This window comes from Macrosteles quadrilineatus, unplaced genomic scaffold, assembly GCF_028750875.1.
Source record: "Macrosteles quadrilineatus isolate MER2022 unplaced genomic scaffold, UCM_ALF_1.0 Scaffold_8__2_contigs__length_117827958, whole genome shotgun sequence".
Taxonomy (NCBI): Eukaryota; Metazoa; Arthropoda; class Insecta; order Hemiptera; family Cicadellidae; genus Macrosteles; species Macrosteles quadrilineatus.
The window spans coordinates 61,050,944-61,157,552 of NW_026542601.1; the positions used below are offsets into that span (position 1 = coordinate 61,050,944).

At 33.6% G+C, this 106,609-nt stretch overlaps 4 protein-coding genes and 1 long non-coding RNA gene across 5 annotated transcripts in view; 3 read left to right on the forward strand and 2 right to left on the reverse strand.

Moving 5' to 3' along the window:
* The window catches only part of LOC129000421 (trichohyalin-like), a 14,360-nt gene extending 4,563 nt beyond the window's left edge, over window positions 1-9,797 (reverse strand). Inside the window, exons 1-6 of the mRNA XM_054427385.1 lie at window positions 9,635-9,797; window positions 7,285-7,365; window positions 6,918-7,028; window positions 3,994-4,260; window positions 2,080-2,310; window positions 1-238 (exon numbers count right to left, since the gene is read on the reverse strand). The exon at window positions 1-238 is cut by the window's left edge and continues 1,451 nt beyond it. Of these exons, the coding sequence (XP_054283360.1) occupies window positions 1-238; window positions 2,080-2,310; window positions 3,994-4,260; window positions 6,918-7,028; window positions 7,285-7,365; window positions 9,635-9,706 (1,000 nt within the window). The 5' untranslated portion in view covers window positions 9,707-9,797. The remainder of the gene's footprint in view (window positions 239-2,079; window positions 2,311-3,993; window positions 4,261-6,917; window positions 7,029-7,284; window positions 7,366-9,634) is intronic.
* A 4,413-nt stretch (window positions 9,798-14,210) lies between these two features.
* On the reverse strand, window positions 14,211-17,179 carry LOC129000422 (glutamic acid-rich protein-like). The gene is made up of 3 exons (XM_054427386.1): window positions 17,056-17,179; window positions 14,773-16,500; window positions 14,211-14,741 (listed from the first exon to the last, which is right to left on the reverse strand). Exons 1-3 carry the CDS (start codon window positions 17,131-17,133, stop codon window positions 14,211-14,213), a joined length of 2,337 nt encoding a protein of 778 aa, XP_054283361.1. The 5' UTR covers window positions 17,134-17,179.
* Window positions 17,180-18,523: 1,344 nt separating this feature from the next.
* LOC129000423 (uncharacterized) lies at window positions 18,524-33,862 on the forward strand. Its single transcript, XM_054427387.1, has 7 exons — window positions 18,524-18,604; window positions 19,916-20,011; window positions 20,999-21,043; window positions 22,726-22,806; window positions 31,896-32,066; window positions 32,743-32,808; window positions 33,697-33,862. Exons 1-7 carry the CDS (start codon window positions 18,524-18,526, stop codon window positions 33,802-33,804), a joined length of 648 nt encoding a protein of 215 aa, XP_054283362.1. The 3' UTR covers window positions 33,805-33,862.
* A 29-nt stretch (window positions 33,863-33,891) lies between these two features.
* LOC129000424 (uncharacterized) lies at window positions 33,892-97,220 on the forward strand. The gene is made up of 43 exons (XM_054427388.1): window positions 33,892-33,903; window positions 34,546-34,608; window positions 37,819-37,929; window positions 38,411-38,572; window positions 40,131-40,217; window positions 45,308-45,719; window positions 46,225-46,433; window positions 47,490-47,627; window positions 48,578-48,622; window positions 49,777-49,821; window positions 50,299-50,439; window positions 51,169-51,207; window positions 52,066-52,107; window positions 52,485-52,532; window positions 55,734-55,778; window positions 57,326-57,463; window positions 58,491-58,532; window positions 59,101-59,142; window positions 59,950-60,000; window positions 72,696-72,740; window positions 74,091-74,120; window positions 74,820-74,849; window positions 76,043-76,105; window positions 76,651-76,707; window positions 77,132-77,203; window positions 78,717-78,764; window positions 79,255-79,326; window positions 79,550-79,588; window positions 80,073-80,129; window positions 81,058-81,102; window positions 83,271-83,387; window positions 86,946-86,984; window positions 87,538-87,582; window positions 88,088-88,195; window positions 88,836-88,946; window positions 89,411-89,479; window positions 93,326-93,382; window positions 93,950-93,997; window positions 94,629-94,685; window positions 95,151-95,201; window positions 96,087-96,116; window positions 96,528-96,563; window positions 97,146-97,220. The coding sequence occupies exons 1-43, from the start codon at window positions 33,892-33,894 to the stop codon at window positions 97,218-97,220; spliced, it is 3,273 nt and encodes a 1,090-aa protein (XP_054283363.1).
* A 235-nt stretch (window positions 97,221-97,455) lies between these two features.
* On the forward strand, window positions 97,456-104,936 carry LOC129001423 (uncharacterized). The gene is made up of 5 exons (XR_008491454.1): window positions 97,456-97,512; window positions 100,572-100,637; window positions 102,229-102,264; window positions 104,226-104,264; window positions 104,891-104,936. It is a non-coding gene; the product is annotated as an uncharacterized LOC129001423 (long non-coding RNA).
* The last annotated feature ends 1,673 nt before the right edge of the window (window positions 104,937-106,609 follow it).

The window sequence follows — 106,609 nt, forward strand, 5'->3', positions numbered from 1 at the left end:
TGTCATACCATTTCCGTACTTTCACTGGAAGCCTTTTCACTTTAGTTTTCTTTGCCCTCCCAATCTTCTTTTTTCTTGTCATTTGTTTTCGATCTCGTCTGAACTGGGACATTTTTCGTTTTACCCGTATGTGATTGTCCTCTACTACTGTGTTTTGATCAGGTTTTTTATTTAGTAACCTTTGCTCGATTTGGATTTTGGCATTTTGTAAAAAGCGAAACAGAGCTTGGGGAATGTTCTGTAAAAAATCAGCAAAAGAATCGTTTGTTAAATGGTCTTCCTGTGCAGGGCTTTTGTATCTTAGATTTTTAAGTTATTGATATTCTGGTTAGTGAAATAGTTTTAAAAAGCAAATTGTTTATCTTTATTTTTGTCAATCTTTATCAGTAATTTATTTTTTGTTGGTTTTCTTTTTATATTTTTATATTTATAACTACAGTATTAATTTGTGTGGAGTTAAAACGTTTAAAATATTGGCAATTATGTCACATTCATGGATAAGTAAAATTTAAATATTTCAAAGTACAAGTTTATTATTTTGTGTACTGGGAGAAAGTTTTGACAACAAATTTATGAGTTATTATTCTTTTTTGTACTAATTTCCGTATAGCTTTCCCATATATACGTCATAATTTTACTGTACCCAATCAGCCGTTATGTTTAATCATATTTAGCATAAATTATTAGTTTTAATGAAGTAATCAATCAATTTTTATTACTAGTATTAGTCAGTATCATTCATCACTGTAATTTATTTCTAAAAAGTTTGTTTAAAAATTTCAAGTTTGATTTTTATTAAATTAAACTATGTTTTGGTTTCTTTAAGAAATGGTAATGTTTTTAAAAGAATACATTACATTCACTTTCCAAACTTGCAATACTGTTGATATAAAACCAGATTGGTTACCTGTTTTGATTTATGATCATTTGTTGGACTATAGTCTGTGCTGAAATTGAAAAGTTCCACTTTATGAAATGGACCAACAATAACTAGTAGTGTCCTGTGACCAGTTGTTATTGGAAGCATGTTAAACTACTTGCATTTGTTTCTTTTTTTTTGTTAATACTTATATATGTACATTAGTGCTTCAAGTCATAAAAAGGCTTCAAATGTTTGTAAAATTTGAACGCAAATTCCAGACAAGTTTTGAATTTGAATTCCTTTGATATTTAATTTTCATCTCTACAATAAGATATGTACATATTGAGATGAAAAAACTGCAAAGTAAAACAAATTTTAAATTGAATGATCCATCAGTATCAGTGGTATGTTCTGTATAGAAAGTAGATTGCAGTCAAAATATCCAGGCTGACTGTAAAATAGTTTAGATGGAGCACTGATACCCGGTCTCTACAGATTTTCAGATGGATTGATTAACAAAACTTTAAAAATTATTTATAATGAATCATACAACCATGATTCACTGATTGTAACTACGCTTAATAATTTATTAGAGAATTAGAGAATATATATTGTTATTTTCCATTTTTTTTGTGAGCTATAGTTGTTCAATTATCAACTAGAGAAAAATCATAGTGAAATCATCAATCAAAGATATTTACACAGTTCAGTCGGTAACTGTTGTTCCAAATTTCCATGTACTATAATCAAGAATTTATGTTAATTATGGTGACAGCTACAACAAAAGTGACACCATTTGCATACTTTTGTAAATTCGATAACAAAAATAATAAGTACAAAATAGAAAATAATACCAAAAAGTAGTAGGCCTACTGCTTGAGTGGCCAAAAAGAGCTAACTCTTAAAACCTTAACAATATTTGTAAAATGTTAAAATATATTTTAACATTACTCTTTTTAATTTATTTTTTTGCTTATTGACGACCAAACCAGTAAATTAGCTCTAAGAATTGCATGTACCCTACTCCAACTTACACCCGACATCAATTAGAATACTGATTTAAATCATGTAGGTACATGTATAAAAACTATACTTCCATAAGTACGTGAGTTAAATTGGAGGATTAAAGGTACATAAAGTATGCAAAGATGTCAGTTTTTTAAGGCGCTTAGTCAGTATCTACACACAACTTGTTTGTAGCTCATTAGGATGCTTACCACAAGGGGATAGCTGCCCGGGTCGGAACTGCCCGTCTCTATCGTCGGGATCATCCCTTCTCTCTCCCCCACCTCGGGTCGTATAATGTCATACTCCTCTATGTGCGTGTCTCGTATGAAGGGATTAGGTGTGGTCCGCGGGCTACGTGCCATCAGTTGGAATGGTCGGTTTATAAAATACAGAATCTGCCTTTTATCTCGCTTCTCTGACTCTTTTACCCTTCCTCCGAACTGAAATGAACAAATTTGTGTTGTACTTTTAACATTTTGATGCAGTTAAAATATTACAAGGTTTAAGTAGTTCAATATTAAGAGAAACTTAGAAAAAAATATTTATTTATATATTTTTTTATGAAATATTTAATTAATTAAGTTTTTGGCGAACTAGCGAACATTTTTTAACTTTTGGTTGAACTCACTCTCTGCACATTAAGTTGAAATCTACTGATACATTGAAACAAGAAATTAGATTTTGTTAGGTTATACATTGCATTTTTCGGATGTAAGAACAAATTGCGGTTTGACATTGGTATTTTTTTTAGCTACATTACTTTTTACAGTGGGAATATTGTCATTGTACATAAGGAAATTTAAACCTTAAGTAATAGGTAATAAAGTTCAATATCGGTTCAGTTTCCATCTAAGACATGCAAAAAACAAGTAATGTAATTTGTTTAACAATAAATGTTTGCATATTTCCTTATCATAATGTAAATACAAAATTAATGCTAAAAATAACTGATAATGAAAGAGAAGTTTGGATTTTGCTTGCAAGAGAGTGAAACCTATGAAACAAACTATGACCCTTTATATATAAAGTTATAGTGCTCAATATTTTTTTTTTTTCAGTTGATTTTGATTAACTGAAAGCTTGAATTGAAAAAAATACATACTGGATTGCTTAAGTTTGATAACGCTTCAATCGCTTCTGGGTAATAAATGGAGGGGTTGTAAAAATGGAAGTTGAGTTTTTTCAGCGGGTTCTGAAACATTGAACTCTAGTCTGTAACTTTCCTATGGATTCAATGTGTTAGTTAACATTTACTTCTTAACTGACAATTCAAATCAATTTACTCATCACAGAAATTCATAATATAATGGCTAATGTTCAACAATGAATATGTGAGTAGTACAATTCATGAAATACAAATATTGTTCACACAAGATGAATACAAGATCAAAATCATGTCTCGCTGAAAATTTTAAATGAGAAATATTAGTTGAAATATGTGGGCTAATGATTGTGACTAGAACTAGGTTCTAGCAAGCCTTCTATTCAGTACACTCTGACTCTTTCAATCAATTGAGAACTTGACCATAATCCAAACCATTAGGAGTTAATAAAAAAAAAAAACATTATTATTGCCAGCCAAATGAACTACTTTCATTTTCCGTTGTATTGTTTATAATATACACTGTGTTATACTGTGTGTTATATACTGGTCCAAAAAAGTAAAAAAAGGATCTTGTTAGTTTTGTAGTATAGTTTAGTGATTATCAAAACCATCCAATATATGTTCCAAAAACACTCCAACAAAAAGGAGTCTACTGCAGTTTCATGTTAAATAAAGCTTATCATGAGGTTGTTTTCTCAGAATTTTTGTAATGTTAAACCTTAACTAGCAAAAGGATGGCGAGTTTTTCTAAATACTGGTGCAAAATGACAAAAATACAATTCATCATATAGGCAAAACGTATCTTTTCAACCCTCGCACATTTAGTAAACTTGAGCTCATGTCAAAAAGAGTCACATTACACCCTAGTGATGAAATATTCTATTAAATAGCCTCCTGCAAAATAGGATTATTAGAGCCTCAGCATTAGATAGAAAGAGTAGGCCTAGACTTGATACTCATTTAGACATGTTAGAGTAGACTTGTCTGTTCATTTAATGACCTCACCTACAGTTAATACCTGTTCTGTATGCTGTGATGTTTTGGTATCCATTAGTGGTGGCCGGTTTATTTCAGGATATGATTGATGCATTACTACGTCCCTTTTGTCTCTGGCTTTTACTTTATGTTCCATTTCATCATATTCTGCTTCTCGTTTTGTTCTTGTGTTTTCTATTGGTCTTAGTTTAGGTTTCAACTGAGGGTTTATGTGTGGTTTGAATACAAGCTGGTTTGGTTTTAGTTTCTCCTCTAAAAGCCGGGCTCGAACCTTGTGTAGTTCTGAGTTCTGAAAATATTTAATTCTAAAAATTATGTTTTGAAAGATTATTTGTTAAATTGAAGCCTTGAACTGTTAACAGGATCAGACAAGACCTAAAAGTAACTCAACTAAATTAGAAAAAAAGGTGATTGTAGTTTTTTTGTGAGAAATTGATGTTTTTTGTGGGTCATTTGATAGTTTAACCCTTCCAAGGCTAAGGACGGATATATCCGTCAATCTTTGTTTACTTTCCGCGCCAAAAACGGATATATCCGTCCCGAGAAATTTATTTTCTGGGATAAAGACGGATATCCGTCCAAAAAAACTAAATGATATACAATGTTTATAATACGGTAATAAACATTACACTGCATTACAAATGGGTTATTTTATTTTTGTGGTTGGCAATAATAATTGCTGCAGTTGTTTCAGCTATTTTACACCATAGAGATGTGCGTAAGTAAATATTGCTGTCACTTGACACATGGTTGTTAGTGAGTGATGTTTACATTTTGTGTTTTGTACTTTATTTCTATGTTATTGAGCTAAAGTTACTAATGCAAACGATCTGAAATTTGAAGAGGTTATTGAGATGCTTAATAAAAGTATGTCTGAGGGGGGTTTTATACTTGGCAGTGAAAATAATAGTATGGAATGTGATGGATATGATGAACCTGAAGAACAGTCTTTACGTAGTGGAAGTCTTGGCGGAGGGTGGGATTGTGGTCATGGGAGCGGAACTGAGTGGTTTAGATTTACTTCATAATGATAGATACATTTTTATGGATAAAAAATAAAACAAGGGAAGGAATAGCCTAAGGTTGATGGATATATCCGTCTGCCGCCCAAAAGAATACTCAAGATTATTGTCAGTGTTCATATTTTGTGATTATCACTGAGGGCGGCAGACGGATATATCCGTCCACCTTATGTTTTTTGTGGGCCAAAGACGGATATATCCGTCAAATCAAATTTTATTTTCTTCATAACTTTTGTACAAAAATTAGTTCAGCCCTAAGGAAAATCTTTTTATGATCCATGAATTATTTCAAGTGAAATAAATACAAAACACAACCACTTAAGTTTTTAATTTTTGGCAAAAGATAATTAAGCTCCAGCCCTTCATTTAATTTAGCCCTGGAAGGGTTAACATGCTTAGCAGTTCTACAAGTCTCTTTTTCAAGTAGGTAGATAATAAATGATACGGTAATTACATTTATTATACAGGGTGATCAACTCAAGGAGGCCAACATTGGGATATCGGAAACGGTAAGAATTAGAGAAAACTTTAAATGGGGGACATTCCTTTATTTTTTGTAGCAGTTAAAACTACGAATTTGGTTTTTTGAAATTCAGCCGCCATTTTCCAATATGGCGGCCAACTTGGAAACTTCTTATAAAACACCCTTATAATATTTTATCATGTTTTCGGATAGAACATGTAAATCTAAAACTTTTTTATTCTTGACATTTTTTCTATAAAGCTACTCGTTTAGGAGTTAAAGCCTATGAAAAAATTACTTCCGGTGTACATTTCGCATCATGTGTATCTCCTAAACGAGTATGTTTAGAGCAAAAATGCGAGAAGTAAGTCTTAAAATTGTATCTACATTTCAAAAAGTCTATAAAAAACACAGTTTTTCACTTTTCAAGTTTGCTGCCCTTTTGGAAAATAGCCGCGATTTTTAATTTCTCCTCCTATACATAGTATATGGAGAAAGTATTGTTTTTGTCAACATTTTCGAGTTTGAGTTTTGAGTGGATATATCCGTTTTGGGCCCCCCTGAACCTAAAAAAGTGGTTTTCAAAGTGATGTCTGTGTGTGTGGATGTGTACAGAGCTACAGACTACATCTGTGGTCCAATTTTGATGACGTTTGATATGTAGGGAAATTTTGATTTTTAATTGTGATATTCCCACAAAAACCCATGAAATAACGGAAAATTCTGATTTTCCAAAAAATGGCCCGAACCACTTTGATCAAAATTTAGTATGTTATAGTCTTTTAAATTCTAAACGAAATGGTGCAAACCCCATTTCCGTAAAACTTAGGGTTCAATACTTATTGTAACTTATGTTATTTTCCCATTAAAAAACCCATAAAATAAAGAAGAATCAATGTTTAGGAAAAAAGCCAGTTTTGATCAAAATTAATGTGTTACGGAGAATATAATTATAAGAAATAGTGCAAACCCTAATTGCTGTAACAATTAATTATGGTTCAAAAGTTATTGCAACTTTTGTGATTTTTTTTTACAAAATATCATAGTTACTGCCACCGCTTACCCATGATAAAGGTTGTTGACAAGCTTATGGGAGAAAGTATGTGTCAGATTGCTGATACTGTTTATTTGATAATAGAATTAATATGTTTTACATATTTTATGGTTTTTTTGAATGTAGATGCTATTTTAAGACTTATTTACTTCAGCCCATTTAAAGTTTTTTCTAATTCTTACCGTTTCCGACATCCCAATTGCGGCCTGCTTGAGTTGATCACCCTGTATAGAGCTGAAATTTGGCATGTATTTTTATATTTGACCCTTGTTACTTTCAAAGAAAGTTGAGCTTTGCAAGATTCATCAGGGCCTCACTTTAAAATGCTTTAAATATCAATGTACCTAATATATTAATTTAAAATATCATTTGCTCAATGGATAACTGGCTGTAAATATTGTATCTACCCGGTCCGCTTGAGCAGCCCAGCGCCCCTTGTGAACCCACTGTAGCCATGGAACCTCTGGTTGGGGCCTCAGACGTGGTTGGCGGGGCTCTACTTTATGCCCCCGCGAGACCTGAAAACATATGTCTACTTATTACACTATAAATTATGGTTTCTAAAGAATCCAAGTTTGTTACCATCTTTTTTACACACAACTTTTAATCTTTGAATGTTCCGTTTACAATTCAGAGTACTCGGCAGTTATTCCACTCACATGATTGAAGAGTGGTTGTGTTGGTGGAAAAATAACTAATGTAGTCCATAAAAACAATTTTTTAAATATATTGAAATTTACTATATTTTTTACTTGGTAAAACCTATGTTATTACCTTGTCCATACTCCTGTGAGGGTTTTCTTTGTCATGGCTGTAGTGATGAGGAACTACCTTTTTTAAGCTTTCTGAGTAACGCTGAAACCAATTAGAAATTAGGGCTTTCTTAAAATAAAAACCTCTTGAACAATCTTAAAAGTTATAAGCTTTGTTAATTCTAAGCTTGAACTTAGCGTTGTTACAGAAGTCCTTGAAGGATTTAATGAAGTCTTGGGACAAAATAAAAGTTCCAAAGTGACTGGCAAAACAGAAAGTAGTCAAGGTAGACTAATTTCAATACCTTTTATATTGTTATATTGAAATATCAATTGACTGAAACCATTGCTCCAAATAGATGGGGTTTTAAGCATCATGTTGTTAGCTTCTGCATCACTTTTTGTAAATATAACAAAAGTGGTTAAATATCTCTTTCTTTTTTTAAGCTCTACAAAATGGTTTGGAAAGAAATTGTAAACTTTTATGTTTTAGGGTCAAAATGAGAATAACTGATTTTTACCCAATAAAATCCGCCATAAAAACCCGTTCCTATACTGTAGTTCGATCAGGTCCGATCATGCTGGTTTACGAACTGGTTTGAATAAATGTAGGTTTACACAAAATTTCATCAAAATCACACACATTTCACATACACACACACACACACACACACACACACACACACACACACACATATATATATATATATAAATATATGTAGGCTACATACATTTAAATACCCCTGCCACAGCAAACATGCAGACTAAGCAAATTTCCATTTACCTGGCTAGATTTTCACAAAAATATTCCCTTAAAACAACTGTCAGATATATTTCCTATTTAAATAACAATAATTTTAATGACTACTTAGGTTTGCTGCTACAGGGAAGGTAATGAATAAAGTGTGTTTTTCAATTAAAGTATAGCCAGCTTTATGAAATAAACAAAATTTCCATATTTGATTAACAAATATCCATAATCAAGCAAACTATAACAGTTTATTAATTTCCCATAGGAATAATATGGGAATTTTTAATTTATAGTATTTTGAATTTTCTCCGTAACCTTTAGACAAACAACAAAGCTTCAATATACTAAATTATTTATTTTTTTAAGCTCTACAAAGTGGTTTGGTATGAAATTGTAAAATTTATTTTTTTAGTATCAAATATGAGAAAACCCAATTTTTACCCCATCAAAACCCCCATACACCAATGTTGCCATAGTTCGATCATGCTGGTTTGCAAATTCCTTTGAATAAATGTAAATTTACACGTTTGTACCAAATTTAATCAAAATTGGATCATTTTTGTTCGAGTTTTCACGCTAATGGACACAAATATATATATATATATATGTGTTGTTATTTGAACAAAGAAAGTTTTTGGCCTCTTGGGAGCTCAAAACCAAAAAGTAAATCATCCAGAAGTTACCATGAGACCTACGGTAATAACTTATTCCCTAAAATGGGAAAATCTCTGAAACATAGTGAATCCTCCCTGTGTTGCTGCTATTATTAGTAAATTGTATTAATTAATTACTGTAATCTAAATTCTAAACAATAGAATGACCACTACGTTTTATATAATTGGTATTAATAATGTAAAAATGGACTGTGAAGATAATTGATTTCTATCATTCTTTTAATATTTAAATCACACTGTTAAAGTTATTTGTACCAAATTCAAAGTCTGGTGTAAAATGTGAGTTGTGTATTATTAAACTAAATAGATAACTAAACTAGTAAACTAGGAACTAGTATATAGACAACTAAACAGAAGATTGGACACAGTTTAAGATTAATAACACAAACATTAATTCACTTTAGCTGGTGATGTAGCCAATAAAACTAAACGTTATCATGTTGCTTGTTTTTGGATCAGCTAATTTTATGAATGGTCTAGTTCATGAACATGGTGAAATTTAGTGCCCTTTTCTGTACTTTTCTCTTCAGTAACCTGGTCTTAGGTACTTGAAACAACTTATCAAATCATAGGACATGAAAGTTAATAACGTAAAGATTTTTGTATTGGTTTCTTTTTGTGTTAATGCCCAATTTTTGTGTGTATTGAATGTATCAAACATAGTAAAGACTGAGCTATTGTAGTAGAAGAAATGTAAAGCCTCTCATATTTAGTTAAAGTAGTCAAGAATGTTTAGTCAATATAAATGCAGACTTTAAATTCATAAATGAGGGTCGTGAAGTTTACTTTTTTAATTCTGTAAAATTTAATCATGCCACTATCAAGTAAATCATCTACACTGAAACTAATCAATTACTAAGCTTATAGTATTTTTGAGTTGTTTAGTATCGAAAGAGAAAAACTAGTAAAGATAAGGTTTAAGTTTTTTTTACAACAAAACCACTAACCACAAACGGTTGCTGGCTGAAAACTGATGAAACACTGATGACTAGAGTTGTACAAATGAAGACACTATGCATAGCATATCCCCCAGGAGAGAAAGCGAGTTTAGCAACTTAGGAACCACAAAACCAACGGTCGATGATCCGAAAATGTTGAAAGGAGTCTTGATTGATTATATAACCTCGGTTTGATTGTAATGATAGCATATCTCAATAATGTGAAAATGTCTTCCTAATGGGCTTATTGTAATGTTATGTCACACATTTTAGATTTTTAGGTTTTTTTTTAAATCTACTGGAAGTTAAATGTCAGTTCTGAAATGTATAATATTTTAAGTAGATTTAGATGGGAATAAATCTTACTATTCATTCCCTCTTGTTACTTTTTATATGAACAAATGTATGAAATGTTAAAACACGCTATTCAAAATAATAATGAAATTTCTTGCCTAAACATTATTTATTTTATCAAGCGGAGCGAGCGATGCTCTTATACGTTGACTCTTGTCCATTTTGTAATACGCAAACTCCCCTTAGACGGCTGAAGCAATCATTTTCAAATTTTGCTTGGTGATAAAGACCATCAGTGAGTGCCAACAAATATGGCGTTGAAAAAAACTCTCAGGAATCCGCCCCACGGGGTCTCAAAGTTTCAATGTAATCCTTATGGAAGCAATATTTGACACATAAACGAAGGAATAAGATCAGCTGTTGACTTTTGAATGCAGTAGATCGATAAATATAGCTGATAGCATTATTCCACAGATATTAGAACAGAAACAGTCTCAATATAATGGATCATAAATATGATCAATTGACGAAACTAGCTTAAATCTTATACTCTGTAAGAAAGGGGATTAACCCCGTACCCACGGTGCTCATCTATGCAGACACTCTGTTCACATTACACTTAGTCGACCAGTTTGTGTGAACAGAGTTGAACAGTAGCATGAGCATCGATTTACAAATTCCTTTCCCAGCTGATGTGAGCTAGGCGATGACCGGTAGGGCTGACTTCCAAGAAACACCGTTAACCTATTAGCCACACACCCTATCGGTAATCAGCCAATGAGAAGGGCTAATGATGAAGATGGAGGGGTGAAGACTCTTGGAGCTGGAGGATCTGAAGGAAAACATCGAGGAGATCACCACGGGCCACCGGAGAAAGAAGATCGGGAGTTTGGGAGTGCGTGTATCGGTGTGTGTGCTTCTGGGACAATTGACAGTATGTAGAAAGAATAAAATATCTAACTAACACTTTGTCAAACATAAAAGTCTTATAATTTGTCAGTAACTAATTCTTTTATATTTTCAATTGATTTTCTTTTCTTGTAAATTTAACGTTGCAAATTAATTTATCTTATTATTGTTGTTTTTTGCATTTTCAAAGTTTTCTTTTGCTGTTGTAACACTTTTAACTTTTGTTGTTTTCGTAATTTAAATTTTTGTTCATTACACGTTGAGTAACACCCTTAAGCAGTCTTATGTCTCATTAACCTAACACCTCTTGACTAAGCTAAGCGAGTGTAACATTTAGGAAACTTAAACTTAAAGTGAGGCATGGGACTCGCATGGTGGAGGCGCCGGGTATGAACTCATAAGGCGCCGGGTATGGGACTCGCAACTCATAGCCTTAACATCTTGTCCGGATGTTTATTGACATTTCCATTTTGATTAATAAAACAAACATGTTTTCTTTCAGTCCATCCAACTAAATTAAAACATTAGCTACCAACTATACTCATCCCTCAGTTACAGTTCCCCCATAAGGTTCCCAAACTCCGCACTGCTCGCCTTTGCTACTTCCATCACCACTTCCTATGTCGTGGACCTGATTCCCACCCTTCCCACCCTTCCTATAGCATATAAGTATTGCAGATACGTTAATCAAACTACCACAAACGGTTCTCACGCTCCGCACTGCTTGCCTTTACTACTTCCTTTACCACTTCCAACGTCGAGGACCTGTTTCCCTCCCTTCCCATAACATTTAAGTATTGCAGATACATTAATCGAACTGCCACAGACGGTTCCCACACTCCGCACTGCTTGCCTTTACTACTTATTTTACCACTTCCAACGTTGTAGACCTGTTTCCCTCCCTTCCCATAGCATTTTTTTAAGTATTGCAGATACATTAATCCAACTGCCACAAATGGTTCCCACACTCTGCGATGCTTGCTATTACTACTTCCTTCACCACTTCCAAAGTCGTTGACCCGTTTTCCTCCCTTCCCATAGCATTAAGGTATTGCAGATACATTAACCTAACTGCCACAAAGGGTTCCCACATTCTGCACAGCTCGCATTTACTACTTCCTTCACCACTTCCTACATCATGGACCTTTTTCTCTCCCTTCCCATATCATTTTAGTACTTCACTCTCCCTTCCCATATCAGTTTAGTATTGCACATACTAGATACACATTAATCTAACTGCCACAGACAATTCCTTCATCGAACGAACCCGTAAAATACTTAATATAGTAAAATAGAAATCTTCCAGTTGTTGAAAACTCGACCAAAAATATGTAATGTACAGACTTCTCTATTTTCACCCTACACTGTAAATAAAACATGTGATTGGAATTTGTTTGGATTTTCTGTTTATATTTTGTCACCAACATAGCAACCAATAATGCCCATATTAATTTTTTTAACATTTCAAATTCATTTTCAAGCTTTTTTTGAGCCTATTTCAATTTATAAAGGGATTCTACACATCTACAGGAAAATATCTTTCATTTGGTACCAACCGCGTGTAATTTGATCCAGCAGTATGGACAGGCTAGCTGTCGTAAGTTTTGCAAAAGTTTTTTAGTATGTAAGATTTTGATGTAAATCGTATATTTTAACATTTCAGATTAGATAATCTCCTACTCTTTGTCCTGAACTAGATAAAAATATATTAAGTAAATAGCTTTGCAATCAACCCTACTACCTTAAGAGGTACAATTTTAATTCTGATGGAAAATTAAAACAAAAGCATTTGAAAAAAAGTGTTATTGTTGGTGTACAGCATTTTATATTAACGCCATAACACAATAGTAAGCCTGTAGTCAGATCATAACCTCTTATTTGTAAAAAAATATAACATATTTTTTGTCTCTAATTTTGATTCAATAACACTGTGTTGAATGATAAAGTCCCTATTCGGGGATTTTATTTTTATTTGAACATGATCATTATGGAAACTTACAAAATTTGTTTCATATGAGTTGTGTTATTGATTTTATAAATTCAATGTCATTAAAACATGATCATTTGATCTTAAAAATCTTTCTATTAAAATGAAAATAATTTTAGTAAAAAAAAAACTAGAATTTTTTTCCAGATAGGTAGTTTTTAACTGTAGGCTACCAGTACAACGATAATCAATTCTCAGATAAAAATATATCCATTTTATATTAATAATTGGAAACATTATAACAACATTAATTACCCTTTTAAATTCATTTTAATTAACAAACTACATGTTTCGACACTTAGGTCATAGTCATGTTTTTATACAAATACAATAACAAATAAAAGGGTACCGGTACCTAATGTTGTTATAATGTTTCCAATTATTAATATAGTAGTAGCCCTAATCACAACCATACTTATTATCCATTTTATAATATATACAGTATATATAATTTTTTCAAACCTTTGATTTATGAGAGAAAATCTATATTCCCACGGATTGAATATGTAATTTAACTAAGTATAAAACTATTGTTTCTATGCTATGCTAAGTTTAAATGAAACCACTTGTCTTGTTTGATTAAATTAAATAAAGAAAATAATACTTAGGAACTTGATGGTCTCTTCATTTCACCTTTCATCCACCTTTTCACCATTTCACCTAAAGACTGTTTTTCTTTTATATTTATTTTTTGTTTTGGAATTTGTAACAGGAAGAATATTTTGGTATTGAAACGTACCAGGACTAATTTTTTAGTCTAGCCTGGAATACTTTAGTCAGCCATTGCCTTGCTTGTTCTTTCTACAGATTGAAGCTAAAATCTATATTCATTTCCAATGACAATATGGTAGACTTTTGTTAAATGAGGTGCAATGTAACCTGATTTTACAATACTTTTGCGCTTCCTTTCTTCATATCAGCGGTATTAAGTTTGGAGGAATAAAAGAGTAGTGTGTAAAAAATCTAAAAATTTACCATCGTTTACTGTGTTTTTTCTGTTAAAACGAAAAGAAAGTATCTGATAATTTTAAGACAACCAAACAAGGGCTTTTTAAATATGATTAACACCTTGGCTGAAAAGACATGAAAACTAACCATATCCATTTCCTCCATAAATCTATTCAAAATTATTGAAATAGTAAACTTAAGATTAAAATTAATTCTCAAGTAAGTGTTTTAAGATTTGACGTTGAACTGCATTCATTAAAATACACTTTCCTTGATTTGATTAGCAACTCTTTAACTCTAAATGTGTTTCTCTGAAAGTGGCTATTTTTGTGTAAAAGTACCTGTAACAGACTTTGATACTTGACAAAAACAGCTTCCTCAATACTAGTAATTTATTTTTTTTTACAGGAATAACAATATAAAATGTACAAATGTTGAGTGGTGATGTCAGTATACATATTGTGTGTTGTTGGCCGGCTGTTGGCTATCAACTCCTTCCTCCTCCTTCTCTCCCTCCACTCCCTCTTCTTTCTCCTCCTCCCCATCCTCCTCTTCCACCTCCACTTCCTCTTCCTCCACCTCCTCTTCCTCCACTTCCTCTTCCCCCACTTCCTCTTCCACCTCCCCATCCTCTTCCCCCTCCTCTTCCTCTTCCCCCTCCTCTTGATTCTCTTCTATCATCTCTCCCCCTTCCTCGCCTATCTCTTCCTTTTTCTCTATCATCTCTCCCCCATCCTCCTCCCCCTCTACCCCTTCGCTCCCTATCTCGACCTCTGTCATCCCAATTATTCTGCCCTCTCTCCTCTCCCCTATCCCAATATCCTTTTCTATCTTCCCCTTTCTCAAATCTTCCTCTTCCCCTTCCTTCTGTTCTATACCTCCCCCTATCATTGTCTCGTTGACTCCACCCTCTTCCTCTGCCTGATCCCCTTCCAGAGCCCCTCCCTCTCCTTTCTCCAACTGGTCTTCCACCGTACTCTTTATCCATATCTTCCAAATACGATTTCACTTCTTTGTAAGCATGGCGTTTCTCACCTTCTGTCGACATTCTATATCTCTGTTTTGGATTTTTGGGATCATAATCCTTTTTGTAATGTTTTTTCTGAGATTTTTTCTTTGGAGAATCTGAGTACTCATTGAAGTCATATTCTGTTTTTGTTCCTCCTCCTTTTCCCCTTAATCTTGAGTCATAATCTAAGCTTTCTCCATTGTAATCATCTTCACCAGTTTTCTTTCCTCTTTGTTTCTTTCCTACATCAGAGGAATCCTCATAAACGTTGTTGTAATTATCATCATAATTAATATTGTCAGTCTCTTTTTTACCTGTTGGAGTTTTTGCCATCATTTCTCGTGTTTTTTTTCTTTTATCTTTTCTTGAAAGTTTTCCCTCCTTTTTTCTCACTTCATCAGCCTTTTCCCTAATATTTTTTCCTGGCCAGGCTCTCATATCTTCAGATGATCTCTCGTAGGAGCTCGACAGTTTTGCAGTTTTTGGTTTTCTTTGTTTGGATTTGCGCTGTGTTCTGTTTTTTAAAAGCACATCAGACCATGCATCATAGTAGGCAGAAGAGGGAAAATCTACTTCTCTCTGTTTTTTGTAAACTTTATCAAGTTCACTCTGTGTTAGATTCCAATGAATTATTTCATCCTTTGGTTCCTCTACAAGTTTCTTAGCTAACTTCTTTACTCTTTCTTCTTTACCCTTGCCTTTATTCTTTTCTATATCTGGTCTAGAAACTTTTGGCAGAATTTGGTCGTGTTTTGTTTCAAAATTTATTTCCTCCTCAGACTTTATTTTTTCACAACTGATTTTATCCATGTTCACTTTATAGATATCAGGTGCTGAGCTCTTGCTGTCTATTTTAAGACTGTCAGGAACAATCGGTTTAAATGTTTGATCAATTATCTGTGATATTTCCCTGTAACCTAGTTTTCTCTTTGTATTTTCTACTGCGGCTTCAACCATTTTTTTGTAGTATTCTCTTGAGAGAACTGTCTCGTTTGACCCTACCTCTGGTCCTTTGATAGATTCTTCCGAGATTTTTATTGGGTTAGTTGTAAATTTGGAAGCCTCTTCAGAGGTGTACATCATATTATCATAGGCTTTCATTTTGGCTGTTCTGTGCTCATCCATTGTTTTCATAACTGGTGTAACTTTCCTTGATAATTTTTTAGGAATAGGAGTTGTATTTTTTCTAATTTTATTTTTGTTCCTACTTTCAGGAGAACGTTCTTCTGAGCTTGGTGATGATGATGAGTGATCTCTACTTTCAATAGAAGATTCCACAGAGCTTTCGGATTTGTTACTCCAAGTAAAAGGAGAATAGTTTTTTTTGAAATCTGTTGAATCCTCATCTCGAAATATTTCAGAGTCCACCGATACAAAAGATGAATCCAGAGATGCTAGATCTTTCACAGTTATGTTATTTGACATGTTCTCCCCACTCCAGAAATATGGCAATTTTGAAAGGTCCTTCTCTGTTTTAGATGTCTTGTGTTTAGCTTTTGTGCCATTTCTATTCACTCCAGATATTGACTCGTCAATCGAACTGTCAAACCTTTCAATTTCCGAATTTGTTATTTCTATTTTCTTCCTGTTCAGCGGATTAGTTCCAGGATAGGTAGGAACCCAAAATTTGTCTTGAGCCCCAGTTTTCCTCTTTCCAGTTTTCTGCTTTCCTCGAATACCAGATTCCTTTGTGTCGCTTGTTTCTTTATCACTGATTTCATCAGAGTCCTAAAAACAAAAAACCCAAGTAAAATTATACTGTTTTTATATTATTTTATTTTTTTAAAAGGATCATTGATTGATAAAAATGTTTATTTTTCTCATGAATTGGATTGGAGGCAAATGTGTAAATACTGCAGTTTAACTGCTCACCCGCTGCAATTTGTAAAAATGAATTATTTAAGTTATAAATTACGGGCATTGCATAAACTGATTTTGGTTTCCTTTAGTAGGTTTTTTTGTAAAAAATATACAAATATTTAACAGACACCACATTATAAAATTACAATGGGTAAATGGTACGCAAGTCTATTTGAAAAGAAACAAATGAAAACTGGACCAATTGATTGGCTCAATAGTTTACAAGTTTAGTATAATGAGTAGTTGAGAGTTAAAATATTTTATTACACGGTACTTACAAATGGTGTTATTTTGAAGCAGTTCTCTTAGTTTAAAACATCACTATTCTACCTTATAACTAAAGTAACACAGATTTAAAATATTTTTAGCTTAGAAATTTTAAATTTTATTAAATCTATAAAAAGTTTAATACAATGAACTTACAGAACCTTTTCCGCTGTTCGAGTAAGCGTAGACAACAGCACAGACAGCGAGCAGCTGTGTTAAGAAGCAAGGTGTCATCTCAACACGGAGCTCATCTTATAAGGCATTGTTATCAGTTAGTGACTCGTTCCAAACAGATATAATTATAAATGAAATGTTCAGTGTTAATGTAGCTGTATTTGTTGAATGATATTTTTATAAGAACATTATTTATTTAACTATGTAGGAGTGTTCAAATGTAATTTTGTATACCTACCAAAAATACAGTAGATATTTGATTTGATTCGATTGGCTCAAGCCTCTTTAGGTAGTGTATCTGTAATTTATGTTGCTGGCTGTAGGGTAAATTCTCAAATTGGCTGCAGTTTACTTTTGCCAAACTCAATTGGGGTTTCCACTTTTTATAAAGCTGTAATACAATGTTTTTAAAACTTGGAACACGTTAATGAAGTTGAGCACTTTAGTGACTTGAAACTCTTGAACTATATTTCTCATCTTATGTACTAAAAAACTTTTGCAAAACTTATGACAGCTAGCCTGGCCATACTACCGGACCAAATTACACACTGTTGGTACCTACCAAATGAAAGATGTTTTCCTGTAGATGTGCATAATCCCTTTATAAATTAGAATAGGCTAAAAATAAACATTTCTCTCATGTGCAGCAAAGTGCCACTTCGCACACTTGTTACACAAATAACTATTGAACGTTTATTCTTTTTGCGTTGTAAACAATGTAATGATGCATTTTTGCAGGTGACAAACAAAGCTGTGTAAATGATTAGTTGAATCGACAACTAAGTGAAAGGAGTATTGCTGCCCAACATGTGGTTCCCCAAATTAGCCTTTTTCATAAAATGTGTGAGTTTGCGAACCATCATGATCGAACTAAGGGAATGGGGCTTTATTGGGTAAAAATAGGTTTTTCTCAACAAAACTTTTCACAACAAAACTTAGTACATTGAAGTGTTTTTGTGCGATTATTAATTGCGGAGAAAATCCAAAGATATGTAAATTTAAAATTCCTATGGAATTCTGTTATTCTTATGGAGAATAAGTAAACTGCTGTAGTTTGGTCATTTATGGATATGTTGATGAAACATGATCAATTTATTTGTTTTATACTAAGCTAGTAATATTTTACTAAAAAACACACTTTATTACCCCCTTTGTAGCAGCAAACCTCGGTACTTGTTTAACCTAATGTCATTTAAATAGATTTAACTGAGAATCAAATCAGGCAAATGGAAATTCGGTTAGTCTGCAGGTTTGCTATGGCGGGGGTATTGGATATAATTTTAACTCAATTTACTTTCACTGAGGTAAGTGGCATTAAATTAGTGTGTTACAATAAGGTATGATATTCATAAAATATTCACAAAATTATACTTATGTTATGTAAAACATAGTGTAATCTAGAGTTATCAGTGGTAGAATCTCCTTATCACCATACAGTAGTCATTATCAGATGGGGCCGTGTCGAGGAAGGTTGTGGTGGCCCGTGGTGGCTCTACTGGCAGCCGCAGCCGTCAGTGTTACCAACGCGCAGGTAACATACTGGTTATAAAGGGAAAAGGGCTACAAAGTCACTAACTACACCAAGTTATTTTAGATGGCCTACAATTTGAAATTGATACAAGTGGTTGCATTTATAAAATATGATTTTAAAAAATTTATAGATTAGTAAATAATATTGAGGCCGATTTGTCAAGATTATTTAAATAAGTAAACAGGTTTTGGGTGATATTTATTATAACTTATAAAACTATATTTAATTTTCTTTTCTCATTAAAATATAATTTCAGTAAATATAGCTTCAAGACCTCTCTAAATTTTGGGAAAAATTGGGATTGAAAACAAACTAAATGGTACTTGCCTACTGGATTGGACCGAGTCATCAAGCTGTGTTTGATTGCCATTGTTTTGGAGACTTTTTAGTTCTCCATTTGCTAGGAAATACTTTACAGTATTAATGAAACAGACTTCATAAACAGAGATGTTAAAATACAAATATAAATAATTCCGACTTTGCTCTGGATATAAGTCCTGCAGTCTGTGATTAACCAAAGTATTTCTAACCATGTCCATATATTTAGTTGTAAACAAAGTAAATTAAGTTTGATCCAATGACGACGGATAGCACCAATGTTCCAAAACTTTAGCCCTTAACTATACTTAAGTGATGCCCTTTCTTAATATTCTGAGACGTATTTGCACATCTACGTAAGAACACCTTAAATTTGACAGATCAAACGTTAAAATCCGTCCAGCCGTTATCGAGTTATGACTGTGAAAAGAAAACTGTTTGCGTATTAATATATAGATTAGATGAAGTAAAATGCCAAATATCCAAATGCCAATCGCATACATGTGCCATTTGATAAAAATCTAGTTTAGTCTGTATTAAAATATTATAACAAAGAAATCTGTAGTGAGTACAAGTGATGGAGACTCGTGTGTTTTATCTCGTGACCTGTGTTGCGAAAGTCATGACAAAAAAGGAATGTAAAGTAATTTATATGGCAATATAAGTTCATTGAGCTCCAAATAATGTCCCACACACTATTTATCACAACATTTTTACTGTAATATTATCACAATTCTTTCATAACTCTTTAACAACTTTTTCAATTACAGCTTTCTCTACAATTTTGTTAAAAGTAGTCAGTATTTATAGTTAGCTCCATTGCATTTCAATCGAAAGTGCTATTATATTGTTTTTTTTCTTGAAGCAGCGGATTGTCAATCTTATTTTGCACAGCATTTTGCTGGAATACATCTTTTTTACTACGTAGGAAAGATAATCTATATACTGATTTGTTTCCCAATTGCTGATTTTAAAGCAAGTTATTTTTTTCAGGTTAATGCAGTCAACAGTCTGAATAAAGCACAAAATGGGAGAGAAAGCTCAAAGCTGTCTCCTCTTGGACATCACCAGTTGCATGATGACCCTAATGTGAGTGTTCATTTACTTTTTATATTCAGCTGTTGATGTTTACAGTATTGATGCTACTTAAACTGTTTTATTTTCAAAGATAAACAGTAAATTTACTGGATTGTTAGTTTTTTTTTTAATAAAATAATAGATAAAAAACATACTACCTTAGTAGATTTCTCAACCTCGTGGAACAGCTGAAGGAAATTTTATTGTTAGTTCTGTCCGATGCACTCTAGGGGTCGTGTTTTGTTTGCAATTTTTTCTTGTTTTTTTAGTCATTTAAAACCTTGTTTAACCAAATAAAACAATATAATCATGAACATAACTCATGCTCTATTTATATAACCAAACTGTAAAGCACGAATCATGAAATTAGCCTTAAAATAATTGAAACAAAATTTTGTTGACACTAGCGATCAGTGTCACTGGACAAAAACAGAGCCAAAATTTACAATGGGATGAGAAGTCTACTCGTGTTGGTTAGTCTATGGTAAAATACACTAAAATCTTTCAAAATGTCGACTTTGTAACGTTTGGTTTTAAATAAAAACATCTCAAAAAAGTGTCTATAAACTTGATAAGTTTAGTGATTAGCAGTTCAAGAATAAAATTCATAGTAGTTAAAAGGAGAAGCAAAGTTTAATGGTAGATGAAAAAATTCTTCAACAATGGACAACTCCATAGCTACTTTGGAATCAATTACAAAACTTCAGCAAAGTAAATTACTATAATAAAACATTCTTTTTAGTCGCTCCATTTGAAATGTTTCTACTTATAATTCTTCCAAAGCTCATACTAAACTAGTATTTCTCTGATCTTCATTTAGTGTGTGTATCAGATTTTGCTCCTAAAATACTTTATAGGCCTAATAAATGGTTTGTAAAGTTTAGTTTAAAATCTTCTGTTTTTATAAAATTTGTATTTTATGAAAGTTTATATTTTTGTATGTTTGTATGGAAATCAAATTGCTTTAAAAAACTACAAACATTAAATCTGTGTTTACAGCATCTCGTTGAAAATGACAAAACCAGGCTGAACCAAAAGGAAGAAGTAAGTAAAGTAAATTTCTTACAATGAGCTCATGTGTCTTGTATGGTACTTATCAATTGATTTTGGATAATCTTAATTTGATTAAATGAGCATAAATGGCTTTTTGATCAGCATTGTTTAGGCCTATGTTATTAAATCTACAGAATGTAAATATCTAACACAACTACTTTAAAATTATCAGACAATTGAAATAACATAAACTTACATTTTTTATAGTAAACAAAGCTTGTAAATGTTAATTAGAGGTATCAAGCCACTCCTCTAAGATTCATAAATAGCTAGTCTTGCAACAGTGAATAACAAAGCAAACAAAATTGCCTTTATTTTCTTTCTTGCTCTTGTGTTTCTTTTTGTTTTTTTTTTTGTGATCGCTGTTGCAGTAAAATTTATTGTAGGATTTATTTTTTATACTTATAAACAGTTGTTTATTGCTCAACAACAATTATTTGAATTAAAATCTGTTGTTAGTGAATTTCCCATAAATAGAGAATAAGCTATCACCGTAGGTCTCATGGTAAGACCTGAACCCGGAACCAATCTACTTTTTTGTGTCTTTGTCTTCGGAGGCCAAAAACACCATCCGTTCAAATTCATATAAATAATTATATGTGTGTGTGTGTGTATGTTCGTTAGCACTATAACTCAGGTAATAATGATCCGATTTCAATGAAATTCATTACAAGCTTTTAAACCTACAAGCTCGCAAACCAGAATGATTGTACAATGAAAACGGGGTTTTATGGGGTAAAAATTGGTTTTACTCATTTATGGTCCTCAAAACATAGAATTTATCAATTTATCTCCAATCCATTTTTTAGAGAAGAAAACCCAAATTATTTGGTATGTTCAGGTATGTTGATCCAATTGAAAGTTATGGGGTAATTAAAAAAAATTTGTAAATCTAAAATTCCCATGTAATTCTTATGGACAGTAAGTAAACGTTTATTTTCTAGAGTTGTTAGCCTCTGGATTACAATTCAATATTTATAATGATTTAAGTACCTGCATTTAGTAATCCATAATGCTGCTTGTGGCAACATAGTTTCGGTTCAGCTAGGAACCATCATCAGGCCGTACAATTAAAATGTCATTATTTGCCCCCGTATATGAAGGTTGTCATTAATAATAAAAGTACATAAAACACACACGAACACGCACATTCATAGATGAACATTTAACATTTAAAAACAACCGAGTACTCATGGACACGAGACAGGTGACGCGACCGGGCGGAAGTTGTGATCAATGTGCGTGTTCGTGTGTGTTTTAGTTACTTTTATTATCAATGACGACCTTCATATACGGAGGTAAATAACGACACCTTGTACAGCCTGAAGATGGTTCCTAGCTGAACCGATCCTATAGTTGCCACAAGCAGCAGTTTGGATTACTGAATGCAGGTACTTAAACCATTATAAGTAGGTAAACTGTTGTAGTTGGCACGTATAAGGATTTAGATCAAATTCGGCAAGTTGTTTTATTTCATTCTGAGCTATTAACACTTCACTAAAACACCCCTTTTTACCTTCCCTCTAGCAGCAAACCTAAACCTAATGTTACTTAAAACGGGGAATAAATCTGATATGTTTAAGGAAATATTTAAGTGAAAATCCAATGAGGATGGAAATTGCCTAAGTCTCAGGTTTGTTGTGGCGGGAGTATAATTTTGATATTCGTTTCAGAATCCTCATGTCATCAATGCTGGCCACCAGCCTTTGACCTTTGTAAAACATGCTCATAAGAGAAGGGTAATCTCTAAAAGGGTAAGTAAATTTATTCTTTGAATTTTATCTTAGGTACTTTGTTATGAAGGGCTTCTTCTAATGGGTGAGGTTCATTTGTCCGAGTTTTCAACTGTCCGAGTTTCTTAAAAATTACAAAATATTTGAAAAATCATTTGTCCGAGTTTTCAACTGTCCGAGTATGGTTTAAATAATAATAATATTTCGTTAAATCAACTGTCCGAGTTTTCATTTGTCCGAGTTTTTAAATTATTTAAAGAAATATCAAAATATCATTTGTCCGAGTTTTCAACTGTCCGAGTAGGGGCAACATCAAAATGTGACACTGCGCGCCGAGACTAGCGTGTCTAAAGCGCCTGTTCAGAAGTCGATGTGAACCCCTTCTGTGAAGGAGTCGGGCATTGTGCGAGCCGCAAGAGCCCCGAGCCGCAAGAGCCCCTCACGTCGAATTAAGAAAAATTATTTTATTTTTATATAAGACTAATTTTACAATTTTTAATTATAAAATCAAACTGTCATCACCAAACACAACCAACCAAACTTGCTGATAATATAATAATTGCGGGGGTATTTTATATTATCAGCAAGTTTGGTTGGTTGTGTTAGGTGATGAGAGTTTAATTTTATAATTAAAAATTGTAAAATTAGTCTTATATAAAAATAAAATAATTTTTCTTAATTCGACGTGAGGGGCTCTCGCGGCTCGCACAATGCCCGACTCCTTCACAGAAGGGGTTCACATCGACTTCTGAACAGGCGCTTTAGACACGCTAGTCTCGGCGCGCAGTGTCACATTTTGATGTTGCCCCTACTCGGACAGTTGAAAACTCGGACAAATGATATTTTGATATTTCTTTAAATAATTTAAAAACTCGGACAAATGAAAACTCAGACAGTTGATTTATCTAATTATTATTAGTTATTTATCAAAACTCGGACAGTTGAAAACTCGGACAAATGATTTTTCAAATATTTTGTAATTTTTAACAAACTCGGACAGTTGAAAACTCGGACAAATGATGTGATCCCCTTCTAATCTTATTAAAATATCAGGTAATTTTCTTTTAGAGAAATTTAAACCATTTTCAGCTTCAAAATTATGTTTTTTAATGAACAAACTGATTAAAACTGTCTAAAAATTAATGGTACATCTCAAAACTTAAGTATTCACACCAAAAAATATAAACATACAATTACATTTTTAAGGTTTTCAAAGAATTTCTCTGTTCTGTTAAGTGTTTTCTACATAAAAACAAGAGTAAATTTTTTACTAATATCTTGATAAAAAAAACTATGGTAAAAATCAAGTGAAATTTGGTATTTACTTTGAAGTTTTCAACATTAGTAAAAATTGCAGAAATACAATAACACCACAATAACAAGACCCTTGATAACAAGCCATCCTTAAAAAATGTAATTTTCAAAAATACCTGTTCAAAATTAATAGTTAAAATTATTTTGCTAATAAAACTCATGTTCTTTTCATTACATTTATTTTTAAACCAATAAACCAGCTGATCAATATTAATATTAAATTATACCAAATCATTGTTCCAATGCATATTAAATCTTCATTCAGCCCACTATAACACACTATAATAAAAAAACTATTTAACATTTCTCCCAGGGGGGTTTCTCAGGTTACTTTTGTACCAGTTTGGTTACAGGTCTCCTCCAGACTCCGGTGGCTGTTCGAACGTCCGCTACTCTAACTTGGCCATCTTGCCACCTCCACTATCCCCTTAGTGAAATGTCCTGGGGCTTGGTTTTCATCAGTTATCATCTTGCCAGATATTGCCAGTACAAATGTAGCCTCAACTTGATCTCCTTTTTCCACTCTGACGTAGGCCACTGAACAAAATCCTTTTTCACTCGCATCACAAAATATATGCAGCTGCAAGGAGCAGTTTGAAGTTAGGTTGTAGCAACGTTGTATTTTCAAGTTTTCTGACTCTTTCATATCTTTCATCCAGTTTTCCCACAACTTCTCTAATTCGGCTGGTATTACTTCATCCCATTGAATGTTTAACTTCCACAGGTTTTTTTACAAGGATTTTTCCTTTCATCGTAATTGGAGTAATGAATCCCAATGGATCGTAAATAGACATCACAGCCTGCAGAACCTGTCGCTTCGTTGGTGACTCCTTTAATTGTACAATTTCATTCTTTACTTTAAATGAAGTTCACTTTAAAGACAAGGACATCTTCATGAAAGTTCCAGTGCAGTCCGAGAACTCGTTCTGTATCTTCGGCTGTTAGTCCCACTTCTTCATTTGAGCAATTGCTTGACCATTTTGACTTGGGCAGTGAACTAATTAGTACCTCTGAATTACTGATGACGTTCCTCAAGTTGAATCCTCCTTTCTGGCAGATATTTACTACATCTTTTACCAAAGTTTCTGCTTCGTCAATAGTTTCTCTGCTGTCCAGATAGTCATCCATGTAAAACTGTTCTTGTATAGCATGCAAAGCTTCTTGGTTTTCTTTTCCATATTTTTCTGCATTTTTCCTCATGACATAGATGGCACTAGTAGGTGAGCACATCGCTCCAAAAATCATAGATGTCATACACCATTCTTCAAGGTTTCTATTTTCTCCTCTCCAGAGAAAGCGTAGTGTATCTTGATCTTCTGCGATTATTTTTATTCTCAGAAACATTTCTTCTATGTCTGCTGCAAACGCAATCTTGTGTTTTCTAAATTGAAACAGAATACCAATCAAACTGTTAAACAAGTTTGGCCCAGGAAGTAGATAACTGTTCAAGCTTTGGCCGTGAGATTTCGAAGCCGCGTCGAACACAAACCGGAACTTGTCTGGTTTCCTTGGGTTGATCACCGAAAAGTGAGGGAGATACCATGTCTTCTCACTTCTGTTGTTAGCTTTTTCTGGGCTCAGCTTCTCTGCGTAGTCCTTTTCAGCGTAGCTTAATATCTGTTTATGATATTTTTCGCTAAGTTTTGGATTTTCTTTCATTTTTTCATCGACATAGTTTAATCTTTGCCAAGCAACAGACCGACTTTCAGGTAAGTGAGGATTGTCTTTTTTCCAAAGCAAACCAACTTGCCAACATCCATCTTCTTTCTGAGAACATGTATTTTCCAAAATTGTTTCTGCTCTCACTTCCTCTTCAGTCTTCTTACAGTTGTAATCTGAGCAATCAAAAAAGTCTGTATCGAAACTTCTTTTGACTATCGAATTAAGCTCTTCCATCTCTGAGCTTATCTCGCTTTTAAACATCACAAATTCCTTATTGACTCGAGTTTGGTAAATGTTTTTTCCAGTGGGGCCGTTAATTGTCCATCCCAACTTTGACTTCAGTGCAATAGGTGCATTGGCAGGCCCGATCACAAGTCTTGGCCGACCACGTCTGAATACTTCCTCTGGGATGTCTTGTAGATGCGACCGTTTTCTTTTCATTTTCACCATGCTAATTGATTGTGTTGGTAGCTGCAACTCTCTCAATGTCCTCACATTGTCCAGTAATAACTCTTCTCCTGTTTCTCCAAGAACTGTCACTGATATGGTTTGAGACTGCTCTTCAGTGTAAACAGACCCATCTGTCCATGAAAACGATATAGGTTTTTCAGGACCTTCAATTCCAAGTTCTTCCGCCAAATCTTTTTCAATTATGGAAACTGTAGAACCATCATCAATAAGTGCATACGTGTCAACTTTCACTCCATTTCTCCCCACCAAAGTCACAGAGAGAACTCTTAAGAGAACCCTTGCTATCGTTTCCTCTTGGTACCCTACGTGCTCTGTTTGTACTTCAGTTGGTTCAGGATTTTTTGTGTTCTCATCTTCTTTCTTTGTGAGACAGTGCAACAGTTTGTGGTGAGAGTAGGTACAACCGTTCACTCCACAGGCAACCCTTTTACGGCACTTTGCTGCTTGGTGCTTTGTTTTCAGGCAATTGAAACACACACCGCAACTCTTGACTGTGTCCCATCTCTTGTTCACATCATATTCTAAGAACTGCTTGCAGTCTTCCAAACAATGTTCTTTTTTCTTACACCAAAGACACATCCGCTTTCCAGATCTTTTGTCACTTTCTTCTTGGATAAGCACGTAGTTTCTTTGGTTTGAATTCCCACTTGTTGCACTTTTGTAGTTCCCAGGTAAAGATGATGTACTAGGAGCACATATAGTTGCTGCATCTGCCATAGAAGAAAGCCACGTTGAAAAGGTGTCCAGGCCGACAGGATGATATTTATTGATATGATGATTTATTTGAGACTGTGGTGATGTGACGTGCATTCCCCAATTAAGTTTCATGTTGGTGGATAGCTTATCAGTCAATTCTTCCATCAGTTGGGGGTTGAACAGATAGTGATCTTGCTTCAAGGACTTCACTGTCACCACTAAGTTTCGCACCATGTCGCTGAAAGTCACCAAAGTGTCAGGCTTGTAATCTTTTGTGGGTGGGCGACTTCTCACACTTGCAATTAAGTTCTTAATTATGATTTCTGGTCTTCCGAAACGTTTTTCCAACAAATTTATAATTTCTTCAACGTTTTCGGGATATATCAATAGGGCTGAAATCATTTCCTTTGCTTTTCCGGACAGGGACTTCTGTAGTCTCTGAAGATTCTCTAGGTCCGTGTAATCATTCAATTCAGTCGAACGATTGTACTCAGCTATCCAAGCGGGCCATTGGTCAAGATCTCCGCTGAAGCTTGGAAGAGCAGATAAAATCCTAGCAGACATCTTATCTCTAAACAATTTTTCTTTGTTAGTTAAACATCCATTATTTACCACTGCATTTCTATTTGATTCAAACTGATTGTCATTTAGATAACTTTGAGATTTAGGTTGCACATCTTGAGGGGAACACAAAACATCTCGAAGAATATGCTTCCTATCTTTTCCATTTAGCTCCAGTGTTTCAGTCTTTGCATCTCGAGGACCAGCACAATGTTCTTCTCGAGGCGAAAAACTAGACTGAAAATCCTGTCGCTGTATGAAATCTTCCTTCTTCAAAGTCTTCATCTCGTTCATGCCACAAGGCTCCAAACCAAATTTCTGATCAGATTTGTCAGTTTCCTTCACCTGCTTCCACTGTTCGACAGCATCCTTAGTCGATATTGGCTCTTGTAGAAGTGAATCAAGCGTCCGTGATGACTTACTGCTATCTCTAGACGATCCCTTACTAAGAAGTGAAAGACGACCTTCGAGTAACCTCTTCTTGACTTCTATTTCTTTCAGCTTGGCCTCTTCTTGCACTTGAGCCAGTCTTCTGTCAGCCTCAGCCTTAGCCTTTTCAGCTAAAGCATTTGCTTGTGCAGAAGAAATTATTACAGCTGTCTCCTCTTCCTGTATCTTTATAAGCTCATCTACAACTTCTGTAACACTTCTATGTCTACTTTGACTCAAACTAGTTTTGTGAGATTTTGTTGTGTTAGGAACTGACTTACCACTTAATTTATCTTCACCATCTTGTTGTCTTACAAGTGACATTTTGGCTTTGGACCTTGTAACAATTCCTTTATTTGACATTTAGTTGATTCCCGGGTTTTCGGCACCAATGTTCAAAATTAATAGGTAGTTAAAATTATTTTGCTAATAAAACTCATGTTCTTTTCATTACATTTATTTTTAAACCAATAAACCAGCTGATCAATATTAATATTAAACGAGGTGTTAGCCCGTCCTACGTACGGGAATTCTGTAGTCAATTAAAACCGTGTACAATTCAGATCAGCTAGTTTACACATATAAAGACAAAGTTTCTTGCAGTTTTGATGTGAAAAATCATCTTGTAAACAAATGTTGTATGACCAAATATGTTTTAATTCCATCATAGGCCTATACGAAATGCATTTTAAATCCGATAATTTTACAATAAAACCAGCAATTCTGCAATTTTCACGATGTGAAAAGCGTTGAAGTGCTATTTGCAGCCGAATCGCACAGACGCACACTGATTATAAGTAGCCTACAGTAGAGAGAGTAATAGTCAATTGAGAAGTGTATAGACCTAGTCAACGATACCACCTTCCATAGCATACCTGCCTCTTCCATAATTATTATCACCACAATACAACTACTATACACAATTTCCAGTAGGTCTGAATAGAAACGACCTAAAACAAAATGATAATATCCAATAAAATTCACAGTACACAAACTTTGGTGTCCTAACATCAAAACTAATCGTCACACCTATCCTTTATACGAATTTCACTGCATTAATTGCTAAATAAATATGCGTAAACAAAGAAAAGTAAAAACAATAACAGTTTGTTTTGAAACAGCTGTTTGGTTCAAATAATCTTCATTTGAAAAAAAGAACTGGTCACATGTAGCAGGAATAAAAAAAGTAAACACGCTAGTAAAGCTAATGACGTAATTGTCAATGTTTATTATCCATACCGTTATCAGTTCCATCCTTGATATAATTACCCACCCTCATTGAATAAATGCACATCGTAATTTCCCATATTAGTTAATTTAAACTACAATATATTCATAGTTGAAATAAAAGTGATATTTTCACGTTTGGGGGCGCTGATATAGGCGCCCCCAAACGTAACCTCAACTGAGCACGATTTCATAAAAGGATGGTTTGTCTAATTGCAGTATCTTAGGTCAATGTTGATGCTGTGTTCAATCTATGCCATCCATCTGTTTATCTTTGTATAAAACCCGGCTGAGGTTGTGGTGGTAATTTAAAATCGTGATTCCTGATTATTCTTGATCTTCTTTTTATGACATCAATATTTCCGGGCCTAATCCAAACAAAAGCAGACAAACATTAATTGTAAACAAAAAGCTACTATGAAGAATTAAAACATATAAACATTGTTATTTTTCTAATCTTTCCTTGAAAAGTGGAGCAGTAAAATAATTTGCATTTATCCTTTTTTATTAAGACTCGTGTACAGAGCCTCGATTTGTACTGTGGTTTAATTAATTTTGGTTAAAACTGTGGTCTAATTATCTCTACTAGTCTTACTTATTTCCTATAATCAATGACAAAATAAGAGTAAATAAAATAGCCTCATAGTTCCATAGTTTATATTTAACCAGCTGTTAGTTAAAACAAATTATATTGCTCTAAAACAAATCGAAGATTACAAAGATTGCTTTAAAAAATAATTTGAACATCCTAGTATGTTACTATGTATATTTAATTAATCTGTCATCCTCTTATAGAAGAATTGAATGTATCAATGATTATCATTACACATAGTATAAATAAGTCAACCCTAAGTATGTCTTTACATTTTTATCCAAATGCTGAATTTGTCACACAAAAGCTGAATGTTTAAAGCTGTTATGTTAAGCAAATTATTTTATGCCAAAAGCTAGTTTAGAACCTTAGTATCGGCTGCTATAGACTTTTTAAAAATTAAAACTTAATTTCTAAAAAACTGGGACCCTAAACTAAAATTATGGCTTCGACATTCTTTAGTTCTCAAAATTATCTTTCTTTCAACACAAAAATCATGAAAATCCGTCGAGTGGTTGATTCAGCATCGTGAAATAAAAAAACACTGTTTCGTTTTAATATTATAGATTATACCAAATCATTGTTCCAATGCATATTAAATCTTCATTCAGCCCACTATAACACACTATAATAAAAAAACTATTTAACAATACCTTTAATAAATCTATAATCACATGTTATTGCGAGCCTTGATAAGAAGTCAACCTTTATCATAAGAATAAGTCCTGATCTCCTAACATAAACAGTTCCACCATGCTGTAGCTTTTGTAGGGGTAACTTACTGGCTAAATCTTAGGTTTTTTATATATTTAGAATTCCTTATTTATTAGAAACCTTGACAATGTACCTGTCTGTGTATTACATTTGTAATAACTTTAACAGATGTTATGTGCAACAAAGAATTGTCATTTGTCATTTGTCAAGTCTCATTTGATGATTCCTATGAGAGACGTGGTATTGAGGTCTTGCTCTAACAATGAATAATAAATGAATAATATAGGCTAATTCGTTATATATTTTTTATCCTGATGAGAGACAATGTTTTGCATGACATGGCAGAGTTTTGGACCCAGCTATGTTCCTGATCATTGGGCTTTAAATAAACTAATGTTCTGCCCGTTGTGTCACTTAATGTGCACAACATTTGTCTGCAACATAAATTGCTGTGTTTTTAAGTTATATAATACTGAACTAATAAGTAAACAATTGAAACAGAATTCAAAGGTTTGAACACCATCTCATATTATAAGAAAAACTAATACTCTGCACGAGTGAGTACTACGACTATCTGCAGTACTATCCTCATAATTACTAATTAGACCAATTAGTATACACCAAGGCAAAAATGTGGTTCGGATTCCACTATAAACTGTAGGTCCCTTAGTTGTCATTAGCTGTATGGGCTATTAATTAACAGCTGTGTCTAAGGAATGTCGGCCTTAGTCACTAACAAGACTACAAGATTGCGCCACTCATCCTACACTTATCTCCATTCATACTTGGCTTAAAATACCTACTTTGTATGGACGCCATTTAATAAGAAAGTACTTACTGTCACTTATTCTTTTGATGCAATATAGAAATCTATGGAAGAATCAAAAGGTTAAGTCAAGGAAAAGTAAACAGCCAAACTAAAACAAATCGAATACAACAGCTGATGTATCTTCAATATTTAAAATGTGATAAAATGCATCCCTTTAATTGAGGTTTCTGTCCTTATGGGAGGGTTTATCGAAAAACTGATATTTTCGGGGAAGTTTCACATCAAGACCTTTCATTTAAGTATGCGATTGATAGGTGTTCAGCTTATAGTTTTATCCTAGTTTTAAATATAGATGATCTTGACTAATAACACACAGCTGATCGTAATCAGTAACAAAGCTACACAGATCATCTCACTGCATTATCCTTCCCATATTTAGGTTAAAATACACACCTTGGTGGCGTCCCCATCTCAATTGATAATGATAATTGCAAAACGTTCTTTGAGGATGTATATGTTTCTTACCCATTGCAGTACAACAGTGGTTTATTTCTAATTATCTTTACAACACATTACATTTTGTAACTATAAATCATTTCGTTGGTAAGATAGATACAGGTGTAGTAAAAAAACTTGGTTCAAAATGTATTATGTTTGATGTACTAATCTGTGTAGGAAGCGAAAAAACCAAAGAACACAAAGAGAAGAGTGAAGTTCAACAAGAAGGAGTTTGAAAAGAAGCTTCAACAGCAGGAAAAGGAAGAAAAAGAATCTGGTGTGGCTAAAGATGAATCAACAGTGGATACGTCAGAAGTTCTGTCTTCCTCAAATTCTTTGATTCCAGAGGTAAGTTTATACATCGATGCCTTTTATGATAATATCTTGATTTTGATACCAAGATTACAATTCATTTAGGAGGAATAACCTTTATTTTTAATTGTGTTTCGATGCTATTTGCATTTTTAAAGTTTTTTTTGGGAACGGTCCAAACCCTGGTCTTATGTCAACCTTTTGTTAGATAGTAACTCTGTTATGTAGATTCTATCACGGAAGGCCACATTTTATTTTTTAATAATTTTAAATAAGAAGGTTGTGTTGTATATTCAATTTACTACAATATACAGCAATCCAATTAAAGAGTTAATTATAAGCACATTGTAGTAAATACACTTTCCTTAATCTTAAGAATCGTTTGGAGTTCTCTATGCTGAATAAGACAGTAGATATGAAGGAAACTGAACATATGAATACAAATTAACTGCTTATAGTAGTCCACAGATTACACTACATAGTTTTTCCTGATAATTAGTTTTCAGTATTAAAGTAGAGCCATCCTCTGGCTAAAAATGTTTTTTTTACCCCTGTATGGATATATTTTGAAAATAATATCCATGTTTTGATCTCGTGTGATGTCGCTGTCCCTTGTTCACGGGTTTATCGGCTAACTTTGCCTAGCAGTTGAGTTTCAATGTTAAGTGAGTTGAACAGCTGGTAGCAGTTACAGGGTAACTCGTGTTTACAGTTCTCAGATCTCTACATGCCCTGGAATCTCCCTCCGCGACCGACCAAGTCCAGGATGCCGAAAAAGGTGAGTTTATCAATACAAAACTAATAATTTTATTTTATAAGGCTTAACGGTTTTAGTGATGACATACTTGATTGGTTTTTATAACAAAGGAGACATTCTGCTTCATCAATTAACTTCCTCTATGTCCTTTGACTCTTGTGTGTCTTCTACTTCGGCTTTGTCTCATGCCTTCAGCTGCTTCATCTTCCATAGTGGCAGCATCTTGTGTAACTTACCATAAAAATCTGATTATGCTATCTGGAAGTCTAGCTGAAGTAGCGTAACTTTTCCAGGCTACTTTATACCTTCTTAATAGAGCACTACCGATAATTAATTGGATAATTAGATGTTTAAAACTATTATTGTACATCAATCATGTATCATTGGCAGAAAAAGACTATGTTTGAATTGGGGAATGTGCTGGAATTTGTATTTGGAATTTTGGAAGGTGTACATAATTTGTAGATTATTAGATCATTTTATTTCTTCGTTAACTGTAAACATCTTTGACCTACTGGTTAGTCAAAGGAGATTTCAAGGTAAAATTTTGAATTTTTAGGATAACGGAAGTTATTTTAATTTTAGTTCCTCACCTGATTTCAGAAAAATAATACAAAACTCATGTTTAGACTGTCAGAGCAAAACTTTTGACCGGTGATTTTATTAACCTCAAAACTATGTAACTAAACCAAGTGTTTGTATCTTACTTAATTAGGTCATTATGACACTGAGGCACACATCGCTAGAGTCGTATTAAATCATTAAATCATATAGACTAAAATAAAATAATAACTTTAAAGCTGTGATTTTACTAACAACTTACCAATCAAGTTTATGTTTAAATTTCTGTTATCAAAGTAAATTAAGGTGAATATGTATCGTCAGTTTAATTCATTTTTACTTTTTCAGTCGGAAGCCAAGTCTCACCCCTCTGAAATTTCAACTTGTGAAGACCCGACGGAAGAAATGTATGACCCGCCAAAACGATACGAAAAAGAAGTCATCTTTGAAGACTGATTTCTACTTAACAAAATATTTTGATACGTTTAATAACATAAGTTTTTAATTACAGTTTTTGTACTATTGCATCTGTGAAATAAAACTATGAAATACATGGTCTGTCCTTATTTTTGCAACTTATTTACTTACGATTTTTATTGACATTTTAATCCTCTACAATAGGATTGTAGTACTTTATGTTGATTGTATTTCAACATGACTTGTTTTACTTACCTGTTTGCTTATCAATTGTGTGTTAAATAATAAAGGTATTTCTTTGTTTGAAGTTCATTGTTGGTGATGGTGAGTTAATGTTGTTCAAAGGTTTATTGCGGATATTTTCCATCACGAATGTAAAACGTGTTTGTGTATTGTTTTTTACATTCGTGATGGAAAATGTCCGCAATAAACCTTTGAACAAAATAAAGGTATTGATGCAAAATTTTTAAAATTCCTGAAAAACCAATCAAATATATTGTATTTCAGGAATAAAAAATATTCACAAATAAAAAAAAATAATTATTTGCATAAAAATTGTGGGTCCATTACAACTGACTATTGGTAATTTATCGTTATTGTTAAGCCAGGTCCACATTAATGTTTTCTACAAATTTTATTATTTATTTACTTGATGTAATTCTTAACATTTGAACTTTTACATTACTGAGAACTAACTACATTTACATGGATTAGCTTTTGATAATATGAGACAAGATTTGAATATTTCTAAGATATTTCACCAAGTTTGATCTTTTACAGTCTGGAAAGGAACAAGGAGGGTCTTCATCTACTTATGAGTCATACTCTGAATCTTCAGATTCAGTAAGTACTCAAATCATAAAAGTAATCAATTAATTAGTACTATACCCAGTAGTATGTGTTTAAAACTGTATTTTCCAGCCGCTCAATATATTGATATGAAGTATTATTTTAACTAAAGTAACTGAAGCTATACAATTATACTATATAATTATAGCCCCACCGCAGCAAACCTGCAGACTTAGCGAATTTCCATTTGCCTGATTGGATTTATACTAAAATGTCTCCTTAAAAATATCACATTTATTCCCTACTAGCTGTGTGCCCGTTCTACGCACGGGGATCTTATAGTAGTCAGTTGAAACCTTTTTATATTAAGATTAAGAACAGCAGTTAGTTTGCATATTTGCAGATATGCTGGCAAAACTATTATATATAAACCTTCGCAAATACAGTATCTGACAGTTCAAGCCAAAATAAATGCTTCGCAATTAAATGTCACCCGGATCGTTATGGTCCATATGTCCAATGATTAAACTAAAAAATGTTTTATAGATCCATGAAGCGTAGCCCTAAAGTAGGCCTATAATTGAAAGTTACTTTCCACATCGGTTAACTTAAACGTATTTAAAGTACTACCTCAACCTCACCATTTAACACTTTATTCCGGTTGACATTTTCAGTATCAAAGGTGCTCTTGTCCATTCCGTGAAACACTGAGAAATAAGGACATTAATGCGTTACCAACAGACATACACACAACAATCCAAAAAAGGCCACGAACTATTAATACATAAACAATATAAAGGCGTAAACAATTCATGATGGTTTGCCCAACAAATGTTTTACTCAAATAGGTTATCATTTTCTTAGCATACCGGGTAAGCTAAGATTTGGAATCCAGACAGAAAAAGCAAAACTTATACAGAGTTAAGACATCACTTAAATTGAATACGGACGGCTCTAATAAATAAGGTGCAACACCAACGATAACTAATTTGTAACGGTTCTAAGGAAAAGAACCGTACTGGCTTACGTAGGTACTACGTAAGAACCTACCTAAGAACTATAGTACATCCGACCAATTAAATACATTAATATCTAGTCCCGAGGTTATTGATCTCTTGCTTTTGGATTTTCTCGTAAAAAGTTATAGCGTAAACTTATCGGTGTCAGTTTGAAAAAAAAAACAACCTTACCCAAACAACTTTTTGTTATTTAATAGATAACGCATTCTCTAAACAATGATTAGTATATCTATTAACATTAGAAGGAAATGTGACGAAAATCACACAATGTTGGGGTTTTGGTCATTTGTAATTATATTTCTTAAGTAGGTAGGCCATGTATTCTATGGAAAAGTACCGGTATCAAGGATCGTCGTCAAAAAGGTTGTTATGAATAAATATGTAGGCTTACGTACCCAAGATATGAGCTATGGGCCTATTGGCTGTATGGTCCAGCGATTGCATCACACGGTGAGTAGTAACAGAAAGTGACACATTGGAAAAGCGAGTTTAGCACTTCCTCTGTTAAACCTCTGTTACAATCACCCACTGCAGTTGTGATATTTTACTTTACACTTTACACAACCGCCATTGAAGCGCCGTCAATGAGTGGAAACCTTTTTTGTAAGCTATTGGCGACGATCATTTCAGTGTCCCAGCCCTATACAACACTGATTCAAGGTCTTCTTTCTGGTTGTCAAAACTCAAGAAACATTTTATACTCAAAGAATTTCAGGTTCCGATTTGGACGATGTCTAGTTATTTAATTTCATTTACGGTTACACTATTAGACTATATTATTGCACTTGCGATTAATTAAATCCGTTATGTAAGAAAAACGTTTTTAATCTCACTTGGTTGGGATTTGCTTTCAAAACGTGATTCGAAATGGTTGCGGTATTTGTAAACAACATTTGTAAACATATCATTGACAGCTAGAAAAAATAATCTTGATCCGAACAGCTGTTCGTTATTTCATAGACGATTATGTGATAAAAATTGAACGAAAATTTGACAAAAATCGCACAAAACTGCATTTTTGAACGTCTGTAATTTTATTTACAAAGTAGTGAGGCTATATTTAAATCACTAAAGACACTCTCGCCAATCCAGTGAATACATTAAAATGACTTGGATCTTGATAGGTACTCTGGTTTTCACGGAGAAGATTGCGTAAAATGCCATCTTGAGTGTTACAGACAAAGGGAAAGACAGACAGACAGACAGACAGAGACAGAGATAAGACTCGTTTCTTCTTCTTTAATGTATAAAACGTAAAAATAACCTAAAAGTATATAATTCTGAGCAAAGTACAGACAAAACTCTAATTTTATTTATATAGATTTAAACAGAATTAGTTTAATGAGTACTTAGGTTTGCTGCAACAGGGAGGGTAAAAAAGTTTTTTTTCATGTAGAATATTAAAAGGTAGGTACTGTGGTTTAGTAAGAAATTAATGTATTTTCCAACTTTTATCAAAATATGTTCATAAACAAGCAAACTACAACAGTTGACTTATTCTCCATAAGAATAACATGGGAATTTTAAAATTACAATTTTTTTTAATTTTCTCCGTAACAATTAGGCGCATAATAATGCTTCAATATACTAAATTATTTGTTTTTTTAAGCTCTACAAAATGGTTTAAAAAGAAATTGTGAAATTTTGTGTTTTTAGGGCCAAAAATGGGAAAAACCTATTTTTACCCCATAAAACCCCCCATAAACCCCCGTTCCCATAGTCCGATCATGCTGGTTCGCGAACTCATTCAAGTTTATCCCGCCTTACACCTTCAAACCAAATTTTATCAAAATCGGATAAAAATTACTCAAGTTATCTTGCGGATGGACACACATATATATATATCTCTATATATAGATACATAAAAATTTGAACGAATGGTGTTTTTGACCTCTGGGGACATCAAAATGAAAAAGTAAATCGGTCCCGGGCTTAGGTCTTACCATGAGACCTACGGTAATAGCTACTTCCCTATAGGGAAATTCGCTAAAAAGTATTTTTATTCTAATTTCAGTCTTATCTTACTTAATTTACAAACTGATGTAATTTCCACTTTCAATTTAAATGTATACAGAGCTGTATTGTTGACTCCCTTGTCTATTCAAATGATATTAGACTTTATAATATAACTACTTGCCTATGTTAAGTATAAACTATTGGTAAATAGGAAAATAACTAATGATAAAAACAAGACTTGTTCTGTTATTCACAAAACATTTCACTACAATTTATTTTTATTTTTCAGGAAGACAAAAACGACATTGATGATGATGACGAAGATGATGATGACAGCTCTGACGATGATGATGAAGAAGAAGATGATGATAGCTCTGATACCTCTGAGGATAAAACTGAGGTTCTTTCTATAATAAGATAAGATTAAGTACAATTTTGACAGAAATATTGAAACTTAAAATATAACAACATTCTACACTGACTTAAAAAAGAAGTTCAATCTCTGTAACTGGATTAAATTTATTGCCGTAGAAATGACTCTCTTCTCTTTTATATAGTTTATTCTGTGAAGAGATTATCTTATTCACAATCTAGTCTTAGTAATTAAGTTATTGACTTGTCACATATTTCACCAGGTGCTGGAACCAACAGAAATATTTTGTGACCAATGAATGGTTTGAGTTAGAGTTTGAGTGTGACCTTTGACTTCACTACACACTAGAAGCTCACTATTTGAGGATTCCAAGTTGTTTTCAAAATATTAAGTCAATACTTTGAACATATAACATCAATACCAGTAATATATTTTCATTTTGAACACCTTGAATATCAACTTTTTACATTTCATTGTGATAATATGATTATGTGTTACTCTTTCACAGTCCACTGAAGAGATTTCACTGACGTCAGAAGAAGAGAAAAAGTCGAAGGACGTCTCAATGTCAGCCATCCCTCACTCCGGGCCTGACTCCTCGCCTCCCGCTTCCTCAGATTCTACAGACGAGAGCAGCGGATCCAAGGCAATATCTGGCAGTTCCTCTGATGTAAGGAGTACCATCAAGTCTATAGATGATAAATTCAGTCACTTATTCTTTTCTGAGCTTTGCTTGAATGTCAAGTGATCCGCTTCACATTCTTCTATTCACTTAACATCCTTTTTCATTGATTGATGTATATTTATACTCTCAACAGTTTCTTATCACTGTTTTTATATGGCTCTCCTTTGTAGCATTTCTGTTATGAATACTTTAAAACCCTTTTGTTTTTACAAAACTAATCTTGTTAACCACAATACTCTTGTTCTAATTCTACTTAATACTTTCTGTGGTTTCCACTTGTAACCCGGTCTGTTCCAGTCCTCATCAAAATCATACGCAGAAGTTTCAGTCATTTGTAATCCCTCTTCATTGAGGTCTGTCATCTTCTTGTCTCTTTCTCGACCTGATAGGTAATTTGTCTGGGTAGTTGAATGGTTATAATTCAATCAAAAGGTTTCCAGTTTTCTCATGAGAAACAGAAAATATAGCTTTTTGATTGCTCAAAACTGGAACCAGCTGTCCCTGATCACTGGGCTTCAAATAAACTATCGTGCCTAAAGAAACGGTTCATCTAAGCCAGTAAAAACACAGATAACCTCCCTCCATTCTACACTCATCTTGCATTCCTATTCAGTTTAAAATAAGCACCTTGGTGTGGCTCACTGTCTTAAAGTAATTATAGTTTTATAATAATCACGATACTACAATTTTGTTTTAGATCTTCCAGAGAGTTCATCTTTCAGTTGTGTTTTTTTATTTCTTGTTTGCTATTTGTTTAACCTATTCCCTAAATTTGTTTGGCCCGACTACAGCTATACTTCTAATCTACTTGTCCTCTTATATTCAAATATTGTTCACTTCTGGTGAAATAATTCTCAAATTAAAAAATTTAAATCTCTTTTAACAGTTTTGGGGTCTCTCGTTTGAGCCATCAAACAAAATTGGTCTTATGATAGTTTAATTAAGCCTAATTTAAGCTGAGTGTGAGAGGTTACGTTCTCTTTTTAAACTAACTTTCAGTCATTCTTTTCTTAGATAATGTTCCTAATCGTAACAATCCTCTGTAACCCTATAAATCAGGTATCGTTTAGATTGCATCCCTCCTCTCTACAAATTTGTGTAGATATGGTGGAGATCAAGTTTGTTCCTGGATTGTTACAAAGTTAGTGTTTATTGTTTATGATAAATGTACCATACATTAATCTTAACTTAAAAAGAATCTAGATTTAATATGGATTAAATGTTGACCAATCCAAGTGTATTCCAGTATTCAGAGATTTCCTACACCATGAGCTCTAGTGCAGAAGATGCTTTTCCTGTGCAAGATTCTTCAGCGGATGAAACCAAAGAAAAGGAAGTAGATGTAAGTTGGGAAAGGTTTTGTCGGAATCCCAACAATCTTCTTTCATACTTCTATTTGTTGTTCTTCCAAGGAGGAATATGTCGTTTTGGCACTTGACCAATGCTATCATTCATGGAGTAAGTCTATAGATACCTCTATTTATATGCATGAAATATTTGTCTTAACCCCTCAAAATACAATCAAAGCATTGTATTTCTACAGGTGTCCTACACCATGAGTTCTGACGCATCGGTGTATTCTTCCTCGGAAGAAAATTACGAAGGGAGCGGAAGTAAGAGTTTGGAGGAAGTAAGTTGGGATTCCTCAAAGTCTTAGATTTAAAGTTATTCTATGTGAAAGTTATTGTAGTATGCTAAAATAGACGAGCCTGCATAAAAAAGGTTGTATGGTTATGGTTATCACCTCTTACCTGTTGAACAACATTTTTAACTTGAATCATCTATGCTATACTCATTTATCTTTGTACAATGTTTGGTCAAACATGATAGCAAAACGTTAATTTTCAGACTAATTGAGGTATTTTGCAACACCTACCAATAGACTTTTTTAATGCAGACTTTTGTGGCAGTATGGATTTTCATGATTGGTACTGAAATGGGTGATTTATTTTAGAAATAGAAGTATTTATGAAAATAATACCTTTTTTCTTTGAAACACCGTATACAATAGGTGATTTCTTTGGCTTTAATTTTTTTTTTTACATGTCATCTGATAATGATATTTTAGAAAAAAAGTGTTCTGCCAACCTGTTTTAAACCTTTTTTGTTGCATACACGCTGACATTTTGTATAAAAATATTATGCTGTATAATTATGTAAAATATTTGAAAATATGGCAAAAGTCATTGGCATTCAGGAGAAAACTAGAAGAAGAAGAAGAAGAAGTGTCAATGATTTTACTTTATCAATGAAGCCAGTGTTGCCACAATCTATGAGTGCAACAGTGAAATCAACCCTGCAACCGACAGAGCTCACCACCGAAGAGGTTAGTACAGAAATAGCTTGTCATGTAAATAGTCATGGTGGAGAAATATGAGAGTTTGTAAATCGACATACAAGTCATTATGGTCAATTTGAAGTGTATAATTATTCACAATGAAATATGTTACATGTCTTGTTGTTAATCCATTGTTTATTTCACATGACTACTTATGAGGTCAATTGCTCCATTTAATATGATTGTTATAACTATTCAACAGAGAAAAACATTTAAATTCCTTGAAATTTGATTAGGGACGAATATAAAATATTAGAATTACCATAAAAATTATTACTAACATAATTTTACATAATAGGTCAAAAGAAACAAGGCCAATCCAGATACTGGAAAAATTATTTCATGGGCGAAAATGTAATATAAATAATTTACTCCTTTTTTTCTTGTTGAGATTTTGATCACTGTGCCAGTTATATTACCATTGACTTTTGGATACTGAAATAAACATCTCTTTTATATGGATCGACTATAGCCGAACGTACAGTAGTTTGAATTATCCTCTTTCAGAGTGTGTTGTAGTCTAAAATTCTGTATTTGCCTTTAGTTCATTTTGCTGTGATAGTTAATTTGACATAAAGGATGCTATTGTTTAAAATGATTTCTCCTTTCAGTTTGACTTGGTTTCTAAATTGACGGATTCCACAGAAATCAGTTTCTTACATTAGGGCACCCTGTCGGTGGCACAATCCAACCAAGCTCAGTTTCATTTAACAACTAGCTACAACATTAACGTTAGAACGGAATGTCTAGTTCTATTAATTGTATGAACAAGTAAGGATTTTTTCAATGTCCATTTGTACAATGTTGAATTATTTAATTTGACAGTAGCTGTTGTCAATTTCTCCAAACCTCAGAGTTTTGACTGAGTTTGTTGTGTGCTTACGGCCAGTACGAGTGCAGTATTTACCGCATGCCTGACTCACCCGAGGACAGCCACGAGCCTCTGATGTGGGCGACGACTCCATGGCCGGACTTTGACGACGATGACTCGGAAGTACATTACATCCCTAGCGAGAGTAAGGTGTGTTCACTTTTGGTAGTGTTGTACAAAGAGGCTGATTGAAATTGAGAAAAGATTATAGATAAATCATTAATTAAATTTTTTATAAAGCTTAAAAAAATACTTATAAGTTTCTAGATTGAATATACAGTATTTCAAATTGGTACACGTTTCTTTTTCATTGTAAAAAATGTGCCATACTGATTATACATTTGATTTGAATAGCTTACAATCAGTTCTAGCATGCTATTCATAGTGAAATTAAAATTGTATTTTAAATTTCTTATTACCTTCTGAATGGTCTGCTTTAGCTGTGGACAACACGAGAAACTGAGGATTCAAAGCCGCATATTGAAGATGTGAGTAAATCTTATTATTGAAACCTTTTTAATATTTTATGTTCTCCTAATTATTTTATTCGTAGCTAACCCTTTTTAATTTTAAAGACAAATTACCGTATAAGTTAGGTTTTAAAAATTAGGGTGGCCAGCTGTACTTTCACACTGAAGTTTGGGTAAACATCATATTGATTCTCAATAGTCAGTGGCACTGTACTAACTCAATTTTAATTCAAAATTTTCAATTTTTCATTTTCTAAATTTTATCAGTTCCTGGGAGTTTATGTCGATAGGGTAAAACACACAGGCGTAAAAACAATTCAATGCTTAGAGAGCTAGCAACACTGGTAAAAAACACTTTTTGAAATGTGGTTTCTTATGATTTTTGCTAAGTGGTGATTGTTTTTTAGAAACTAAAATAAATCTAAGCTGAAAGGAAGAAGATGCCATGATGGCTACAAAGCTGATACAAGGAGAAAGGTTCTGGCAAAGTGAGCATCAGAGACAGCTAATGTAGAAACAATTCTTTACTGTTTAATTGCCAGTACGGTTGGCCAACCAAGCACAAGAGGCAGTTAGTCCCATTGTAAATACTCTTAACTTAGCTAAATTGAAGAGAGCACATTTCTTCACGTTTCTTATACCGATATATCAAAATATATAATATGATAGTAGAAAATATACAGTTTTGAATGCTATTACTCTTAAAAAGTAGTATTTTTTCCACACAAAATAAGTTGTAACTATCGCAAATGGTCCCTAATTATTTTTTTATCCTCATATTGATAATCATATCACCACTATCTAACAACAAATAAACATTTATCTTGTCAATGTTTCTGTTGTTTTAAATAACATGTAGGAAGTACAAGTTGTGTATAATGATAGATACAGTTCTTTTGTATCCACCACAACCACATACAGGTAGGTTGATATATTTTAAATCTAATTAATTACATTTTTATGTGTCCCCAATTTTTTCAGGAACTTTATGACATGTTTAACAAGTTCACTGTTGGGAGATTGGATAGTTTAAAGCAGGTCAGTGAGGTGAGGTAAAGTGGCAAATTTAAAACAGTTACATAATCTTAGTTTTTACGTCCTTAATTCTGAAAATAAAGTTGTTGCAATTTGACTGAGAACTGGTGTCAGACAAGAGACTAAACATGGCCTAACTTGCGTGAACTTATAAGCTTCTTTAGAAATTGGCATATTGTGGTAAACAGACCGAACATTAAATACCCCCGTCGCAGCAAACCTGCAGGCTAAGCAGATTTCCATTTGCCTGATTGGATTTATTCTAAAATATCTTCTTAAAAATATCACTTTTATTCCCTATTTAAATAGAATTTTTAACGAGTACTTAGGTTTGCTGCAGCAGGGAGGGTAAAAATTGTTTTTGTGTGTGAAATGTTAATAGTTTAGTATGAAATGAATACATTTTCCAAAATTTATCATAATATGTTCATAAACAAGCAAATTACAACCGTTTACTTATTCCCCTTAAAAATAATATGGGAATTTGAAATTTACAATTTTTTGGAATTTTCTTTGTAACCATTAGGCGCATAATAACGCTTTATATGCTAAAATTATTTGTTTTTTGAGTTCTACAAAATGGTTTGGAAATAAATTGCAAAGTTTTATGTTTTAGGGTCAAATGGGAAAATCTATTTTTACCCCATAAACCCCCCTCCCATAGTCCGAAAATTCTGGTTCGCAAATTTGTTAGAATAAATGTAGGTTTACACCTTTATACCAAATTTCATCTAAATCAGATCATTTGTGCTCGAGTTATCATGCTAACAGACACACACACATATATACATATACCCCCGCCTCAGCAAAACTGCCGAATAAGCGAATTTCGATTTGTCTGAATCTATTAACTAACGAGTACGGTACCTAGGTTTGCTGCTGAAGGGAAACTAATAAAGGGTGTATGTTTTAGTAAAATAATAATAGCTTAGTATTGAAATTTTCAATATGCCTTATTCAATTAATTTGATATCACGGACGATTACATAATATTAAACATTAGAAATGACGAAATAAATGTTAACAAAAACCATCTTCTTTATTTCATTCATCAAACAACAACACATTAAACTATTATCTGTTTTAACAAAACAATTGAAAAGCATATGGCTGTTTATTTATATTAATCAGGAAACGGTCTTTTGGCAAACTTATAAGGAAATATCTATTGAGGGGTTTTGTTTATAAATGATTAATCATTGTACGTCAGTAGGTACTAAATAAATTAATTTACCAAGTTTGATCAAAATATATCAATAAACAAGCTAACTAAAACATTTTACAATACTCTCCATAAGAATACCATGGGAATTTTATATTTACATTTTTTTTTGAATTTTCTCCGTTAATAATAACTGTAAAAAAACACTTTGATATAGGTAGCTTTTTTTAAGCTCTTTAAAAAGGTCTAGAGAGAAATTGGGAAATTTGGTGTTTTGAGGGTCAAAAATGAGAAAGTGAGAAGTGCCCCCCCCCCTCTAGGAGTCACCAAGTTTCAGATGTTTAATAATTTTGTATCAAAGTATTACAGTTTTAGGTTCTAAAAACCTTTAGAAGATCAAACATATATTTAATATGCAATTACACTTAAACTGTGACCATGGATGTTTTGTAATTGCAATATCATAATTTGTTTGTTTATCTATATTTTTATTCATAAATATGCATAATAATTTTTTTCAGAGGAAGTTGTCTGTACTCCAAACTCAGCTGTCTGGATTGGTGAGATATTGCTGCACTAGTCAGTTGTTTAAACTAGTCAATCAATCATATTAAATAATAATATTTCAATACAGCCTTTTATCATTAAATAGTTTTTAATTGAACAGGTTTAGTCTTAAGTTTTAGTTTTTACTATTTTACAAAATATTATATTCGTTTTAAGTTAGTAAGTAGGCCATGAATCTTATAAATATCCCTACTGCCACAAAAAGGACTAAGTTCAGAAAAAAATAGTCATCATTAAATTTTTGTTATTTTGACACTGTCAATGTATTTTTTCACAGGGTTCTGCATCTAACGAAAAGGCTAAGACAAAGTCAGAGAAGAAGGCGAAAATTAAAGCAGCTCATAAGACGAAAAAGGGCAAGAGGGTAAAACTTGGTAAAAAGAGTAGTAAAAACAGAATCAATGTCAATGATAATAATTTGAAACTGCATCCTTTGAGTGATGAAAAAGAACACTCTTTGAACAAAAAAACTGCAGGAGACCATTCATTACGGTTGGAAATGACTACTGGTAATGTATTGTACATGGAGAAAGATGAACATCTCAAAGAGAAAAGTAAACAGCTGTCAGATAGAGAAGTTCACTTCCAAGTCACCACTGAAAGAGTGTTAAACTTACACAATGCAGCTAAGAAAGAAGAACCCTCTAGAAGTGCTGCAGGATCGAACCCTTCATCAAGTAGAAGGAAAGGTATGCTGTCAACTAGCAGTTCAGCTAAAAATAATACTTACGTTTAGGTTTGAAGCAGCAGTTGCAATTTTATTACTTTATATTAATCTATTTAATGGCCAGTAAAAGTCTATACTGAAGAACTCTTTTTATTGCCAAGGAGTGAAAGACTTTCACAGCTTTGTACAGAGACTTTAAACAAATGGACTTGCTTGATTAAGCAAGGTGATTAGGCTTCAGTTTTTATAAAAACCACGAAACAAACATGGTTTTGGAGTACAAGCCTTTCCCCTTTCCCATGGTTAAATAGGACTAGATCCTGAACTAAATCACTAAATGTTAGTTTACCTGTTTGGACTTTAAACAAATAGAAGCATGTCTACGGACACTATGTATATATGAGTTGTGGCTCAGTCTTTAACTTGAAAGACTAAAAATCCTTAGCAGCGAAGTCAAGAGTTTGGATCCTAGTACCAACAAAAATTGACTAATCATGAAGTATCATTAAACTTTTAATGTTTTTCAGTTTCAACCAACGGTGGATCATTAGCCTCTAAAGAGAGACCTGCCATGGAACTATTGAAAGTGAAGCCAGCCGATCCCAACAGGAAGTCTGATCTTGAACAAGAGTTGATTAAGGATTACCCAGAGAACGGAACAGTGGAGATCACAAACTGGGCAGGAACGTTTGCTCCAATACACGGAGAGCCGTATGTTGCTCCTCTTCATCATCAGGTAAGTTAAGCGTGGCCATTGATAATCAAGACAGATTCAAACTTGGGAACTCGGTGGGTTAGTCAAAACAGTTATACTTTCTTTATACAGCAAATCATCTATCAGTCGCATGAACATAATTTACTTTGAACAATGTGTTAGACGTTATTTTGAAATACTTAGTTTTCAAGAATTTTTTGCAATGAAAAACTATACTTTTTTTGGTTAAAGGAAACATCACAATGCAACAAAAAACAAACACGAGAAAGTATTCTTCCTTCCATCCAACGTTTGTCAGCTGAAAAAAAAAATGCATTGGAAAAATTATTCTGCTGAATGTATACTTAACTAGCTGTAACCCGCGGGCTTTGCCCCGTTTAACTTCTTAATTTTCAAGATTATCTCGTTCGCATGGCTCAATCACGTCCTGGTTGAAGTTTAATCGCTACGCTCACTCACCTTTAGGGTGGAGCTCGTTCGCTACGCTCACTCACCTTTAGGTTGGAGCTCGTTCGCTACGCTCACTCACCTTTAGGTTGGAGCTCGTTCGCTGCGCTCACTTGCCTTCAGGTTAGCTCGTTCGCTACGCTAACTCGCCTCCAGGTTGAAGTTCGTTCGCTACGCTCACTCACCTTTTGGTTGCAAATTAGCTGTTGTCATAAATGTAAAAGAAATAATAGTGCTGCACCCTGTTGGTAATCCTTGTAACTTTAATGCTATTGAACATCATAGAACAGAACCAACTTGTTTAATTGAAACAGCTGTTAAGATTCAATAATTCCATTTCTCATAAGGTTAACATGGGAAACTCCAGAGCCACTGGGGCGGAGCCCGAAAGGATTTTTGAAATAAGAATATGCCTATATGTTAATCGGGAATGTGAGCTATCATCATGCCAAATTTCAGCCCAATCCGACCAGTATTTTTCGAGTTTACTTTTCCCATACACACATACACACATACAGCAACCACCTCTTTTTTATAATAGTATAGATTATTATTGTAACCATACTGAGTGAATCAGTGGATGGCACTGTTTTTACTGAATTAAATCATCACATTGCAATGTCTTTTCAGCCTGATGAGTTTTGGGACGCCATTTACACTTCAAAGGACCCCGACCTACCTACACCGCCCGGTGCTGATGTCAGTGAAGAGGCAACAGTAAAACCTCTCAAAGGTCCAGAGATCAGCATGCGCCGGCTTGCCACCATGGTAACCTGTAGTTGTAGTTTATGTGTGTGAGTTTGTGTATATGAGTTGTTAACTTTAAAGTTTTCCATTCGTTCATCTTAGTCTTTTATTGACGGTTTCTTTGGCTGATTTTCCAGACTTAATGATTTTTTCAGTTTTCACTATACCTACTTCAACAAAATCTCCCCAATAGTAGTACAGTTTTTGAGGATTTTTTCGTTTTCTGGGTTTTCACTTTGTAAACAAAATCATCTTCTAGTTCCTAAAACTCTGGCGTTTTTTGAATAGTAATGTTATCTCTCTGTTTTTTTGTGTTGTAGTTGGGTTCTGTTGTGAGTATATTCAGTAGCTTCCTCCTTCCAGCATTTCTAAAATTTCCGCAACGTGTTGTTCAGAATAGGATCGGAAGAAACAGTCGGGTAGGTTTACTAAAATCAAAATGGTCATCAATTTCTATAAGCGCAGATCCACTGTCGTTTAGTGCATATACATGTTTTTAAGTTTTCAAAAGCATTTCACAAATTTTTTCTGGTTGGTATCGTTACACTTTATAACTTTTTTCTTCATAATCACAAGCTTTATCACCTCAATTAATCTACAACTTCAAATGAGATTTTCTTGAATGCTGTATCTGTATCGAGACACATTGATCAGGTTTTGACATTGATTGTTTGTTTCTAAACTCTTATGTGTTCCAGTATAAATTAGTGGTTCTAACCAAAGTTGTATTAAAACAATTTCCAGAGAAATTCTGTACTCCACCTTGTTAAGTCAAAAAGATGCTAAAATGTTTAAACATATCATGCACCCCAATGTTATCTCCACTCGGAGCCTTTAAAATTAAGATTTTTTTACTTACGTCTGTATTTTATTTATTTTAAAACTTATCTAAATTTTATAAAAACATCTTGTAATATGCAACTTAGTTTTATTTTATTTTTACATTTTTTAATAGCATTTGTATTTTTCAGGTAAATCACCCGACTGACCATCTCCCTGACCCGAGTCATTTTGGGGTATGTTTGCAATTACTTTTTCCTTGAACAGTTTGTATTATTTTACCAAACCGTTCCAATTCCAACATTGAATATATCAGTTGCAAGACTGACATAACCAAACTTCTACTTAGAACTATCTATGCAAGTACTGGGTGGGTTTTTATAAAAAATCCAAATTTTACAATTATACAAAAGATTTAGTTTAGGGACAAAACAAGTCTGTTTGTTGGCTGCCATGCTTTATTTTCTAATGATATTTTTTACTTGATTACCGCTAGCTGATAATTATTGTTGCATTGTTATCTGGTTAAGTGTTGTTGGGAATTGATTGTGAATATGCCTAAACACAGTTTTCTCTCAAAGATGCATTAATAAATCTTGAACCCATGTTCAAGATTTGTAAATGCATATTTATAGAAAATAAATATGGCATATTATTTATCTTCACATTTTTATAACCTGTATATGATTAATTCGTAACTGAAATCTCCCCTGGAAACTTAATTGCAAACCTTTCTTTATATAAAACGAATTTTTACTTTAAATGTAATTCTTTTACAATAACTTACATAATCTTTGAAGTTTCCAAAACACAATGTTGAGTCTTATTAAAAATAATTCCTATAGCACTGAGCTTTTGAGACAACAATGCATCAAAATCAACGGCATATCAGCTGATCGGTAATGAAGAAAGGGAAGCAGGACTACCAACTTATTAGCTTGTTTTGTCCCTAAACAGTGACACTCTATACTTGTTAGTTTGGTTGTGTTTTATAAAAAAAACACCCTGTATAACTGAACAAAAACTATTGAAAGCTATTCCTGCACAATCTGCAGCCTGGAAATCAATTTTGGGGTCAACCAGCAGTGTTAATGCAGCAGACTTAAGTCTGACCATTGGCTGAGCGGTCTAAGGTTTTGTCTCAATAGTGAGTAGAGAGCAGGGTCGATGGTTCAAACCTTGCCTTGGTCAGGTATACTGTGCAGTGTGCACCTCTTGATGAGGCTGTGGTAAAACAGACCCACCTAAAAAAATAGAACTGATGGAAGTTGACGGGATGGGTGAATTCTTTGCTAGTGCACCTCAAAACTTTTAACCACTAAAGATTTAGATTTAAATCTAGATTCATTTCTTTCACTGCATATTATATCACCTACTTTGTTTGTTGTAGCCAAACACCCATTCTGATAATCAACCAGACCACAGTAATGTTGAGGTAGGTGTTTATTTTACTGCATAACTTGTTATTGGTATAAGATCAATAAAAATCCTACTTGAAAAATTTCCCAGACTTGCATATTTATTTTAAGATTTCTGTAGAAGATTTACACCCTAGTAAGTTAAATATGTTTATACAATTTTAATTTTTAAAATATAATTCTTATTCAAGTCAGATGAAAAAAATATCACCATTTACTATTCACATCAGCTAGCTGTAAAAACTCATTAAATGCCATACCTACAGTAGAATAGCAGTCTTGAGTCTAAAGCTTGATAGACGTTTAAAGACTGAAACGTAGCTCATGAAAATGTAAACAAAGTGCACAGTAGGTGGATAGAAATTGTTAAAAAATAAGAAAACTATGTAAAGTTTTTGAAATTTGTGTCAGGAAAAATTAATGGCCAATGGAAAGTGTAACATATTTCCAGTCACTTTTAAAGTTCATTCGCTTATGTTCTTTCATTGTTATAGGACACTAACAAAATAGAAGCTAAAGACAAAAACAAGGGTACTGATAAGACCGATAAAAAGAAACCTAAACTGACGCTGAAAGAGAAACGGAAGAAAAAGAAGGAAAAGAAAGAAAATCTACGAGGGGCATCGGAATCAGCAGTAAGTTTTTAACTGTTAATTTTTTAGGTAAAGATAAAGAAGTTACTTTGACTAGCGTTAGCGTTTAGGTATTAAATATAAGCACTTTTTTGTTTATGATTAACCAATAGCAATGCATTATATTTCATTGTGTAGCTTTCATATAGTGAAAACATCTTACAATCGGTATAACAATTAATCAGGATAAATTACCAAAAGGTTTATGATCCAATTTCACACAAGTATGTCATTAGCTGTCCAGAAGTCAGTATGGGCTGATGTAAGCTAGCCTATGTAACTATACAACAAGACACGTCTTCTTATCTAACACTATTCAATTTATTTATACTTATACTGAAATCTATTACTAGATGGTAAATGCACGTAAGATGTGTTAAAATTACAATCAATTTCTATCAGTCAATGGGTTATCATCAGTTTAAAATTAAATTGATGATTCCAGTTTTGTAATAGTAAAGTTGACAGTGTAAGTTTAAATATATTGAATAAGGGTTTAAGATGTATTTTATTATATACCTATCTCCAAGCATATGCTTTGCTAATATAAAAGAATGGAGTCTCAATAATATTATATATAATCTATCTCAATAATATGCTATGTCTGCATATTATGCATACATCAACACTGCATAGCGTGGTGTTACCATTTAAAATATTCACCATATTAATAACTGTCTAAACACCTCATCAAGTTTTATTTGGTTTTAATTCATGTTTGTAATTTTACAGGCTATTGTAATGGCTGGTACGAACAATCAAAACCTACAGGTAATTATTTTATTTAATAAGGTGCAGTTTTTATTATACTTACTATACTCGTGATGATCCCACTAGTAGCTTCCCAGCAGTGGCCGTCAAATGTATTTCTGGTAGTGCCTATCTTCTCTTACTCCTCCAAAAAGTCTTCCAATTTGTAGTAGGCCTTTTCTATCAAGTAATTTTTTAGCCTTTTTTAAAAATATATTTTTGTCTTGGCAGCTTGTTATGTCTTCTGGCAGTTTATTAAATATTAATATTATTAATAATATTAGTTTATTAAGGTAATAAGTTTGTTTCCAAAAATGAAAATGAAAACAAATTAAACTGTGTCTTTTTACTTTTTAACCAAGTCTTTGTTTAGTTTTGTATTTACTTCTGAAATGATGAAAAATAATGTCTCAACCAGAGTGAAGTAACTGTAAAATAATATGGTTGAAAGTATCTTGTCAATATATTTTATATGCTATCGATTAACATGGAACCTTTTGATAATTTTTTATTCTTGTTGGTTATTGATATGGTATTACCATGTTCAGTTTTAAAATTTTAATTCCAGAAAACAATATTTGAAAAAAAACATTTATTGGGAAATAATTGACAATGATGGCTTTGATCCAAAAGTCAGCTAACATTTCGGCCCATATTCTTGAGGCTTTGTTTTTTCCTGTAACTTATCAAATCATAACTACTGTATAATATACATACTTGTCAAAAAATTTACATAAATTTGCATGAACATAACATTTGCATAAACTTTACATGTTATGTAAAGTTTATGCAAATGTTTTACTAAGTTTTTATCATTAATTATACTATCAAATTTTTTTACTTGTATGCATTTAAGAATTTGTTAAAACAATTTTTCAGAACCAGCCTTCAGTCGTGGTTCGCAGGACTTTGGATGCACATGTGAGTACTACAATTAATTGATTATGATTTCACTATCCACAAAGATGCTCTATTTTGATGTACATTTATTCCACTGTGCTTTGAACAATGTACAATAAACATGTGCAGTAATAAATGCAAGTGAAGAAACTAAAGTTTTTCATATTATAAGTGGTAATAAACCCTGTAAATTTTCAAATGAATTTATTTGGTTTAGAAATTTTTCAGTTTGGACAACAAGCAAAACCGTAGTAGGTGTCAGAATTAGAGATTAAATAGTTTTTTAAAGTATTATAATGCAGACCCTATTTCATTGCAAGATGAAAATTGATGATTAAAAATGTTAAGATTTTTTTCCTCAAGTGTGGTTTTTTTATCTATGTTTCTTGTATTTTTAGAAGAACCTAGTTCATCCGCAGCTTTCTGTAGTCTCGCCACACCTCCCTGTAAGTATAAAATATTATAGTCAATGATTTCATAAAAATCTATTTCTTCTTACATAAAAATTAATTTCTTCTTACATAAAAATTAATTTCTTTTGCTGTAATTCCTTTTAAACACACCAAGAACAAACTAAAATTTTTTCATAACATGACGTTTTTCAACATAATCTGATGGAATCATCATGAGATTCAAAACTATTAGAGTTAACCTTAAATCAACGTCAAAACGTACAAAAATACTAAAATTAAAACAAATAATTTATACTGGGATAACATTTTTACAGTAATACAAGCACAATATAATAACGATTTGTTAAACATTATAATATACATAATTATTGTAGGATTATAAGCATAGACAAAAATAATAAATATAGACCGTCAGCTGTGCTGCGGTTATCATAAGTTCTGACGTCCACCCATAGGTTTGCCTTGTAGTTACGGCACACACCGCTGCAGCGTCTGCTGGTCGCATACGGCTCCTGCACTCCTCGCCTGCAGTGGTGTGCGCCGTAACCACACGGCACTCCTAGCGGTGGGCGCCGGAACCTTCCTTTGACAGTCTATATTTATTCTATTTGTCTATGGTATAAGACACAAGAGAGATACATTACCAGACAAAAATTGTTTAGATAATACTACCAAGATATGAGTTAATGAGTTTTGCACTGCTTCAAACCAGATCACTGCATTTAAAAATCTAAGTCTTCAATTATACAAGCTGATGTATTTAAAAGAATACCGGTCTTAGTCAGTACCTAAAAAAGCTACACAGGTCATCTCGCTCCATTCTACACTCATCCTTAATTCATATTTGGGTTAAAATACGCACCTAGGGTCTCAATAAATGATAATTGATACCTTTTTAAATGACTTATCCTCTGCTCATCAAAATTTGTGTCCTAAAGTGTAATTTGTTTCATTATCCATATCATGTTTCATATAACCCATATCCATATCATCCATATCCATATCTATATCATGAATCATGTTTACGATCCGTAGTTAATTCATTTTCCAAAAAATCTAATCAAAGTGAATGTTTTAGGATTTTCCCCAGCCATTTCTCTTGGAAATGCCTATGCAAACTCTGGTGCAAAACGTAATACCTAAACTTAGATGTTTGTAAAAATTCATTTAAATCTATTTTACATTTTTATAAACAATGTGAAGTGTGTTCAGGTTTATTTCCTATGTTCCTGGAACTAATTTAGTTGTAAGTCTTAAAGAAATGTATTTAAACCATTACCATTTTAACCAATAATATTTTTTTCATTTTTTGTTGAGTTACACATTTAGATTGGATTTAATATATATTTCTTGTTGACTGTCAACATTTTAACCTTGGCTCTTGGAATCGGTACTTTTCCAAAGAACCGGTGATACCGAGAATTGACTTTAGGTGCCTTTTTACCTCGTATTTCATCTTAAAAATTAAGTGAACTATTTATCAGTATTATAAGCTGTATTTTGAAATCTTTTTAAAAAATAGGTTGATTTATATCACTTGCTCATTGGCCATGGTTTGGACCACAAACAACCCTTACTTATGGTTGAAATATTTTTTTTCAATAAATCCACTTGAAAATTGCAAGTAGTGCAAACTGAGAAATTTGTGAAGGCTTACATAGAATAACATTATGTAGCTTTATTGTTTCTTTTTTTAACCTACAAAACTATAATTTACTTATTAAAAGTTTTAATAAGTTTTCCCAGTAGCATATTTCATAACTGGTACTACTATCAAAAGGGAAATTTTTGGACACTAGCTAGAAAGGTTTTAGCTCAGAGTCACTTTTTATGTGTTTGATGAAGTATATTCTTCCTATTGATTACCATTTCACATTTGATAATTAAATTGCTAATATTTATTTGATGTCCCCAGAATAAAGAACTTGAATTATGTTAGGTTACATTTATTGTTCTTGTCCATGTTCTTCAGTAGGTATATGTAAGATTTGTGCCACCCTATGCATTTGCCAGCTTGTGTAATATCTTATGGACTAAGCTATATAGTGTTAGTGATAAGAAGATAACTTAAGAAGACCCTTTGAAGATACCACTCAAGCTGGTGAAATGCAAAGGACGACATAAAATGTTACCTACTCAAACACACAGGCAACATATTAATTATTGTTAAACTTGTTTATCATCACAATTCTGTTTCCAATTTTTAAGTTGGCTTCCATTATTTTGTTGATATTTTGAACAATCAATCGTGAGTCACAGAGATACTCAGTCATAAGATCCTGAGAAAAGTCAGTTCAAAACTGGACCCAGCTTTCCTTGATCATTAGACTTGTTGTAAATGATCCTGGCTAAGAAATAGCTGGTTTTAGTCACTAACAAAACCTTACAGACCTTTTCACGCAATTTTACACTTGTCATTTACTCATATTCACCTTAAAATACACACCAAAGTGTGGATCATAAATGGAAATATTTATGATCAAAATCATCAATTGATTACTACTACTCTCAACTCATCAGTTGCTCTGTATACCGTACTTCAATGGGCGTGTTCTGGGAACATGTACCGGTGCACCGGTGCAGATTAACCGGTGACTTATTCACCGGTACCGCCCCCGGGCAAGAGTCTTGGTATCTCGGAACGGTTATTCACCGGTTTAAGGTACACATCGGATTATAATTTACACATTCACCTATTATTTACTTTATAATATTTAAACCAAACAAACTTAACAGAATAAATTATTTGAAAATTATTCACTTAATACGTAATACGTAACACCCTCGTAGAATAAATTGTTCACTCATTACGCAACATAACCTATAAAACTGATGAATATTATTCGATGGACCCGCCATCTTGCCGTAGCTGCATGCTGTTGTCGTTGTCCAAGAAACTGACCAATCAGAGGCCGCCGGTGTATTATGCACCGTACAATTTCTCCAGTGCATAAATCTTGCACCGGTGGAGGAAAAAGAGGAAATAGCTGTCTGCTAGGTTGACTCACCGGTCTCCCAGAACGACACATTTTTGGCACCGGTGCACCGGTATATGTTCCCAGAACGCGCTCAATACAATAATTACCTTAACTACAAATAATGAAACTGCTGATGTCCCCAACACCAGCTGGTATTTTTTCAAGACGAAACAGAACAACTCCTACAGATAGCATTAAAATGTTGTGAGTAGTTCTTCCAGCAATCTGACGCAAGGTCAATTTGTGTGTGTTTCAGCCAAATCTCCTCTCTGAGAATCAACCAAGCCAGGATCATCCTGAGGTCGGTTTATTTTTATTAAGTTACTAGCATTTGTACGTGAATTTCCTTAATTCATAAGTTTTTTTTTTAATAGTCCTGAAATTTCCAGTTTTATTTAGTCAGTGACAGTGATACCACAGTGCTGGCTAGCCTTTACAGTTTTATCCAGTTTGATCACTTTTTATTCCATTTGATTTATTTTATTAACATGACAAGTTTCCATTATTATGATTTCGACAATATATTTAAGAATCTTTTGACATACCGTAACACAATGTATTTAATACATTGATGATGTGGTTGCATACAATGACCTGAAAAAGTTCTGAAAAGGAATGAAACTAGTTGTCATACCAACAACTGTGGTTGGATAAGGTACCTAATCATTTTGTTTAATTAAGAAATGTCCAGGTTTTTGTTTAAGACCGTTACACATTTTGTTTAAGGAACTATTGTTGACAATAGATGTTAAACTATCTTTATATTTGTCCAAAGTAACATTGGTTTTTATTCACCATTATTCCTCCATATAACAAAAGAAATAATTAAAACAATAGTTTGACACTTTTTACGATCCAAGAATGGATCTTTCTTCCTCTTAGAGTACTAACTGAACGATAGGTTAATAATCGCAAACCAGTCTTGGTAAAAACATTCATAAAAAAATAAATAAAAATGTTTATAATTCAAGATTATTGCAAATCTGAAAGCTTCCTCCGCTATGGTTCGGTGGAGACCTTAATGTACAGATAACCCTCATAGAAGCAAACATAGTATGTTTCATTGCACCACATATCTTTTATTTGATTTCAGACAAACATCATTCAACAGTGGAGAAACAACAGCACAGCTGGAACAGCTTATTGTGCACTCTCATTCACAGGTCCTCATTCTCCGACAAATCCCAGGTCCTTTGTGAACCATGAGATCCTTTTGACTATGGTTACCCGTTCTTCCCTTTCATCTCCAGTCGATAGGCCAAGGGATCTCATGCGCAGACCTTGTAGGGCTGGGCACATAAATATAACGTGGAAGGCTGTCTCCTCCTCCTCTCCACATTTCCTACATAAGAGGCTTTCAACTTGAATTCCCATCTTGTGTAGATGTCCACGGAATACCCAATGGCTGCTAATGAAGCCAACCACCTTCCGCAGGGTCTTCCTATTCAGTCCAAGGGCATCTGCCGCTATCGCACCAGTAGGTGTCTGCAGCATTCTCTTTGACTGTACATTGCCTTCTGTTCTTTCCCAGCTCCTTCGATGTTCTATGCTTATCCACTGGCGAACAGCTCTCCGTGCTGTGTTGTGAGCAATACCACACGTCAGCTCTGGACCCATGAATCAATCTTGAACATGAAAGTGTTCTGAACTAATGTGATTTAAAATGTTCCTAATATTGTGGTATCAAAATAATAATAACAACCGACAATTATGTTTATTTAATGACACAAAATAATTTTTTCTGCCTCATCAATTTAATATTTTGAAATAAAAAGTAAAGAAATGTTACACAAAAGACCCTGTAAAACTTATATCCATTTGTTGCAAACAATTTTCAACTTGTTATAGGACAACAACAAAATAGAGGCCAAGGAAAAGAACAAGGCAAAAAAGAACGAGAAAAAGAAAGCAAAATCAACGTTAAAAGAGAAACGGAAGAAGAAAAAGGAGAAGAAGGATAAACTAAGTGGGATTTCAGACACAGTGGTGAGTCTTATCATTTGTTTTCATAAAGGAACCACACAAATTGTTCAATGCAAGTTAAATATATTCATTTAGTCATTGGTTGGTACATTCATTCTTCTTTCTTTTGTGTATCACCTTTCAAAAATCTAAAAAAAAAATTGAAAGACTCTCTCCCACACACTGGAGTAAATTCTCCTTTGTGGGGGATAATTTTGCTTACTAAGTTTTTCCAGAAAATTGTATAAAATTTAGAAAGTTAAATAATATTGAAAATTTTTTTTTATAGGTACAGAGTATAAAAATATGATGGAAATTAATTGTCTGTTTTTTTGCCAAATAAATGATATTTTGATTTGATTTTGTTTTGTATTTATAAAGCATGTATCATACTTGTTAAATTATAAACAGAATTTCAATACCATTACTTCATTCAAGAACAGTCATGTCATACTGTTCAAGTTTTTCAGAGTTTTCATAGTAAAACAAGCGTTAGATATATGATTCATACCAATATTTATGTTTGTTACAAAATTGAAGATTCAAAAATATGTTAAAAATGCAAGAAAAAAATTTAACCAGAAAGGATTCTTGAGTATTTAAAACCAAGTTACAGATGGTGTCACGGTGCGTGGCGCCTCGCTGGAGCATGCGCACTGAGAGCTTTCCCCCACTACGCCTCGATGTACGGTACAGCCACGTTCAAATACTGAAGTTGTGAAAAATAGCATCAGCTGTCAAATTAGTTTGCTTTATGTTTACGTTTTTGTATTTTTCTGTCTCTCTCGCACTGCCTCCCCTACACGCCAAGCACGGTGAAACGGTCTGTACTATATATCATTTTTTAACTGTGATTAAAGAGATTTAAGCACAGGGATACTGAGTGTCTTCAAACCAAGAAAGTTTGTATATACCACTGGCTAAACAAATCAGAAACATGCTGAAAATTAATTATTGCTTTGTTGGTATTAAAGGTCAACAAACTAATTATTGTTTTTACATGGACATATAGTTTTATTTGTTTTTTATTTGCATTTTACAATGTTTTTAGGCAATTGTAGCGATGGCTGGAACTAACCATGACATTCCACAGGTAATTATTTCATAATTAATTAATTATTTTATTTAACACATCTAACTACATAATTTCTCCAAAAAAGTAAATCTAGAGCAAAAAAGTACATGGGTCTGCCCACAAATACAAGACCTATTATTCAGTTTATTGTAAAGTTTTAATGATTTGTGACTGAGATACTTCTGAATTTTCAGTTTAAAATGGTGTTCTATATTCCTTAAGAAATCTCTGTAAATAATTAAGTGTTTTGAATAATAAATGTTAATAATTTAAAATTCTATACCCATCATACAAAACAAAATAAGCTACTGCCTCTAAAAAAAAAAACTACCTAAAACGTAATCACAAGGATAAGAAATTTAGGAGTTAGAGTAGTTTTCCTCTGCTAAAAAAATACTACTACAAATATATACTTCCAATGTCTTCTGTCTCACTCCAAAGTCCAAATCTATACATTTCAATACTCTACATACAAAGCTTGTTCCCGATCAGTCTTTTTAGTTTAACACTATTTTAAAACAAAGTATAATGTTTAAATTTTTTTTGTATAAATGTCCTTAGTTATTTTTAGTTTAATTTGTTGCAGAATCATCCCTCTACTGCAATACACAGCAATGTGGCTGTACATGTAAGTATGAAGAGGTCACTTACTCAGTTAAAATTTATTTGTTGTTGATAGTGTAATTTATATTGCTGAGTGCAATCAAGAAAAGTAATGATCAGACCTCCTTTTGTTACTAAAGGCTCACAATTAGTTTTTTAACTGATCAGTGTAAAGGATGTCCATGTGTACTGTAAATCAAATTGCAACTAAATTTAGTTTTCTGGAATGGAAAATAAATTGTATTCTAGACTGTGAATATTTTTTATACTTTTGGTTTAAATCTCTGTTAAATTCGCTATATCTGTTTTGAGGTATAATGAAAACAGTCCTATGACAATTAGTTATGACAAGAGCTAATCAGCAAAACTGAAAAAAAGTGTATTTAAAATGTATCTATTTTTATATCTAACTCGTGATCATGATATGGACAAGACCTAAACATTGTAATGGAAGTTCAAATTCAAATTCAAAACTTCTTTATTTGTTTCATGTACAGCAATACAATAAATAGCGTCACAGTTCCTTAATCTAACTCAGTACATTGTTGAATTGTTCAGTTATGAAATTGACAGTTATCTACATACATCAGAATTCACATCAGTTAAATTGTACTCTTCAAGAGAGTAAAATGCATTTCTGATCAAAAAACTTTTGAGTTCACTTTTGAACTTGTTTTGATTTTCTATGTTCAATATTTCTATTGGAATATATTTTAAAAATACAGAACCGGCAAGTTTGTTTATGATTGTCTAGTTTAATTAGATGACCTGTAGTCATAGATTACTAGATTAGTAAAATGCCTCGTAAATTTGACATATTTACACTTTTTAGGATGATGGCCTTATTCACCCCCTGTTTCCGGAAATATCACCACACTTTCCTGTGAGTATAAAGTTTACAGAAATTAACTAGATTTCTTCCCTGGACAACATTGCATTTTATTCTCTTTTTGACAAGGAAATCAATGTGTTAATTAAATGTATCAATTATCTATATTAAGGAACGCGGCAGCGTTCCGCCCCGCCAAGTCCCCCAGCGGTACACAGCTGCTGCAGTGTATATATACTTGACGTGACAAAGTGGCTTTTTCACTCGTCTATAGCTCTGAAGAAACAAAAGCTATTAAAATAATTGTTCATCTATTGGATAGGGGCACTCATCCTCAACAAAATAAAAAAAAGAATTTAAAAAACTGTTGTGTTTGAGCCAAGAAAAACTAGTTTGAAAATTCACAAATTTTCCGTGTTCTCCTTCTCCTCCTTCTCCTTCTCCTTGAATGTTGACGGACCTACAGCCCAAACCACTGGCTCAATTTTAATGTTCTTTATGTTGTTTGAAAGCCCTTAACGTGTAGATGTGCCTTTTGAGGGTCTCAAGTCGGTGAGTTGAACCATAAACCCTTGGCAAGCCCTCAAAGTACGATTTTGGCCCATTTAAATAACATGGGATTAAAATCAAAACAAAAGAAGGACCAGCTGCGATTAAATCTCAATTAATTTAAATGTTAGAGAAATTCATAGGAACAGCTGAAAAATTATTTTAAAACTTTCATAAAGTATTTTTTCAGGTATACCGAATGATTTGAACTACTTACTATATAAAATTACTTAGAGCAGTGATATTCCCCGATACTTTCCATTGAAAAATGCAGTGTACCGATGGTACACTGGTACAGCAGTTCGTCATTTTTAACAGTTTAATACTACTTATCAAAACATATGAAACCTAGTAACTTGAAACTTAGTACTAGTACTAAGGTTTGTTTTATGTTTTGATACACTAAAACAAATAAAAGAATCGGGAAAGTCACTTTACGTATGTTAAACCAGCAATTAAAATGTAAATATAGGATTAATTAGTTTTTCAATATTCGTTTTGCCTTATGCTATTTCCAACAAACCTAAACTGTTTGATTACATTTTTACTTCTATAATAAGGGCTCAATTTACACTAGTCTTTAGATATACGGGTTTAATTATCAGAACACTTATGTAACACCAACGCATTTTATGTTGTTCAAGATGAACATTGCTGAATTTACAGCCCCAGACACAGAACCTATATTAATGGATGATGACTAGATTATACAGTTTCAAAGTGTGTGTTTAGTTTAAAATAAACATATTCTTGACAAAATCATAAATAGAAACAACCACCCTGTTGACTATACGTTTAACACATGTTTTCAAAAACTTCCAACGTAGCAATTTTTGTTAAATAGTAATTTTGGTAGGTGTGTCAAAAAGTTTTTAATTGGTTTATAGCAGATAAGACCAAAAAATGTAGAATTTAGTTCTACACAAACAATATTATTGAAATGAAATGAGATGTAGTTGTGCCGTGGTCTATATATTTCACCCAAACTATTTATAACCATTTTTAATTACCAGCTGTAAATAAAAAAAATTTGATGTCTTGTTTATTTTTACAAAAAGAGCAGCATTGTTTATGTTTAGTGAAGAGATCTAGTTCAAGAACATTGAGATGATTGAGAACATTTCTTAGGATCATTTGGTAAGATACCACGTCCATGTTTTAATTGCATTTACTTTCTTTCTAATCTAACATCAGTATGCCTTCTAAAGAAAGACTGGCAAGAAAAAGAAAACAAGAATGGTATTTAGAAAACGCCCCTGCTATAAAAAAAAGAAAAACAGAAGAAGCTAGCATACAATCCACTAATAAGAGTTCTACTTCTAAAGCTTGGTACCTTGAACATGTTAAAGGAGAAAAATCCAAAGCCAGAAAACGTTATCTAGCTAATATTGAAACTGAGAGGTTAAGAAAAAGTGTGCAGTACAGTGCTAATCCTGAACCTCACAGAGCTAGGTTGCGGCAGCAATATTCTGCTAATCCTGAGCCACACAAGGCTAGGAAGCGTCAGCAGTATTCTACTGATCCTGAGCCACACAAGACTAGAGTGCGTCAGCAGTATTCTACTGATCCTGAGCCACACAAGGCTAGGAAGCGTCAGCAGTATTCTACTGATCCTGAGCCACACAAGACTAGGAAGCGTCAGCAGTATTCTACTGATCCTGAGCCACACAAGGCTAGAGTGCGTCAGAAATACTCTACTGATCCAGAATATTATAAAGCTAAACAACGTTTAAACTACGGTGCAAAACAAGAAATGAAACAATCTAATCGCAGGAGACGTTACAAAGTACTTTGTGCAAAACACCCTGGCCACTTTCGCTTGCGATATAAACTTAAGGTTTTTCACGAAAGGGTGCGAAAGTGTGCAGCCTATCAAAGCAGACGCTTTTTTTTTAGAAATAGATCTGATGGGAAAAGAAAATCATTACAAAATGCAAAAAGGAAAATTAAAAAAACTGTTGCAGCTTCACATATTTTCTTGGGGAAAATAAATTGTGAGAAAATAGCCAGACTTATAGCAAAGAAAATACTTGAGCAAGGTTATACCAAAAGGTTGCTAAGGGCTAAAGAGCTCTTGAAATGGGTGTTGCATGCTTATAAAAATTACAAAAACAATTTCCTTAAGCTATTTGTTAGCCTGCAAAATCGTGCTAAAGAGTCTCTTGCTAAGCTATCTGCAACAAGCACGTTTGAAGACAATGTTGAGGCGTTGTGTGGGCACAGTCTTCATGTTTCCACGTCGGAGCCTTATTTGTGGGAGTTTACGTATAGAGTGTTTCCTGGTAAACAAATAACTGTTGGTAATGAGCCCAGCACAGCTCATAGTTCTCCAAAGAAACAGTGGAAATGCAACTCAGATATGTGCTTCATTGAGCCTGACCACTTAGAGCAACTTAAATCTCTTTACAATGAAATAGTTGCCAGCTCTCTCACTAAAGGTTCTAAGCTTATTGTCAGCATGGGAGAGCACTCATGTCAAAGTGGTGTATCATCTCGTGTAGGTGTTCATCCTCACTCTTTGGACTGTTACTCAGGAGCATGTGTTTCGAAACTTCCTTTTCTGAGAACAATCTATCCTCACTTTCCTGCAATTCGTAGTCTTGTCTCCAAAATTTACCGACTGTTGAAAATAACTAAGAAGATTATGCTAATTAAAAATGGTATTCTTAACGTGCAGGTGAACGTGTTGTTTTCGATAGAAAGGGAATTTAAAGAGCAAACAAAAGCCTTTCTTACAGATGACACAAGTGAAAGCAAGGTCCCTGAATCTGAGTCTCAGTTGTTCGAAAAATATCAAAAAGCATTTGAGGCATTGGAGAAGCGTTCTTCTGAAACCCCAGTGTTTCCCTGTGTCTCATGCGATAAGTTGTTTAGTAAGCAGCAAGTAAGCCTTTTGAAAAACCTAAAAAATCAAATTGTAGGACACATATGGAAAAGAATAAAAGACATAAAGAAAGAAGAGTGCAAAACAGGATGGATTTGTCGGGGCTGCCTCGAAAAACTAAGGAAAGGTCAGATGCCTCCTACTTGCATTCTTAACGATCTCTATGTTTGTGCGCAGCCGAAAGAGCTAACTTGCCTTAACAGTTATGAAAAAGTTTTAATTCAGAGAGCCAAAGCATTTCAGGTTGTTACAAAAATGAACACAGTTGGGAAAAGAACAAGTCGAGCTCAGCAACAAATTTCTAAAGTCGTTGGAAGAAGTTTTCATTTGCCACTACCCCTTCAAGAAACCCTGCAAAAATTGCCCAAACCAAGTGACCCTCTGAATCCAAACCACGAGCTGTACGTTTTGGTCAGAGGGGTACCGACCAAAGCAAAGAAAGTTTGGCAAATGTTGGTTAGTGTGGATAAGGTACACGCAGCCTTAATTTTCTTAAAGAAAAACAACGCTCATTATGGTAGCATCGTACTACCTACAGATCCAGAAGGACTCTTCAACCTTAATGATGACACAAATTTGTTTCAATCTACCCATCAAAACGAACTGCCACCTCAGGAAATACTACATAGACGTGCTATATTAACTCAGGTAACTCACGAGGAATGGGATTCAGAAGAGTCTCACTATACAATCCACGCTCTTCATGAGTCAAAATCTTATAGTGATGACACCGAGCTCTATAAGATGCTGAAAGTGAATGAACCTCCGATTAGTCATGAAAACAAAGAGATTGACGTGCTTTGTTTCCCTGATTTGTATCCCGAAGGTAAATTTGGCCAGTTTCATTCCAGAGAAACTAAACTCTCTTCTGCTGAATTTATCAAATGTCGGTTGCTTTCAAAGCATTCTCAGTTCAGACTGAATCAGCAGTACCTTTTTTATTTGCTGCACGATGCAAACCTTCGGCAGTTAAGACAAGGAGTATTCCACAAGCTCAACGTCACTGGATTCAGTGGCTCTCTTAGTGCTAGAGACTGTTTGAACAACCTTGCATCGGGAGAATTAGAGGGGAACCTGACATCAGTATTCTCCAAACTCAGGAACACTAGCCAGTACTGGATACAGCCTAGAAATGATGTCAATTGCATGGCTCAGCATTATGGACCAGCTACATGGTTTTTAACCATAAGCCCAAGCGATTGGAACTGGGATGACATGGCATTGTTCATTAGGGAAGTTAACCGGAGTGTTCCAGGCGCAGAAAAAAAACAAACTAGTGAACTTGTGGCTATGGATCCTATCAGTGCGTCACGGTTTATCCATATAAAGTTCAAGGCAATGTTGGATTTTATTGTCTCTGATGCTGCTCCTTTAGGAAAAGTAAGTCACTACTTCTACAGGCGAGAATACCAAAGCAGAGGTCTCCAACATTTCCATCTTCTTCTGTGGGTAGAAAATGCTCCTGTAATGGGGACGTCCAGCAACGCAGAAGTAGCCGACTTTATCCTTAAGTACATTACTTGCAAGGTTCCAAATGCATCCGTTTCACCTACTCTCAACAACAGAGTTACAAGTTACCAAATGCATCACCACAACTCGTACTGTATGCGGACAAAGAAAACCAAAACCGGGTTTCGTAAGGCTTGTCGTTTCGGGTTCCCCCGGCCAATCACAGGGAATCTTGTTCTGCGTGACGTTGTCGAGTCTGTAGCTGGCAGAAAAGCTCTCAAGTCTAAGTCACGTCTTTATGACCTACCCAGAACACCAAGCGAGAGCTTTGTCAATGACTACAACCCGGCCGTGTTGCTAGCTTGGAATGGAAACGTGGACATCCAGTATGTAGGCGAAAGCACTTCTATCCTACATTGGTATGTCACAAAGTACACTACCAAAAGTGAACAAAGTCATGCTGGCCAAGTTTTTACAGAGATTAATTCTACAAAATCATTAGCTAGTAGACTGTTTAACGTTGGCCTTAAGACGGTGACACACTATCGATCTTTTCCCCGAACAAGACCCCGAACCGAGCAGGGAGAAGGGAGAAGGGAGGTCGAAGGGAGGATGTTCGATAGTGTGTCACGGGTCCGTACACCGATCAAGACGCCGAACAAGACATCAGGCCGAGCAGGGAGACGAGCGCTCTGGAGGCGGTTTTTTGGCGAAAGATCAAAGAAAAGATCGGTCCGATGTACGGTCCGATGTACGATAGTGTGTCACGGTACATTTTTGCCCCGTACATCGTCGCGAGCGCCGCACCGAGCGGCCGCCTGCGCTAGCATTGATAGTTCCGCGCTCTCACTCGCACACACTCTCTATCTCTCTCCAACTTCCTTTTGCCGCGCTCGGTAGAATTCGTCTGGTCTTGGTCATGTTCGGGGAAATGTTCGGAGTAAAATTTTGCTGATATTTATCTCCCTTCTCCCTTCTCCCTGCTCGGTTCGGGGTCTTGATCGGGGAAAAGATCGATAGTGTGTCACCGCCTTTAGAGCTTTAAACAACCGTGAGTGTGGTTCTTTAGAAGCTAGTGACACACTGTTGGGCATTCCATTGTACGGCACGGACCCGGAGACAACAATAAGATGGTTGGATGTAGGCATGACCAGACGCAAAAGACTACAAAAAATCGACAAGATACGAAGTATGGACCCAAGTTCAACGAACATATTCTACGAGTCGTGGGTTGATGACCACTACCCAACTAGACCAGACGAACTAGAAGATATGAACTTATACGACTTTGTGAGATGGTACGATATAGCTGCTCAACCACCTAAAGGCGACCGTGAAGTGCATAAGTTGAATTCAGGCAAATTCCTCACTAAAAGAGTCAGACCATGCTTACTGAATCACTATAAGTACAGCCCCACTCAGGATCCTGAAAAATACTACCATGCATTACTTCTTATGTTTCTTTGTTGGAGATCTACTGATGAGCTGAAAGAGTCTCATGAAACATACACAGATGCTTTTATGGCCAAGCGGACACTTCTCACTCAAGCCTTCAACTATGACAAACGTTTAAAAGACATTATTGCGGCATCGGAGAATGCAAGAGACAAAATTCAAAACCGAGTTGAAGAGATCAATGCAGAAGAAGGAGAGGTTGCTGATCCATCCAATATAGCCTTTCAGCCCTTTAATGAACCTGTCCCCGCATCCCAGCCTGTCAGGGACAGCAATTGGTCGCCGAATGACGAGCCGTTTGAGAAAAAATACCAAAAACTCAATGACGACCAAAAGAGAGTGTTTGATTATGTCAAACGAGTTGTTGCAAACTCTGATGGGACAGATAAATTTCTCAGACATTTTGTAAGTGGTGTGGGAGGTACTGGTAAGAGTTTTCTCATAAAAACTATCAGCTCTTGGACTAAAAAATGTCTTCAAGCCTCTACATCAATATCAGCTCCCACAGGACTAAGTGCTTACAACATCAATGGTTCTACGATCTACAAAGTGTTTCAGCTGCCAGTTGAGCATGGAAAAACTCCAAAGTACAAAGCTCTTACTGATGATGTTTTAAAAATGTTGAGATCCAACCTGAAAGATGTGGTGCTCTTCATAATAGACGAAGTGTCCATGGTCTCCAATCTAACATTGATGTACATAAATCTCAGATTGTGTGAAATATTCAACACCTCAGACCAAAGTAACGGCTGGTTTGGTAAAAAACATATACTGCTCTTTGGAGACCTTTTACAACTTCCACCAGTACACGAAGACTCCCCATTCATTGAACTTGACAGTAGCAAACTTAGTTCTTTTGTTGGCTCTCTGTCTTGTGTTAACATCTGGTCTGAACAGTTCTCTTATGATGAACTTACTACAAACATGCGACAAGCTCAAGATTCTAAGTTTGCTGATGTGTTAAGCAAAGTCAGAGTAGGCAATATGACCGTTGAGGACATCCGTCTAATTGAAAGCAAGAAAATACATCTTAATGGAAAAACTGCTTGTGAAAACCTTTCTCTATTAGGAGATTACTTGTCTGCTTTACCCAACAATTCTGTGTGTCTTTGTTCAACTGGTTACCAATGCTCCATAATAAATGATGAAATGGTCAATAGAATAAGTGGTCCTGTCGTTAACTTGGTTGCAAAAGACTCAGTTGACTGTCTACCTCGTCAACAAAACAAAGTTAAAAAGATACTGTCCTCTTACAACTCTGACTGCAGCAGAACGGCTGGTATGGAGAAAATTATTCCTATTAAGGTTGGTGCTAAAGTTATGTTGCTTAGAAACATTGACGTCACTGTGGGGCTAGTTAACTCCGCCATTGGAACAGTAACGGGGTTGAGGTTTAATACAGACAATTCTGATGACGTAGACTCAGTGACAATTAACTTTGATTGTGGCATTACCCATCACCTACAGCGAGTAAACGTCAAGTTTCAAGTTATGGATAACGCATTTGTGTATCGAGAGCAATTCCCGATATCGATGTCCTACGCGGTTACAATTCACAAATGCCAGGGCCTCAGCTTAAATAGCGTAATAATTGATATTGGGGAGTCCATATTTACATGTGGCCAATCATATGTTGCCTTGTCACGAGTGACTTCATTAGAAGGGCTTCATCTTATTAACTTTAACCCAAGAGATGTGAAGCCTCAGAAATCCGCCATTCTCGAATACAACAGACTAAGGCAGAAGTACAGGTCTGACCTTCCACTTTACAACACAAGTTGTGACTCCTCTTCGGCTCCTTATGTGAGAGACAGGAAGTGGTGCCAGACCAAAAATGTCGAAAAAGTGCAGGATGAGAGTACAAAACCGGTACCCTCTGCAAAGACTACCGGAAGATCGAGAGTTCAGTCAACTTTAGCATTAAGAGGGTTTGAGAACAATGATCGTGTGTCTTGTTATGCGAATGTTGCAGTTCAGATACTGTATTCTGTTCCGTACATCAGAGAGATAATAAAGAACTCTGAACTAATTTGTCCTGAGTTAAAACAACATCTTCATGATTACGAAGTTTCTCCCTCGGAGGTTGTTTTAGATACAGTGGTTATAAGAAATCTCCCTAACAACAATACATATACCCTGACAGAGCAGCAAGACTGTGCTTTGTTCTTGCTGGACTTATTGGAGACAAACAAGGGCATTATAGAAGCCATCTCATACAGCACGGTGAAAACCACAAAATGCCAGCACTGTCATTACACATTCACAGGGCAAGAAGAGACAGACAATATAATCAGAATCCCCGTGGTGGCTGGTAAGGTAACGCTAAAAAATCTTTTAAGCCTTACGATAAACAACTGGGAGCCCTTGTTAGATTATGTGTGCAGTAATGATGAATGCGGCCAACGAGGATCGAGCCTGGGCAAGGTACACGTTACAAAGTCAAACCGCTGTGTTATCTTACAATTTTTAATCTTTGACAACAACCTACAAAAGATAACCGCAACAAACATAGTAGGAGTCCCAAGTGCTCAAGTGACTATAGGTAATAAAACATATAGACCTACAGCAGCAATTTTTCATCACGGAGATGCAATATCACGAGGGCATTACACTTGTACCATAAAGACATCTTCAGGTTGGACAACAGCCAATGATGAACAAATATCAAATCAAAGATGGCCCATTGGTTCAAAGAATTTGTACATGCTGTTATTAACAGAACAGTAGAAGCAGCAGTTATTACTTTGTTACAACAGTAAAAGATATCGAACATATTCTACGAGTCGTGGGTTGATGACCACTACCTAACTAGACCAGACGAACTAGAAGATATGAACTTATACGACTTTGTGAGATGGTACGATATAGCTGCTCAACCACCTAAAGGCGACCGTGAAGTGCATAAGTTGAATTCAGGCAAATTCCTCACTAAAAGAGTCAGACCATGCTTACTGAATCACTATAAGTACAGCCCCACTCAGATGACCGTTGAGGACATCCGTCTAATTGAAAGCAAGAAAATACATCTTAATGGAAAAACTGCTTGTGAAAACCTTTCTCTATTAGGAGATTACTTGTCTGCTTTACCCAACAATTCTGTGTGTCTTTGTTCAACTGGTTACCAATGCTCCATAATAAATGATGAAATGGTCAATAGAATAAGTGGTCCTGTCGTTAACTTGGTTGCAAAAGACTCAGTTGACTGTCTACCTCGTCAACAAAACAAAGTTAAAAAGATACTGTCCTCTTACAACTCTGACTGCAGCAGAACGGCTGGTATGGAGAAAATTATTCCTATTAAGGTTGGTGCTAAAGTTATGTTGCTTAGAAACATTGACGTCACTGTGGGGCTAGTTAACTCCGCCATTGGAACAGTAACGGGGTTGAGGTTTAATACAGACAATTCTGATGACGTAGACTCAGTGACAATTAACTTTGATTGTGGCATTACCCATCACCTACAGCGAGTAAACGTCAAGTTTCAAGTTATGGATAACGCATTTGTGTATCGAGAGCAATTCCCGATATCGATGTCCTACGCGGTTACAATTCACAAATGCCAGGGCCTCAGCTTAAATAGCGTAATAATTGATATTGGGGAGTCCATATTTACATGTGGCCAATCATATGTTGCCTTGTCACGAGTGACTTCATTAGAAGGGCTTCATCTTATTAACTTTAACCCAAGAGATGTGAAGCCTCAGAAATCCGCCATTCTCGAATACAACAGACTAAGGCAGAAGTACAGGTCTGACCTTCCACTTTACAACACAAGTTGTGACTTCTCTTCGGCTCCTTATGTGAGAGACAGGAAGTGGTGCCAGACCAAAAATGTCAAAAAAGTGCAGGATGAGAGTACAAAACCGGTACCCTCTGCAAAGACTACCGGAAGATCGAGAGTTCAGTCAACTTTAGCATTAAAATTTATTTTTTTTTTCAGAGAAAAGAGTATTTTTATTTGAACGGTTAATTTTCTACAAAAATAAATAAAATCTAACAAAAAACCACTAAGTGGTAACACTTTCCCCGCCAAGTCAGCAATCCAAAAAAGATAATAAATCATTACTTTTTCCGCCAAGAAAAACAATGTAATGTATGTAAGTTTGGCAACTTGGCGGCAGACTTTTGCTTGGTTTTTTTTCATTTAAGTTACGTTCGTGGATAATTTCACAAATCAACTTCTCTAATTAATTAGTCCAACTAAGTATAATAATTTCGAGGTAATCAGTAAATATAAAACCATCACTATTATGATTTTATGAAATGTGGCACAAATAAGGTCAAGTTTTGTAAAATAAGCTCTCACCTAGCAATGTACTAATGGGAGAGATACTTGCTCAATGAAACTAGTTTTATGGTATTTTTAAAGTGATCGAGCAAAAGTCTGCCGGCAAGTTGCCAAACTTACATACATTACATTGTTTTTCTTGGCGGAAAAAGTAATGATTTATTATCTTTTTTGGATTGCTGACTTGGCGGGGAAAGTGTTACCACTTAGTGGTTTTTTGTTAGATTTACTTATTTAATACGCAAGCAGGTTTTTTGTGACAATTACAACTCCAAAGCTACTGAACTGATTGACATGTTTTTGGTGTCATTGGAAAAAGCGTAAAGTGAAGTTGTGCAGGAAACTTTCTTTTTAGGGAAATAATTAGAGAGTGAGGCCCTGGGGCCCTTTAAAGTTTCGTATTTCTCCATAAGATTAACATGGGAAACAAAAATTGTTATGAAACTCCAGCTGTTGTCAGAAATTTAAAAGTGGGAAGAAGAACATAGTATTGTAACGTAATTGTAAACAGTCAATAAGTTTGCTAATTTAACAGTTTGCTACAAAGTACAAACATTTACTGAGTTAGTTGAAATGAAATATTTACTATTTGAATTCGGGTTGGCATAAATATTACAATGGAAAAAAGTGAGAGAGCCTTGATATACAAAAAAGAAATCTGAATGAACACTGTGCTGCATATTTCTTAGTAATCGTTGAAAGAACCGATTTGCAAACTATGGAAACATAGGAAAGTCATAGAACACCACCAACGAGAAGAAATAGAAATGATTTTATTTCCGTTTTTATGGACAAACAAAGGTTGCTTGCTTCTGAGGTGTAAGTTGTGAACCCAATACATTGATTGGATTCCGAAGAGCTCTTGTACATCTTTAAGATGCAGAAATTCTAAAGGGGTTAGTGAGTTACCTCATTTCACACCTAGAAGCTAGATGGACCGAAGCTTCTAGGTGTGAAATGAGGTAACTCACTAACCTCTTTCGAATTATGGATAACTTAATGCGGCTATGAGTAAGGCTATTTGTAGAAAACACTGAAAAACAAGTTCAGCTTTTGAAAAATGATATTTACAAGAAATGTTGATTATCTTGATCTGTTATGTGCATCTTAAGTATTTCCATAATCTTTGATTTGACTCTTTTTTTTAAGTCATCAGAAATTATGACTGTTATTTGTTTTAAAACAATAAGACCTGTAATACTTAGAAATTGCTCGAATTCGAGCAACAGGTACACTAGTATAAATTATTGATCCTACAATGCAGGTCCCTCAGATAGATGTCACATAGACTGTACCCTCCATGCAAAAGAATTTGAAACTCATATCTAACTGGTCGAATACACAGAGTGTTTATTGATAGCATTTAGTCCCAAGAGTTTGAAGTTAACAATAAAGGTGTTTCACAGGGCTCTGTATTGGGTCTTTTTCTGTTTTTAAATATATAGCATGAATGATTCACTTAGTCTCTGTTCTTAAGACAATTTTCTTAGTTTAGATTGTATTAGATGATTTGTGCAAATGAATATAACTTATCATTTTGTACTTTTATTTTTCTCGAATGTGATCAAATATATATACGATTTCCTGAGACAAGAATGTATAGCTAAGGTTTATTTAAACCCAAATAAAAACAAACGAAGTGTGTGGCACGAGTGAGGTGTCTTTTGTGACTTTGTTAAAGTAACTTCAAGAAGTTTTAGAAGGTTTGAAATACAATTGGTTTGAAAAAAAAGTTAAGGTGGTTTTAAAAAGGTTTAAAAAAAATTGAAATAGGCTCCCAATAATAATTATTTTTCTGACGTATAATATTTATCATGACTATGATTTTTATCGGCACATAACATACAATGTTTACAGGTAAAGTTAGGTTGGTGAGACAGTTGTTCAGTCGGTACCACCAAAGACTTCGGGCCCAAGCTCGGAACCTGGTATCTGCCGCTTTGTTTTATCAGTACACACACACACTATTGTACTGTCCCGGCTCACACTGTGTTTTGCTGGATACGTTCCACATACAGATCTATAGTCTATGTGGAAGGGCAAATGCAAGGTTGTATCTAGGTGTTTTGTCATTTTTTAAAGTTTTTTTATTCATTTTCTTTTTTATGATTCTTTATTTTTCAGGGCAAGGAAGGGCCTAATATAGAACCCATTTCTGCAAATTTGCACGTAAGTGTTGTGTGATTTTTCAAATATTCAAAATAATTTCTTCTTTGCCTATTTTCAAAAGTGGTTGGTTCTACCACTGATTTTTTTATCTGTGGCTGTAGTCTTTGACTATTAGTTCATACCTTTTATTAACACTACAATATAATATGGAAATCTTAAGTTATCTTAGATTACACAACAATACAAAAACATTTTTTCCTTTTTGTACTTCTATGTCTATTCAAATGTTTTTTAGTCAATTCCAGCCAAGTTAAAATTCATTTTTCATGTAGGATTGCATTGTAAGTCCAATATTTCAGACGTATTTTGCTTACGTTTTCTGGTTGACAAATCTTTTTAGTTTAATGAAGTTTAAGGTTAAGTTAACACCTTCAGTGCAAGGGGCTTCTCGCCCCGCAGTACCGGCGCCATTGGCACGGGGCGGGAAATGTCGTCCTTCACCAGTGCCTTTGCTTCAATGTGAGCTCAGCCATTGCCGGGGAACGTTATACTTGTTGCCAGCCTTATGCAGGCTTTAATTTGGTCTATGTTGGTACTAAACATTCCCGTAAAATCCCGTCTGGCAATGCTTTTGTCCCGTTTTTGGGGATTTTCTCTTATCGAGCCACATTACAAAGACTCTGGTTATTGATCCAGGCAGTGCTGCTACCTTTGGGTGTTTCAGTGAACTACGTCTACTTTCGGGGTAATGCAGAACAATCACCACTGCTCTTTTGTGATTCGTCTTACTGAGATATATCAATGCCAATAGCGACCGCTGATTCAGTTAGCTTGCCGGGGCTCCGCCCGGGCCTCGCCGCAGTTTAGGAGCGCCTGTGTAAAGGTTTTCAGCAGTGAACGTGTTAAAAAAGTAACAGACATTTTGAAAAAATATGCCCAAAGTAAACAACCCTCATGTTTATTATCTGAAAGTAAGCTATTAGGAATTTTTTTCTATAGTCACCTTTTCAATCAAGCCATTTATCAAAACATGGCACAATATTTCCAATTCCTTTGTCTGCTATCTGTAAGTTGAGATTCAATATCAGGGAATCACACACTGCATTGAATTTTCAATTGCGGCATTCATTATAAACTCCGGTGTATACAAAATACAAAAATGCACAATTAATTGTACTAGTGGCAATGGATCGTTGCTTAATTATTTTAGAAACATTTTTATATTGGAATGCCAGTGCTAGCCAGGCCAACAAATCTTTTGCTTTTTAAATAGCCCTAGCACATTTTCCAAAATTTGATCTTTCTTATGCCATTAAATAATTGCTTTGGTAAGTCTACTGTTTACGACAGTCTTTTTTCATTTTTACATTTTAGTTAATATTATAACTAACAGATATTAATTTGTTCCAGGCTAAAGATAAATCTGATGAAAGTTTAAAGGTATGTTTTCTGTATTTCATCGCTTATGTATCAATTTAAATTTGCTTATTCAGCTAAAAATTTACAAAATAATTGCGTTAGCCAAGTCAGAAAAAAATACAAATCATCTTAGGCTAGACTTTCAAAAAATTTACATTCAAATCAGCTTACCGTCTATTTGCAATAGTAAATTAAGAGGGTTCCACCCGCCGGCTGGTTAGCACGTAAACATGATCCTACAAAAAAGATCCTTGTGGCATTATTTATGCGTTTATCGAGTTGAAAAATATGTAAAATATTCACAAAGATCCAAACTATGCCATGGATGAACTGAAACTTCGTAATTGTTTCTTTAAGTATTTACAAAATAATTTTGAAAATCCGTAAATTAGTCTTTTTTACATGTGATTTTAGTTTCTAAATAGGTAATAATAATAATAATTAAACATTAATTTATCCCCATCCATTGCAAGCTCTGATATAATAAGAGCACAAAAAGCAAACAATCATTGGAAACCATTAGTTATAGAGTGTTGAGAGCTTGTACCGTAGAGGCATGTTTAGCCGCCATCTTTAATTGACTGGGTAGAACCCTCTTAAAGTTCAATTGGGATATATTTTGGCTTACAATTTGAGAATTGACCTCATATAGGCGAATAATGTTACATACATAAACAGTAACATATTTTTACCTGTTTCATAAAAATACTTTTTTTTCAGACTCCAAGTGAAGAAGAAAGAGAAAGTGGGGTAAGTATTTTTTTTCCATTATGTCTTCTTTCAAATAATCTTCAAACTACCGTGTAATTTAAAAAGCTGCAAAATATAATTATGTAATGCTATCTACAAAATTTAAAATGTTGATTTATCTACTTGTACTCATTATTGTCCGGTTTTAATGAGCCATTAATAAAATTAAGATTCTGACCTACTGAATATAACAATCTTAAGGCCTGAGCACACAGAGACAGACGGACTCAGTCAGACGGACAGACTAAAATTCGCTCACTGTGTTGTCAAATGTGGCAATGTACACAGGAATCCGTCCGTCAGCTGGATGGAGTCCACATGAGTTCGCGGACAGATTTTTGGAACCCCACTGCGGACTTTTTCTGCTGTGCATGCGCAAAGAGGTTTTTTCCAACGTTGCTTCTCCACACCACTACTAGGTGTGCTATGGTTTATTTACTCAGGGTGTCCAGCCAACCTGGAAACCGGGAATCAAATTTTGATGACCGGGAAAAAATCTGTGAATTTGATAAAGAACAGGGAAATTTGAATTGCAGCCGAAAAATCTGCCCAAAATCACCAATTTTTGTCGTTTTGGATAGTTAAAAAATGGGATCTTTTTACGGCTGTTCCGTGATCACGGTAAATCATCACAATTTTTTCCCCAATCAAAAGATATGATCTACAATGCGGCTGATATCGCAAAGATCTAAATGGATATACCAGAAGAGGTTGTGCTAGCAGGTTTAAAATAAGTAAGTTTTGCTTTTTTGAGCAGCAAGTTTTTTCCTGGAAATTTTGAACCTGGAACACCTGGAATTGTCCTTAAACGTTATTCAACGACACCCTGGACACCCTGTAATTACACCTACTTGTGAGGGATTGTAATCCTGTTCCACACGAGGATCCGTTCCTTTCTTTAGTTTTTGCCTAATTTTTTAAAATATTGGCTGCACAACACTAAATGATATTTCAGAGCACTGAAGTAGTGAAAGCACGAGGTGAATAAGGGAAGGGATAGTCTGTTTGCTTGCAGACTAAAAAAAAAAAATCCCGTCTGCCATCAGGAGTCCGTTCTCATGAGTCCATCTGTCTCTGTGTGCGCCAGCCTTTAGCACTATTTGCAAAGTGAAATTAGATTTCCATCAATTGTGTTCAGTACTTAAAGGATATTGAAATGAGAAATAATTATTTTTTACTATCAAACTTTTCAGACAACCTACAGGCCAGAAGGAAACTACGAGTACCCCTCCTTTAGACATCCTGAATTTAATCCGGTAATATTTATATGCTAAATTTATTCTCTATTTTATTTTCTCTTGTACGTTTTTTTTTTAATTTTAAGTCCATATCACCGCTTTTAAACTGTACTGAATGCACTTTGTAAGTGACTTGTTTCTAATCTTATTTTCAAAGAGTTTAAGTTCAGTTGCTTTTCTATCGTAATTGAGAGATGGTAAGATGACTCTAGTACTATAAATATATAGATAATAACATTGCTTGATCCAAATAAATTTGACTAGTTTGAAAAAAAGGGTTGTGATATATAATAGCCTTTATTTTGAGATGTAAATGCAAGTTTATGATTAGTCTTAACATCCAAAAGAGTTCTTTAAAAAGCATTTCAGACCACAACAACAAATTCCTTCATAGGAAAAATAGTTTAAAATTGCATACTGCTTCCAGCTCTAAATTGGTTTAAGTATTTCAGTGGCTGCTATTAATATCATTGCAACAAGCTTTTCATGTTAAACAATATTTATTTGTATTCTTACCCAAGTATTCACTACAAAACCACATTACCCAACAAATTTTTTTTTAGGACACAGCTTACGATGAAAACGGCATTCCCATTCATGAAAGTCCTGGTTGGACCCCGGTGAGTGTTTTTTTTATTCTGAAAAAGAAATATTTGTATACATTGAAAAGATTAACCTACCTTGCCTACCAAGTGATTCTTTTAGTTCTTGGTGGCTGCATTTACAATTTCACCAAGACATTAAGTTGTTGGACTTGGACGATGTAAAGATTCATCGCATAAAATACAGAAAATACACATACAAAAATAACTTAAACCATCAAAAACAGTAAAAGGCCATTATTAAAAAGTTTTCGCCAAAAGTGCAATAATGACACTCCACTATTCAGATTCAGAGGCTAGGCTAGGCTTCATTTATACTTTTCCATATAGTTGATTGTTAATTTTAATTTGTTACAAATAGGAAAATTGAGAACATGTAACTTTTTTATGTCATCAGATATTTTTCAAATAATTTGGTTTGAGAACTTTTCTTTTTTTTCAGCCACCCACCCTTCCCGGAGACAATAGGTTTGGCAAGGGAAGGAACCAAGCTGGGGCAGGAATGAAACATAAGGTAAGATTTATATTTTGGTAACTCTGAAGGCCAGCAAAGTTGAACTGGAACTGTAATAAATATAGATTAAAGCAATACTTGACAACTCAGCCACAGGCCATGAAATTAATAATCTAACAATGGGTCTAGGAGATTAGAAGTAACAGAGAGGAATGCAAATAGAGATTAACCAAACTTTGTGGTTTGCAGTTGCATAAAAAACCATAAAGTACAGTCATGAGCATGTGTCTAAAGTCTTTAGCACTAAATATCTTTTTAGTATTGACAGGGGCTAGGGAACCATCACCCACTAGGAGGATCTCACAACACAGTAGGTCAGATAACCAAAGATCGGAGTATATCTTCTAACATGTTTAGCCTTCACGTATATTACAAATAAAAGGTTAAATACCTGTAGTACTGTCGGTGATCCGGGTTTAGGTCAGTGACCCAGGTTTCGAACCTAAAGGTTCATTTTCAAGCTGTCACCAGTTAAAACATACTCCAAATCTTCTTCATAACTGGGAAGAGCCGTTAAATAAATACACAAAACACGAACACGAAAACATTAAACAGCAATTGGCCAATTATAATACTGATACGGTAGCGTGCGTGGTGTTTACCTACACACGCATGTATACACCACGCACGCTACTGTATCAGTATTATATAATTGGCCAATTATAATACTGATACGGTAGCGTGCGTGGTGTTTACCTACACCCGCATGTATACACCACGCACGCTACTGTATCAGTATTATATAATTGGCCAATTTTTGTTTAATGTTTCCATGTTTGTGTTTTGTGTATTTTACGAATCTTCCCAGTTATGAAGAGAATTTGGAGTATGTTTTAACTGGTAACAGCTTGAAAATGAACCTTCAGGTTTGAAAACTGGGTCGCTGACCTTAACCCGGATCACCGACAGTACTACAGGTATTTAACCTTTTAATTATAACTTCTCTGTATTTCATATTCATTCACCAAACTGAACTTGAGGAGCTTTGAGAAGATTGTGAGGGCTGACAGTTGTTAGGTTGCACACTATCAGTAACTTGTGAAGGCCTACTGGTAGGAAAAATCCTGGTAGATTACTCAAGTAGGAAAACAGCTTCTTGCCTGTAGGGGAAAATTTATGAAACCAAACCTAAGCAAAGTATGTTTATCAACAGATTACGAAATTGGTTGAAAAGTCTGCTTGCTAAGAGCTCTTAACAATGTTAATGACATTTGATGCATGAACTTACTTTATTAATTACTTATTTAATTAACGTGTAATAAAGGATCAAGTTGGAGCTATTTACAGACTGTTTCTTCTAAAAGTAAAAATGTTGAAATGTTCCACTAATAATATTTAATCTCTATTTTTACCACATTATTGCCTCGGTGAAAATAAGTTGCGATCATTAAAGGAGATGGTTTAAGTTTTCATGTTTGTAATAATTTGTGGAATGATGTAGTTAAATTTAATTCAATAATAGTAAAACTAACACAATAATACTACCAATTTGGCAATTTATGTTTTCTTTCAGGCCACTGGACCCATACCAGTACCTCAAATTGCTAAAAAAATTAAACCGGTAAGTTACAAACCTACTGTTTTTGTTTTTGTGATGTATATATTTTTTAAATATAAATTAATGTACTTTTCTTATCGATTTAAAAGGTTTCATTTAAAATTATATGTCATTTTTAGAACATTTAAATAACATTTGAAAATTGAGAAATATTTGGTATTTCTAACAGTTTTACTTAAAGAAAAGAGTAAAATGTGTAATGAAAAGTGGCTAGGATAGAAACAATTGAAATTTCGTCCATGATATTAATATTTTTATAATAAAATATTTCACAAATAGACAGTTGTGTTTATTATAAAAATATAAAAATATAAAAAAAATATAAAAATATAAAAAATCTTGAGCATTGAACTTTGACGTTCTAAAATCTTCTTTTTTTTTGACGCATGTCCTATTCTCCCACGAATATGTAAATAAAGAACATTGTCTATTGTCTATTGTATATTGTCTATTGAACATTTTTAAGTTAAATTAACTAATAATATTCCATCAGGAACCCAAAAAACTTGCTGTAAGTGTCACCAACCCGAAATACAGTCTTCATCCAGAAGACAAAATGATCAATGTGAGTACAAAAATTATCATTTTACTTGATGTGAAAAAAATGTAGACTTAGATCTAGTAGATAGTCTTTAGAAAAAGTTACCTATTCTAGACATTGAATAATTAAAATATTATCTACTAGTTCCTCTCAACTGAACTTGATCTGTATACTTTTTACTGTAAAAAAGATTAATTTAGTCTCCCTTTTCATTTTTAGGTTTTATTACTATCTTTAACTGTTTCAGAACTACCATGGACTTCAAGACCATCTGGCTCTTTTAGAGGTATGTCCAAAAATATGTTGTTTTCCTAAAAGGATTCAATAATTTTCAAATTGTGAAATTTAATATTGTAATTTATATTGATATAATGTCTCTTGTGTTTGATGATTAATTAATACAGAGTTTTTTATCAACGTATTTAGTACACTTAGGCCTACAACCCTTTTTTCTTGAACTCAGCCTTGCATGAAGTTGTATTTCCCAAAGATCGAAAAGGTTAAAATAAAACTTGAAAGAACTTAAAGTGTATGAGTTAAAGTTTCAAATACGTCCGCAAAATCAGTAAACTAAATTAATAAATTTGACTTTTAAAGTAAACAAGTGATTACAGTAGTTATTATTAGGTATTTCAAACTATTTTTGGGATAGTTTATATCTTATTCCTCATTGATAAAAATAAAATTTTAAGTGGTAGTTTTGTAATTGATTTAATCTAAGATGTGAAGTAGCTTGTTACCCATTACAATTTATATATTTAAAATTTCAGCACCAAAAAGCCGTGGAGAGCCACCTAGGATTACATCTTGATCCGCTTCACCCTTCTGTGAGTGCGTTGTGCTTTATTTAGGCCTATATAGTTTTTTCTAACAATTGTAAAACATTTTAACTAAGTCTATTTCCTTTGTGTAAGAGCTTCAACAATATTTAATCAATAAACCATTAAAAACTTTAGATTTAATTCTCATCATCAAATTTATTTTCAAACTAAAAACCATTTTTGATTGATTGAAACGATTTCGCTTGGTTATGTAAATGCTCATATTTCTTTTTTAAATTAGAGGTATATCAGAATGCTACTTTACGCTATAAATTTATTTCTTTTAGTGATACCGATTTCATAGCAATCAATTTTGTTTCAATATTAACAACTGCAGAAAACAGCAAACAATAAGCAATTTATTATTATAACCTAAACAGATTTTAAGTTTGGAAAAATATGTCAATTATAGCAAAACGTGCCTTACATCTAAAAAAAAACAAAATAAAACCAGTTTGATGCAATTAAATAAATTAAAAAAATATATGTTGTCTGAAAGATATGAGTAATGTTTTAGACATGGTACTTTACTTTTTGTAAGGGTACAATTACAAGATGTTTTAACTAAGGTTTTACAGAACTGTAATACTAGTCAGGTCAGTTAATATCAAATGGATTTTTATTTGCATTGTTTGTTTTAGGTATCCCATGAGAATGTGAATCCACCAATGTTACACAAAAAGGTTTGTTATTCTTTTTCATTTTGGTTGTAGAAAGATCCCTTGGATATACTAATAGAATTTTACATTTAAAGAATGTTTACCTTGGATACTTATTTTGTTTGTTCTGGGTTACTGTATGGTTATTTTGTTGACATTTAAAGAAGTTTTATTAACTTTTTTATAGCCTAAGCTTTAAACAGTAATGTTATGTAAAATTCACAATTTTGTTGTGTATTATTAAACTGTCCTAAAATTATTTGTTTATTTTACAGGGTATTGGAGTTGACAATATTAACCATCGTATTAGAAAGCGCAAGGTAATTTTCTGATTTTTGTGTGAGAATTTAGTGTTGAGGGAATAGATTAATGTTCAGACTGGAGGCCATTGTCTTGATATATCATTGAAATGAAATGAAAAATGCTTTATTGTCTTTTGAATTTGTACAAATCATCGAAAATGTCAAGATACAGCTACAATTATAGCATAGTCAGTTAATTAATTAATAAAATACTTATAGCTAACCAAACAAAGGGAGACATATTATAATACATATTCTAAATGAATAATTACAACTGAAGAATCTTATTCTTAAAAAATCTTCCAAACTATAAAACGGGTTATTGGTCCGCCAACAATAAAATTTATTTTTGAAATCCTTTATTAATTTTTAATTTAATTATGGATTCAAGAAAGTTGTTCATTAACTTGTTGTCAACTTAAGAAAACTTTACCATTGCAATAGTTTTAATATATTAAAGTAGTTATCATTGTATCATCGTTTAACTAAGTACTGTAATTAATATTAATAGCACATAGGCTGTAGTTTTTAATTGAACAACAAATAGTTGGATTAGTTTGATCAATGTGAAATTTGCTTTCAGGGCAAAGTTCAATTTTAACTCAATAGAAATTCATATACAGTCAAAAACCGTTAGTACAAACCTTGGTAAAACATATTTTTTTCAATCTCCTTGAAACTTTCATTATGCTAAAAACACCTCTATACAACATAGTAATTAGGCTAAACACCTCCGTAAGACGAATTTATTTGTGTCATGGGCTAGGACTGATTAACCTCTATACAACAAATATTCTTAGCACAAAACTTCTACAAAGACAAATGTGAACTCTATAAGACAAATTTTGCATGATTTCAACCTCCATAGTAAGTAGTTTTCAAAACAAATAGAAGTTGTCTCAACATGAAACCTCCCACCCATCCCTCTTCCTTCCTCAGTCATTGTTTGGCATTTGCATGTGCCGAGGAGGAACCTATATAAGACGAATAACAGCAGTATGAAACCTCGATAAAATGTACCTCTTTATTAAGAATACCTTGATAATATTGTGTTTTCCCCCACCCCTTGAAATTCATCTTATAGAGGTTTGAATGTAGTGTATGAACAGTGCAACAGACATAGTAACTGAAATGATGACATTAAGGCCGGCCACACACAGAACCAGGCGGGGCGGGGCGCGACAGGGCACGACGAGACGCCTGATTTGCCCTGTCCTGCTGCTGTCACACACAGAATGAGACGGGGCACGTCAAGTAGTAACAAGTTTAGCCCCCATAAACCGGAAAATTAATATAGGATTTTTTTTTATTTCTGAGCCTTGAGCCGATTTAGCAAACTTTTAAAATGGACTTTAATACTTGGGAGCAGAATAGAAAACAAAATTTAAACAGCCATACCTCCAGAAAAGTGTTTTTTGAAACCCTTAAGATATGAACGTTTGCCCTCTATTTCCTCAGTTATCAATACAAAGATAAATTATTATTTATTCAACCACTGTAGTAATATCACTACTTCACTACGACTTGTATAGTCGTATCAAAGGGTGTAATATTTGGTCGTACAAATTGTTACTGTACAGTCTTATTTGTAAATATTATCGGTTGTAAAATAATCCTTATCCAAATTTGCCCGTCAGTGAATAAATCACATGACCGCGCATGCGCAGAAAGTTCTGCCCGGCAGCGACTTGCCTCGGGGCATAATTTTGGAGACCTTCGCATTTTGCCCTGAGGGCGCCCGGGGGCGTCTTTTCGACGTGCCCTGCCTCGCCCGGTCCTGTGTGTGGAGCTCAATAAGCGCCCGTGCAATTCCCGTCGCACAAGACGCCCCGGGGCAAAATGCCCTGTCGCGCCCTGCCTTGCCTGGTTCTGTGTGTGGCCGGCCTAAGCCTAATGCAAAGTGTGAAATTACCATTATGTTTATAAAAGTAAATACAATTTCAAACAGGAAAATAGCTGGAATGATAATGCACCTGGCAATTTTGTTCTCATGGATCTTTCTTTTAGATAAGAGATTTTAAACATTGTTTTCACTGCAATTATTTAACATCCAATAATGTTTATGCATATATGTTTTTGTCCTTATTGTAATTGTAGCAGATATGTGTATTTGAGTAACCAAAAGAGTGCAGTTTTTGTTAAATCTACCACCAATATTCCAGATTAATTTTACCATTTTCCATTAGGCTGCCGTCTCAGGATCTTTGGAGTCTCTTGAGTCAATTAGCCAGGTGTTGGACTCAGATGAATTGAAAGTCGGTTCATCAATCCAAAATCTTGCTGCGGCTAAGGAAACTGCTTATGTAAGTAGTCTGCAAATCTAATAATGTTGCTCGTATGAGTGCTATAAAATTATATTTAGTCATTTAAGATCAGAATGACTATTTTAAGGTTGTATTAGTTGGTAGAAAGTATTTCAGTCTTAGAGGGAAGTGGTTGGCTTTAAAATATACATGTTATGTATCAAGAACACTTTCACAAAGTAAATTGTGCATACCCATTATTAAATGTGTTTTACACCATAGCAATATTGTTCTGCAATCACTCATAAGTTTAATGTTGAGTAAATTTCATTCAACAGGAGTTACTAAGGATATGTTAAATGAATTAAGTTTTCAATTTTAATATAAATTGCAGTTAAATAACAAAATATTCATAAATTGATGACTGCTCCCATGCTCTCTTAAAAAACAAACAATAATTGTTCATAGAGATTGTGAACTGCCTAGTTTTATTTTATCATAGTTAAAAAATAAAGTTATAACAACACACAAATAATTGTTTTCATCAGACTGTCCAGAAAGCAGCCATTTTTAGTTCTCGAAATCGTCTGCAAAATCGTTGTTTTTGGGTAACTTCGAATAGGGAACAGAAAAAACATATGGTGAATTTTTCGGTTTGCTAACCTCAAAATTTTGTTACACTGTTAATCCCCATAGAGACGAATGGACTATAAAGATCTTTTAAATTATGTTTGTAAACAACAGAAATGTAAACATTGATGACGTCTTAGTAAGAACCTCACATGATGGAGTCTAATTTTGTAACGATTAGGAGGTTATTTCCACAGTATGATGAAAATAGTTGTTCATCACATGGTGCAAAGTGGTTTTGGTACTTAACTTAATATTACTTCCAAGCTCGGCTGCGCCTCTCTTGTAAGACACAATTGCATACCAAAAAGAGCCACTTTTGCTCTTAGTGATGAAGAAAACTACTAGAAATATGATAATGTCACATTTATAATTCTATAAACCATAAGCAACATTTCTTATACCTCTATTTATTTTCTATCCCTATTAGTGGCAACACTGTCACAGTGCATTAAGGTTCACATTGCCTAGTCTTTGGAAATTTACCTATTCCTACAATTTTTCCTCTTCAACATTCTGTGTGTGTTTTTCTTGCTGCCGCAAACGAAAGCTTAATGCACTGTGCGTGTTGTGACTTGTCTCAACATGTCCTGAATGCTTGTTTAACGTGATTTGTTGAAAGTGACGTAAGTTCGTTGAGTTTCACAGATGCTGCTAGATGTTAAGCTTTCGTTTGCCTGGCGGCCACCACTTTAGCATGGTAGGTATTTGTTGACAATGGTTGTTTATAATGTCATGATTAAGATATGTTTACTAGCTCCAATTTGAATATTTATATTTTTTTAAGTTTATTCAGTTGGTATAGTGTGAAGCCATAACATGTCATGATTAAGATATGTTTACTAGCTCCAATTTGAATATTTATATTTTTTCAAGTTTAATTATTCAGTTGGTATAGTGTGAAGCTATAACATGAATTAGTTACAAACTTGACAGTTTGACAGTGTTTATTAAAGATAAACTGATAGAATTATTTGAGAAATAAGGTAAATGTAAATGCATTTTTTAATATTAAAATCAAGCTTTCAGTGTGTTTGTGGTATTGCAGTCAATGTACCCAGAATCTGAAAGTGTTGTGTTTTTGGATGAAAAAGATCCGATTGAAGCATATGAAAGGGAAAGGCTATTAAGAACTGCAAGTCCTACTCCTCTTGTGAGTTGTAATTGATTGTTATTTCAAATCTTTGGGAACTCCAACCATCCAAATTGCCGATTATACAAATAATCAATTTTATATAAAATTTTAAAGTGCTTACAGAAAAAATTTAAATGCACAGTAATAAGATTTGTTATTAAAGAAGGCAGAATCCATGATCGCGGGAAAATCCAAAACCTGTCTCGCAATCGTGTTGACGTTGACACCATCATGGTCTCCCGCGATTGCAGCAAAATAATGAACTCATCCCACGGTAGTGTAGACACCTTCATCGTCTCCTGCAGTCATTGTAACATCCTCATCATTTTTCCCGATCGTGTCTAAATGATAAATATATTCCACAGCTGTGTTGACACCATCATTGTCTACCACGATTGCGGCAAAATGATAAACATATCTCACAGTTGCGTAGACACCTTCATCGTCTCCCGCAGTCATGGTAACATCAACATCGTTGTTTGCAATTGCGCCAAATGATAAATATATCCCACGGTCGAGTTGACACCACCATTGTCTCCTGGGGTATGGAAAATCATAATCTTACTTTGCGATCCCTGCAAAAGAGTACGTTTTCTGATCGCGAAATTATCGTAGACGTGTTCTGCAATTGCAATTGTAAAACCTCGGCATTACTTGGCCTGTTTTTAAAGACTCTGAATTTCAGTAAAAATCCAATTATCCAAATGTTTGATTATTCGAATGGGGTCCGGCCCCAATTGATTTGGATAGCTGGTGGAGTTCTACCTTATCTGTAACTTTTCAACACTATCATATTCTGTTAAATGTGTGGAATTTGTGAAGTCAAATTGAGAATGATGTATGTAGAACTTATCTAACCATAATACTAAATTGGTTACATCTCAGGATTTATTTAATATAAAGGATTGGTAGGTTTGAATAAGTATTTTCATAAGCTTATATGAGTTTATTTGTTTTTAGGGTGGAACAAGAACTACAAGGCTTACAAAACAAGTAAGATTTTTAAGACATTTTAAGATTTTAACCACTTTTTCACTTTAACAAGTTACTCCTCTTAGTAATCAATAAATAAAATAAATAAAAATAAATAAATAAATAATAAATAAATAAATCAATCAATCAATAAAAAGTTATCAATACCAGTACTCCTATGATGCGTTTAACTTAAGTTTCCATGTTATTTCACACATATACACTTTATCCCTCTTGGATTGAATTTGTGTGTATTTACTTAAAAGTATGACTTTTTTTAAAGCAATCTTCTTTTTCAAAAATGTCTAGTGCCTATTTAAAATACGAAATTTGATAAATATTACTATTTACTTTGATTTTAAGTTAGTTTTTTTCAATAACATTTTCTACCATGATTAAAATTATATTGAATTCTACTCAGAGTAACAAACATTTGTGTGTACTTGCTTGTTTACATAATGATATTGCATTATTGTATTATTGTTGTCTTATGTTGTTTAGGGTTGTAAGTGTGATTATATCTGGTATTTTAATATTTCCCTTGTTACAGGCTTGGTTGAAGAACATAAGTTTAGCTCAATGGCGGCCGACTGGAGTATGTATGAAAAGTTTGTAATATTCTCGCAAATGACTGGAAAGGCATTTTACTATCATTTTAAGTTTTATCATTTACAAAGGACATGTTGAGACATTAACCCCCCCCCCCCCTAACCTAAAACTATAAATATTTGTTTTTAATATTTGCTGTTTGTCAAATATTTTTATTTATATATTTTACTTTGTTGATTTTATGTGTGTTTTAGAAGCGGACGGCAGCTATGCTTCTCTGCGTGAATTTATTTGTAAAAACAGAACTTTAATTGTTGTATTTACTGTTCTAGAAACTGACGGAAACAGAGCTGCAAAACAAAGAGGACAGTGTGAGTAGCCTAATTTTATCAATTATCAATTATTTAAGATGAAGACGCCACTAGGTGTGTATTTTAACCCTATGTTAGCCTATATGATTAAACAAATGTAATATAATAGATTTTTGTCATATGGTTTAAATTATGACTGATCCAGCCAATTGTAAGTTCATACAAAAATATACCAGCCAGTAACCTTATGCACATGGTAAAATAATTTTCTAGGTCAGTGTACAGTGCTGCTTTGAGAAAAATAAGATACAACATCCTAAGCTAAATTTCTTGGTAAACTATAAATGAATTAATCTTAACTATTGTAATCAACATTTATTATTTAATTCAATAAAAAAAACCATTTATTTAATTAAAATTGTGTCCAATTTTGTGTGCTCCCACTCAAGCAAGAAAATCTTCAATCATGTAATTCCGATTTATTACTAGAAAAGCCTATTCATTTACAAGTTTGATTTTCTAACTATAGTCAAACTTATATTTATCATTAGTCTGTTCTTAAATAGTAATTATGTAAATGTTAATGAGTAAGTGGTATTATTTATATTTTCAGGCTCCATTGGAAGCACTTAACCCTGCATTATATGCTCATAGAAATGTAAGTATTTCAATGATGTTTATTAAATATTTTGAGTAGTTTTTATATATTTTAATTTGTTTTTATTTTAATGGATTTAATTTTTAGTTTTTGAAATATTTAAATACCATGCATGTAAAATAAAGTGCATCAATAACACACTTAAGTCAGTCTTTACCAGAAAAGGATATAAATCAGGTTTGATCCAGGCAAAGACAAAGTAGGGCCTATACCAACAATCTAAAGTGTTCTTGGCTCCAGACAGAATGTTATATAACTTATGTGTGTTGTTGCAATACCAGGTTTTTAATTCATTATAATACGCTTTTAAAATGATCACATCAAAAGGTTTATCAGCCATGTCACAGATAGTAATTTATTCCGCCTTTCAGCAGTAAAATATTGTAATTAGCATCATCATCATCATCACCACCACCGTCATCATCATCATCATCATCATTGAGCAACCATAACCAATTCAAGCTAGTTCCAATCATTCTTTAATGAGAAGTGTTTGTTAAATTAGATGTTTGAAGCAAAAAAGAAACCCCAGAAACCTGAACCTGAATTGAACCTGAACGAGCTGTCTTTAGACAAGTTACCGATAAACCTGAAAAAATTGGCCAGAAATAGTGTGAGTATATTCTAGATTCGTTGGTGACTTCCTTCAGTTCTTAACAGTAAACCTATTGTGAAGTTATATATAGTGCTGTGATGCAAATCAATATTATTTTATTCAACAATTAGTCAGATTGATAATATGATAGACTCACGTCTTGATTGAAAATGGGAACTAAACTATTGGCTAATCTAATATATAAGCATAAAAAATGTGTGGACAATTTTCAATATTGTTTCTTAAACTATAATTACTTTCTTAAGATGTTCAAGAGGTTAATTATTCTGAGGAGGTTATAGCACGTACCCAGACTAAATTGCACTAGAACCTAGAGTTAACTGTTCACATTCTGTACCTAAAAACGAAAACCCTTAATTGTGAATGAGTCGTGAATTTTGTCAACCGTGAAAACCCTGGATCGTGCAGTGAATTTTGTTGTTCAACTTTGAAAAAGGGGCGGAAAGTGTTACATTGTTCCTGAAGGTATATGTTCAAATCTTGGCCCTCAATTTTCAGTTATCTAGATAACAGGTATTTGGTAGGTGAAGGAAAAAAAGTGGGAAAATTAATTCTAAGTCACTAATAGGCTTAAAAGATTCCATTTAAGTGTTACTGATTGCCAACATAACACTTCCTATGGTGTGTCTGGTGGCAGGCTGAAGTGATAGCTGTAATTGTGAGCAAGGACGGATCCATTCCCAAGTGCCACATCAGTTCCAGACTGAAGAACAGAGAATTGCCTCAACTACCACTGTCTTCACCAGAGGTATCTGAGAACTGGTTACATATCCACCTTATAGCATACATGTTAAACATTTTCTTCAACTTTAAAATACTTATTGTGTGTGTATTAAGGCTGTTATGATTATTTTTCTGTTTTTTGTAAGGAAACAGTCCAATCTCTTGTATTGTTACTATTTAATGGTATCCTTTTGACTAATTGAAATCCCAATCCCAATGACAAATATCATCTCAAACCAGATTTGAGCATGATTGGGATCTAATCAGCAACCTTTGTACTTGATTGCACTGTAACCACTGTCACTCATACATACAAGAGGTTTTTAAAGACTAAAGAGTAAACTATTTTTGTCTCAATTTTCCTATATTTCACTTATACACTATACTGTTGTATGTAAAATGTAACATGTATATTGAAATTTAAGTCTCTTAAACTTATTTACTAACATTTTGTTATTTTAAGTTTATAAATGCTTTGTATTTTTGTAGATGCCAGAGATTTATAATAAGAAAAATAAAAATGAAGGACGTAACCCTCTTCTATACAAACACAGAAACGTAAGTTATGAACTGTCAAAATTACGATTCAATATTTTATTAGTGTAAATAAATAGGTACCAAGTACTACATCACAATAAAAATTCAGTTTAGGATACAAAAATTGGTAATTGATAATAGTGGCTAGACTTACCTTTCTCAAATGTTTTGTCATGTGGAGCAACAGTGTATTGTATTATGATTCTGTTTTAATTCATAGACTGCTTTATTGTTGAACTAGCTGTACCCGCGGGCTTTGCCCCGTTTAACTTCACAAGTGAGCTCGTTCGCATGGCTCAATGACGTCCTGGTTAAAGTTTGTTCGCTACGCTCACTCACCTTTAGGTTGGAGCTCGTTCGCTCCGCTCACTTGCCTTCAGGTTAGCTCGTTCGCTACGCTAACTCGCTGCCAGGTTAAAGTTCGTTCGCTACGCTCACTCACCTTTTGTTTGCAAATTGGCTGTAGTCATAAATTTAAGAAAATAATAGTGCTGCACCCTGTTGGTAATCCTTGTAACTTAAATGCTATTGAACATCATAGAACAGAACCAACTTGTTTAATTGAAACAGCTGTTAAGAAATTCCTTTTAATTATGAAAAATCATAAGGTTAACATGGGAAACTCCAGAGCCACTGGGGCGGAGCCTGAAATCCAGATCAGAATAAAAACTACTTAGTTTTCCTATTTAATGCCCAAAGAATCGGTGTACCGAATTTCAGCCTCCTAGGTAAATGGGAAGTGGGAGAATTAGTGATGAGTGAGTGAGTGAGTGAGTCAGTCAGTGAGGGCTTTGTCTTTTATATGGTGGCTAGACTTACCTTTCTCAAATGTTTTGTCATGTGAAGCAACAGTGTATTGTATTATGATACTGTTTTAATTCATAGACTGCTTTATTGTTGAATGGGAATATTTTTTGTTTGTTGTGTCAGCGCAAGAATAATAAGAATGTTTTAAGAACAAAGTCCGATTGTGGCCAAGGGGAGTAGTTCAAGATACCACTGTCATGTTCTTTGATTCCCCCACTACTATTATTGCTAGTTCTTATCAATATGCAACAATGTCAGTAGTTTATACCGATGTAAGGGGAAATCAATGCTCCCGCAAAGTATGAATAACGTTCTATGATTAGATTTCGGTGGAAAGTGGAGCAGCCCCTAATTCAAAAATAGAGACGAATACGTTTACAGAAGTGTTAAAAGAAATGTCCATAAAATGTGTAAAAATGTAAAAAATCCTCATAAGTGGCTTAGGGAGTTTGTAGAAGGCCATACACAACTGTATGATAAGGCAGTTAATTGTTCTTCACATTGTTATCAGCTATGACAACACAAATCATTGCATAGAGGTGGGAACCATCTTGAATACTGTAGTTGGGGAAGTAAAGAATACACAGAATCAGTGGCAGTTCCGGGGGGGGGAGGGGGGCACAGAGACTAAACCCTATTGGACCCTGGAAAAACAAACTTTAACATACATCTTGTCCTAAGAACATAATGGAAAGTCCTCCTCTCTTGAAGGTGTGTCCCACACTCCCCAAACTCCCATTAGATCTTCCCTTGACAAGGTCCTAAAACCGCCACTGCACTAACTAAACTAGGATGTTAAATTCATAGTTAGAATCCCTTTTTACTTGTTCCTAGGTAACCATTTACCTCATTAAAACCATTACAATCAAATCAATATTAAATTCAACCACCATCTCCTAAAATGCTCAAAAATTTGAAAGACAGTATAAAAAAGAATCTAGTGACATCTAACAGGGCCAACCATGCCATACTTTTCAGTTTAGCTGTGATAGCCACTGCAACAGCTGTTACTATTATTAGTCCATGTAGAAACAAGGGGAATGATGAAACTTGTTAGCCTTCCAGTCAGAAACCTGTCCCTCCTCTTTCTACAATCTTCATTTTATCTTCGAAAAGTAACAAGTAAACAATGATCAAAACATGGTTTATCAATTGACATCAGCTCTCTGGCATCGAGAATAAATCAAAATTTAATAAAAAAAAATATAAGTTGCATTGGTTTATATTAATTGATAGTTTTTCTAAGAGTGTGAATTTGAAGAAACTACTGCAGTTTTATTCTGGTAGTAATATCGTGGTTTTTTTATAGTTCAATGTCAATAAATGTTCAAAAAAGGCAATATTAACTGGATTGGAAGTGTTACAATTAATATTACATTTGTTTATGTTAAATGAAATAATTTAAGTTAGTGTAAATACATAATGATATAATTTTTTCTAGGAGTTTTGGCCACTTATAAAAAATACAGATCACTTGAGCTAGAAAAATCTGTTAGAAATAAACAAAAATTATCCAATATGCATTTATTGTCTGAAAATTTAAAAAGTATGTAATTTACTTTTTCATTTTTTTTTTCAGTTAATATTATGAATTTATGGAAAACTCAATTTATTTTTAGTTATTGTTATTTAAGGTTTTATGACATGTCTTATGGGGAAAATAGAGTCGAACAGAATAAATTAACAAATAAATTGTTATATATACATTTTACTTATCAATTAGAATGCAACTATATTAAAATCCGAATTTCAACATCTCTCACAGTACAATAAACTCGTCGCACATGTCGTGTTTGGTGACCACCTTATTCAATGAAGCCAGGAGCTTCTCCTCCATTAGGGTTTTCACAGTAGAGTTGAGGTGAACATTGACCCATCCCTCAATATTGCTGGCTAGAAAGTTGAGTGACCTCAAGCCTCTGACTTCTGTTCTTAGTTCGCTCTGATCACTCACCTCAAAACTTCTCTCTCCCAGGGTGACGTTGCAGTTTGCCAATTCGTTATTACCTTCATCTTCGTTATTATATCTTCTTATTGGTTGGCTGACTCGGATTTGCAGACTTAACACGTACGATATCGGACCCGTAGAGATTGCCCCTGAAGAGTTCTTCCCTCCGCCTGTCGCTTCATAGCAGAACTTTACTGATTCTGCGTACACTTGGAAACATTCGACGCAAACTAGAAAAACTTCTTTTCCAAGTGCGTTACTCACTTTATACTTCCTCAAGGCTCCTGATGACATTGTTTCTGAAGACTTCAACACTGGGTTTTGCAGCCACCCGTTGAAAGCATGAAATACTACTTTCATTCCTTTGTACTCCACCTTTTCGTTGATTTCTGGAAGATAGTAAACTCCTTGCTTTCCCAGGCTGCCAGTCATAAGCTCGAAGGATTCTTTGAAAATGTCGTTGAGTGAAGTTGCTATACGGCTGATATCTGCAGTTATACCGAGGTCTTTGAAAGCCATAGAGGAAAATCCTGGCTTAAACACAGTGAAAACAACTAACAAAATACACAGTTTCATTGTCACTAGTATGAAACTCACAACACTACAAATGATACTGAAACACTGGACTTTCGTTGAGAGTTATATAAAACGTCTTCAATCTGAAACTAGATAAGACAACATGCCCTCCAACAAGGGTTCTTTCATTGATAATGAGGTTGACATAATCAGAGTAAATAGATGGTTGTTTTTATTTAACTTGAGTTCTAATTTCATCTTTGACCCAAATATCATAGTAATGTTTGTTTACTCTACTAATGCTAGTGATTGTTGTTGTATTGATTTTTCTTCTGATTATTATATGTAGAGGACTTTTTGACTATGTCAACATTTATGTGGCATTTTCATTCTAGTTATTTCCCAGATTTTTGAACAAATCTATGTGTTAGAAATTTAAGATAGTAAGTTAAAAAACAAAAATAAGAATTTATATTAAAGGAATTTTATCTTTTCATTGTTTATTTATTTATTTTGTTGTTGATACTTTGCATTATATTTGATTATTGACAATTGTAGATTAATTAAGTTAAATGTCAGGTGTACAACTGTTGCAGATGTTGACAATCAGTGATTTGAAGGATGATGGCATGAGGATCAACAGTGGAGATTTGGTGAGTCAATAAAAAAGATTGGTAAATGTCAGTTAAACATAGTATACAAACTTGAAATAGCTTAGAATATTATTTGATAAAAAAACAATAAGATTTTTATGATCACATTCCCATCCCATTGATGGCCAGAAACCCTTATTAATAGCTGTTTTGTATCCTTTTTTAAAGACAAAAATTAATTATCAATAATTGAAATTTGTATCTCAACATCCACCATTGCTTCCTCATTGTTTTCATTATTCCAGTATGACAATTATTAAGTGAGTGTTCATTTATTTTATTATTATTAATTGATCCTTTGTTTCCAAAATAATGATGTTGACTTGACTTTCAAGATTTTTCCTCGCCATGTAGGGATAATAACAAGCTTGGTTCAATTTAACATGTCAAAATATGTTTTTTTTTTTAGTATTTATAGACTTTTGTGTCCTTCTGAAGTTAATCTTGCTCTCTGTTTTTATTTATCTTTCTGTAATAATATTGGGATAAATAAACGTATTTCATTTCATTTTATTTATTTATTTTGTATTATTTGTTTCAAATTTAAAAATGTTATTTGTGTTTCAGATAAAACAAATGTTACAAGATAAAAAGGACAAAAGGCAAAATGGACAGGTAAGTGATTGGGATTCAAATTACTAAAATGGTTCATTTTTTACAGAGGCAAATTATATTGATAACTATTCAAGACCTTACATTTATCCTATAAATACCAACAATACAAAAACGGTGACCCTCTAAAGCCTGATCCCAGATTCAAGAGCCAGAAATCTCATGAAACTTTTAATTTTTTTTACTAATCGTTATGGTAAATTTTCATCATAATGCTTTTAAATAGCTTACTACCAAAAAAATTAACTTCAAACCGCGGCACTCAAAAACCTCTTTAAAAAAAAATACAGCCCTACCAATAGAGAAAAACATAATTGCACATAACTGCACTTTATAATATGTACCTATACACAAGAGGGTTTGATTGAAACAAATTTAAAACCTTCAATTATAAAAATTGTTTGCCTGTTGTGTTGTCATTGCCCTCAAAATGGATAAAAAATACATATTCTTGGTAACTGAAAATTTAACTGACAAGTTTAAGTCCCTGTTTAGTTGATTAAAAACTACAAACAGATGTCAGATTGTTTGTTTAAGCATAGAAAAACAATTATTTTATAAAACTATTTTGAATTATTAAATCATGTTGAAAATGAAATTATATGAATAGAAAACAATTTTGTTTGTTTTCCAGGCAGTACGATTGGACGATTTTGTGAAAGGAGGGCACCCAAGTCAGGATATAAGATTTGTATGTAGAAAACAATAGAATTCTTTCAATTAAATTTTAATGCAATAGCTTTAGAATATACAGTTATTTATTTGATCATAGTTTTGTAGACTATTTTACTTTAAAAATATTAAAAATAAAACTTAAATTTACTGCTTTTTACATGTTAACATTTAAAAATCATGTAATTAGGGAACTGACTTTACTGATTTAAGTACAAAATTACTTGTAAATTCTACTTTATGATTGGCAATTTGGATAGCAATTTTTAATGATACCTATATGAGATTATGCAAAGTTACTTAAGGGACCCTCCCCTTTTGCCGGTGGGGCGGGGGCACCCCTGGACCCCCAAGGGATATGTCAGCGTTAATTGTGAACCTCCTATTAGTCAAGTCACCACGAGCCGCCTCTTGATAGGTCTGTTTGTAGAGTATTAACTACTATCTTGTACTACTGTTATATTTGTTGGTAAATATTTTCCAGAAAGGTAGAGGGAGAGAAAATTACAACCCATTATACCTGAATGAAAGAAGAGTGAGTATATTCTCATAATGGTAATGATAATGATAATCCTTGTTAGTCATATTCTATAATCCAGCCATTACCGTAGTGTATATGTTGAAGAAGTACCAAAATAAATATGTTAACTGTTTGGAGTTCAAGGTGAATTTCCCACTCCTACAAAACATACCTAAATTAAATCCTTTTGACTATAGCTACACTAGGTGAAGTATCCAATTCAATGGTAACCACAAAAAAACCCTGATCCAAGTTGTATTAACTGATTCTTAGTCTTGTTTTTAAATGAATTAATGAATCTGTTATTTCTCATAATTTTATTTTTATTTGAAGTATATTAATTAGCGTGCCTGATTCGGTGAGTCCATGGCACTTGCCATCTCTTTTAATCAGTATACAGTTCACCCTTGCACTGTACCGGCTAACCCCTTCTTTGCCTTGCTAAATACCACGCACACAGGCCCAAGGCCTATGTAGATGGGTAAATACAAAATTAAAAGAGGCTGCAAACCTCTTAGTGCTTGTTTTTGCCTAACAAGTTTGAAAGAGTGTACCGTACAGAACATAATATTAAGAGAACTATTAATCATTTTTAGGCTATGATTTTGATATACATAGGTTCAATAATTAATTAGAAAATCAATAATATAGACATCCTTTCTATATTATTTAAGTGTGTAAGATAAGCTGAAATATTTGTAAATACTTGAGTGATTACTTTAAACTAGGGATTACTTATAAAAAAAATGTAACTGCTTTGGATTTTATTGTAAAAAAAATAGAGAATCTTTTCAATAATTAAATTCAAGTTGTAAAAACAAGGTTTTGGTATTGATTATAGATTATAGATATCTTTTGTCCATGATTTAGGCACTAATTAATGATTCATGATTATTTCAGCTCCTGTATGCAAAGACAAACCAATTTCAAGTAAGTACTTATTTAGCATAAATTTCAGCAACGTATTTTGTTTGTAGGTCTACATAACATTCAAAATAGTTTCCCTAAATTTTCAAAAATAATGGTTGAAAAAATATCTTACGAAAAAATAATATTCAAGCTTTTTGTAAACAGGTTTTTGTTTGTGAATAATTGTTTGATAAACTATCTATTTGCCATTATTTGTCATTTTAAGAAACACTGGTGCTCTTAAGAGTAGAGAGTTATAAATAGGGAATTATAATTCAAATTTAGTTCCATCAGCTAAATCAGCTTGATTTTTAATGGAACCTTCTAGGTTATGCAGTTTGTGTTCTTCCATTTTACCTGTTGAATTCAGCACTAAATTTAGTTTTTTCATGCTTATCAACAAAGTTGATTATTTAGCTTTTGTATTTTCAGCCTGACAGCAATGAAACTCCTCATGCTAAAAGAGAAGTAAGTAGTTTGATATTTTTATCTTGATAGCTTATTTTTATTTTAAACTTTAAGGCTCATGATAAATATTTTTTTTTTATTGACAGCTCAGCAAAAAATATTTTCTTACCAACTAGTCCCAGTATGTCCAAAAAAAGATTTTTAGAAAATAAATCTTCCATTATGTCTAAAAATAAATTAAGGAGTGTTAATTAAAATGACTCAAGTTTGATCATATCCAAGACCATCAAATTATCTCATAATGTCCAAAATTAAAATTTTAGAAAAGTTTTATAAAGCACAAAAAAACAGTCAAGGCAGGCAAAAATATACCACACAACCTACTGCTGGGAAGTCATTGCAGGAGCCTTACTATTTCAAAACTGTAGGCTACTGTTTTCTGCCTTTGTAAAATGTTGCGGATAAAATGTTGATGGTCTTGGATGGACATTATGGCCTATAAAAAAAAAAAACAATATATTGGGGAAACATTGCTTTAATCTATTTCTTACATATTTTTATAAATCAATCGCATAAGCTTTATCAGCTAGAACATCATTTAAACAGTTATTGTTTTGTTTTGTTATATATTTGCTATTGCAGGTCAAAGAAGAAGCTCAAAACCCAGCACTATATGCTTACAAGAATGTAAGTATTGTTTTGCTAACACAATTATAAAACCTTTAATGCAAATTATATTTTACTTATAAATTAGTTAACTAACTTTATTTTACACTATACTAAGTTAAAAATTCTGAATTTACCCAAAGGCCCTGAAACAGTAAGGTAATAATCTGCTACCATGAAACTTTCATAGAGGACATAGAAAACAAATCTTGTCTGACAGACTGTCCCAGGCAAGTTAAATTCTTGACAAACAGTTTAACAATTAATTTTACCTAAATTTTTTCAGCTATTCAGCAGTGATCCACAACTTCTTATCCCAAAGGAAAATAAAGAACTTCGTCAAGTAAGTGACCTTAGTTTAATTAATTTACTAATATGCTTGAAAATTGTATTTCTCTTCATAAAGTCTTTACTTTTAGAACCTCTAGACATGTTTTTGCAGTGGAACTTGTTTGCACCTGAAAACGATACAGTTTATCTGAAGAACCACAGCCCGTTGGCCATTGTTGAAGTTTGTAAAAAGAATACCATTTTGCAAGCATAACAATGTTTTGGAAGTATAATAATACTGAATTCAGAACATTTTGATTTTATGCTATATTAAAGTACGGTCAATCACAAATCCCCAAGTTATAAACATACAGTAGAACTCCAACTATTTGAACCCCAATTATCCAAACTCAAACTATCCGAATTGCAAATTATCTGGATTGCTTACAGAAATAATTTGAAAACTTAAAACCACAGTAATAAGAATCGTTATTAAAGCTCACAGAAGCCGTGATAGCGGCAAAATCCAAAACCTGTCTCGGGATCGTGTTGACACCATCATCGTCTCCCGAGATCACGGTAACATCCCCATATTGTTTTTGTGAGCGCGGCAAAATGATAAATATATCCTACAGCTGTGTTGACAACATCATTGTCTCCCGCGACTACAGTAACTTTTTTTTGTTTTTTTGCGATTGTGGCAAAATGGTAAATATCCAGAAAGTTATGTTGACACCATTGTTGTCTCCCGCGGTCATGGAAATGATAATCGTACTCTTCAATTGCGGTGAAAGCGTAAATTTTCCGATCACAAAATCGTCACAGATGCGTTCTGCGATTGCAATAGTGTTATAAATTAAAAAGGAATATTTATTTGATTTAAATTAGCCTATAAGGAAATCCAGAAGAAACATATTTAGTTAGTATTTGCAAGAGGCAACATGATTTGGCGGAAGCAAAGTCTTACATTAGTTATTACAATAGTACAATAGATTCCAGTGACCAATAAGAACCCCCACTACTTTTGACCACTCAGAAATCGACAGTCTACATTAGATGACAGGTACGTTTAGACGTTGTTTCCCCCTGTTCATTTTTCTATCATATTTTAGTGCAGCCATAAGCCTAGTTTTCATATTAAACATATGTTTAACTATTTCTCAAGCTATAACAAATAGTAAAACCTCTGCATGACTCCGCCTATTTTCTTTAAAAACTCTGAATTTTAGTAAAATTCTAATTATCTGAATTTTCGATTATTCGCATGGGGTCTGGTCCCAATTGATTCGGATTAATGGAGTTCTACTGTTAGTTGTACCTCTAATAATTAATTATAACTAAAATGTTTTCAATGTGAAAAATTAAATCTATCTATTTTTTTACTTTTTTCTGTTTTAGCGAATTTCCCATATAGGGAATAAGCTATTACCGTAGGTCTCATGGTAAGACCTAGACCCGGGACCGATTTACTTTTTCGTTTTGAGGTCCCCAGAGGCCAAAAACACCATCCGTTCAAATTCATATATATATATATATATATTTATATATATATATATATATATATATATTTATATATGTGTCCGTTAGCGCGATAACTCGAGCAAAATTGATCCGATTTTGATGAAATTTGGTACAAACGTGTAAACCTACATTTATTCGAACGAGTTCGCAAACCAGCATAATCGGACCATGGGATCAGGGGTTTATGGGGGGTTTTATGGGGTAAAAATGGGTTTTTCTCATTTTTGACCCCAAAAACTTTAAATTTCTAAATTTCTCTCTAGACCATTTTGAAGAGCTTAAAAAAACAAATAATTTAGTATATTGAAGTTTTTTTAAATGTTCATTGACTACGGAGAAAATTAAAGAAATTGTAAATTTAAAATTCCCATGTTATTCTTATGGAGAATAAATAAACTGTTCTAGTTTGCTTGTTTATGGATATATTTTAATCAAATTTGGCAATTTGGCTTATTTCATACTAAGCTATCAATATTTCAATTGAAAAAAACACACCTCAACATCTTTCCCGTAGCAGCAAACCTAACTACTCACTAAAATTAATGTTATTTAAATAGGAAATAAATCTGAAAATTTATAGGGAATATTTTAGTAGAAATCGAGCCTGGTGAATGGAAATTCGCTTAGTATGCAGGTTTGCTGCGACGGGGGTATTTGTTGAATGAATTGTTATTGTAGCTGTGTGTTATGGTGCTAGAATAGAAAATACCTTTACGAGGAAACTGGCATAGTCTTAAAAAACGAATTGATTTCACTTTTCCCTTCTTCAGACAATTTATCCTCTTGAATCTCCAAAATAAAATTATTTTTGAATCTAAATTAGTTTCCAACTGTTCATATTTTATTTTGTGTGTTTACCGTCATTATCATTTTTTGTAAGGGAACAGTTCAAACCCTAAGATATGTTTGTTGATTTTGGTCTTTTTATTATCTAACGCTGGCCTTTTGTTAGATAGCCTGATGACAGCTGGCATATCTGGGTCCAGACTCAACCCCACTTGGGATCTAATAGTTAAAAACTACAATCAAAATCTAAAACCATGTGTGAACTTGCAAACTTTTGGGATCTCTGTTCAGCTCTTAGCACAATTATTATTATTGGTGTATTATGATTATGTAACATATGATTCAGAGTGGTAAACACTTCTATTTGTTATTGTGTTTGTTCCTGAAGAAGGCTAATGCCGAAATATAGAAATTTCTATAAAAGTGTGTGATAAGTTTATTTTGAAAATGATTAAGCCGTTTGGCAATTTTATGAAGAAACAATATTATTGGTGTATATGAGGGAACTCCTTACTGGGGGGAAGCATGGTACAAGATGGAAGGAATTATTATAGCTTAAGGTATATTTAAGTTCTGGTAGGCCTACTAATTACGGAAATCAAGCACTGCCGCTATGAATCTATAGCACCAATACATTTTCACTTTTAAATATACAAATTCACAGTTGTTTTTTTTTTCAACAGTTTAGTTTTTAGAATGTTGGTATAGTTATTTGCTGGTTGTTGTGATAACTAACCGACAATTCCTCAGTCTTAGCCATGACAAACTGATTTGAGATAAAGTTAATAATTTTGGAAATTCAAGTAATATGTTATGATGTTTCAGAATGGACCTGATAGTTTTGGGACTGGTGGTCTACCACCTCACTATCTCAATTCTCCTGTGAAGCCTGTGAGTATTTAACTATATTACCTTAGTAAGTAGGCTATGTATAGTATAACATTTGATTAATGTTTTGTAATACTGCTCAAAGTATATTTCTTATTCTAAAAAAAAAAAATAGTTTTTGTTACAACCTAAATATTCTAAGTAAAGCTTAAAATAGGGGAGCGAGCTGGTCTAGTGGTTAGAGCGCGGGACTTCAGTCCCTGAGGTCTCGGGTTCAAATCCCACCAAATCACCAATGGATTTGATGGATAATGCCGTAACCCCTAGGCCTAGCCTGAAGTAATGTGATAAACAATCCCAGGCTGGTGCCTAGCGTCTTAGAAAAAAAAGAAAGAAAAAAACCTAAAATTGTTCCAGAAGCTTCAAATAAGATATTCTATTTTTCATCCCGGTAAGTGTTTTTTTTATTCACTTTAAAAAGACATTATGAGTAAAGTTTTTTAGACAAAAATCAAAAAGAATAATAAGTCTTCTCCTGGTTAAGTTTTGAAGTATTATTCAAAACTCACTTGAATTCTTTCAGAATATTTAACTTAATACATGGTGATTGGTACTCAGCGTGACGATAATTGTTTGGTTGTAAGTACAAAGTAAATGAAGTGTGATGATGCATATTAGAGGTCCAAGTCTAAAAATTGGCTTCCCAAAGAACTATTTTAAGTTTTAAAAAAATAGCCCTGTTTTTAAACTTAATACAGCAATTTCTCAATTACCTGTAAAAAGATTTGACTAGATAATGTCATTTTTGTGTTGTACATTAAATTTTGAATAAGAGTAATAGAAAATGATGGTGTTTGATAATATTTTTAAGATATTGGTCTATTGCATTTTTCTACACCCTGTATACAAGAAGGTGGCCAAACATGATAAAAACTGTGCCATTTCATAAGCTTTCCAACCACATGCTACACTATTGAGCTTTAGGTCTGCTTATGTACTACAAAACATGGTGTCTTTAACATTTAAAACATAGAAAGTCATCAAAAAACATGAAAGTAACATAAAACATGTATTATGCAAAACTTGATTTTTTGTTTCAGTTTGAACAGTAAAAACAGTAAAAAAGTGCCCTGTTTTCTAGTATTCAAACGACTAAAACAAACAAAAACATATCTAAACCTCAATAGTGTAGCATATGGTTGGAAATGGAAACAGAAAGCTTATAAAATGGTACAGTTTTTAACATATTTGGCTACTTTCTTGTATACAGGGTGTAGAAAAATGCAAAAGACCAATGTTTTTTAATTTTTTATCAAACACGTTAATTTTTTAATCTATTAACAATGGAGTTTTTACTACTGATCCTCCGTCATGTTCTATTATTCTTATTCAAAATTTAATGTAGAACACGAAAATTACATTGTCTACTCAAATCTTTTTACAGGTAATTGAGAAATTGCTTTATTAAGTTTAAAAACATGGTTATTTTTGAAAAAACTCAAAATAATTCTTTGGGAAGCCAATTTTTAGACTTGGAACCTCTAATATGCATCATCACACTTCATTTACTTTTTACTTACACCAAACAATTTTTGTCACACTGAGTACCAATGACCCTTTGTGTTGCTTTTAAAACAATTTATAACTGTTTCAGTTGTTTGGGAAAGAGATTCCTGTAGTTGAAAAAGATGTAAGTAAAAAAATCAACTAGTATTTTCAAAATTTTATATTGTAGCAATTGGTTACTTGTTGGGGGCCTTACTCAGGTCAGGTCGGACGAAATATTTGAGCCTAAAGGTCTCTGTTTGCTGAGGAGATCATAATACTAAATTCTAAATTTGGGTTATGCAATATTGTAAATTATCTCCCCTATTGCACCGTGATATCTTGGAACATCTTCTGTCGTAACAACAAAGTCAGGAACAATTTCCGTGGTTACAGTGTAATTGGGAACATCTTTTGCTGTCATGGAGAATTTAAGAGCATCTGCGGTCACGGTTATATCATAAACATTTTCCACGATCACGGCAAGATCATCATGATCCCGACAAAACTTTGAACATCACCTGCGGTCACTGCATAGTTGTCAATCTCCCATCACGCATCTCCTCAGACGCTTTCTTGCAATTGCAAATAGAAAAAGCTTGGCTCAGATTGATTCGATCCGAGCTTAGCCCAAAATTTATTTTTAGCCCAAACCAACCACTGGGGCTAACTGTTGTCCCAACCCTACCCAAAAATAATGGGGACTCGCAGTCGCAGATCCCTACTACCAAATACTTATACAGTATAAAACTTTTTACTTTAAACAACCTATAGCAACAATAACAATATTACTAACCTTTTAATACACCACTCCCTAATCTTTAGACAAAAATTTAAAATGCTTTTTAGCAAATTTCCCATATAGGGAATAAGCTATTACCGTGGGTCTCATGATAAGACCTGTACCTGGGACAGATTTACTTTTTAGTTTTGAGGTCCCAAGAGGCTAAAAACACCCTCTGTTCAAATTCATATAGCCTATAACTCGAGAGAAACCAATCCGATTCTGATGAAATTTGGTCCAAATTTTATTAGAACAACTTCACGGACTAGCATGATCAGATTAGTGGAATGGGGGTTTATGGGGTTAAAAATTTGTGTTTCCTATTTTAGACCAAAAAAATTGCAATATCTTTCCAAACCATTTTGTAGAGCTTAAAGAAAGAAATAAGTTAGTACAGTAGACTCCCTCTTATCCGACTCCTCGGGACTGAGGCCAGTCCGGATAACAGTTTTTCCAATTAAACTGACGTCCCCAAAAACTGGTTAAAATGGACCGTTTACTGTGATATTTGACTTAAATTTAGGAGAGCATTGTTTTTAGACACGTGATCACTGGACTCAAATCTCTCCCACGAGAACAGTTGTTTTTTCAGTTCCGCCCACTTCCTGCCGATCTTGTCCGGTTAAACTAATGTGCTGACAAAAATTGTCCGGTTAAAGAGATGTCATTTCCGCCGAGTGTAGTCCAGTTAAACAGATGTCCGGTTAAAAGGTGTCCGGATAAGATGGAGTCTACTGTATGTTGAGGCGTTGTATGCCCAACAGTTACGGAGAATATTTAAAAAGGTGTAAATTAAAAATTATTATGTTATTGTTGTGGAGAATAAATAAACTGCTTTAAGTTGCTTGTTTGTAAATATATTTTAGTCAAATTTGCCAATGTTGTTTATTTAATAATAAGCTATCAACATTTCAATAATAAAACAGGCCTCAATACGTTTCTTGTAGCACCAAACCTAAGTACTCATTAAAGTTAATGTTACTTACATAGAAAATACAGCTGACAATAAATTTTAAGTGAATATTTTAGTGGAAATCAAGCCAGGCAATTGGAAATTTGCTTAGTCTGCGGTTTGCTGCCGCAGGGTATTAATATTCAGTATGTGTGAATAAAAATAATTATACTCACATGAACATACATCTGTGTAGAATATCCTAGTCATTAACTAGTCCTGTAACTTTAAGTTTGATTAGAAAAGTTGTTAAATCAACCTTTAAGAAATTAATTCACCTTTTTAAACCAGTAAATCATGGGTATTCTTAGGTCACAATTTCCACTGGATGCAAACCCAATTAATACACTTATATATTTTTTCATTTCAGTCTATTGAACATAAACTACATTCCAGTGCAAAAGATTATGTAAGTATTTCACAGTTTTTTAAGAATAATCTCCCTGTAAGCAAATTAAAGGTGTTAAGCAAAAAATTTAATTTTACGGGCAAATCCAAACTCCTTCTACCCCTTCATACATATTACATTTAAACATTTTTCCATAAACATTAGTAAACCAACTCAAATATAAGTGGACCTCCTTTCCACAGAAACCTGACTTGGCGGGAGCGTCAATTCCCTCCACATTGTTATTGGCTACTATGATGAGACTAATTGCCGCCTAATAGTGGGAAACCGCTAGAAAAGTAGTAGGGAAAGTAAATATAGGTGTAATACAATGCAAATAATAATCTTAGTTGTATGGCTATTATTTTACGTTGCTAAAATTCAATAAAACCCTCTTTGGTTGATAAAATTTTTATAGAGAGCTGTAAATATGTAGATTTTTTGTTTCTATATTTCCTAGTAAAAGGATTGGCCTGTTGCACAAAGCACAATTTCAGGAGGTCCTTTACTACCCAGCTAGTCATTTTTAACTTTTCAAGGTAAAATGTTAATTTATTGCACATTTACCCACGAGGTTTAAATAAAAATAGTCTGTAATGCACATTGTCCGCTATACTTGTATCTTCAGTGTAGATTCTTTTTTTCAGGTTGGGAAACACAAAGAAGCTTTGAATCCATTTCTAATCAACTTTCCTAATGTAAGTTGTTTCAGTTTACTAAAATATACATTTCCTGATTAATAGAACAAATTGTTTTATAAAAAAAAAAACACTTGTCTTCTTATGTTTCATTTGCAAACCTTTTCAATGATATTGGTTCAAACGTAACTATCTAAAATGTTATAAGTTTTATTTTAAAACTTTATTGTGTTAAGTTTATTTTTTTAAATTACATTTTTTAAATAAAAGTTTTTGTCAGGTGACAAACCATTTTAAATTACACTAAAACTCTTTTAATTCCACCCTGTTAAACCAAAACCATCCAAAAAATTTAAATCAATTGGAAAATTACCTTAGACAGCAGGAATTGTCCGCCGTGGTGTAAGTAGTTAGTCCAGCTTGGCCTACAGAACGGAACAGAGGAAGACATATACCTCACACAGTGAGAACAACATTATATTGTTTTAAGAAATAGATTTTGTGTCTACAGCAGCTAAAATAATTATAAATCTACTGATGTGGAGCTCTTGAATAGACATAGCCTTTAAATTCCTACCATTGATTAAACAAAAATAGTAGCTTATCCAAAACCGCTTTCCTTTTTTTTGGGTTAATTGGGGTTTTTACTGTTATATAGGATAATATTTTAGTTATTTTTTACGTTCATAATGTTAGCCTCCGAGTCACTGTAGTTAATTAATAAATTAGTTAATAACTCACTTTAGTTAATAAATGGTTTAAATACCTTAACTGTCAGGTGATTCTTGTAGTAGTAATACACTACTGCAGTTTCAGCCCTCAGAGGGCTTTCTTCATGTGTCAAAGGAAGTCAAAAGTTTTCATTCATACGAAATCGTCACATTGAAACTACGAGAACAAAAAAACGGACAGGAACACAAACATAAAAACGAATACACTTGTAAGAGTCACAAACATTTTTCATTGGTACCGGCATTGATGCGCGATGCGTGCGGGGAGCTAGTTTTATATTCGTGATTGTGTCCATTTTTTTTATCTCATAATTTCATCTAAGCATAGATTATTCCATCGAGTATAAAGTGTGTGGTGTAATCAGATTTCCGTAGTTGAAGAATCACACAGCAGCTTAAATTCACTGTGAATTGCCTACTTACATGGTCCAAACGTTAGGAGTAAAGGCGAAGTCCGCCAATGGGTTCATTTAAAAAAAATGGAATCATCTCCACCCTCCGGTAACGATCCTGTCCAAAAAAGTTTCTCCTTCAACGTCTTATTGAATGAGAACGTCTATGGCCGAACTCATTCTTTTCGTTTTGTGATCGTCATTAAACACTTTAGGGATCCAACGGGCACAAAACTTGTGATAGCCAAGTTGTCAGTCACTTCGAGAAATTTCAAGGAAATGATCGGAAAGTTGTGATATTCTACAGCGCCGGTTCTCACGAATATTCTCGTTCACCAAATCATCAGTAACGAGATATGGCCTACCACTCTGATGATCTTTATAATGAACGTTCGTCCTTTCTTTTTTTACAATCCCATTGACGGACTACACATTCACTCATAACGTTTCGGCCCAAAATTCACGATGAATTTCAGCTGCTAAGTGATTCTTCGACTACAGAAATCTGACTACACCTCGCACAGACTTGGCGGAGTAATCTATGGCGGCGCGTGTTTTTAGGTTATAGCAACAGAATGTGCGATTGTACGATGCTCTCTCTAGCA

What these genes read in the sequence shown, in the direction of transcription:
- LOC129000423 (XM_054427387.1), top strand. Translation starts at nt 18,524, where the DNA reads ATGGGGCCGTGTCGAGGAAGGTTGTGGTGGCCCGTGGTGGCTCTACTG. An exon ending in AGTTGCATGATGACCCTAAT is followed by an intron (nt 20,012 to 20,998) that starts GTGAGTGTTCAT and finishes CTGTGTTTACAG; the next exon opens with CATCTCGTTGAAAATGACAA. An exon ending in CAAATTCTTTGATTCCAGAG is followed by an intron (nt 32,067 to 32,742) that starts GTAAGTTTATAC and finishes TCGTGTTTACAG; the next exon opens with TTCTCAGATCTCTACATGCC.
- LOC129000422 (XM_054427386.1), bottom strand. Translation starts at nt 17,133, where the DNA reads ATGACACCTTGCTTCTTAACACAGCTGCTCGCTGTCTGTGCTGTTGTC. An exon ending in CGAACAGCGGAAAAGGTTCT is followed by an intron (nt 16,501 to 17,055) that starts GTAAGTTCATTG and finishes TTTTGTTTTTAG; the next exon opens with GACTCTGATGAAATCAGTGA. An exon ending in AACGCCATGCTTACAAAGAA is followed by an intron (nt 14,742 to 14,772) that starts GTGAAATCGTAT and finishes ATATGGATAAAG; the next exon opens with AGTACGGTGGAAGACCAGTT.
- LOC129000424 (XM_054427388.1), top strand. An exon ending in GAAGTAAGAGTTTGGAGGAA is followed by an intron (nt 40,218 to 45,307) that starts GTAAGTTGGGAT and finishes ATTTTTTCACAG; the next exon opens with GGTTCTGCATCTAACGAAAA. An exon ending in CTGACCCGAGTCATTTTGGG is followed by an intron (nt 48,623 to 49,776) that starts GTATGTTTGCAA and finishes TGTTTGTTGTAG; the next exon opens with CCAAACACCCATTCTGATAA.